Source organism: Leuciscus leuciscus (assembly GCF_965113295.1).
Source record: "Leuciscus leuciscus genome assembly, chromosome: 17".
NCBI lineage: Eukaryota > Metazoa > Chordata > Actinopteri > Cypriniformes > Leuciscidae > Leuciscus > Leuciscus leuciscus.
The window spans coordinates 28,411,582-28,547,417 of record NC_138741.1 but is presented as its reverse complement, the minus strand read 5'-3'; the positions used below and the strand labels follow the sequence as shown (position 1 = coordinate 28,547,417).

The window sequence follows — 135,836 nt, the reverse complement described above, 5'->3', positions numbered from 1 at the left end:
GCATACACTTAAAAATCAAAACGTTTTTGTGACATCTAGAAAATAATAGAAAAGAAGAATAAATGTAGTCATGCGAGTCCATAAGGAAGACTATATCAGATGTAGCGTTACTGTAAGTAGCCTAACACATACAACTACTAGCTGTTTTCAAAACGTCTTGATATATGACACATTTAGATGTTAACAAACTGCCTAAGTTTACCGTGCTCCATTGGTTCCATTTGACTGTCCATTACTATGTTCTTGACGCGCGAATATTTTACTTTTGCTTATTTTGTTTCTTTGTAAATCGAATGTTTGGAATTATGGCGCGCTGTTGTGTCACGTGGTGTCACGTGTCACCTCGGAAGCTAAAACACAAACCGCGCTCTAGAGCATCATCACGGCGCGCTGTTTGCGCAGCCACGTAATCTGGGTTCATTACTACGCTCTATTTTTCCCCACGTGGATGCATTTTGTACTGTAATGTGCATATTATTATTTCATATCAATTTTAAAATCGAAAAAGAAAAAACAGCTGCATATGTGTGTGGTGGGAAACACGTTAACTATCACTGAGTATATTTAGAGATCGTAAATTGTAAGGTGCACAGGTGTTTGACTGTGATAAAGTGGCTCAGTCAGTCTGTAACCTTCAGGCGTGATGGCAACTGTAATACTAGGAGGAGTGTATTAGTGCAACACTGTCTGCCCCCCGGATGACACATGAAGTGTATGAAGCTCCATCTGATCTGATTGACTACTTTAGGTAAGAACACCTGCATGTGGAGCAAACATGTAACGCACTAGTTGTGCTTGTGTTGATGAGGAACACAGCATGCGTCCAACAACTAACCAACGATAACAAGGAAGTGAAATTACATTTCACTAACTAATGGTAGGGATAACTGGGTAGATCATTCAGTAAATGATAACATATTTACACTTTTACATGAATTATGGTCCTAGGGAGTGCATTTGGGGTAAAGTTGAAATTGCAATCTAGTGGCGTCTTGTCTCAGTGCAGACTAGTACAACTGCCAGGAACTGTTAACCCTGCAGTGCCTGGTAGAGAAGTGTTCACCATCCTTTATTAACCCCTTAGACTCCTAAAAAAAACATGCTAATACCATCGCACTGTGATGTATAATATGCTACTTTAAAATTACCGTACTCCTGTACCTCTTTAGAGTATTACTGTTGGGTTCTGGAAGTAAAAATGATATTTTCTCTGTATAGAATTTGATATATATATATATACATACATGCATGCATGCATACATAGGACTACATATATGCAAATGTAGTTTAAATCTTTCTTGACAGTCTCACTTTGAGATCTGAGGTTGTTAAATGATGTTATACACCTGCATTTAAGCCATTAATCTGTGCAATTTTAACATAAAGAAAAAGATAATAATTGCGATCCACCAATCAGACAAAGTACTGTAGACATAGTATTTAAAATAAATATTATTTATGCTAATTCAGGTCACAATTCACAGTACTTGATGGGATGACGTAGATTGTTTGCTCCCGAAGTCATTATTTTATTATTTTATTAGGCCTATGTGACATATTTCCAAGGGAAGAGGATATTCAATGTGTTAAAATGGAGGCTGGGATGTGATTTTATTTTAAATGTCAACATACTAGCATAACATGAAATCCTAACCTGATTGAGTAAGTACTGAATGTTCTATCAGTGTGTGTCTGTGTGTGTGTGTGTGACATGTTTCAGGTCGTCATCAGATTTGCAGGCCGATGGCTTTGACCTTTGTCCTGATCACGCAACAGAGACTTTAATATCACGCTCCATGCCTGAAGTCTCAGTATGGATCCATCGGCACCCAAGTACTTCACTATTATTGATTATGTGATATTTGTGTTGCTGTTGGTGGCCTCCATGTCCATCGGGCTGTACTACGCCTTCACCGGAGGCCGCCAGAGCACCACGAGAGAGTTTCTGTTCGCAGACAGGAGTATGAAGTGCCTGCCGCTCTCTCTGTCTCTCATGGCCACCTTCCAGTCGGCTGTGGCCGTCATTGGCACGCCGGCTGAAGTCTACACCAATGGCACGCAGTATTGGTTCATAGGCTGCTCTTATATTCTGGGTCTCCTGATACCAGCACACATTTTCATTCCTGTGTTCTACAGACTGCATCTCACCAGTGTTTATCAGGTACACATATTATTACAGATATTATTTAGAGACCACCCTAGTAACCCCATAACAACACTCTAGGCGAGTTTTGCACCACTAACCTGTTCTTTTGTCATTGATGCCTTTATTAAACATGCTCACGTCTCATTCGCCTGCAGTATTTGGAGCTGCGCTTCTGTAAAGCCGTCCGTATATGTGGCACTGTTACATTTATTTTTCAGATGGTAAGTTCTAGCATCTCTGTTGTGAAATAAAGTTTCCATTTTTGCATATTTAATGCATTCAGTGGCTCAGAGAGTTACTGTGTGGGTTTTGCAGGTCATTTATGTGGGTGTTGGCATCTATACACCGGCTCTTGCACTGAATGCAGGTAATGTTGCAACAAATTTCCAATAAATATTAACATTATATTAATAAATAAATGTCTCTGCTTTGACATATGTCTGTCTCTAGTTACTGGTTTTCATTTATGGGGAGCCGTACTGGCAACTGGGTTAGTCTGCACTCTATATACAGCACTGGTAAGATCTTTTTATTTATTTATTTTTATTTAAGGTCAACACAATATGAATTTACTTTACAGATTACATACAATTCATCACTGCATGAAAAAATGTCTGTCTTTGTAAACTTTCATCAGCTAGCGCTACATCTAAACATTTATGCGTCAATCCATTTGAATTTGTAATGATTTTAGCATGTTTGTCCTCCTGGTAGGGTGGGCTGAAGGCCGTGGTGTGGACCGATGTTTTTCAGACAGTAGTCATGTTTACTGGTCAGCTGGCCGTCATCATTGTGGGCGTTCAGCAGGCTGGTGGTCTGTCTGAGACCTGGGTTAAAGTCAGAGACGGTGGACGCATCTCTGGCTTCGAGTAAGTTCATTTGAACTGGTTTGGTGTGGCTGGCATTGCACATTTAACCACAAGGTTGCTCCAGTTGCTCCAGATTCCACTGAATCAGGGGATGCCAGGGCCCCCTAAATATGATGATGATCCCCTTTTGAGGTTAGGCCCTCCTTTTAATATTTAGTTTGTGTTAAGTTGGCAGTTAACCTTTTTATTATTATTATTAAAGGGATAGTTCACCATTCTGTCATCATTTACAGCCACATCCATTTCACTCTGTATCCCAAGACTGGTTGCTCACTGAATCTAAGCAGGGCTGGTCAGTCCCTGGGTGGGAGATGTCCTTGGAAAACCAGTTTGCTGCTGGAAGAGGTGTTAGTGAGGCCAGTAGGGGGCGCTCACCCTGTGGTGTGTATGGGTCCTAACGCCCCAGTATAGTGACGGGGACAATATACTGTAAGAAGCACCACAATTCGGATGAGACGTTAAACCGAAGACCTGACTCTCTGTGGTCATTAGAAATCCCATGGCACTTCTCGTAAGGGTGGGTGTAGGGGCAACCCTGGGAGTAGGGGTGTAAGGAGGGGGGTAACACGGGAGAAGGGGTGTAACCCTGGTGTCCTGGCCAAATTCCCTCCATTTGGCCCTTATCAATCATGGCCTCCTCATCAACCCCATCCACTGAATTGGCTCGATCACTATAGCTGGTGTGTGGTGAGCGCACTGGCGCCTTTGTACTGTGGCTGCCGTCACATCATCCGGGATGCTGCAAACAACTGGTGGTTGAGGAGAGAACCCTGACATGATTGTAAAGGGCTTTAAGTGTACATTAGTAATATTAAAGTGCTATATAAATGCTTCATTCATTCACTCACCCTCAAGTTGTTCCAAACCTGTATGAATGTCTTTCTTCTGCTGAACACAAAGGAAGAAATTAAGAATGTTGGGAACCAACCAGTTGATGGACCCCATTGACTTCCATAGTATTTTTTTCCATACTGTGGAAGTCAATGGGGTCCATCAACTGTCTGGTTACCCATATTCTTCAAAATATCTTCTTTTGTGTTCAGCAGAAAAAAGACATTCATACAGGTTTGGAACTACTTGAGGGTGAGTGAATTATGACCGAATTTTCATATTTGGGAGAACTATCCTTTTAATGTTAGATAAATTGAAATGTATATATGTGACCCTGGATCACAAAACCATGGGTCACATGGGTACATTTTTGGAAATTGAGATGTATACATCACATGAAAGCTGAATAAATAATTGTTCCATTGATGTATGGTTTGTTAGGACAATATTTGACCTAGATACAACTATTTGAAAATCTGAGGGTGCAAAAAAATCGAAACATTGAAAAAAATCACCTTTAAAGTTGTCAATTTATGTTCGCGATTGTGTTGCATTCACTCAAAAAATAAATGTTTTATATATTTACGGTAGGAAATGTACAAAATATCTTCATAGAACATGATCTTTACTTAATATCCTAATGAGTTTTGGCATAAACGAAAAATCGATACATTTGACCCATACTATTGCCACAAATATACCCGTGCGACTTGTGACTGGTTTTGTGATCCAGAGTCACATATATTATACCACTTTTCACAATATTGTTCCAAAGCAGATAAACTATTTTCTACTGTTCAAACTAGGACTGTTAAAAATAATAATGTTTAAATAAATATTAGTGCTGTCAAATCGATTAATCGCATCTAACATAAACATTATATATATGTGTATATATATACACACACGCATGTATAAAATATATATATATATATATATATTATATGAACAAACTTATCTTAGATGCGATTAATCGCAATCAATCTATTTTACAGCACTACTAAAAATAATAAATAAGTTAATAAATAAAATAATTGTGATGTTAATCTCATAATTTCTATCTGGCTGAAACTTGAAATTGGTCAATGTGTTAAATTATTACATTAATTTAATATCTTAGTGTAATGTGTTAACTTTTACCTTCCCTAACAAATATATTTTCTGCTTTTTATCGAGGTTAAAACCCTCTGTACTAAATGACTTCTCGCTTTAATACCAAGTTTTGACCTTGAAACGTTTCTAAATTTAGACATCTTCTGACTGCCTCTGCACATGTGTAGTGAAACGTACTGAAAGGAACAAACCTCAAATCCTAAGTATTAAATCTAGACATGTAACTCATCCTGTACTGTTTGTGCTGCAGACATGAATGATATTGTGTTGATATTCAGTCATTTCTCCAGTTGACTGACTCTGTCTGTTCAGCCTGAATCCTGACCCAACGGTGAGACACACGTTCTGGACGTTAGGTGTTGGAGGAGTGTTCCTGATGCTGTCTCTCTATGGAGTGAACCAGGCTCAGGTCCAGAGGTACCTCAGTTCTCGCACGGAGAAAGAAGCCGTCATGTAAGCGCTCCTTTTACCAGACCCCAAAGACTCTCAGATGAACTTTAGAGTTGTTCTTCTTACTTATGTGTCGTAATTCTCGTGCAGGTCCTGCTATATGGTGTTTCCGTGTCTTCAGGTGGCCTTAATGCTCAGTTGTCTCATGGGGCTGGTCATGTACGCTTGCTACGGTAACAACAGCCCTTTAGAACAGCAGTACATCACATCCAAAGACCAGGTTAGCAGCACCAAACTAGTACCACATTTACAATGATCTTATAGTTGAACAACAGACTGCATATATAGCTCCTGAATGGAATAGTGAATTTCTATGATGTTCTTTGACTTTATAGATGGTGCTCTACTTTGTCATGGACATGTTACAAAACTTCCCTGGACTTCCTGGATTGTTTGTGGCGTGTTTGTTCAGTGCATCTCTCAGGTAACATTATTAACCCGCAATCATATTTCACAAATCATATTTAAGTAAAAGAAAAATGACTATTATAGTAAGAATCTAATGGAAATGGTCAATGAGAATGATTTTGAATGATCAAAATGTCACCCAAAAATAATGAAATGCAAAATGATCTGCTAAATGCATAAATGTAAATATTCAAATGTCATTTATTGCTGTGATCAAAGCTGAGTTTTTTTTTAGCATCATTACTCCAGTCTTCAGTGTCACATGATCCTTCAGAAATCATTCTAATATGCTGATTTGAGAGTCAAGAAACATTCATTATTATTAATGTTGAAAAGAGTTGAGCTGCTTCATAGGTCTGTAGAAAAATGATTCTGAAAATGATTCTTTGATGAATAGAAAGTTCAAAAGTAAATTTATTTGAAATGGATATAAATGTCTTTATTGTCACTTTTGATCAGTTTAATTTCTTTCAAATAAAATCGTACTCCAATCGTACTCAAACTTTTAAAAGGTAGTGCATATTCATGCAAATCTGCTTTGTTTACTTTTGTCTCTATAATAAACTTACATTCTGCAGAGATACAGCTAAAGACAATAGTCGGTGCACAAGCATGCTTAAAAACTTTGTAAAATAAAACGGAAATGTTCTCATTCTCATTCACAGTACAATATCCTCAGCGTTGAACTCACTGGCCACAGTGACCATAATGGATCTGATCAAACCCCATTGCTCAATGACGGAGGCCAGAGCCACTCTGCTCTCGAAGATGCTGGGTGAGACATTAACTTGAATGTTTAGCTCTCTATTTGAAATGATTTCTGTCTTCCCACTGATGCACAATGATAGAATATGTTTCATCTGATTTCCCCTTTTGCTCAAAGTGATCAAATGAAGCTTTCAGTGAGCATGTTTATAATGGATGATTATATTCCTCATCCAGCCGTATCATATGGGATTATATGTCTGGCTATGGCTTATGTCGTCCATTTGATGAACAGTTCAGTTCTTCAGGTAAGCATACATGCTTTTATAAGCGCTGATGAATTATTGCTGTAATCAGCTTATTTTAAGAAATCAAAAATATATCCTGTCTGTGTAAATTAAAAAAACATTAATTTTATTAAAGCTACAAAAGTTGATTCAGTCAAGAGCAGTGAGAGATTTTCTCTCTTTTGTTTAACATTAATGACAGACGTCAACAGGTTTATTAGGCTGCTGTCACTTTAAGACCAAATGCATGGATCCAATATACTGTTACACATGCGTTTTCTTTCTCAACTGTTTACGTTCACTTAAGACATAACTGACTGTGTGTACTAGGATACGTGCAAAGACGGGCATTTTGACCACATAAGTGTGTGTATTTAATCGTTGAAGCCCAATTTGGTGCCAAAAAAACCTATTCAGTACTCGCATGTACTATGATCAGTGGCTTAACAATCTCACAGCGAGCACATATAGCGAAATTAGTTCTCTTTCGCTGCTTCAATTGTTTAAAATCACTTGTTTTTAAACCACAATGCTTAAAAACGCACGCAACGTCTTTTTATCTCACAATTCTGACTTTTTTCAGAATTGCGAGTTTATAAATGTTCATCTTGTTGGAACGATTTCTTTGTACACTGGGTTAATAAAAAGGAGAGATTTTAAATCAGTTTCTTCTCATTTCAATGTTTCATGTTTCCATCTTTATTTATTTAGTGAAAATCTGGGTAATAAGTGAAACACTATCCCTTAAATATCCACTTTGTTTAAACTTTTTCATTCGTCTGGCCTTAAAAATCGGCTTGCTTGGAACTACTTCTTCACAGAAACTTGTTTAATGAGATAATAAAAGATTTTAACTCGAATCAATCATGTAATAAGCAGAATAATGTACATCCAGTCTGTTGTTATCGCAAAATAAACCAGATAATACAAGACCCAGCACAATCATCCTGTCAGGGTTTGTTTCGCGATAACAAACGGCTGGATGTCATCGCTTACTGAACCTCTAGTTGTGTATTTCACTTCCAGGCTGCTCTCAGTATCTTCGGGATGGTCGGTGGGCCACTGCTCGGCCTGTTCTGTCTCGGCATCTTTTTCCCATGCGCCAATAGCATTGTAAGTTCCTTCTTTCAATTCATCAAACCATCAAACATCTTTAGAAACTTGTTTCCAGCACTTAAAAAATGAAAAAAGGTTAATTTTAGCTCACAATTCGGACTAATTCCCGAATTGATTGGAATCCGAATTGGTTTTTCTATTGATTGTGAGTTTCTATCTCGCAATTCCAAGTTTAAATCTTGCCATTCAGACTTTTTTCTTGCAATTGTGATTTTATATCTCAAAATTCTGACTTTATTTCTTGCAATTCAGAGTTTTTACTCACAATTTTGACTTTGAATTCCGAGTTTAGCCATAAGATCTGAATTGCGAGATTTGTGAGATAAAATGTCATAATTAATTACCTTTTATGTTTTTATTCTGTTGTGGAAATAAGCTTAAATAATTTTTAACATAAATAATGACGTTTTCTCTTTCTCATTCAGGGAGCTGTAACGGGACTTGCTGCAGGTCTGCTCATATCTTTCTGGGTTGGCATTGGTGGCTTTTTGTCTCGGATGTCCAGTTCTGTGGTTCCTCCATTCAACTCTACTAACACAGTAGCAGCCGGCCCTGACAACATCACCATCATAGATGCTGCCAGGTGACTTGTAGATCAGTACCATGCAGTGTAATGTAGATGCATCTATTGAGGGAAAGAATTGAAATGCTTTTTCTGTTTTTCAGCAGACCTGTAGGGCTGCATGGCTTCTACTCTCTGTCCTACATGTGGTACAGTGCGCTCAACTCCTCCACTGTGGTGCTTATCGGACTCATTATCAGCTTCATGACAGGTGAGAAACATTCACCTCAACAGCTTCTGATGGTATTATTACAGCGCGAATTAGCGTCTGGTTTAAGACATGCTTTTTTTTGGGTGGTAAATAATGGCTCAAATACCAGTAAATTGACTAGTGCAAACCTTAGTAAATCACATTGAATGATCAAAATTTTAGTCTGAAAGGGAAACTCCTACAAATGCATATGCAATAAGATCAGCCACAGAAATAACCCTGTTCACACCTTTTAAGAGCAAATTTTGACACTGCTTGTCTTTAGTAAATTCAGATGTTTTTTAACGCAAAAAGAGGGTTTGCACTGGCGCAAGCTGTTAGTAAATCTGGAGTTTAGTCTTGTGGACTAGATTTTCAATAGAGAAATCACACGCTTAGACTCGGAAAGGGCTAGCAACCACTCCGTAGAAACCAGTGTTATGGTTAACTCAAACTATTAAAAAAGTGTAAATTGAAATAAAGTGGATAACACTTTACAATAAGGTCTCATTAGTTAACATTAGTAAATGCATTAACTAACATAAACTAATAAAAAGCAATATATTTTTTAAACAATTTATATTAATGTTAGTAAAGGTTAGTTCATGTTAGTCCACAGTGCATTAAGTAATGTTAGCAAATACAACTTTTGATTAGTAAAAGTAAAAAAATTAACATGGACTAATATTAATAAATTATGTAGAATTATTTTTGTTCAATGTTAGTTCATATTAACTAATGTTAACAAATGAAACCTTATTGTAAAGTGTTAGCATAAAGCTGAAATAAAAAAAGAATGAATACATAAATATTAAGAAAAACATAAATATTAGAATTGTTGCCTTGTCAACTAACTGAAAAAAATAAGTTGAAGTTTTAAAATGACTAAAACTAGAAATATAAAAAAACTAATGAAAGTAAAAGTGACAAAAGAACTTAAAATTGCTCAAATTAAAATTATAAAAATAAAATCTAAATTCAAAATACTAAAATAACACTGATAAATAAAAACTGTGGCGACCACCTACAACAGCCTCGCATTGTTGTGTTGAGTGTTACAATGGGCAAGCACCATTCACATCTTCAGAAAATGTAAAAATACAGTTTTATTATTTATATATATATATGCAAAACATTTTCTACTGCATGCAAGGCCGAACAAAAGGAGACGATGTGGCGTCTGGCACAGTGTATCCGGTGGTGAGAACCGCACGTTCCCTTCTGCACAAGCTTGTGGAGCCGAGCGCTTGCTGCACGTCCCATCCTCGACACAAGGTAAGACGCTACTGTGACTCCACAATAAAATGCCTTGTTGCTTTGGGTGATTTTACTGTAGTAAAACTGCTTCTGGCAGATTGATGGTCATAAAGAAATAAATGGGAACGTAAAGGAGGATGCTGGAATACAGGAAGAGACAGAAACATTTCTCCCATCAAACCCAGTGTCTCATGTGGAGCAAGAGACCTCTGTGTAGCAGAAATGCCATAAGTGCTCTAGTGATAAGTATTGTAAATAGTTTGTATATTGATGGTGTCGGTAATGCTAATTGCAGAGATGTGTAAAAGTTCGGTTTGACTGTAATTATGATGAAGAGAGAATTGTGCCTGGGTGTAAATTTTTATAATGGACTGTATATTTCTGTCACGTTTGTATTCTTTTGTATGTGTAGCTGCTGTATACAAAACCAATGAAAGCTATTTTACAGCATGCCCTAAAAATGTTAATATCTGTAAAGATGTAAAGTACAAATGCAGTGTTCTGCAAATCAACTTTTCTAATAAAACACGTGTGCATTATGAGCTGCTGCTGTTGTGGGTGAATCTCTCCGGTCTGGCTCATATTTCACCCATTTCCCATTGTGACATTAAAATACAAATAAACAACACAATCAAATTAATACATTTTTGTTTTCATATTACATGAATGAAAATGTTACGGTAATGGGAATTATGGAAGAAAATGTGCTTAATTATCGTCAAAATAAAGATACAATGCAAAAAAGTCAAATGTAATGTCTTTATTTATTATTTTAGTCTGTTTGATTTTGGATTTGGAGGTGAAATATGACCTGGACTTGTTGACTTGTAACAGAAACAATGTTTATTTCCTAGATGAATGAAGATTTTATATTTATTTATATATATATCAAATAGGCTAATGCTTAAAAGTATATGACTGGATCATGATTGCAGTGATTATTATGTTTCTATCATGTTATATGTTTGGCAGCAGTTCTTCTAAACCTAACTGATGGAGTGTGTAGCTTTTCAATTCTTAAACAACCGTGTAGGAAAACACATCATGGCCATATTCCAGGATGACAATGTCAAGATTCATCAGGCTCAAACTGTGAAAGGATGGTTGGGAGGAGCATGAAGAATCATTTTCACACATGAATTGGTGGAAATAACATCACAGCATTAATTTCCATGAAGAGATGCATAATTTTTTGGTCAAGATCTTGTATTGAGAATACAAGAGTCCACCCTCTGTAGAGTCTCCTCCTGCACATCCCAAAGACTTTCAATGAATTTAAGGTCTCAGGATTCGGAGATGCCAATTCATGTGGGAAAATGATTCTTCATGCTCTTCCCAACCATTCTTTCACAGTTTGAGGATATTCACATATTCATCCTGGAATATGGCCATGATGTGTCTTCCTACAGGGTTGTTTAAGAAATTAAAAGCTACACACTCCATCAATTTGACACAGCATTTGCCTCTTTAAATTCAAAAAGTGACTATTTTGGCTGGACAAAGTATTTTCACTATATATCATTTTATCTAAAAACAAATGCAAGTATCTTCCCAATTTCAAGCCTCTGCATTGTCATTGTTTTGGTGGTTCTTACATGTGACCAGCAGATGTCTCCAGTTTGTGGAATCCAGAAAGGCCCCACATGTGCCTAACACTGCACTGTAACAATGAAAAGATACCCGAGGAACCATTTGAGGTTTCTTTAGTTGCTACACCGGTGAAACCTCTAGACCCATTTTGAAGAAAGACAGAAGAGGATAAGTTCCCATAACACCTCTGAAGACAGAACTCTGAATCAAAGTGAAAATAGAAGGAAAATGCAGTGGTTTATTAAAGCAGATTGTAGGTTTCATGGTCAGATGCTCAGCTGAGATGTCGTAAATGCAACTTTATAAACAGACAAATGTCATGCTGACATTTCAGAATGCCATTTCTTGGCTAAATGTCAGTTCTCTGAAGTACGCAGAGCTCTGTGAATCACATGATAGCCATCAGGAAGGAACTTCCTGTTAAATGAAGCTTTCAGCAGCACTTTCTAGTCCAACAACTGTCTTAGAATTAAAGGTTCAAATGGAATTTTTCGCAGCGATGCTGTCATAACGTGTCCCGTGGAGATCAAGGGGAGGTGATAGATAGGCTCAGGACTCAGATATCATCCAACGATTTTTATTTCATGCCAGTGAAGAAGTAGGGGTGAATATATTCACAGTGTTATGGCAAAAGAAAAAATTACAAAATTAAACCAAAATAAACATACACTTAACTCAGTGCAAACTTTGATGTATCAACAAACAAAGAAAAACAAATTGCTACAGGCAGCAAAATCTTCATGAATACATTCAGCAATATGACCCCCTCTTTACCCTCCTCAGGTTCAGTTTAGACTGTGATATATAGCCTAGGACAGGCTCATTACACTCAAGACCGTACCAACTGCAGGGGCAACAATACCAAAAACCTTTGTAGCCGAAACATATGACCATTTAACTTCCAAAAACAATTAAAATAAACTCATTCAAATATTTAAACTAATTGTAGACACCAGAAGACATTTCTCCATACCTACATAAACAAAGGTTAAGTTCCCTTCCCTATTAATAGAAATGGTTTAACCCAACACAAGAAAAAGGGAAACTGTAGTCCCGCCCCCTCCTTTGAGGAGTCACAGGAACAGGAAATGGTGAGTAGACAACATGTGGGGTCACCGTTTGCAATGTGGAGATAAATACAGATTTGAACTAATAAATAACAAAAATGCATAATTACAACTTGTCTCTGTGTGGTTAATGAGAACAAACAAAGGAAAACTATAATAGACATAACATGTTGTGATGACCGCTGATATGTGCACCTATCTGCAACCAACCCAAACAGCATGTCTTAAACTTATTGTAAATTAATGTTATGTAATAATGAACCTAAGGGACTGCACCATAGTCAAAAGAAACACAAAACCATAAATAACAAATAAAGATACATAAGCCCATAAACAGATTGTAAAGACTTCGGCAGTGATGACGTCATCTTAGCACCCGTCATCACAGATGCCATAGAAGAACCATTTTTGGTTCCCCAAAGAACCTTCCATGGAACTGTTCTAAAAGAACCATTTTTTTCTTAGTATGAAGACCATTTTAATAATCTAAAGAACCTTTCTTTTCACTACCAAGAACCTTTTGTGCAATGGCAAGGTTCTTAACGTTCACCATATAGAGAGCTGATAAATAATCTTTATTTTTAAGAGTGAATGTTGCCTATAAAGGGAACAGAATATGATACTGACTTAAAGACACCGCAACCACGGGTCAGAGCCTTTTCAGTTCGACCTTTAATCATTTTTTATTACTATGCTATTTAAAATGTGTACATAATTTGCAGAATACACTCACATGGCACCATAAACTAGTCAAAGCAGAAGATACCGTGACAGTAACAGGCCGAGTCCTCACAACATGTAGTGTTCCTTTTATTCAGATTAGATTTCGTCTTGTGTTTCTCTGTTAGATTTGCATTGTAAAATAGATGTATGTTGTAATGATGCTGTTTTGCATGAACAAGCTCAACGGAAAGCCGTTTTTAAAGTACCAGGAAAAAAAACCCCATCCTCACAGCATTTTCTTGGCTATTTAAGGGATTAAGACAAAGCACTTTCTCTTAATCCCTTAAACAGCGTAAGGAAAATATCATCTGCGTTTACATAATGTTTTCAGAGTGCTGACTACTGTAAATATAGTGTTTATTCTGGATCATCCCAGAGCTCTTCCTTGCCAATTCCTGTTTCCGTACTGGTCTTTGTACGGCTGCTTTATAACATATGGATTATGAACAACACTAAACAAATACATTGAACTTACATCTGCCCCAAAGTAACCAGACCACCATAGGAAAACTGTTGATCTCGAACTTCTCCTTAGTTGTTAAAGTCAGCTTAAAATAAAAATTGACCATATTTATTTTCTTATACATGTATTGCATCTGTGCATGCATTTTATTTATATGTATATGAAGAGTTCAGATGCAAAAGCCTCTAAATGCCATCTGAAACTTTCTTCTAGAATTATCATTTTTATCAAGCTCGTATATTTAAATTTAATAATTTCACTTAAATGGCAATGAAGATTACCTATTAATTGTCAGTTAAGTGAAATTACTAAACTTAAATATACAAGCTTCATAAAAATGATCATTCTATAAGAAAATTTCAGATGGCATTTAGAGGCTTTTGCATCTGAACTCTTCATATGTATATACATTTGTATTTGTATATGTATATACATATTTAAAATATACATTATATATATATATGTGTGTGTGTGTGTGTGTGTGTGTGTGTGTGTGTGTGTGTGTGTGTGTGTGTGTGTGTGTGTGTGTGTGTGTGTGTGTGTGTGTGTGTGTGTGTATACACACATTATGTAATAAATTGTTACTAAAAATAAGCATGAAACATTTCTGCCTTGTCAGTTTTTTAACCAGGGTTTCCCAAATTGCAGGGGGTTTGTGAAAGTTAGATAAGCTAATCATTAATTAAATCATAACAAATTTCAAATTTAAATCAATTTAAAAATAAAAACAACCAAAATAAAACACTTATAAAATATTTAATCTTTTTTTAGTTTGTTTACCTGCATGTCATGTGACCATTAACTGACATCAGAGAACGGTGAATGTGTCCTTAAATTATTGAAATATTAACTTGAGCAAAATGAAATATTTCAGGACTGTAAATAATTTGCCTGACAAAAAAGTTTGGAAAACAGATAAATAATTTTGCTAGTTTGAGTTTGACACAATTTAATAAACTAACAAACAAATGTTCCTGTTATTATTAATGAATACTCACAAAAGCAACAGTAAGAAGCATGTAGTATCTGCCTATAATTTATTGTTGTAAACCGTTATCACAAAAAAATATATAATCATAAAATGCCATGAGAAGCAAACATCGTAGGCTTCATTTCATAAAAATTATGAGGGAATGCAAAGTAAGATGCAAATACAGTTGTACTATTTTGAGCAATGTTTGTGAGCATCGATTATATCTTTTGTTTATATAGCCTACTGTAAATGAATGAGCCTGCTGTTGACCGGGTCTGTTTCCTTGAGGGTTGATTCCCCAAACAACTGAATTTTACTGATATTCAAACTAGCATCTGATGGACACAATGTTTCGACACAATGTTTCTATCTATCAATCAGACAAACGAACAAACTTTTGACCAAAAGGCTTCTGCTGAAATCCTTGAAACGAGCTTTTTACACAATAATAAATAGTGCCTCCAAGTGAGTTGGATGTTTTTTAGTTTTTAGTTTTTTTATGGTTTGATGACTTCACCATTATTCCAAAGTGTTGAAAAATGGTGTAAAGAAAATAAATGATTAGATGTGCTCAAACTTTTCTTCAAAGAACCGAACCAAACCAGGTTAAAAAACAAAACCTGCTGGAATTTTTTTCAAAATAAATAGCTAGACCAGATAAAGCTTATTACATGACCATGAGGAGTAAATGTTGCAAGTTAGCAAAAAAAATGCAAATAAAGAATGCTGACCTGGAGATATGAGATAAGCAGAGTCATCTGTGGGTTTCGCAGGGCAGAATTGTGTCTTTGCTAAATAAAAAATTTACATTCTAACAAATCAGATGACGTGAATGACCAGGAAGTCCACGGTGTTGCTCCCTGAGAAAAGAAAAATGCTAATAAAGAAAGCAAATATGTCAGTATAGTAAGAAAATGTGAGTGGTGTTTGCACATGAAAAAAAAAAACCCACCAAAATTGTAATCTTACATCAGCAGGTTTACTTCTATAAAAAAATAAAATAAATTACAGTAGTTTCCTGTTACATATATCCTATATATTGTAAACGTCATTGCTGTGAGTTAGTATAAACACACTTTTGGATCTATGGCAAAACCAGAACAACTGTTGTTGTTTTTTGCCACACTGGTTCTTATAGTTGTTTTACCCTATTCTTACAATGGAATTATAGCTATGAAAGAAATTAAGCATGACAAAAAAAACAAAAAAAAAACACTCTTAGTGTGGTGAAGAGATGAGTCCCACCTTTGGACCCAAGCAATCCGATTGGTTCAGAGCTATAGATTGTGAAATTAAACATTTCTCGTTCTTATTGTTTTTTTTAGTTGGCCTACATATAATTTAATTACACAATAGCTGTCTGTCTTTCTGTAAAGCTGTGTGTACTGTGAAAAGTACACACAAATAAATATATTACTTGATGGTAAGAAACTAATAAACTACCTACTTAAAATGTTTTTACAAACTGCTTTTATCTTATCTTGTTCATAGCAGTGGGATTTAGCTGTCGGCCTACATATAGCAGCGGGATTTAGCATGCTAGATAAAGCTAAAACAGCTCACTTTGGCTACAAGAAGCTATCATGAGAACAACTCATGGCATTCTACTGGGATCCAAAGGTGGGACTCACCTGTGCGCACAGAATGCTGTTTAAAATGTAAGACGCAGGTCAGTAGAATGATAAAAACGCAAGTGTTTTTTAGTTGAACTTGTTTTAAAAGGGCTATTCGTAGAATTCTGAAACCCTTGAGCCGTTAAATGAACAGCATCAAGCAACTTGTTCATACTTGGTTAAAACGAACTCTGGTGCGATTGCAATGTTAGTGCGGTTCATTTGAATAACTTGTTGTTGAATAACTTTCACACTTGTAGTTCGGTTCTTTTGGTCCTAACCAAAAAAATTATACATTTAGTCCTGGTTCGCTTAGCATTTACACTGTCATTTTTAACTCTCAACCTAAAGATACAAAATAAAAAGTGGCTTTTTTGACGTATATTTTGCGACAGAACTTGTTGAACATCCAAAACACTGCTGTGTCCCGGGCTAAATGAGCTCGCTGTATATGAGTACGCTGTATATGAGTACATATGATGTTCGACAAATTCTGACGTAAAATATACACCATGAAAGCAGGGTTTTTGATTTGTATCTTTAGGTTCAGTGCTAAAAAATTACCATGTGAATGCTAAGTGAACCAGGACTAAATGTTTCATTTACTTTTTTTGGTCTGGACCAAAAGAACCGAGAGAACCGAACTACGAGTGTGAACACGAGTTTTGTTTTCGATACAATACTTTCAAAGTCCAATATCGTTGTTATCGATAACGATAACTCTAAACTGAACTTCTAAATTATTACTAAGAGTAAAATGGGTAATGATACCCACTGAACATTATATCTGAAAGGCATTTTAACATTTAATATGCCTTAATTGCAAATTATTAGATTATATTTGTTGACACATGGTTAAAATATGTTTCTGATAGTGGTCTGCCAGTGACAGGCTGTTGCACCCAGTGATCCATCCAGCTAACCTTCAATTTAAAGGCACACTATGTAATTTTTCACCACTAGAGGTCGTTTATTCAAAACAAAGGCGTAGCTGGGTGACGCTTGATTTCGTGGAATCATGGGAGTTGTTGTCTTCACCTCTAAAGCCGGTGGAGAATACTCGTGCAGAAATCATAGAATTTTTCTCTCAATGAATGTATCCAAACAGTTGCTCACCCTTCTAATAAAACACATAATATATATAAGCTTCTTTGGTGTTTCCATGGTTTCTACAAAATAAAACCAGAAATCGAGGGTAACACGGGTATGATCCGGTATGACACGATCCTGGATCCTGGTTAAAACTGCTTAATATCTCTGGATTTAAGCTTTCTTAGATAAATTTGGGATAACGTTAGTACACAAATCAACAAAATATATAACATTTTCTAGTGGTTTTTGGATATTTTGATCCAAAAATCTTACATAGTGTGCTTTTAAATAAATTGAATTGCACAAACTATGTACAGTTTTAATTTGTTTATTGTGAAATAACACAAACTAATGTGAATCCATATTATGTTTGTCTGTCCTCTGATACGCATTGTTCTGGGCTGAGTTTACCAGAAGCAACATGTGAATAAGCTGACTGCAAAGATGGAAGTGGTTTCTTATTATGGTTTAAAGAAACGCAGCCTGTTCAGCAGTGAGCGAACACTTTCCATGGTTGATTGGTTCTTGCAATTACGTGTGAGCAAGAAATGGTTCTATCCGAAACAGGTGTTGTGTCGGGGTTGGGTAACTGGGGTTAGGATTTGGCATTCAGGTAGCTTCAAAAACTGAAGTGTGTGTAATAATTTGATGGGGAGTTAGGGTTAGGCACAACACCGGCTCGAGTCCTTCACATTCAAATCAGTCTACAGGCTTTCTTAGACAACCCAGGAAGTCGGGAAAGTTTAGTTTTTTTAAGATTCATTACAAGCTGTTCACACATTGGCAATGAAAAAGTGAACATGTGAGTTCTACATGAAAATTCGTACAAATAGCCACTTTAACTTGAGCGTCGTGTATGCTGTGTCTTGCGCGAGACGCTGCAAAAGATGCCAGTGCAATGGTTAAAGACATCCATCTAGAGCAGTGTTTCCCAACCCTGTTCCTGGAGGCACACCAACATCACCAGAGATTGTCTTATTATAGGGAGATGAAAGGGTCTGTGGCTCTTACCATTGGAGAAAGCGTAACGACTAACTTGGATCAGCCTATCATACAATGGATGTGACATCAGTGGCCAGCATACAGTTTTACAGTTTCTTGTCAATTGGCGTGTTCGCCTTGTGAATAATGTTCTATATTTGGTGTTATATCGCTAATAAACGTACAGTAGGACTGCAGTGTGTGCAGGAATGTGCTTTACTGAGCAAAAAAAAGAGCACATATTTCTCACTACAGTGCGCATATATGCACTGCCCACTCTTAAAACCTTATTTAAGATTAGATTTGAATCTGTTCATTAAAAAACTGCTTTATTGGGCATACATAGCAGTGGTACTAGTCACTAAAATGTAATTTAATTGTTGAAATCTGGAAGCCATAGAAAGAACACATTTATTAATCAAAATCTTTATATTTAGTTTACCTTCATTTATTAAAAAGCGTTATCATTAGGCATACACATCAGTCATAAATAATTACAATTTGTTGAAACCTGGAAGCCATGGAGAGAACACATCATTATTTTGTTTACTTTTTTCATTAAACAACAATATGATGCAGTATATGCTATGGATCAAATCAGTCATAAGATTTATTTTTATGTAACCATTACATCTGTTTATTTGGTTCTTTCCGTACATGCCTTTGGACACTCTTAACTGAATAGTGTCTGGTTTAGACTTTACCATGCACACTAGCAGCCTGATGGATCTTTGTATAATGGGTGCTTTGTTGAATGCGTTTGCACATGAAGTCATGGGTTCAGATGATTGTTATAGTTGTTTTTATGACTTTTTACTCATGTATCAATTTTTATGTACTTATGTTTGTCTTTTATTGGTCAATATTTGGCTATTTTTCTCATATTTATACATTTTCTCTTTTTTTATTTTTTTTATTAAAATGCGTTATATCAGCATCATAGACCTTGGCAGTCAGTCATTCAAGTCTTGGTAAAACCTGAAAGCCAAAGAAAGCATCGATATTGTTTATTTTCTTTAGACAATATACAATATCACTCAATATTTAATGCCGTGAATGAGTCCTGTCGCACATTCCCTACTCGGCCTTATCTTAAAAAATATCATTTTTATCAAGGGAAAATCTACATATAGTTCCCAACAAAAGTATTGTTTAGTGTAAAACATGTTTAAGATTAGCGACCAGGCTGTTAATTCATTAAATAAGCTATTTCCATACAAAAGCTGTTTATTCAGCATAGTGAAGCCTCTCCTCTATTGATATCCATAAAAAAAAGAAAAGAAAAGAAAAAAGAAAAGGCCTCGTCTCCTTCCCTGCGTACCGACAAAGTCACCGCTTTAGCTTTAGCTTTAGCTTTAGCCGTTATGCTTTTTGGCTAAAGGTTGCAGGCTTGACTTCCAGTGGCTTGGCCAACACTACACGTTTTCAAATTATTTCTAATCAAACACACTTGATTCAACTCATCAGTTAGTACAGACTCCAAGACCAGATATATATGAGTCAGATGTGGGAGACATCCAAAATGTGCAGTGCCTCCAGGAACAGGGCTGGAAAACACTGGGATAGAGTGCATTTACATTAAAAAATAACAGAAAAGTAGCGCAGTGGAATGGAAAAACACGTACTGTGTGAACGGCCCAAGAAATTTATTTCACGATTTGTTATCACAACTTTTTTCTTCTGTCAAATCAACTTAGATTCACTAATGTTTCTCAAATAACTCATCATATTTTAAGTTTCTGTTGATTAAACCAAATCTCTTGCTTTGTATTAACTCGTTTTTAATTTCAATGAACAAAATTTTAAGGCAACCAGATAACTTAAGTTAAACCAGCAATATTTTTTTACAGTGCATCACACAGTAGGCTATATTTTTAATCGAGAGGAGGCATTTTTTATGGTGGAGAATAATTTGAATCAAGTCTCTGATGCTTTTGAGTCATGTGACCTGAATAATGCAAATCAGGATGGTTATTGGGAAAATCCGTTGACTGGGATATCATTCCTTCCTCTCAGTCTGTCTGTATGGACACTCATAACTTTTTTTAATGAAGTGATCACTGCGATTAAATTACGACCTGAATCCAGAAGTTAATAATGCTGTCAGGATTTACAAGCCAAAGAGGTACGTCAAAACGCTTAAAGGTTTCTAGCCAGTTTTCTTCATGTATCAGGACGTATTTCATTTTGAAAGAAGTCTCTTATGTTCACATCTATTTGATCCAAAATACAGTAAAAACAGTAATATTGTGAAATATTATTACAGTATAAATTTTTCTATTTGAATGTATTTAAAATGTAATTAATTCCTGTGATGATAAAGCTGAACATCATTACTCCAGTCTTCATTGTCAACTAATCATTCTAATATGATGATTTGCTGCTCAATTATGAATAATGTTTCTTGTTATTATGTTGAAAATGTTGTGGAAAACATGATAAATGTTTTCGGGATTCTTTGTCGGAAAAGTTAAAGAAAGTTGATAGAAAGTTTTTCCATTTTGATAGAAAGTTACATTTATTTGAAATAGAATATTTTGCGTTGTTGCTGAATAAAATAATTACTATTTATTTATTTGATCTTATTTAACCCCAAATGTAACTTTTGTAGTGTATCACAGTTTTCACAAAAATATGAAGCAGCTGTTTTCAACATTGATAATAATAATAAATATTTCTTGAGCAGAAAATCAGCATATTAGAATGATTTCTTCAAATAGAAATATATTCAAATAGAAAACAGTTCTTTTAAATTGTATTAATATTTCACAATATTACTGTTTTTACTGTATCTTTGATCAAATAAATGCAGAAGAGTGAGCAGAAGAGACTTTTTTCAAAAACAAATTCCAAACTTTTGATTGGTTGTGTATCTGAATGCATATTGTTGCCGTCAATTTATTATTTAAAAAAAATCAACTTTGCTTTCACTTCTTAAAACCCTCCCTGTTCCAGTTTGTTCTATTCTGAATGATGTTTGAAACTCTCATTTAGCGCTATTGCCTCCTTAAGATGAAACTCTTGTTGTATTCCTCATTTGTAAGTCGCTTTGGATAAATGTGTGTGATAAATGAATAAATGTAAATATATTGCCTGATTGACGTCACTGATGGAAGGCATAAGCACACGTTCATATGAATGACTGCGCTCTGTTCCATTCACCAGAAGTTGATGGCACAAAAATGAAATTGTCTAAAGGCTTCATTCTCATTTTTCTGGCATTGATTTTTAAGGTGGGTTGATATATATATATATATATATATATTTTTTTTTTTTTTCAAAGTTCTTTAGTTATACAAACAATTTATAAGTATTAACTCTTTTACACATTTTTGATTGATAGGTTGCTGTGGCAGGTAATATATAGATTTTTTTCTGCTCATCAATAATAATCTATTGAATACAATGTTTTTTTCCATTGATCATCGTCAAACTGAATACTGTCACAATGCTTCATTCCAGATAATTCCACAAAGGTGTACTTGCTTGAGCTTGAATTTGAGAAATCGGTGAATCCCAATGTCACTAAGCATCTGGAAAGTCTTACACAAATACATGTGAACAATGGGATTGTAACCGATATCACCAGGACAACAGGTAAACAAACAAAGAATGCTTGAAATTACACAACACCACCACTAAGAAAAAATCAGTAAAAACAAACAAACAAAAAAACACATGGACAAGATAGGCTACTGGTAATTTCCTACCTTAAGCCAAGACATTATCCGTTCATTTTACAGATGCTTCCTTAAACCCCAAAAGGCGTTTTTTTTTTTTTTTTTTTTACTAAAACACCTGTGAAAAATCTATACTGAAAATGTCCTCATATTACAAGTACATTGGGCCGTTTCCTTGTGCAATCAGAATGGCAATAAAAAAGAACATTTAAAAAGGGTCTTTCCTGTTGTGCGGTAGCATTTAATTGTAAAAATGTAAATACTGCTGTAATTTTAAGGATGTATTTCTGTAAAAAGGAATAAGACTTTCAGCATTATGCTCTGATCAAGTTCAGAAACATCAACATTAATAATGCTAACTCATTACTAATAGTTGGCTTGCATTGAGGACATTAAAACTCATATTTTTAAGCATCTTTGAAAGCATCAAACTGATTTATGTATTGATCAAACAAGACATAATGGTTGTAAATAAAAAAAATGATGTCAGTTCCTGGAGGATGATGTCCAATAGTCTATAATGATGGAAAATTATTTCTATAGTTAGGAAAAACCTATAAATTGATAGTTTGTTTACCAACTTCACCCCAATGTTCACTTAAATTGATATTTAAAAAAGGAAACTAATATGATTTATGAAACGGGGTATTATGGGTAGGTATGCATAAGGGGAATGATCCAAAAGTTGATTAACAAAAATAAACTTTATGGACAATTGTTGCATTTCTGATCAACCAATTGCTGACATTACGGAAGAAGAAAAAAACTTGAATGTGCTTGTTTGCAGATTGCACACTGAATGAGATGGAGAAGAATTGTTCATGCATGCAAAATTACACATGGAGTGAGGACATATGCAAAAAGTATGCCTGCTGCAAAGGCGAGGCCTGCAGGATAAAAGTTAATGACACTGCTGTCTGTCTGTCTGAAAAAAGAGGTAGAGTAATGTTTGATATGGGCACAGGATTTCTTAATGATTTCTTAAATGTTTATTGAATGCTGTAATTCTTCTTGTTTTTTACAGTAAGCATTAATGGAGCTACTACACTGAATGATACTTACTACACATTACTTAATAAAAAAGATCCGGGCTTGGAATATTTCGTAATTATTATGGTATGTACTGCTAAAAATCAACGCAACACTTAAGAAAATGTGTTTGTATGTTTTTTTTAATCATTTTATCAAGCAAGATGAAAAGAAAATATGGTATACAGATTTAAGTCCATACATTACATTGTATTAAAGATTATGCTTCTTACATTCTTTCACCAGTTTTTTTCATTATGGTATTTTATGTTTTACATTTTAAGTTGTTTAGTTAATGTTTATTACATCATTATTGTGTTTAGTCTGTGTGTTGGTAACACTGTGCACCCTCTTCTAGCCATTGTTTATGGAAATGGCAAATATGATGAACTTAAAGTCATCATTCCCTTTTGCCTGCATGTATTATTATGGTGGTAGGCCTGCGTAAGGTTCAAATCAGCTTTCAGTTGTCCATACAGTATATGAACTGTAAAATATACAGGCAACAAAGACTAAAAACATATTGTAGTTTTTTATTTAATTTAATTTCATCAATAGATATACTTAAACTGTTTGTACATATACCTCACCTGCATGTTTTCATTTCTTTTAGTTAAAGGAACAATTCAGCACATTGAAATATTTTGATTCTCTGATTATCAACGGTTACAGGTAATCATGATAACAAGCACCTCTGGCAGCTACTGTTTCTTGCTCTTTCTACACACAACACATTAGAAATAGATAAGAGACAGATGTAGTAATGTTTCCCATTTATTTAAAGGTATGGCAGTGTGATTGTAGAGTATACGGTGCGGTTACTTGGTTCAGTCAGCTCTTCAGATCTTGTGAAAGTAATCAAGCCACTGAATAATTCTGAGCTGACAACAACAGGTAACCTATTTATTTATTGTGAAAACTTTTGACACAACATTAAGCGATAAAGAAGAGTTTGTTACAGTCACAACTTGTTATTTTCTCCAAAGGCCTTGTCACTATTTCCGTACCTCTGGAGCAACCGATTGATATAGGCTCCTCTGCAATTATAACTTGTACTCCACCAGAAGAACTCGGAGATGCACAGTGGTACTTGACAAATGTCCAGAATAAAACAACAGAGATCTCAAAAGGAAAGGAGGCCAACCGGACAGAGGACACCACCTCCACCCCGACAAAGAACATTCTTAACCTAAATGGCATTTCAGGAAGCTGGAAAGGTATATGTTTCTGCACACATAATTAAGATGCTTAATGCTAAAATATTTAGATAATTCAATCTGAGTTGGCTAATTTCAGTGTAAAAGTGATATCATGTTTCAGTAGCAATGCTTTCATCTTCCTATTTATATATGAATTTTGGGTTATCGCATAATTTTTTTTTTTAAAAACGTGCTCAATTTTAAGAAGACATGCGAATAAACGATGGTGGGAACAAAAACATTATCTGCGTCTCAATTCAGAGGCTGCATCCTTCTCAAATGCGCCCTTAGTTTCACGGGCAATGAGGGATACAACAGATGGATCCTTTGTGGCCTTGCCTACCCCAGAATTCATTACGCGCTGGTGACGAGAGATTTTTTTTTTAAAGAAATTGCCGGATTAAACTTTTAAATTTAAGTATTGGGTTTTAACTTATAAATTAAAAATGTATATTTAAAATATCTAATGATACAAATGTAAAAAAAAAAAAAAAAAAATATATATATATATATATATATATATATATATATATAAGCAGTTCCAATGTTGAGCTAATGTTGAGATGCGATTTTATAATTTATACTCATTATGTACAGAAATGGACCAAGGTAAAATATTTAGATACGTTATGACCCCTGTTTTGTTTTCAGACAGTTGAATATAACCAAAGTCCCTTTACAAGTCATTTCACTCGGCGGCCATCTTTGAAACGCCTCTCCGGCATGCAAGTGCAGCTTCTCTTTGAATGGGGAAACATCAAATTCTCCAAAACTGTTTGCCAAGCTTACGATTAAATTTCATGTTTGAAAATCACCAATGAAATCTGATAACAACTGTCTCATACATTTAGTTTCTAAACGCTCTAATCATGACAGAAAACAACATTATTTCAGGCTGGATCAAGCTAATGCGCATGTGCAGTGGAAGCTTGCGTCTGACTGTTTCTATAGGAACCGGAGCTCCTAACAGCAGATGCAGTGACTCGATGACTTTACCAATCGGCCATTGGCTCTTATTTAGAAGGCGGGCCATGTTGAGCGTTACACTTTTCCCCATTCAAAACAATACGAGTAACTCGTCTTCTGTTATTCTATAATCTTTGATATAACTTTCAAAAAAGCCTAGTACAAACATTACAGCCGCTCATCAATGGATGTCACAGTTGCTAGGCGACAAGAACATTCCTCAGTGACCATGGCTTTTAACAATCAATTCAGTCGGAATTTTGAATGTGTGGTCTTTAAAGTCTGCATTCTTCGAAGGATGCAGCCTCTGAACTGAGACAGGTATTTACAGAAAAGATCCATTGATATGCAACAAAAAACACAGAGCATGGGCTTGTACTGGACTAACCAGCGGGCCAATTTCATTGCACAGCATCTTAAATGTTGGTTTGATCACTCTGAAATACCTGAGCCAAAGTGTTATATCAAAATGGTTGGGTATATTGACCTTCCAGAACTGTCTCTTTGCGTTCCCAAACATCAGGAATCTGCCTCTGATCGCAGGATAGCATGACAGCTTTTATTGCGCTTTGTCTGCACGCTTTGATGTGCAAGTCAAAGAGCCACAGTGGCTTCCCCAAACTTCCATTTTTATTACAGATATTTTGCACCAGTTTCCCTAGTAAAATCTTTTTCCAGTTATGGGGTAATATGCAGAATCATTTATTTCTATGTTGATTTGTCTGAGAAATGTAAATCCTGACCATTAAAGTCTGTCTACCTATAGGAACATTTACATGCGTGTACACAAGTGGGTCCATAAAACACACAGCAAGTAAAAAGTTGGACATAGCACTTTTGCCAGAAATTCAGGCCATGAGCAACCCCCAATTTCCTGACTGTAGTGATGGTAAAAAAACAGTGATTCCAACTGTAATCGAGTGTTGGATTTCTGACGACAAAGAAAATTACACCGTTACATGGAATCCTGATCCGAATCTTCTTAATTTCAAACAAAAAGATCCAGGTAAGCATATCTCATTACCATTTTTGCTCTCTCAATGTAAACACAACTAGCATAAACAATGTGATGAAAAGATAAATATCTATATGGTTTTTACACATTTGATGATAAACAATTTTCATATCACTGCATTCTTTAGAAAACCAGAAGAACGGTATATCTTACAAAGCAGAGGCGACCGTATATTGTGCAAAAAAGGACGAGACAGTTAATGTCACCTGTACATTCACAAACAATAGATCTAAAAAAAACAACAGCAGAACGGCGAATGTAGAGATCCACATCATTCTACGTAAGTGTTGGTGTTTAACTATTTTCTAAATTCTATAACTTTTAAAGTTGCAGACAATAATTCAAAAGTGAAGTGTGTGAATTATTTTTTTTTTTACGTGACAATCGACCAGTCCAATACAGCATCGATTCAACTACCGTAATAGTGTGAGTTTGGGGACGAGTCTAGTAAGTTAGTCTGACCAGTGGTGGGTGGAAGTAGACATGTTTGGGACAACTCTTGGGGGAAAAAACTTTTTTTTTGAATAAAAACTGGTGCTAATGGTTAAGAAATGAACCAATTCACCTTATGATATATATATATACACACACATTTATACACACATTAATTAAAAGCTTTTTGCCTTACAGACTTACGTGACTAAAATATCACCAACATTAAGCGCTTTAATTTTAATAACGTTCAGCCTTCATCTTTTACTCAGCATCATGTCCAAACTTATGGAAGCCCATTTCTGCTAAAAGGAGAAAAAAGAAAAGAAAAAAAAACATGCGTTGGTAAATAACTATCAGGAAATAAAAAGTTGAAATTATGAGATACTAAGTCATAATTACAGTATGAGGAAAAAGTTGAAAATATTGACTTTGAATATGTAATAATGTCAACCTTTTATCTCATGAATTAGTATCTCATCATTATATTATAATTATCACTTACCAAACTATGATTTTGTTTTTCTTATGTGGTAAAAATGGGCTTTCATACAAAAGCCTGTATGCCTTTATTTGTTTAGTTTTTTTGTATTTTGAAAATTGTGAAGGACACTCAGGGCGCTCTTTTCCATACAATAGGTGTTTTGAAGCTTCAAAATGTCAAAAAACTACAAAGATACATCTTCTGAAACCATTCGACAACACTAAGTCTTATTCACTGATAATCTTCCCCTCCATCAAAGCTCTTAATTGGAGTGCAAAAGTAATGACTACAGAAACAACATTTGAGAGCTGTGGTGGAAGATGAATGACGTTCAGACTGTTCATTACATAAAGCTATTGTATGACTTGGAATTACTGTTGTGTTTTTTATTTTTATTTTTTTATTTCACTTTCACTTATATGGAAAAGAGTGGCTAGGATATTATTCAAAAAACGTCCACTGAAGAAAGTCATTCAGGTTTATAACAGCATTATGGTGATTAAATGGGGACACAAATTTCATTTTGAGTGAACTAATGCTATTTGATGCGGGTGAACAGCTGCATTATTTTGCTTCTTCCAAACAGATGCATATTATACTTACTAAAACCTAGTGAATGTTTTCTGATTTATAATTGTGAAAACAAAAATGACGAGAAAAACAAATCTGTCGTTTTTCATTCCTTAATACAGCCACGTCAACATTCTGTGCAAAAGATAATGACTGGCCCAACACAAAAAGCGGTTGCATAGCCAGGTTGCCTTGTGAAGACAATACTGTTGGTTTGAAAATGAGAGCATGCGATGGCACAGTCTGGGGAAAGGAAATCTCCTCTTGTGTGAATGTGGACCTGAATGGCATTCAAAAGGCTGTACAGGTACCACTCTTTGGTATTCATTTACCCATTCCTCATTGCTGGCCAGATTTTCTTAGTACTAAACACTTGATTGTTTTTTTTTTGTTTTTTACCTTCATAATAACAGGATTTAAATAAAGGTATTGGCTTCATTAAGGACAATGCCTTTGAAATTTTTGGACGCATAAAGGAATCGACAACCAGCGAGACATTCAACGCATATGCAAATATTAATGCATCTGTAATTATTTTCGGAGACATGAATATTATATCTATACGCCAGTTAAATCAATGGAATGATACTGTCCTACCTGTAAGTATGTTTTCTCTCTAGATTTTCTAAACCTCTTATTCATTTTTTATTCTTCTTTAAACCTTTAGTAATATTTGACCTAGGGTTGGGTCCCGTTCACATTTTAAACGGTACCCAACAGTACCTTTTTTCGGTACTTAAGGCATCTTGACCTCAATAACTGTAAATTAAAAGTCATTTATACACGTGTTATTGACATTATGCCAGAGCTGTCTGCCATTGTCTGTGATGTTTGTATATTCATAAAAACAACCATATATATATATATATACACACACATACACAAAGTTTGGGGTCAGTAAGATTTTTTTATGTTTTTAAAAGTAGTATCTTCTGCTCACCAAGGCTGCATTTGTTTGATTAAAAATACAAACAAAAACAGTAATATTGTGAAATATTATTCCAATTTATAACAGCTGTTTTCTATGTGAATATACAGTAAAGTGTAATTTATTCCTGTGATCAAAGCTGAATTTTCAGCATCATTACTCCAGTCTTCAGTGTCACATGATCCTTCAGAAATGATTCTAATATGATGATTTGATGCTCAAGAAACATTTAGGATTATTATCAATGTTGAAAACAGTTATTTAAATTTTTATTTCATGATGCTATGATGAATAGAAAGTTCAAAAGAACAGCATTTATCTGAAATCTAAAGCTTTTGTAACATTAAACACTACCGTTCAAAAGTTTGGGGTCAGTAAGAATAAAATTTTTATTTTTGGGGGAAATAAATAAAATAAATCAATACTTTTATTCATCAAGGATGAGTTAAACTGATCAAAAGTTACAGTAAAGACATTTATAATGTTAGAAAATATTATATTGTAAATAAATGCTGTTCTTTTGAACTTTCTATTCATCAAAGAATTTTGAAAAAAAATTGTACACAACTGTTTTCAACATTGATAATAATGAATGTTTCTCGAGCATCAAATCATCATATTAGAATGATTTCTGAAGGATCATGTGACACTGAAGACTGGAGTAATGATGCTGAAAATTCAGCTTTGATCACAGGAATAAATTACAGTTTAAAATATATTAAAATAGAAAACAGTCATTTTAAATTGTCATAATATTTCACAATATGACTGTTTTTGTTTTATTGTTTTTTATCAAATAAATGCAGCCTTGGTGAGCAGAAGATACTTCTTTTAAAAACATTAAAAAATCTTCTTTTTTTAATTGTAAAAAAATTTCTGGTAATCAAATGAAGACATAAAACATTAATTTAATTTATCTTTTAACCATATGAAATTAAACTTTTTGTCAAACAACATGCAGCACAACTGAGCTTTATGCTGTTAAAATTAAAACATGGAAGATAAATTGTGATTATTCCTTAAATAAAGTTTTGATAATTTATTATTATTGGTGTTAGTATTATTATTACATTGAGACGTATCTAAATTCTACCGTACAACAGTAATATATTTGTCAAGTTAAACCAAACTTATTTTATTTTGCCTTGAAGACCTTTGAGTTTCCATGTGTTTATGATATGACGATAGTTTTTCTTAAAATGAAACTGTAAATGCTAGGGCTGGGTATTGACACAAATTTCACAATTCGATTCGATTTCGATTCACAAGCTTTCGATTCGATTTCAATTTGATTCAATATTTAATATTTTGGATATCAGGTACAATACATGGCAAATTTTGTCAAGGATAACAAATCTCTTAACTAATGCTGTAAACTATGGGAGTCAGTGGTAGCCTACTAGGCTTCATTAGCCTACTATAATATTGAAGGTAAAAATGTACTGATTTGTATACGAACACTTAAATTAAACTTTTATTTATTTTTATAATAATAAAGTTATATGAAGCATAAACATTTAAATGGTGGCTGTCATAAAAACTTGGCAGATTTATTCAAACATGCATTAAATATTGAAGAACATAAATTATAATGATATGTAATATGGTTCATATATTTAGCAAAATGCTCCTCTCTACATTTCATTTTTCTAGCTGACTAATGAGTTTATGGTCACTGGATATGGTTTTTCTGAGGTAAATGTGACGTTACATGACATTGTTTACAAGCTGTTTTACTGGCGTCTTTCCACGGTTGAAACACTGATTGAGCGATTCCATGTCACATGATACGGATTTCGATAAGTTGTACTCTATCTTTTAACACACTTTCAGATGCTCATTCATGTTTATTTCGCGCGGTAACTGGTATTAAGGCGGAAGAGATGATAACGTGCGCTCTGCGCTGCTGCTTCTCTTGAGCTGAGCCAGAGCGATTTCACGCCACAGCGCCAAAACGGTATTTATGTTTTTGAATTTCGTAAGAAAATGGACGTAATTTGAAATCTGAGACTTTGTTTTATATCAATAGTAAAGCACAAAGATTATTGCAATTTATTGGATGGGATGCGCGCTACAATGTTTCATTCATCAACTGAAAGCAGGATGACTAGCCTAATCGATTCTTGGGATTTAAGAATCGATTAAAATTGAGAAATCGATATTTTTTACCCAGCCCTAGTAAATGCTGATGTACTTCAGAGTCTCTCAAAACAGCTCTGGAGATGAAGTTCATGCATTCATGGCATGAACTTCATCTCCAGAGCCGTTTAGTGTGTGTGTGTGTGTGTGTGTGTGTGTGTGTGTGTGTGTGTGTGTGTGTGTGTGTGTGTGTGTGTGTGTGTGTGTGTGTGTGTGTGTGTGGTAAATGAAACCGCGCGTCTGTGCCATTCATTCACACAGAGACATGCAGAACATGCAAGATTTGTATTTAAATGTCTTACTCTCGCACCCAGGTGCGTTCTCATGTACCAAAATTTGGCACCGATTGATTTAATGTGAATCAGTACTCGGTAGTACCGACCCAATTCGGTCGGTGTCTTTAAAGTAACAAGTTCTGTACCCAACCCTAAATTGACCCACATCTAAACATTTCCAGCTCAGGAACAGGGTTATTTTTTCTGATCTATTACAATATATTGGAGTAACAACCCATGTGAAAACAAATGTCATAGAACTTCTCAAATTGGCAAACATCTCAAATATTTTACAGTCTTAACATTTGTAAGTGCAATTATCACAATTGTTTTATGGGACTCTATTGCATGTATGCAAAATGTATTAAACTCACCCAAAAACATTTACTTCATGCTTCAAAACTTGGCCAATGCCACCAAAATGAAACTATTTTTTTATTTTTTGCCATCGTGTGAGCCGTACTGGTCAAAAGGTTTAGATACTTTTTCACCATGTCGGTCAACCCTGGAAATGTTTAGACAAAATTGATGTCTATCACTTTCATTTGTATGATTACAGTATTTTTATCTTGTAGCATGTAAAGTACCTTTCACTTCAATTCATCATTCATTCAAAATGACAATTAATCAAATTCCTCTGTTCAAAGTCTAATCGCATTTCACTTTCTTGGTTTTACATTGCAGGACTTGGTCAGCTCTGCAAGCAATGTTTTGAACAAAACAGAAGCCTGGAAAAACCCTCACACCGACAACACAAATTTATCTGTAACATATCTACAGACTATTGAGGGAATGGTGAACAACACAAATCTGTCCTCGAATGCTCGTTACAAGTTTGGAAATGTTGAACTGCAGCTCTGTGATGGCTCTTGCAACTCCTTCAATGCCAGCGTCAAAGCAGACAGTGGGGTTAAGGTCGTAGGATTCCGGAACCTTCATGAAATTTTACCAGAAACCAAGTTGAAAGAAAACGCCACCTCAGAGACCACCATCTTGTCAGTTACCGCTGTAAACAATACCAATGTGACTCAAGTTGTTCTGAGGTTCGAATATTCTAAAAAAAGACTCCCAAATCATTATATGTATTGTGTTTTCTGGGATGTAAAGAAGAGTGAGTGGTCTAAAGAAGGGTGTACATGGGGTGGTGCGGACGATGCAGAGTTATGTACATGTACCCACAACTCTGCGTTCACCATAATGATGTCCAAAAATGAAGAGACCCTTCCCTACATGGAGGAACTGACCTACGTTGGCTTAGGAATATCAATCATTTCACTTGTTCTGTGTTTAATCATTGAGATTTTGATATGGGATACAGTTGTAAAATCAGACATCTCCAATTTTCGGCATGTAGCCATATTCAACATCTGCTTATGCTTGCTGTTTGCACACTGTGGATTTTTAGCATCATCTAAACCTGAGGAGATCCCCCAATGGTGCCACATTATCACATTAGTCAAACACTTTTTTTTCCTAGCCGTCTTCTTCTGGATGCTGTGCTTGAGTTTTGTGATTCTTCACCAAATAATATTTGTCTTTGACCATCTGCAGAAAAGGGTTTTTTGGGGATTGTCTATCACTCTTGGTTACGTATGCCCAATAATATGTGTGGCAACAACCTACATTACATTCGAAAATGGTACAGAGGGTCGATACTATTCCAAAGATACTTGCTGGCTCGTTTATGAGGGTAAATTGAAGGGCTCCATCTTTGCTTTTATCCTTCCTGTCGGAACTATTGTGTTTATAAACTTGTTCACCTTGGCTGTGGTGATCATGAAGATCGTAACCCCTACTGTGTCAGAGGCAAAGGCGCGGGACGAAAAGGATGTTGCCAAGAGTATGATTAAGACAATAGTCTTCCTAAGCCCTATCCTCGGAATAACTTGGATCTTTGGATTTTTTATATTGGATCTTGACCTTACAAACACACCTTTGGCCCAAATCGTGAACTACACATTTACAGTACTCAATTCACTACAGGTGAGGGTCAAGCATCAAACACTATCTACTTATGTACTCATACTGAGTGCATTCATGCATGTACTTTAAAATATCTTATTGTATTTTATTACAGGGCTTTTTCATACTGCTGACAAACTGCTTTGGAGAGAAAAAGGTAACTACGCCCACTACGTGCCCTCAATATGATTGTTTTTAGGAATTAAGGCTGAAAATATAACATTTTAACCACTTTAATTTTGCTTACTGGACCATTACTGAACAAATTTGCTAGCACAAGATTTCAGTCTATAAAACTTAAGTGATGCTCAAAATGTGCATATTTGATTTTCTCCAAAGGTTCGCGATGCACTTCGGAAGCGTTTCAGAGGTTCCAAGGTTAGTGCGTGCAAGGGAAATATACACTTTTACAGATGCAAACTGCATCACAAACACAAATATTATATTATTATTTAATATACATATAGTAACACAGAGCTAATATTCTCACATGTTCTTACATTAGCAATCAGCACATTCTAAAAGTGAAAGCTCAACAAAAGCAACATATTCGGTTAAAAATAAATAAAGATTGGACAGATTTAAGGTAAGTTACATTTGTGTTTGTGTAAGTTACAAATATTTTTATTTCGTGTCTACATATGTTCTAACGTTGTTGTTTTTATCCCAAATCAGTATGTGAATGGTTTAATCAGTGCATTCTAGAAGTACCGAAAGAGAAAACATGGAATACGAGGAAACTTCATGGATTAAATTGTCACATTCAATGCAGATTAAAATAGTTAGTTAATTGTTTTCTAAAACACTGTACATTTATGATATTGTACTTCAGAGGATAATGTATATAGATGTAGTCATGTTTGTTTACTGTATTATGAATGTATTTAGATTTCTGTTGGTGAGCGGTTAATATTTCTTTCTAAAAATGGCATATTTCATTTGATGTATATTCATTAATGCTTTTGTTTCTACATAGACTACTTGGTATAAATATAAAACTGGTGACAGTCATAAATGAATATGAATTTTAGCATGCTATTTTACTGTCCTTTACATTTAGATGCACAGCAAATAAAGCATATTCGTTTGTATTTTTGCTCTCATGGCATAATAAAACCTACTTTTTAATTACTTGTTTTTTTCTTGCAGTCTGGTTTCTTTTTGCTCCTGTTCCCATTCTTCATCAGTATCATCTAAGGGCAATGTTGCCATTTGCCAATAGTTTCTGTTCTCAATCTCTGCCCTGGAAATACAGGGAACACCACGTTATTAAATGCCTAGCATCACATACAGTAGCCACAAATCTAGTCCAAACATCAACAGAACATATTGCAGAAAATACCAGAAAAATAATATAAAGTGAGTACAAACTTTATTTGACCTCTAATTGGAGTCAATCCAAGGAGGACTGATTATATGACAAATATAGTTAAGAAAACAAAAGTAGTGGGTTATATTAGATAACTACATGGTTTAAGGTAAGGTACAGGGTTAGTACCTAGTTATTACCCAGTTTCTGTAATAATTACTATAAGAAGTATCGTATAGGATTGTAAAATAAAGTGCTACCCACACTTCTCCTTATAGATATCTTGCTTTTAAATACCTCTGAACAAAACTATTAAATATCATACTATTAATTAAATGATATCAAAGTCAAACACATAACTGGATGTCAAAAGTGTAATGGCCAATTTGAGGGGGAACAAAGCTACTAAATGCAAAAATCATCATACTTTAAGAAAATGAATGCATTCTTCATGTCCATAGATTTGAGCAATCCTGACAGGTTTATCCCCAGAGTCCTCCTCGTCTGATGGAATGCAGGAGTCGTATACGGCTAGTCTTCCAGAATCCGCTGCAAAGTGTGCAGCCATCCATCCATTATCCATCCTCAAACAAGCTCTTGCTCCATTTTCAATCAGTATCCAAACCACTTCTGTTTGGCCTTAGACAAGATCAGAGCTTAGCATCACACAACTGGGTGAATCTCATGACATCAAGTTCAGAGGTCACACTTCACCTCAATTCAACATTCATTTTCATGACCTTCACAGGACACACTACTAGTCTACACTAGCATTATAAGTTTAAGTTAGGATAATGATCGCTTCTTTAAACATTTAGCAAAAAAAAATATATATATTTGTTTTTAAAAACAATTAACACATTTGGAATGGCACATGTTTTTATTCTGAATGTATAACCTGCCTGTGGACAGTGCCCAGTGCAGCGGCGTCTTCTTGTTCCAGTCCAAGTCATTCTGATTAGGGTCACATTAATTTTTCACAATTTCTTCATTATAATCACCAGCAGCTGCTGCCTCAGTAACTGTTATTTTTTATCAGGTACATTAAAAACTTTTAGTACATGCATGTCAAAGACTTGCAACTTGTTACCACAGCAACGCGACCGCGGCTTTTTCCTCTAGAAAGAACTGTATAAATAAACATTTAAATAATTAGTCTTAAAACTATTCAATGTATAATTTTAATGAAATGTCGATCAAGATTTCGCTGTCTTTAAATTACTCTTCAGAATAAGTTAAGCAGCGCAAAGACGTCGTTCATGTGATACCATTTTTGCCATTGGATGACAATTTTTTTTTTCAGCGCAGATAATTGACCAATCAGAGCCATTTGTGATAACTGGGTATCTAATCATTTCATAGTGATTTCTTGGGCAGATTTCTGTCAGATATTTAACTCAAATAAATTGATATATTTAAATGATTATGCGTTGTGTAATGTACAAATGTTTTAGACAAAAAAAACAAAATAAATGCTCATGGGCATGGCATCTGAATACTGCTCGACGAAGGCTTTTTGAGCCGCATTGCGCCCCCTCGAAATAGAACCTCGTTTGTCTCATGCATTCATTTTCAGGTGTCATTGTGCAATTTTTTGCATACTTAGTGCACATTAAAATATTCAAAACTACAGCAAAACCATCTCTATGAACAGTTTTTATTCCAACAAATTATTCCAACACATTAAGAAAAATGTATATAAACCATTTCACAAAAAAGAGAGAGAAAAAAAAAAAACTCCATCACACATGTACCCCAAATGAACACCACAACTGGGTGAAGGGAGGGCAGAATTGAGGTCCAAAATACTTGTACTTTCTGTACAACCATCATTAAATTCACAAACACTTGTGTAAAAACTATGAAAAAAAGAAAAAAAAAGAAAAGATTATCAAGGATAAACTACGGTATCAACAAAACAATGCAATCAGACAAGCTTCATGCTGCATTTTAAAATGACAAGAAACATGGCAAATACAATCTCTAATCTTTCACAGGCCTTCTAATCTTCCACTTCAAACAATGTCTTGTTAGTTGCACAATAATTTTCCCCATGGAAAAAAATAATGGATTATACCTTTCCACAATAAATAGTTTAAAATTTTACTCATTTGAAGATGCACTTAGAGTCACACAAGTCTTCATTGCAAACCTATAAGGTAACAAAAAAGGGGGGGAAGTTATCAGTAAAGATTACTGAATATAAAAAATAAAATAAAATAAAAACAAAAGAGGAATACCATAGGTAAGATTTTATTTTCTAAACTAGCAACCCAATCTGAACTTCTGCTTGGTGTCATCGGGACGCCTGTTGAAAAATAAGCAAAGTAAAAAAATAATCAACCATTGACAACTAAAGGCTGGAATACACAACTCGACTTTTAAAATCTGAATAGATTATAAAACACTAGGCAACATACACTCACTTTGTGCTGACAGTGACACAATTTTATGCAAAATCTGCCAAATTCAACTGCAGACTAGCGATGACTCCTTCAGACTGTAAAGTGTGGTGAAAATATGGGCAAAAAGTAGTGAAATGTATTCCAGCCTTAAATTAAAGTACTCAAGAGAAATTAGGTGGATGGATAGGGGCTAAAAACAGCCAAAAAATAATAATAATTGCCCTTAAAGGGATAGTTCACCCAAAAATGAAAATTAGTCCATGATTTACTCACCCTCAAGACATCCTAGGTGTATATGACATTCTTCATTCAGACAAATACAATCAGAGTTATATAAAAAACAAAATGACCTGGCTCTTCCAAGCCATGCACCGAAGCACTGAATGGACTGTTTCTGAAGTCCATAAAAGTATCTATCCATCATAAAAGTGCTCGAAGCGGCTCCAGTGGGTTAATAAAGGTCTTCTGAAGAGAAGTGATGCGTTTGTGTTAGAAAAATATCCGTATTTAAAACTATCGATTAAAATAACTAGCTTTCGGCAGAAGGTCATCGATTTACAGCGAAAGAGTAACCCTTGACCTGACGCACAACGTAATGACGAACGCGCAAGCGCAGAGGAAAAAGCAAAAAAAACAAAACAAAAAACACCATTAGAAGACTAAAATGATATTTAAAAAAAAAGAACATGTCAGGAGCTTGAGTTTGTTGCCCAGCCCTGTTTGTTTGAACCACAAGAGGCATAAAAGATTACGCTACTCCTACGTCAAACATTGTCAAGTGTTACTCTTTTGGCTTAAGGGAGAGCCAGAGCGCCTGACAAAGTAAATTTAAAAGTGCTGGCAAATGCTAACTGTAAATTTTCTAAGATTATTATTCACATCGGCACTAATGATGTTCGACTCTGCCAGTGGGAGATCACCAAAATTAACATTAAAGAGGTGTATGAACTCGCAAGTACGATGTCAGGCACTGTAATTTGCTCTGGCCCCCTTCCTGATAATGAGTGATGAGATAGTCAGTAGATTGTCCTCACTCAATGGCTGGCTGTCTAAGTGGTGTCTGCAAAATAATATAGGGTTCATAAACAATTGGAAATGTTTCTGGGGCAGACCTGACCTGTTGAAAAGAGATGGTATTCATCCCTCCTGGGATGGTGCTGCTCTTCTCTCTAGTAATATGCACATAGTCTTAGAGCTCAAACATGAATTGGGGCTCAGGTCAGAAAGCAGACAGACTGGCTAAACCAACCGTCTGCCAGCCGTCTCACGTCACCAAGGTCAGATAAATCCCATCACATAGAGCCTCTTTCACCCAGATATCATCATATAGAGACTGTATCTGTTCCCCGAATTAGGAAACACAAAAAACTAAACCCATCTAAGGGTTAAAATTTAATTGATGTTCAACAAATAAAAAACAGATATAATACAAATGAGCAAATGATAAAGCTTGGGTTGCTGAATATTCAATCCCTTACTTCAAAAGCACTTATTGTTAATGATATGATTACAGACTATAATCTAGATATAGACTATAATCTGCTGTGTTTGACAGAAACCTGGCTAAAACCAAACAATTACATTACTTTAAATGAGATCACCCTGCAAGATTACGGTTTATAAACATGAACCTCGTCTGAAAGGCAAAGGGGGAGGTGTTGCTGTAATTTATAATAATATTTTTAGAATTACTAAAGAAGTTTCAAGTTTCTAGTTTCAAATATAATTCTTTTGAAGTGTTGGTGCTTAATATAGCAATATATAGTGTAAATGATAAATCACATTTGAGATTTGTGCTGGCTACTGTATACAGGCCACCAGGGCACCATACAGACTTTATCAAAGAATTTAGTACTGGTTGCAGTCATAATTGTTGCTGATTTTAATATACATGTAGATAACAAAAAAGACGCATTGGGATTGGCATTTAAAGACATTAACTCTATTGGAGTTAGACAACATGTGTCAGGACCTACTCATTGTCGTAATCATACCCTAGGATCTAATATTATCACACGGAATCAATGTTGATGCCATTGAAATTCTGCAGCAGAGCGATGACATCTCAGATCATTATCTAGTCTTGTGTAAACTTCATTTAGCCAAGGCTGCAAAGCCGACGCCATGTTGCAAATATGTTAGACCTATCACTTCTGCCATTAATTGCTTTATTAATAATCTTCCTGATCAGTTTCATCATCTCAGCATCCCAGATAGCTTAGAACTCGATATTGCGACAAACTTTTAACTCTTTTCCAGCACTTTAGACACAGTTGCTCCGTTGCGCTTAAAGAAGATTAAAGAAAATAGTCCAACGCCGTGGTACAACGAGCACACTCATTGTGTATTGTAGTGTCCCTAAGGAAAAATTCGATTCATTCATTGCTATAGAAGAGGAAGAATTCGTTAAACTCATTAAATCATCTAAATCGACAACATGCATGTTAGACCCTATACCGACTAATCTACTGAAAGAGATGCTTCCAGAGGTCATAGATCCTCTTCTTAATATCATTAATTCATCTTTGTCATTAGGATACGTACCAAAAACTTTTAAGCTGGCTATGATTAAACCGCTTGTTAAAAAAACGCAACTTGATCGTACAGAATTAGTCAATTACAGGCCAATCTCAAATCTACCTTTTCTGTCAAAGATACTAGAAAAGGCAGTATCCTCACAACTATGCTCCTTTTTAGAAAGAAATTATATCTGTGAGGATTTTCAGTCAGGATTTAGACCGTACCATAGTACTGAGACAGCTCTCAGAGTCACAAATGATTTGCTCTTATCATCCGATCTTGGTTGTATCTCTCTATTAGTGTTACTCGATCTTAGTGCTGCATTTGATACTATTGACCACAACATTCTTTTAAATAGACTCAAATTATGTTGGCATTCGTGGAATTGCATTAGCATGTTTGAAATCATACTTATCTGACCGTTATCAGTTTGTAGCAGTAAATGAAGAGATGTCTCATCGATCACAAGTTCAGTATGACGTACCACAAGGCTCAGTACTAGGACCGTTGATGTTCAGTCTGTACATGCTACCCTTGGGAGATATCATTAGGAAGCATGGAATTAGTTTTCACTGTTATGCTGATGATTCTTCACGCCCTGACGAAACTTACCAATTCACATAATTAACAGAATGCATAGCTGATATAAAAAATTGGATGACTAGTAATTTCCTACTAAATTCTGAAAAAACAGATTCTAATTATTGGACAAAAAAAAAAAAACGTCCTCACGTAATAACCTAGAATACTGTCTAACACTTGATGGCTGCTCTGTCAAACCTTTGTCGTCGGTTAGAAACCTGGGTGTGCTCTTTGAAACCAGTCTATCATTTGAAAGTCATGTTTCTATATCTGTAAAACCGCATTTTTCCATCTTAAAAATATATCTAAATTACATACAGTGGGTACGGAAAGTATTCAGACCCCATTAAATTTTTCACTCTTTGTTATATTGCAGCCATTTGCTAAAATCATTTAAGTTCATTTTTTTTCCCTCATTATTGTACACACATCACCCCATATTGACAGAAAAACACAGAATTGTTGACATTTTTGCACATTTATTAAAAAAGAAAAACTGAAATATCACATGGTCCTAAGTATTCAGACCCTTTGCTCAGTATTTAGTAGAAGCACCCTTTTGATCTAATACAGCCATGAGTCTTTTTGGGAAAGATGCAACAAGTTTTTCACACCTGGATTTGGGTATCCTCTGCCATTCCTCCTTGCAGATCCTCTCCAGTTCTGTCAGGTTGGATGGTAAACATTGGTGGACAGCCATTTTCAGGTCTCTCCAGAGATGCTCAATTGGGTTTAAGTCAGGGCTCTGGCTGGGCCATTCAAGAACAGTCACGGAGTTGTTGTGAAGCCACTCCTTCGTTATTTTAGCTGTGTGCTTAGGGTCATTGTCTTGTTGGAAGGTGAACCTTCGGCCCAGTCTGAGGTCCAGAGCACTCTGGAGAAGGTTTTCGCCCAGGATATCCCTGTACTTGGCCGCATTCATCTTTCCCTCGATTGCAACCAGTCGTCCTGTCCCTGCAGCTGAAAAACACCCCCACAGCATGATGCTGCCACCACCATGCTTCACTGTTGAGACTGTATTGGACAGGTGATGAGCAGTGCCTGGTTTTCTCCACACATACAGCTTAGAATTAAGGCCAAAAAGTTATATCTTAGTCTCATCAGACCAGAGAATCTTATTTATCACCATCTTGGAGTCCTTCAGGTGTGCTTTCATGTGTCTTGCACTGAGGAGAGGCTTCCGTCGGGCCACTCTGCCATAAAGCCCCGACTGGTGGATGGCTGCAGTGATGGTTGACTTACTACAACTTTCTCCCATCTCCCGACTGCATCTCTGGAGCTCAGCCACAGTGATCTTTGGGTTCTTCTTTACCTCTCTCACCAAGGCTCTTCTCCCCCGATAGCTCAGTTTGGCCGGACGGCCAGCTCTAGGAAGGGTTCTGGTCGTCCCAAACGTCTTCCATTTAAGGATTATGGAGGCCACTGTGCTCTTAGGAACCTTAAGTGCAGCAGAATTTTTTTTGTAACCGTGGCCAGATCTGTGCCTTGCCACAATTCTGTCTCTGAGCTCTTCAGGCAGTTCCTTTGACCTCATGATTCTCATTTGCTCTGACATGCACTGTGAGCTGTAAGGTCTTATATAGACAGGTGTGTGGCTTTCCTAATCAAGTCCAATCAGTATAATCAAACACAGCTGGACTCAAATGAAGGTGTAGAACCATCTCAAGGATGATCAGAAGAAATGGACAGCACCTGAGTTAAATATATGAGTGTCACAGCAAAGGGTCTGAATATTTAGGACCATGTGATATTTCAGTTTTTCTTTTTTAATACATGTGCAAAAATGTCAACAATTCTGTGTTTTTCTGTCAATATGGGGTGCTGTGTGTACAATAATGAGGAAAAAAATGAACTTAAATGATTTTAGCAAATGGCTGCAATATAACAAAGAGTGAAAAATTTAATGGGGTCTGAATACTTTCCGTACCCACTGTATGTTCTCATTGACAAATGCAGAACAATAAGTTCATGCGTTCATGACATCAAGGCTAGATTGGCTAGGCTATTGTAATGCTCTTATGGGTGGTTGCCCTTCACGCTTAAATTACAGCTGGTCCAAAACGCAGCAGCTCGAGTTCTTACCAGAACCAGGAAGTATGACCATATTAGCCCCGTTCTGTCAACACTGCATTGGCTCCCTATTAAACATCGTATACATTTTAAAATATTGCTGATTACTTACAAAGCACTAAATGGTTTAGCTCCGCAGTACTTGAGCGAGCTCTTAACGCATTATAGCCCTTCACGTCTATTGCTATCTCAATTCCGACCAGTTGATAATACCTAGAATATCAAAATTGACTGCTGGCGGTAGATCCTTTTCCCATTTAGCACCAAAACTTTGGAACAGTCTTCCTAACATTGTCTGGGAAGCAGACACACTCTGTCAGTTCAAAGCTAGACTAAAAACATCTCTTTGACCTAGCCAAGTGTGCCGCACAAGCCCTGAAAAGTGAAGCCAAAACGTCTCGATCGCTTCAATTTTTAAAAAGTTCACTCAGAGAGAGTGCATTCTGCGAGAGTGAGGGAGGTGCATTGATTTCGCGGCTTTACTTCCTGCTCACTACTGCACAGGTCTGGTCCCAAGATCGCAGACTCAAGTTCCAAGATGTCAGCGCCATATCGGGACACTGGCGGCTTCAGTTCTCACCAATGGAAGAGCGAAGGGGTGTCGTCCATCTTTTTTTTTTTTTACAGTCTATGGACCTAGCATACACAGAAAGACATTATAGACTTCTATAATCCAATGTTAGGCTGCAAAGATTAGGTCAGCCGGAACCGGGAACACTTCCCATAAATCCTGATGTACTCGTTACATCATAAGAAGAATGGTGTCTACGCTAATATTAGTCTCTGTTTATCCTGAGGTTTACCGCAGTCCGCCGGATCCAGATCTGATGAAGGACCTGCGCCTGGACATGACGACAACGCAGTCCTGAAGTGTCAACTAGTCTCTCCCCTGTGAAGGCCTCTCTCCCCTCCCTTTACCTCTCTACAGATAAAGCGTTGTCGGGATAATTCTGGTTCGCGTGGCTACGCGGAAGCAATAAAAATTCTGTATTATAAATTTTAAGGCCAGACAAGTAGTTTGTTGAGGGTTGGTTTGTAGGGAAGGACTACACGCCTGTGCACATATATTCAAATGCACACACCTATAGACTGAACTCGTAATACGCATGTGCACACCATCAGCGTTCTCACAGGTTTGCGTTTTTCAAGTTTGCTCAGAGAGAACTTAAAGGTCCCATGACATGAAATTTTCACTTTCTGAGGTTTTTTATCATTAATGAGTTCCCCTAGCCTGTATATGGTCCCCAAGTTTCTAGAAATTTCAATCGGTGTAAATCGAGCTTTTGCTATCTTTCTCTGCCTTTGAGAAAATGGAGGCTCATACGCGCTGATCTTGAATCTCCTCCTTATGACGTCATAAGGAGGAAATGTTACCTCCCCTGTCTCCGCTTTGCCCGCCCAGAGAATATTTTCCGCCCATGAGAAAATGCGCTAGGAAGTAGGAATGCGCGCGCGCGATTTTAGTTTGTCCACGAGAGATATCATGGCTTTTGAGCGAGCGAAGCATAACAATTGCTCAATAATTGGATGTACAAATGAACACCAAAGGGTCAATACAGAGCTGGGCTTGCTGAACGTCTGAAACTAAAGTCTGGATCACTCTCTTCTCAGCTAACGTTACACACCTCGGACAAGTAAGTCAACTAATGATATATAAGTGTGTTGCTTTACTGTTTATGGTTACCTAGGCTAGATTGTTACACGTAGAATGTGGCTGTAACATTATCTATGCAGTTTATGTGTGTGAATACACACACTGTAACGCGAGTGTTGTACACGTCTTTGTTATTTGGATAACTGTTTTCCTGTTGGTTATATGGCGCGCGCGATATCCGCATTTCAAGATCGCAGAGCTTGATGTAATTGTAATAAGATAAATTACAGACGTTACAGATCTCATGAAAAGGCAACAGTAGGTTCGCGTTAGCTACATGATGATAACTGTAAACCATCCGAATAAAGTACCGTATCCAGACATAATATTTTAAACTAACCATTCGGAAACGTCCTGCTGGAGCCGCTGAGTTGCAACTTCTTCATCCGTTGCTTCTCCATCCGGATCAGATTCTGGGTCAAACTGAAATGCTTGAAAGACTGCGTGTCTTCGTGCCATTGCAATATCCAACGTAAACATGCACGCCACGGTACCGTTGGAGGGTGGGTGTGGCCTTGACCATCTTGCGCCGCCTTTCTCCTCCTCATTATCATTTAAGGCTACAGACACCGAAACGGCCCGTCTGAAGGAAGCTCATTCTGGGACTGGCTTGTAGTGGCTATAATTCTGCACTGAGGCTGAATTTTTGGAAAGAGATTTCAGATACAGTACTAGGGACCACTAAGGCCTATATTAAAGCCTACAAAAAGTAGCATGTCATGGGACCTTTAAGAGTTCTCTGTTAAAACTGTCGTTTTAAGTTCAGGGATGCAAACACATGTATGGTAAAAAAAGAGAGGTTATCGAAGCCCTCGCCCCGCGGCAAATATCCAGATACTTACATAATTGTGATGAATTTAATCCTTTGCAAGTTATTTTGCAGTGTAAGATTACAGTTAACACCTTTAAATATTACATAAATGTATTATTTATTTTTATTAAACTTAGTGAGTGTATAAATCAGCAGCAAAAAGTAATTCTTGAGAAAATCTGCACAGTAATTTTATAAAATCTAAACATGTTAATAAAAACAAATTACTATTAGTACTCTTATAAAATTCAATCAGGCAATCATACATTTAAAATTTTTATATTTATATATGAATGTCAAGAATTCAGAAGTGTATATATTTATATAGCCTACACTACACAGAAATAATATACAATTAAATTATGCTTATTTTAAATGTATTGTGCAGGCTAGGTATAAAAAATATAGGCTTTTAATCTTTCAGTGCGCAAAACCATGATAATATGAAACGCTTCAAAACAGAGCGCACAAGGCGCGTATGCGCATCGCGGGTGCAGAATGATGTGCTCAAAGCAACATGGAGTCACAGTGTGCAGCGCTGCACAAGTGTGCATTTAAAAGTTCACATTATAATGTGAATATTATATATTCACATTATCAAGTTCAAGTTCCGTTTATTTCTAAAGCACATTTACTACCGGCCGACATTATAATGTGAACTTTTAAATGCGCACATTGGAGAGAGTTTTACTGTGCATCCTGCTGTAATCGGACGAGGCGCGCGCTGTTTGAATACTGAATGGAGAATGATTGACAGCCGCAGAGGAGGGAAAACGAGTTTCCGTAAACTTTAATTTAATGATGTAATTTAATTTAGACTTCTGTTCCTCACATTAAGCTATGGAATGGCTTCAGATGACTTTGTGAAATTATAATCAGACGCTCTCAGACCCAAGTCACCCAAACTGACGTGAAAAAAGCGGGAGGCGCCGAAAAGCGCGCTGTTTGCATCCCTGTAAGTTAACCCCTAAGTAAATAACTAATGATTGTTGCGACGGAGGTGAATCAAAACTAACTTTAGCTGGACAATAACTTTATTCTACAGCTGATATAAAGCCAAAACAATCTCTGTTACTTTAATTTCCTATTATCACTGTAAAGCCACTTTGGAACAATATACATTGTTAAAAACGCTATATAAATGAAGAGGACTTGACTTAAGTCGACTTGCGTACGGCTGCCTGCCGGAAGCTAGTTATTTTAGTCGATAAAGTTTTAAATATGGATATTTTTCTTACATGAACGCATCGCTTCACTTCAGAAGGCCTTTATTAACCCACTGGAGCCATGTGGATTACTTTTATCATGGATGGATGCACTTATGGACTTTCACTGCCATTATAAAGCTTGGAAAAGCCAGGACATTTTTTTTATATAACTCCGAAATCTTGTATTCGTCTAAAAGAAGAATGTCATATACACTGAGGGTGGCTTGAAGGTGAGTAAATCATGGGGTAATTAACATTTTTGGCTGAACTATTTTGTTGAAGATTGTCACAAATTTACGAACCTTTTTCAGAATAGTCCATATCTTTGCCATTTTCCACAGTATGCAGCAGCATTGGCTCAGCTGATCCAACAGGAACTCCATCGTCAGGTTCAGGACAAACTTTTTGAATTTCTAAAACTGAATTTGTCCTTGTAGAATCATTAGCTATGATATCTCCAAGCTGATCATTCACCTTGTTTTCAGGTACATCATGCAATTCACCATTTACTACTAACAGTTCGATTCCATTACCTCCATGTTGTCCAGCACAATGAGGTTCAGTTGTGTGATTTTCCTCAGTTAAGACTGCAAGGTTCACACTTGTTTTATCCTCTGAAATAGGTTGATCTACAGATGCTGATGCAGTGTGACTTTCCTCTGTTGTGATTGAAAGGTTGACACTTGTTTTATCCTCTGAAACAGACTGATCTACAGATGTTGATGCAGTGTGATTTTCCTCTGTTGTGATTGAAAGGTTCACACTGGTTTTATCATCTGAAACGGATTGATCTACAAATGTTGATGCAGTGGGTTTTTCATGGAATTCAATCACCTCTGCAGAGTTCTGATTATGTTGTGCAGAATTACTCAAAAACGTTGCCATGTGCTCATTTACAAGACATTGTGGAGACTCAACTTTAACATAATACGGAGGGCTGTTAGGGTCCAGCATATTAGCAATGCACTGCACAGTTACTTTCAGAGGTTTATCCACAACAAGCTCATAGAATTTATCGGTAGCTACACTGTCGCACGATCCGGATGATAGATCAAATCCTTCTAACTGACACAGAAAAGCTTGAGCTGGACATTGCAGCAAGTCATAAGGTAGTGCTTTAACAGAGCCTTCACTGATTTCCGACTCATTTCCGAAGTCAACAAATAGGACAGAAACAGTGTTTTTGGATTTATTAATAACCTGTGCACGATACCACATTTGATCATCGCAAAAACGAGCCAAGCACGGGTTTCCAGGATCCAAATTATCCAGCAGAATTGGCTGCGTCTCACTAGAGTTTCCAAATTCTTGGGCAACGTGGGTGATTTGGTCAAGTATTTCAGAGTTTGAAAACTGGCACCAGAAATAATTTGGTCCAACAATGCATGATGCAAAAGCTTCAACTGTCTGTCCTAAAGACACATCTGGTTTCTTGAAGAGCAGCTGGAATGTCTCCATCACAGGTTTGGAAACTGCCAGTAATGCTTTCAAATCTAAATTATCCCACTTATCACTTAACAAATCTGATGAGCTGGGAGCTATTTTAACTTCCCAAGTGATGACATCATCTTTGATAAACTTGCAAGAGAGAATATTCTCCCCAGCATCACCGAATATTTTTTTGAAGAGAAATATCTGTTCCTTCATGTCCTCTTTTCCCTGAGTCTTGAATCGATCATCTACACTACAGCTGCAGTGAATGCTGAACCTTGGGTACAACAATAGCAGGTCATCAAGTTGGCGAATTTCAAGGGGAGATACAGTTGCCTCATTTCCAAAATCTATGAACTCTACCTGAATCTTGCCATTTTCAGTTGTATCCTTCACAATGGCACGATACCAGGAACCATCTTCAGAAAACATGGCCTTAACCAAACTTCCCTGCTGAACACTGAATGCATTCCTTTCATCTTTCTCAGATGGCTGCGGGGAATTCAATAGCTCGCTGAGGGAGAATAATGTATTCTCATCCATTGCCAGTTGCACAAAAAAACTTGTCAGGCTGTTGATGTGAGAAATATACACTTCAGACACTGTACCTGGTTCTATCACATGAGGAGGAAGATCTCCAACTTGAGGTAAACACTGCACTGATAGTTCAGGAACCACAGTGTGTCCATCTTCAGTAGACGTTGGGTTTGTAATGCTTTTGTCTTGGGTCATGGCTGCAACACATTCTAACTGACAACCATCATGGCGCTGTAATCGATCTTCTTGAATGGATTCATTTTGAGAAATCTGTGACTCAAAGTTAAGTTCAGGGTTAACATCATTTGATGGTCTTGTACTAGAATTAAGCTTGGGCGTTTTATCGTTCTGAACAGTTTCAGAGCTTGTTACTCCAAAATTGTCCTTACCTAAAGAGGGTTTTGTTTTAGCAGCCACTCTCACAATGCTAAAGACTTGAGGTCTGGGGTCACACCAGTAATCTTTCATAAGATCATTGACAATAAGCCCCTTGCTTTCAACAAGAACGCTATACATAGGACACTTTGAAAGGTCAGAGGACATTACAGTGTTCCGGATAGTCACTTTTAAAGGTTCATCCACCAGAAGCTCAAAAAATGTATCAGTTGCTGCGTCACTCCAAGTGCCATCTACGGACCCTAAAGCTTCTAACTGACAAAGAAATGCTTGTGGTGGGCTTTCCAGGAGCTTGGTGGGCAGGAACTTAACGAAGTTCAGATCAATTTCAGACTCATTTCCATAATCTATAAAAAGAACAGAAACCGTTTTATCATGTGTATTGATAACCTGTGCACGGTACCACTGCTGGTCAGAAAAGCATGCTATGCACAGTCCTCCTTGGCGTAACTGATCTGGCTGAATTGGTTGAGTTTGACTACAGTTTCCAATTTCTTGTGCAAGCAGAGACACTTTGTCAAGTTCCTCTGAGTTTTTGAACTGGCACCAGAAGTAATTTGGTCCGTCAATAGATGAAGCATATGCTTCTACAATTTGTCCTTGAATTATAGCTGGTTCCTTGAATGTTAACAGCTGGGCATCTTCATTGCAGCGCATTTGCGATTCAGTTTGAGCACCTGATTTGAGAGCAGTATTAAACAAAGGACCTTCCAATACAACACCATGGTGTTCTAAACTGACAATCCAAGCAGATATGTCCTCTTGGATAAACTTGCATTGAATTTTCTTCTCACCATTTTCACCTGCTGACTTTTTGAAAGTCAAAATCTCTTCCTGGGTCCAATCACCTTTTTTTCTTCTACCATCCTCAAGTATGCAACAAATACTGAGCCTAGGGGTGCTAAGAAACTGCTTGCCAAGTTGTCTAATTTTAAGCGGCAGAAGTGTTGCCTCATTCCCAAAATCAATAAACTGCACTTGAACCATGCCATCTCTCTTGTTTTGAACAACAGCACGATACCAGGCCCCATCAGCAGGATATTCAGCTCTCACCAGGTCACCTGACTGCAACAAGTTTAGTTCAACTTGTGCATCACTTGACTGATCAGAATTAAGTTTGTCGAGAATAGAAAATATTTCATCTTCATCACTTGTCAATTGTACAAAAAAACTTGACGGACTATTACAGTGTGAAACATAGATGTCTGAAACATATCCTGCATCCAAGGCTTTAGAGGGAAGATCGGTGAGCTTTGGATAACAAGTCACCTGTTGCTGTAAAACATTAGGCCTAGAACTACTGTGTCCACTTGTTTGACTAGTTACAGACTGGAAGTTTTGTTCCAATGTACCTTGAACAACTGGTTTCGTGGAAGTTTTCTCATGTGCTTGTGATGCAGTGCTTAAATTATTTCGTACCCCTCTAGACTCAACTCCTGAAGAATCCTTGAAAGTACGAGTCTTATCGTTTCCTTTGCCAATATTTCTTTTGGTCTTGTTCGACTGCTCTTTAATTTTTAAGTTGAGGTTTGTTTTCTCATCATACATTTCCACTGATAGTTTGCCTGAGGAATTTTGTTTCACGATGACAGTGAACATGCAGTCTGTAGCGTAGTTTTTAAACCACTCATTAATTTCACATGGCTCAGGTAATGTTACATTAAAAAGTTCAAACTGAACAGCCTGAATGGGAGTGGATGCAATCGCACTAGCGTTTGGGGGAAATGGTAGAATATCACATTTATCCAAAACCACCAAGTCACCATAGTCTACAAATTGGACAAGTATTTTTGGATGCGTTGATTCAATTTGTCCTCTGTGCCACTGCCCATCTGTGTATTTAGCAAGACACATCATCTTAGGGGAAATTGAAAACTTTGCTCGTGGTCGCTTGCGGCACAGTTGTTGAATATCTTTGGTCATTTTCCTGACTGTATCAGTATTTTGTGCAAAATGGCCAAAGAACTGGTTTGCACTTTGGACACATGTTATTTGTACCTTAGCCTTTGCGCCCACTTCAATTTCAGGTGGTGAATCAACATATGAATCAGTCTGAAGGAGTGGAGCTGCACCAATATTCAGGGAGTGCCCTCCCTCTGCGGGTTCTAGGTTATCTTCAGATTTGGAAGGTCTCACTGCGGAGACATTTTCAAGAGAACTGGAGCATCTGGTTAAATCGGGTGAATGGAGAGAATGTAAAGACACATTTCTGTCATGCATATATTCGCATGTCACTTTGTTTAGAGTTTCAAGAGTTGGGTCACCAGAAATCCTCTCCGTCACTGACAAACACTGCTCTCTGTGGCCAAATCTGTGGTTCACATTTACATTGTCATTTCCATAAAGCGTTATATGATAGACATCCTCTTTCACACTGTGATGCTCAAATTTCCCAACAAGGATTTTATTGAGTACAACAGACTTCAGATAATCTATCTGATCAGCCCTCCATCCAACTCCTTTGTCATTGACACCATGTAGAGAGCATGCATAGGTGATAACTGGCAATTGGAAGAACCTTGCAGACAAGGGTCTGATATTGCAGAGTTTAACAAAATCTCCAATTCCATAATCGACATGAAAGACCTTGACAACATCAGAGATGTTGTTCTGCTGAAGTACAGATCGATACCAATTACCATCGCTTCCTTTGGTTGCACATGGAGACCCATCAGACAGCGGCATTGGCATCTGAGCAGAGAATGAATCTTCATAGTATTCGTGGAGCTGATCACTTAATTTCTTGAGCTCATGTGAAAAGACATGCAGTTTGCAAAAGATCCTCAATGGATGAACAACTTGTGTTACAGTTACAATCTCAATTGTTCCAGGCAACAACTCTGGATTCAAGTATTGATGCAACTTGTCAGGGTCACTGGCATGCTCCTGCTGACCATTTATAATCGCAACATTTGTCTGTATGGAAGGATTTCTTGGCAAATCCAGTGAATGCATTACAAGGCTTTTAAAGTCTTCATTAAGCATCTTTCTAGCAAATCCAAGTTCATACATTTCTTTGGATATGCTTGGAATATCAAGGAGAACAATTCTGGAAGGCATTATCACATCCTGAACACACCCAGATATCTTTTTCCCACACAAAGATCTGATGAACTCTGAAGCGGCCTGAGACCATGCACTCTCAAGACATAGAGGTGATACACTGGCCAGAATACAAAGCTCTACTTTGGGAGGTAGACTGCAAAGGTTGCGTGGACATTTTGTCAAAACTTTGCTTGAGGCCCAAAGTAATTTACCATCATCAATTAGGAAAACCTTGAATTCATGTTTAGATTTTGAAAGTATCCTTGCTCTGTGCCAAGCTCTGTCTTCATATACTAAACATACTTCTCCAGGTTCGCCTTCAAAAGTTTGTTGCTGTTTCCTGAGGGCTTCAATGTCTTTTTTTAGTTGTTGATATACATCAATGGCCTCTTGTCCATGATTTAAATTCCCTCCAAATTCCACTAAGATAGTGTGTGGGTTTAAAGTGACTCTTGTGATATGAACGGTCGTATTGGATCCAACTCCTGGCAAACCAGGAATTGAACACATCTTGATTGAGAATCTTGTCTTTCCAAAAGGTTAAAGAGCATAAATGGGGAAAATCTGAAGAATGAAAAATAAGAACTTATTATTAAAAGAAAAGTTCACCCAAAAATAAGTCATTTACTCCTTTACAAAACCCCATATAAATCTTTCTTTTCTTAAAAAAAAAAAAAAACAAAAAAAAAAAAACACAAAGCCTAAACTTAGGTGTTATATTGTTATATTTGCAAGAAAGATTTAAACTATGAAATGTTACCTAAAAAAAAAAATTAAGTGTAGGAGACGTATTCTCCTAATACATTACAATCTCAACTATGGAAGCTTGTTAGGAATCCTTTTTTTTTTTTACAGATAATTGCGACTGACAATTCCGACTTCTCACAATAATAAGTTTACATCTCACAATTCACTGACTTTTTAAACTTGCAATTGCATGAAATAGTCAGAATTGCAAGACCGTCTAATTCTGAAGGGAAAAAAGTCAAAATTGAGAGATTCTGAATTGTCTTTTTTCCTTCAGAATTAGACTTTGACCCAATTATGAGTTATAAAGTCAGAATTGTATTACTCATCTTTAAAGGGTTAGTTCACCCAAAAAATGAAAATTATGTCATTAATGACTCACATGTCGTTCCAAGCCCGTAAGACCTCCGTTCATCTTCGGAACACAGTTTAAGATATTTTAGATTTAGTCCGAGAGCTTTCTGTCCCTCCATTGAAAATGTATGTACGGTATACTGTCCATGTCCAGAAAGGTAATAACGACATCAAAGTAGTCCATGTGACATCAGTGGGTTAATTAGAACTTTTTGAAGCATCGAAAATACATTTTGGTCCAAAAATAACAAAAACTACGACTTTATTCAGCATTGTATTCTCTTCCGGGTCTGTTGTCAATCCACGTTCACGACTCCGCAGTGATGCTGCTAACATAAGACGCTGCTGACGTAAGACGCTGCTTAGTTCTTCGTCCGTGTATTCGGGTTCAAATAAATATGGCTGGGCAAAAAAAAAATGCAAGTCTTCCTCTGTGTCGAAATCCTTAGACATGTTTGCGAAGATTGTTTTGTTTACAGCGTGCGTCTCCCTCAGACTTTAAACGAAGCTCGGGCGCACCAGATAACACATCAGCAGCGTCTTACGTCAGCAGACAGTAACAGACCCGGAAGAGAATACAATGCTGAATAAAGTCGTAGTTTTTGTTATTTTTGGAACAAAATGTATTCTCGATGCTTCAAAAAATTCTAACTAACCCACTGATGTCACATGGACTACTTTGATGTCGATATTACCTTTCTGGGCATGGACAGTATACCGTACATACATTTTCAATGGAGGGACAGAAAGCTCTCGGACTAAATCTTAAATATCTTAAACTGTGTTCCGAAGATGAACGGAGGTCTTACGGGCTTGGAACGATATGAGGGTGAGTCATTAATGACGTAATTTTCATTTTTGGGTGAACTAACCCTTTAACTTAAACTTGAAACTCATCTTTGATCACCAAAATGACATGTACATTTTTTTTCCTGTGAAACAAAAAATAAAATAGAGTAACTCTACACCCTTGCTTCATTTAGTATTAGGGGTGGAAGCCAAAAAAATAAATAATAATAATAATAATAAAAAGTTGACATTACAGTAAGTAGTGGTCGACCGATATTTTTTATTTTTTTTAGGTAATAGATAGAGATAGATAAAGTTTGTGCGCACTGGGAATCATATTTTTACAAATAAAGACAAGGTAACACTTATTTTACATGCAGCATACAGTGAAAATGACTGGACATAGTTTGACATCAAGGGTTTAAAGTTTGTCGACCGTGCGTCAACAGTGAAGCTGAACTCTCGTCCGCATTCAAATCACACACACAGAGTAACGCGTTCATGCAGGCTGCAAATGCCTACTTCAGAATATCTGACAGCTAAATTCAACTAAAGCCCTATTCGCACGGGATTAGTATTATCTGGGGACCACGTGCAATTTAGAAATTACCCACATCTGAATTCCGTGTTCAGATATCAACGCAGAGAGACAGAGTATAAAGACAGTAGAGCTGCTCGATTAATCTTTAAACGATCTCGATATCGATTCAAACACCCACGCGATCTTATTCCTAAATGACAAAAACTTCACACCGGAACATTCAAATCTGTTTGCATTGTCGTTGAGAGAAATGTCAATATATATGAAACAGCTTTACTTTCAGTCTTTTCAACCACACAGTATCGATATTTCTGTGTTACAAATATTCAAATGATCACAGAAGTACTGAGATAAAAGTTTATAGTTCGAGTATAAACACTGATGTCTATGGTAGCAACCAATATCACCTTTTGAAAGTCGGTTCAAATAACGAGTGTATCGATTACATCTGATGCTTCAAAACATTCATAAAGACGACTGTTAAAGCTGCAGTCTGTAACTTTGTTCAGTAGGCATGTGCCGGTATTAAATTTTCATGCTGCGATTAATTGATTGAGCTTTTATTACGGTTTACGGTATTATCACGATATTTTAATTGCTCAAGAGAAACGGATGGATTGGGGGGGGGGGGGGGATGTAGAAAAAAAAAAAACTTGCATCACAATAGGTGTAATTGTGATCGTCAAAACATTTGGTAACTAAACAGAATTTTACACAATTTTCACGATTTCAATTCAATTCTTGGGATTTGATTTCAATCTTGATTCAATATTGACTCTTTGGATAAATATTAGGTAGGCTACAGTAGATGGCCTACATGTTAATTTTTCTCAAGAACAAATATATCTCACATAATGCTGTAAACTAGGGCTGTAGCTATCGATTATTTTAGTAATCGAGTATTCTACGGATTATTCCATCGATTAATCGAGTAATCGGATAAAAAATTGTGGTAATAAAAATAGATCCAAGTGAACAACAGCCTTTAAAATTACTTAAAGACAAATAGGTAACACTTTACAATATGGTTTGTTAGTTACTCAGAATGAACAATATTTATTTCTACAGCATTTATTAATCTTAGTTCATGTTAATTTCAACATTTGCTAATACATAATTAAAATTAATGGTTGTATTTGTTAACATTAATGTAATGAACTAACATGAACAAACAATGAACAGCTTTATTTGTATGAACAAATGTTAGTTACAGATGTAGCTATTGTTCATTGTTAGTTCATGTTGATTAATACATTAATGTTAACTAATGAGCCTTATTGTAGTGTTACCCAAATAACAATAACAAGCAATAATTATTGGTTCAAATAAAGTATCAAAGTAATCATATGGGTTTTATTGAACAACGCTGTTAAAATACACCATGTAAAATATATGATAACTAATAAACATAACATTTAATTCAAATGTCAACTTAATCTTTCATATTTGGTCACTTATACGATAGAAATGCAACAGCTGCCGTCATTTCTTGAAAAGAACATGTGCACGTCAAAACATGCCAGCAGTGCAAGGGTTAAACTTTTATTTTGAAATCGCGATGAACAACAATTCGCACATGAGAATATATGCGATTGCGAATATATTTCTGAATATATTCAGAAACATACTTATGTATTCTCCTGTGTTGGCGAAGATTTATAAATGAGCTGCATTACGAATCTTGTGAAACGGCGCAGACTGCGTGCAGATGAACGTTATAAGCCACACAAACTCACAGCATGCAAAGATGGAGTTTGAGAAACCCGAGACGCTCCACGCATATAAATGATGACAGTAAGTTACTATGAAACACGCGTCCGGGGTTTTGCGTTCCCAAATGCACATTATTGGAAACTTAAACAAACAGCACATGCAGAGACTGAGTATACGTGTGGAGCAGCGTTTACTGTGAACGGAGCTGAGGTACTTTTAACACAATCTGCACGCATGCAAATAATTCAACCGTCATGCTTCTCTGTGGGAGAAAAAAAACAGCGCATATATTTATTTAACTTAATCTTAGCCTTTGTGATTTCACAATATCATGATTGTAAACAGTTAAATATATCGCGTAGCCTTAGAAAACTGTGTAATGCGGTTCATGGACTCTCGTCTGTGGAATGCGCCACTTCCGGTATTTTGCCGGTTACTCGACACGGGTAAATTGCAATCGAGGATTTTTTAAAATCGAGTACTCGACTTTAATCGAGGAATCGTTACAGCCCTACTGTAAACATACAGAGTCAGCTGGTATTATTAAAGGTTAGAAATTAACTAATTAAAATAAATATAATTTGGTTTTATTATAACAATAATTATGACACAAGTAAAAATATAATACAAATGTAATAGTGCACATATTTAGCAAAATACCTCTCTCTAGCTATTTTTTCTAGTCAACTAACGTGTTAGTCATTAAATGGCTTTCCTGAGGTAAATGTAACGTTCTGTGACAATTGTTCACCTGCAGTTTTATTGACCTCTTTCCGTGGTTGAAAAACACTGACTGATCGATATTATGTATGAGGCATAAATACCTTTCGGTAAGTTGTACTGTATCTAAATAAAAAGTAACAGATGATCGTTTACTTGAACTGAGGTATAGCGATCTACAGTCACATTTACAAGCACCAAAACGGTATTGTCTGAATTTTGTAATAAAATGGATAGAACCTGAGAGCAGAGAATTTTGTTCATATCAAAAGTAACCTGCTCTGTCTAGTCTGTCGGTTTCAGTGTCCTCTTTGCTCCGTGATTTTTCTGTGCGTGAGAAAATGGATGTGGCGTGAGAGCGTGTGAAAAGTGTAAATTGCGTGAGTCTCACGCTGAATGCGTAGAGTTGACAGCCCTGCTTTTAGAAGGGGGATAAATCGTCGGCAGCGTTCCTCCTTCCGCTGTGCTTCTCCATGTGAGGATTCATTACATTAGACTAGAGTGCGCACTGCCGCATGCACACAGTGCTTCTACATGTGGGGATTGTTTACATCAGAGTGCGCATGTTTCGCGCAACATATACGCAGTGTTTGTTTAAGCGGTTGATGGAAAATAAGCTAATGCGCGTTCTATAAATATAAATTCTGATCTATTATTTTTCACAGTATTTTGAAGTGCCCGCGATAACAATATCGTGCTTATTCATTACCGCGATTTATCGCATTACTGAATACCGGCACATGTGCATATTATGCCGGAGCTATTCAGAATTTACTAAATGTATAATGAGCGAGTACATTATGAATGCCTTTTTTCAAACCGTGTTTTTGTCTTATCCTGAATCACTACGGTAAACCTGTAATAAGTGTTTAGACTACTTTACACCGGTCGGTTCGGCACCGCTGCGGAGCAGCCCAGTGCCTGCATGACTCACTCATAGACATAAACAGAGAAGTAGCTCCGGCTACAATGTTTTTCGCAAGACGCATCCAGTTCCTTTTTATTAACTACTAGAGCGCTGATTCATCCAGTAATGAAACAAGTTAAGTCTTTATGAATCAATCATTCAAACCGATTTTAAAAATATTATATTTCACCTGTCTGGATCTTACATGTGTGTTCAATCATATTCTACCCCTTCTGAGAGGGTATTCTCCACTGCTGGAGATACAATAAGCTAGGCTATAGGAGAGATCCCAAATTATCCTAGGGAATGCAGAAATGTTTATTTTCCTTGATACAAATTCATTATTTTTTGCAAAAATTGCTAAATAATGTTGAATTTGTTGACACTCATTTGACAAGTCTACATAAACAAAAAGGATTGTGCATTTTCCCCATACTACAATTTTTTTATTAGTTTGAATAATTTTTATTGAATGGGAACCGGAACCGAAACTGTTTGGTGTAACTGGAATCGGAACCGGAAAATTTCTTACGATTCCCAACCCTAGTCTTGTCGTTATAGGTCTAGCTGTATGAAATATAATAAACTGAAGAATGTTCCTTACCGCATGCTGCTAGTCATTCATCTCCATCTAATCATTCTTTTTGTTTTTGCCTTTCTGATGGTTTCAGCTTTCTCTTTCTGCAAATTGTATAGTTGTATAGTGTAGCCTATAGCGATATGACCCAGCACCCAAAATACTATCAAAACACTCCAACGCAGCCTCCATTCTTCGCGAAAGATGGATTTAAAAAACCGCACAGGAAACAAAAACCTTGAAAAAATGATATACGACCCCGCCAAATCACAGAGATACCGGTTCGCACAGGACAAATATATATTATCACAGGACCTCGGTGTTCAGCGAAATATGATAGGAATGGGGGATACATGCATGGGGGAATTTTTGGTAGGTCATTTCGCACGGGATTAAAGATCACAGACAACCTCCACAATTATTACAGATGACTAGAGGTCACCAGGTAATACTTATCCTGTGTGAATAGGGCTTTAGTCTGCAAGGTATGTGAAATTAAATGTTTATTAAATATTCAAAGATTTGTTTCAATGATATATGCGTATTTGCTATATGCGGACAGTAAATGACAAAGTATTACAGTGTAACACTATGATACTTTTTCATTTACAGTTTACTTTGTTTTCAAGTTCTATCTGAATCTAGTAACGTTTAAGACAAAACTGTTAAAAAGAAGCCATAACTAGGTAATGAAGACGCTGGAGAAGGGGAGCGCTGTGTGCTCAGACGTTACGGTTGGTGTCAAAATTAAAGTCCCACTTCCAACACAACAGCCTAACAGAAAAACGTATTGGCCAATGCCAAAAGCCTATTTTTTAAAAGCCAAATATTGGCCGACATATTAGTCTAGCACTAACAACAAGCCAAAAAAAAAAACTCAAGCTCGTGCTGACGGACACAGATGAAGCTGGAGCACAGATGCATGCAATCCTGAATTCAGTTCTTTCACCACTTAGTGCTTGCATGGTCAAATACACACACAATTATGTCAAACTCTGCACATTGTGTGGAGTATTCACAGTCTGTTTCACAGCCTACGGCCCTACGCGAACAAACAGTTATGAGAAAACTGGAAGTGAAAAAGAATATAACATTTCATTAGTAAAAAAAAAAACAAAAAAAAACACTGCTTTTGACCGAATCACTTTTGTATCTTTAATATGAATCAATTTAATTCATAGAGTGAAGACTAAAGACTATAACGCGTTTTATTTTTACATTTGATTACTACATTTCTGTAGTATTTCTTACTACATGTCAAATAAACCTAGGCAACTGTACCTGAAAAACTTTAATTTGTATACTTTTTTTCTAGGCTATTTGTCCTATTGTTTGTAATTTGCTGCTTTGTTCCTATTTTTATTATCAAAAATAAAATTGCCTGCCTTGCTTTATTACAGAAGACTGCCAGTCATGCGTATAATGATTACAGCCAGCTTAATAATTTTGGTTTGGCTCAAATTGGAAGAAAAACAAAAATACATTTCAAAATTAAACTCATTTAATTCAGTGAGATTTTTCTTCTAGACCTATTAAACAGTCAAATAGGAAAAGTAACCCAGGGCTCCAGACTAACTTTTTGCCTTGGTTGCACTGGTGCGCCTAACTTTTTTATTTAGGTGCACCAGCACAAAATTTGGGTGCACCGAAAATTTCTCGGCTCGCGTCACCTTTAACGCCACAATTTCAAGGTCACCTTTTTATCACGCTCTATATACATTCATATTATGTAAATGATTTTAAACAAGAATAAGGTGTAGGTAAATAAAAAATAAATAAATAAAAAAAAATGTTTAAGTGCTTCACTGAGCTGCCAAAGTAACTATTTTGAGTCTCTAGCTCAGGCGCGGTATAGGCTCTACCTCCGTCTCTGAGTCGGATGCCATCTCCGACGAAAGACCAGGGCTTGGCATCTTACCAGGGACTGGGGAGAATGGTGGCTGAAGTAGCTTCATGTCTGGGCTGTTGTCGGAGCATTGACCGGGGAGTAAAGGGTTTTAACGGTATTCCTACTCTTACCGATACTGCTTATCGATCCGGTACTTTAACTGTATTCTTATCGGTTCTTTTTGTTTATATATATATACATATACATATATATATATATATATATATATATATATATATATATTAGTCTAAAAAGAATTTTTCATAAATAGATTAATGCTTAATAAAGCTGAAGTTATTCTTTCAAGAGCTTTGTAGTGATTTTTCTCTTGTTGTTTGATTCGCAGTAATGGCGCAATCGTCCGCATGTTTACTAGACTGCGGCCCCTTTAAAGCCTGGAACACACCAAGCCGACGGTCGGCCGTCGGGCAGTTTCCGTGCGTCGGCCGACTAAATCTTCTCAGTGTGTTCCGCACCGTCGGCTGAAATTGGTCCTCGTCGGCTTTGTAACGGCCGATTCGACATGTTGAATCGGCGTCGGGCCGTCGGTGAAAGAGGGAACTCTGATTGGCTGTTCAGCTTAGTGACCGAGTCAGTGCACGAGAATAATAGCAAAATAGCAAGCAAAGTCAAAACGGTACAGATAGAAGGCTGTTCTAATGATATGTCATCTTATCTGAGTGTTCCTTGGCGAATATTTCAATATTAACACGAGAGGAGTGGAATAAAGACAGTGTTTAGCAGGATTGATATTCAAAACGGTAAGCACGCACTGCTTTGTTTACGGTTTGTGTAACTGCAGCCGGCAGCGCCGGTTTCCCTTTTTGAATGACGAATATATCTGCAGTGCAGAAATAGACAGCTGTCTCATTTACACGCAGGCGCAGAACGCGCATTCTAGCTGACAGTCGGCAATAGTTCTCTCGGTGTGTTCAAGTGCAGCTTTTTACCCCGACGCGAGGCGACAACACAGTCGGCTTTCATCAGCGCTAGTTCGTCTGCGTCGGCTTGGTGTGTTCCAGGCTTAAGACCGAGTGTAGATCTGCTACTGATCTGATGCACCATATTCTCCCAACTATTTCCATAACTACGTCCATTTAAGACATAAACTGTTTTTAGTGAATCTCCAAGCCGGTCATTTTGACATACTTTTGTGTACATTTGATCGTTTAGACACGCACATTAAACCCAAAGTAGGCTATAATTTGCTTGTCTCGGTTTCGGTTTCGGAGCGCGTGCCGCCTTGCGAACAACATCTCTTGAGCAGATTTTGTGCTTTTAATAGCTCTTTTAATTATTTAACGCGTCTCGCAAGTTAGCAACAGTAGCTAGACTGCATTTTACAACAATCACCGATCGTGCTGATTCTGTCGTTAGGTTTGAGTTTTAGGGAGAAATGACAGTGTAATGCTGCGAAGGGAAGAAGTTGCGCTAGATAGAATGCGGCTATAGTTTTTAATGGTTTTACCTCAATATATTATTTTTTATAATCTTTGGAAGCCGAAATCTAAAATAAAATCAGACTAATATCACAGACCTTAAGTGTAACCAGGCTACGTTTGAATGTTTAATTCTGTCCTCCGTCATCACTCATTAAGCGTGAGAGAAGAGTGTGAGTTCCCATGAGTGTGTGAGTTCCGTCAAAGGAGAACAAACACTTAGTTCGTGGAGAGGCAGCGGATGCGAGGACGTTAGGTGCACCGGTGCGACCTAGAAAAAATTTTAGTCGCACCCTTACAAAATTTGGTCGCATGTGCGACCAAATTGGTCGCACTCTAGAGCCCTGTAACATAACAGTAAACAAGAATGAAGTCTATGCATATATCAAATTGAAATTTGATTCAAAATCGAATAATCGAATTTTTAATCAAATCGGGAGGTACCAAAAGATTCCCACTAGAGGTCGACCGATATGGGTTTTTTCAGGCCGATGCCGATGCCGATCTTTTGAAATCCGGGTCGGCCGATGGCCGATTAATGCTGCCGATTTATTTTGGCCGATATTTGGCCGATTATGTGCTTGTTTTTAACCTCTATTTGAAAGATAAAATATAACACAAATAATTACTTAAGATAGACAAGATTTCTCAACAAAAACATTTATTGAACACTTGACCAATCTGCACTTGTTGTGACCTTGAGATATGTTTGGTAATTGTACCTGAATGAATTAAATTAATTTGCTACATTTCAGATTAATATATTTGTTTTGCTTAAAATTGTAATTAACAGTAACTTAAACACTTTGCAGTTTGAATGATGTCTTGTAAACAAAATGACGGAGTATGTTTTTATGTTTCCACTGTTCGATCGCATCCGCGCCACACACACACACACACACACACACACACACACACACACACACACACACACACACACACACACACACACACACACACACACACACACACACACACACACACACACACACACACACACACACACACACACACACACACACACACACACACACACACACACACACACACACACACACACACACACACACACACACACACACACACACACACACACACACACACACACACACACACACACACACACACACACACACACACACACACACACACACACACACACAAATATAAGTAAACACTTTGCGACTTTAAACACACGCGACTTTTCGATCGCGCCCGCGCCCCTCTCTCCCTCTCCCGAGTCTCCCTCTCCCTCTCTCTCTTCCACGCACACACTAGGGGTGTTCGGTTCCGGTTTTTTTGGAGTCGACTCCGACTCCCGACTCCTAATTTTGGAGTCGGTGGAATCGACTCCTCGACTCCATTTACTTTGAATTAAAATAGGGTCAGGATTCAGAAGGTGCGTCTCAATATGCTTCCTCGTTTCTCGCTCGTATGTCCTACGACCCTGAAACCGATCGAGCTCCGCTCTCATGTAGGACATCTAAATTCTTTAATTCCACCGGGAGGGGGGCGAGGAACGAGGAGGCTTCCTGAGGAGTCAAGAGCGAGGATACAAATGTTTCCTAAAATGTTTAATCAACTAAACCTTATAAATCCCCCTCCTTTTCACATCGCAGCTTCTTCAAATCATATATAAGTGTGCAATATGTTAGTATTAATCATTAAACTTGTAAAAGCAGACTTGTTTTAGACAGTGTATTTATCTATTTATTTTGTATATTATTTTATATAATTTTAATGTAGTGAAGCTATGAACTTTAACTTAAGCATGTTTAACTTTATTTTTTAACTTTTTTTGTTTAACATTGAAAAATATTAGTTATAATATTACCAGTGGTGGAGGAAGTACTGAATCTCAGTAGGCTACTTAAGTAAAAGTACAAATAACCAGAGACATATTTACTTTAGTAAAAGTAGAAGTACCACAATGAAAACCCTACTTAAGTAAAAAGTAAAAAGTAGCCTACCTGATTTTAAATGTACTTTAAGTATTAAAAGTAAAAGTACTTGCATAATTTATTCTCTTAATGTCTATATTCTAATAATTAGGGCTGTAACAATATGCAATATGAATCCGAAATCGCTACACTCAGATCTACGAACCTGTGTCGCGGTGAGAAGGCAGAATCGCGACACACACCTTTTTTGAAGTTAACATTATAGCCTACAATACGTAGACCTACACCACAAAACTAGTTGAGGGTAAATTATTTAATATTGGGCAATTCCATCGTTGTAAACGGGACATTTGCAGTAAAAACTTGAAATATAAATTCTCAGAAAATGCATTTAATACATATTGAAAAATATCAGTATGCGTTTTATATTTAATGGGAAATAGCCTAGGCTACACATGCGTTACGGGACACAAAAAATCTTTCACTTTTAGGTAGCAAAATATTTTTTTGTACCTAATTCTGTGAATTACACTGCGCAAACCAAAAGTAATACCCACCGGATGAAGAAGGGTTGGCTCTCCACAGAACATAAAATATTGATTTTATTTTATTTTTCGTGTTCCCATTTATGAGGAAAAAACAAAAGACGTGACAGTTCTCTGTTACGGACATGACCGCTCTGAAAGCGACTTTAAAACTTTCACTGAGACCTCAAACAGAAAGCACAAAGCCTTTTTTTTAAAGTGAATTTCGTTTTGTATTAATTGTATCTTAATTTTAATCAATGTTTCATCCAGGATTTAATAAATAAGTAAATATAGTAGAAAATAGATAATCACGACACGTAGGCGCCGGCGAGTGAACTGAAGCGCGTCTCATAAATGAACCAAAACTCAGCGTATAAGGTAGCCTATCTATCTATACATTATTGTTCTTTGTTTTCCTGGCATTACTTTTTTTTCCCTCTCATTTCTTTATCTTTTTATTTTAATTTCCGTATCTTTACATTCATTATAATCTTTTCGTTATAATGAACTGTTGCTGTGTTGAACTTGAAAAAAACACTCGACACTGGGAGTCGATTCCTGACCTGGAGTCGATTCCGACACTAGGGCTAGTGAGAGTCGAGGAATCGACTCTTTTGGAGTCGACTCCCCATCTCTAGCACACACACACACCATACTCCAGCATTGCAATCTTTACATCGCAGCCTGCTTCAGAGCTAAGGCGGGGCTACAGATTAGGTGTCCCCAAAGAACTCGCGTATCTAACAGTAGTTCCGCAGTACATTCATTAATTTGCATGCGAGTTTTATTTATTTTTATACCATGTATTCTCCGTGTAAATGTATACACCGAACCATGACGCCCGTACCGTTTCGGTTCAATACGAATAACAGTTACATGTTCCACCCCTAGTCTACAGTGAAATACAGTCACACATTACACTTTGGCCAGCATTTTAACCGTGTTTAATCCAGCTACTAGCTAACAGTATGCTAAAGTTAACTGCTGACTAGCGTCACGTTTCTAACGTCCGTTTTCAGAGCATCCAAGAGAAGCACAGGCATAACAGTAGCACAGAAATACGCATTGATATTCGGTCTAGTAAATAACGGTCGTTAAGGCACCAGTGCCGTATTAGCACCGGGTCTGTCTGTAGCTAACGTTACCCAACCCTAGCGACGACGCTAGCAAAGCAAAGCCAGTCCTTCACTAACCTATGGTCACTTTTTTATTACTTATTTCTCTGCATTGAGTGACAACCCTCTCAAATATAAGACACACAAAACAGAACAAATAAAAGTATCAGATTCTCTGTCTGTAATTGCAAAATTCTTGCTTACTTATTGTTGTGACATGATAGCAACCCTTCTGCTGTGCTAATGCAACCTCAACTACGCTATCAATATCCACCGAACGTCATGTCGCCTATTCATATTTTTTCTCGAAGTTGGCAGTAACATATCAAAAGGTTTTAATTAAATATAAAGGAGTTTTCTCCAAGGAACTTAGCTCCTTCCTTAGGCACTGGATGAGGTCTGCTCACTCTGCTGGAGAATTACTCTAGGCGCAGCGTGCGTCCACAACAACATCACAAGGCTGCCCACAGATGCGCCTGCCTAATAATCGGCTTGATATACTGGATATTGGCCGATGCCGATTATGTTAAAAAATGCAAAAAATCGGCCGATTAATCGTCCGACCGATTAATCGGTCGACCCCTAATTCCCACCCCTATTTAGGAGTAAACTTTTACTCTATGATGGTAAAATTTAGCAGTTAATCCGTGAATCACATGCGTGCCAAACCGTGGGGCCTGATCCGTACGGATCACAGATTAACTCCGATCTGTTCCACCCCTACTAATTAGATACATTTACTTAATAGACAGCCTTGTTTTTATATCCCCATTATACTCTGTTGTCAGCGTTTCTTTGTCTGGACAAACACTGTACACACGCTGCCTGGTATCGGAGCATTTTTATGAGTTTTGAGTACATGAGCTCAGTATCGGGACTGATACCGTGAATCCCTAGTAAAAAGCCAAAAAGCTAATGAAGTAATTGCAGGGTCAGTTAGGGTGGCACTCTTAAAGCCCATTCACACCAAGAACAATAAATATAAAGATAAATATAATAGTAACTATATAAGTGTCCACACCAATGAACGATAACAGTTCATTCAAAGCATGTACTGCAGTTTTGTCATCTTTCACTTTAAATGCTGGAGCTCTTTAAAGCAGAATGGATTCTGATTGGCTGTCAGTGTTTTTATCATTCATTATCTAAAAAAATAAATTAAAAAAAGCCCTGAAAGTGATTACATGATATTGTTTCTCTGTGCCGTTATCATTATAGTTGTGTGTGGACTCTACTATTCTTTTATATATAGAATGATTTTTCTTTTATATATAGAATGATTTTTCTGAAGTCCCCCTGTGGTGAAAAAAAGTTTAATGTTGTTTATACAGTATGTCTATGTAATAATTTTAATATGCTTTAAGACAAACCATGTACAAATGCACAAGTCAACACCATTGCTGAGTATTTTCTCCTTAAAACTGCAGTGAACCAAAGACTGTTTAAATAAGGTGGTTTGAAATCACATGTGTTTCTGACGTCACAAACTACCTTGTAACCAATCACGTCAACGAGTGGATGTCTGAGCTGGTGGGAGTTGGTGGAGGAGGGGCTAACTTGCATATTCATCGAACTGCACTAAATTAGGTAAGAGATACATTCAAGCTACTTTAAAAGGCAAGAATAATTTTTCTTCAAGGATTATTATTTTTTTTTTTCATATGTCATTTTGGTTAGTGGTCGACTGATATATTGGCCAATATTTGGCATTTTTTAAAATATCGGCATCGGCCGATTCGTTTTTCTGATTGGCCGATGTGTTGGAAGCGGGACTTTTATTTTGACAGTCGGCGCCGTCAAAATTAATTCAAATTCAATATTTCTCATTTACTGTCAACATTCAGCAAATGCGCATCTACATCATTTAAACAAATCTCTGAATATCTAATAAACATTTAATTTCACAAACCTTGCAGATTTAATGGAATCCAGCTGTGATATCTTGTGAAGTGTGCATTTGTAGCCTGATAAACGTGTTACTGCGAGTAACGGTCGGTCCGTGCGAAGTGAGTGAATGCAAACAGAAGACCAGCCTCACAGGAGTCGCGATCGAAAAACTTTAAATCCTTCATTTTAAAATATGCTGTGCTATATCCAGTTGCCCACTGTGTCATATTCATATCGTTTTCACTGTGCGCTGTATAATATTAGCGTTACCTTGTCTTTATTTGAAAAAATATGATTACCAGTGCGCACAATATTACCGAGTGCCCTGTTACAGTGTGTACTTTTTATTCACATATTCATATATTTTTAAACAATTACTTTATTTGTGAAAAATACTGTAATAGGATTGCAGACTCAAGAAGTTGCCATCTAAAGTATAAGCATGTTTATTTTAAAGATTTGTTTTCTAATTTATTTAAAATGTATAAAATATTGATTAAAATAAATATAAAGTATATAATAAAAATATCGGCCATCCTGCACTAAGATATCGGCATCGGCCATCAAAAAACCAATATCGGTCGACCACTCATTTTGGTGATCAAAGATGAGTCTTAAAGGGATACTTCACCGTTTTTTCATTTTAAACCATGTTATTCCCTTAACTAAGACGAGTTGATACATACCTCTCTCGTCTCAGTGCGTGCACCATACTTGGTCGTGTAACTACTCGTGTAACTGTTTTTAAATAGGGAAAACGTGGAGGTGTTTGGTCGCTTCTAACTTCATCTCTGTTTGGTCCCTAATGAATGAACTGGGCTAAGCTGTGCTATCAAAGTGTCGCCGCGTGCCAGAGCGATTGAGTGCACGCACTGAGACGAGAGAGGTATGCATCAACTCGTCTTAGTTAAGGGAATAACAGTTTAATATGAAAAAACGTTGAAGTATCCCTTTAAAGGATAACATTTTTTACTACAGGGGGACTTTAACTATATCTGTATCATTTTCATTATAGTTATACTTGGTGTGAACTGGCCTTTCCAAGGAAAAGAGAAAGGTATTCAGGATTGCGATTGTCAGAATAATAGCTTACCAATATTTATAAACAGAGTTCCCCCTCACTAAGGTATGTCACGAGTTCAAAAGAGACCACTGAGGGGAATCTCCACCCAAAAATACTCATCCTGGGTAGGTTTGGGATAGACAATGCCATTGTCCATCGCCGATGGCTGACAGACACGTACCGTTATGAATGCCTGTGTAGCCGTGGGCATTTTACTTTCACTTTAGAATTAGCGCCAATTAAAAAAACTACTTATTCTTTGCAGGTTCCCTGTTTGCATTAGGTTTAAATTCAAAATACAGTAAAATAGGAGATTTTACATTTTGCTTTGAAACCAAATCTTCCACCATCGTCTTGTCTGTCACAGACACGTCTAGGCTACACCTAGGATGGCTTCAGACAGAGTGAGTAAATCTAGAGGCTAAGGCTAATTTTAATTTTTGGGTGAATCCCCCTATAGGTTGGAAGCGGAATTGTCCATTACCGCTGTCGTAAATAATTTAGCCTATTGCAGCCTACTGTCGCACGCATGCTCGCTGTTTATCCAGCACCGGCTTTGGAATGAATGATGTCCACAGACAAGGTAGAGTATGTTGCATGAATTTATGAAAGTATTGCGACATCAGAAAAGAAGAATAACAAAATATTGACTATTGTCACGCTTGCCATTAAGCAAGTCAAATTTGTAGTTTCTTATGTCTCATTCGAACTACAGAAACGCTACCCGATCTGGCAAACTTAGCAGATATAGGGCCGCAAAGCGAATGCAGAAGTGCCTTTCACCCCGTTACGACTTGAACCACTGAAACGATTTTGGAAAATGTTTTAAGCAGGGTTCCAGATTGCGACCATTTTTTGAGAATGTGCGAGTTAAAATTTTATGTGGTCGCATTTGTGCGAGTGCATGGTCGTTAAAGCAGGGCTCAGTAGTTTCGGGATTTCTTCGCTGTATTCTCGCTTTTTGCTCGCAGGTTTCTCTCTAGAGCTCCCCCCACAGCTTCAGAATAGATATTTGACAACACTGTTGTAAAAACTCGTTGGCGATTCTCAGACACCATTGGCTAGTAGATCAACGACATCAAAGCAGATGGGACATTCTTTAAAACGTCTTCTTCATTCGGGTTCGAACAGCGTGAGGGAGCGCAATAATGACAGCATTTTAGCAGATTTCTTTTGGCCGTAAAGCAATTGTTTACATCGCGAGACCTGATATCACGCGATACTTCCTGACGCCGGCTCAAAGTTGCAAGTGCAGATTTTCCGCTCACGGGCACCAGGGGGGTGCGAAACGACCACCATTCAACCCGAAATAAGTAATATAACCATTCCAATGACTCCGAAGCTGTTCAGTTAAGGTACAAAAGCTACTTAGAGCACCTTTAAATTCACGCATGAATTTTCCTGCATTGAACTTGTTTTAGCGCCCGCCAAAGTGAATTTTTGTCCCGCCAAAGTCTTATTTGATCGGTGAGTAATGTAGATAAACTGCTGCGCGTGACAGGGCGCATGTTTAACTGAAAGAACAAGCAGAGAGAGAGAGAGAGAGAGAGAGAGAGAGAGAGAGAGAGAGAGAGAGAGAGAGAGAGAGAGAGAGAGAGAGAGAGAGAGAGAGAGAGAGAGAGAGAGAGAGAGAGAGAGAGAGAGAGAGAGAGAGAGAGAGAGAGAGAGAGAGAGAGAGAGAGAGAGAGAGGCGCACGCCCACTCTCTCTTCGGAGCCAGGCGAAAGTGTAAACAAGACTTCACCGTCTCCAAACTAAGCGCTGTCTTGCTCTCTCTCCCTCGCACATATTAATCAAAATAAATCGACACGGTGGTAAAAGGTCGGAAGACCAAAGTTTTCATGTGGAGCATTCGGAGATTTTTTTTTTCTTTTTCTGAATTACCGCTGGGTGTGAATTGTGCAAAATAAGTTTCCTTATCTTCCTTAAAAAACTATCCAGTGATAAAATGTTTTCTGTGTTGACACAAATCTTGGATGTCCATGTCCTAACTGCTGGGAGAATCACACAACGCGCACACGTCCAATTCGCGAACTAATGACTCCTTTGAACCGATTAATTTTAATGAATGGTTAAAACAACTGATCTTTCCAACAGTGAACTCAGGAGACGTCTGAATCGGTGTATAACTAATCAGTAACACTTTACAATAAGGTTCTATTTATTACATAAAAAGTAAAAAAAATTATAATAAAAAATAAAACCACTTGTTTTTTTGAAAGGCATATGACTACATTTTTCCACACAGTGCTATCAAGAATCGATAAGAGAATCGTTAAAGAATCGGATCGATCATCAGAATCGTCAGTGGCATTATTATTGATCAAATCTTATCAATTCCCATCCCTATGACAGTAAAATTATAATCAAACATTAAAGAACATGCATGTTTTTTTATAGTTTTTTTTTTTGAGAGTTAAAAGATTAAAACATTTTGCTAACATGAGGTCTTGTGTCACTGTCAGTCTTTTTACATCAGTGCAAAACTAAGGTATGCAGATTAAGACCACTATTCATCAGCATGCATTGATTAATCCCATGGCATGTATAAAAAAAAAAAAAAGGGTGCGACCAAATCATATGCTGGTGCGACCAACTGAGAAAGTTGGTAGCACCAGTGCAACCAACTGAGAAAGTTGGTAGCACCAGTGCAACCAGTGGAAAGGTTAGTCTGGAGTAGGGTTGCAAAATTCTGGGAATTTTCAAAGATGGAAACTTTCCATGGGAATTAATGGGAATTTAAGGGAATTAACAGGAATTTATGGGAATAAACTGGGAATTTTCAAGTTTGAAGGTTGGCTCTTTATAGGGAACTTAAAATATAGTTGAGGAAAGTATATTTTTGCATAATCTTGACTAAAACAAACAGATTCCATTCAAATACACTTGAATATCCATGCCATTCCTCAATCACATGCACATAGCACACTGCTTACTGCATGGCTACTGAGACCACACCCCCTACTGGCACTGTGCATGCCTCCATCACATGTACAGAAGCCCAAAGCACAAGACTATTGAAGGCACACATTTGAGCCTGTGGACTAAACAAAGTGAAGTAAGTTTTGATGATATTATGGGGAAATATATTTATTAAATGTTTAAATTGCAAATATCACATTCAAATGTATTCATCTAGCAGATAGCAAGCTGATAAGTTAGATGCTAAATAAGCTAGCATAACTATTTACCACATAAGTAGGGCTGGGCGGTATGACGGTATATATCGTTACTGCGGGGGGGGGGGGGGGGGGGGGGGGCTGGGGGGGAAGGCGCAGAAGTCTACTAGAGCAGTGCAGCACACTGAAAGTTTAGAGAGCCTTTGCTCTTGCTCACAACGGGGCCTACTTGACAACAAGTTCATATATCTATATTTTAACGAATAGAAATAACCTTGAATAATGTATCTATCCGTCTCTTATGTGTACAGTTACTTTCAGAGTGGACGCGCAAGCGGTTGCCGTGGTAATGAATATTTCCAAAATTCCCCAGCTTAACTTCCCATGGAAACTTTCCGGAAATTTTCCGCCCCTTTGCAACCCTAGTCTGGAGCCCTGTTAAGGTAAAAAAATGTATCTTTATTGTTGCTTTAATTGTTCACCAGAAGACTAGTAATATGCGCTAACAAAGTAAATAGGGTCAATTTTGATTTCATGACGACTTTAATGCGCTGTATATGTTGATAATGAAAGGGAGAGGCCAAACTGTATTGTTTATTGGAATAGAATGGTTGAAGGTATTTTATGGAAGGCCATCTGCACTTTACCAAACAAATAGCCTATTTATTGGTAAATAAAATAAAGGAAATAAGTTTCAAAATCTTACACAGGTACTATCTAGTAAATCATTTTCTTGTTAAATTTAAAAAGGCTATTGATCTGAACTGTTCTTTTTGCAAAACATTGGCTGAAACCTTGTTTCATTTATTTTGGATGGCGCTCATGTAAGAATTTTGGAAAGATTTGTCTAGATTTATAATTGACATCATTGACCCCACTTTTTCTTTGTGTTTAGAAAACATTATATTTGCTTTTAATATTATCCCCTCAAATAAAAGGAAAGAATACTATATTATAAATTTTATTTTATTTTTTGCTTAATTCCATATAGCCTACATAAATGTAAGTACAATAAAACCCAATCTTTGTTTTTGGTTCTTGAAAAAGAAATGCAAATATATAAAGACTATCTTTCATTCCCACAATAAAAAAGCAATTAAAACCGTTTCTGTTTGTCAATGCTTTGATATTTCTATATAATGTTAATGTAATAATATTCTCTGGCTCTGTGGGCATTATTGTCCAACTCCGGGTCGAAATGAACACCACTACTGAGAGTTTCTATTTTGATATTATAATTCCGTGAGATGAGATTGTCCTGGCTCTGAGCCCGGCTCGTGAGGCTCCGCCCTCTGTGGCCACAGCAACAGCTCATTTGCATTTAAAGGGATAGCCTACACTAAACTGGCACGTTTTTCTCAGACCCAAAAAGTAGACACATTAACTAAACAGGACACATTCTAATGTTGAGGGGAAAAAAAGTTAAAGCTGTATTACACATTTATTTTTATCCTCCAGTTGAAACCCCCTTTTCGCCTTTCACCCTACAGCATTTTATGCATCAACACAGTTATAATATATAGCCTAGTAATTACATAATATTATAAACAATCAACTTGTATAAAAAACAAATGCCTGCAAGAGAGCGCCAACCCCTTGAAGTGATTGTTACACTTTAGATCAAATCCTTGTTTGGTCAAACAACATTTAAATCAAATGTCCACTTAATCTTTTATATTTGGCCACCTCTTTATGATAGAAATGCTACAGCCACTGTATTTTTTTTAAATAAAACATGTGGCCATCAAAACATGCAAATTCAGAGCAAGGGTTAAAACTTTTATTTTGAAATCGCCATTAACAACAGTTTGCATATTTAGAAACATTAACACATCGTCCCCTTGGAATTATAAGGTTCTATCTGCGTTCTGAGCAGTTTTGAGATATTGAGCTTTAAAGTTTTTGCATTCCATTCGACTGTGTAGAAAGAACCTTTTTGTTTTCTAAATAAAAAGTTCCAAAATGTACACAACTTAAAAAACATCACCACATAATGTAAAGAAGTGGTCACAGAATAAGAATATGTGAATAACTAAATTGACAAATGTCAGATAGAACCTTATAATTCCAAGGGGACGACATAGTGCAGCATTAGAAAACGATGGATTCTCATCACAGATGGATTCTCATCTGTGGAAAGTGCCGCTTCCTGTTATTTTGCCAGTTAATCGACAGTAATATGCAATTGAGGATTGAAAATCGAACATTCGAATAGGGCTGCACAATTAATCGTATTTTAATCGATTTTTAATATTTGCCCGCTCGTTTTTTATCCTGAAGACGCTTTTTTTTTGTATTATACATTTGCATTATCTTGCATTAACAAATCCCCACTAGCATTGATGTTTGTGGTTGCCAGATCTAAATAGCTTAAAACTCCCAAATCACCCAAACAGAGCTTTTCTCTTATATTTTCTGCCCAGTGTTTTACTTAAACGGTGCAATCTGGCAACCCTGCGCACGCGCTACACTGCGGAAAAAGCACTGATCTCCACAGCGATATTCATTCGGTTCACCTGACGTCACTGTAGCTTTGCGCCGCCATCTTTACGACCGACGGTGTCAGTAACGGTACGTTCACACGGGGCGTCAGCGTCAACGCTTGACGGAAGGCGTGGCTGAAGTTTGGCACTGACGCCATGGTCATAGCAGCGTCAGCCAATGAAATTTAAAATTTATCCTCAGTTTGCTGCTCTTGAACAGGATGAACGTGATTGGCTGCCGCCTGGCTACTGTATTTGCATAGAGCGATCCTGATTGGCTGACGCTTCCGTCTGCGGCGCTTCACTGGCGTTGCTCGCGGCAGAAGTTGAAAAATTCTCAACTTCTGCCGCGAGCAACGCCAGTGAAGCGCCACCGACGGATACACAATTCTTTTCGGCAACGCTTGACGTCACCCATTCAAAGTCAATGGGAAGCGTTGACGCTGACGCCCCGTGTGAACGTACCAAAATGCCTGCAATATGTTGTGCAGTTGGCTGCAACAACAGCCGAAAGAGGAACCCTGAACTGGTATTTTATTCTATACCAAAAGAAAAGGATAGAAGAGAGAATCATTTATTTAAAAGACTTGAAGTCTCATGTTTGTCTTTGGTTAATTATATTTCCATTATACTCTCAATGCCCAGCATTATACAGACAGATATCGACAGATAATGTTTTTTCTTCATTTTATTTGTTGGATCTGTTTAAATGTTAAAGCACTTTATCATGGTAAGTTAGTAAGATTTGGGGTTGTTTTGAATATAACTGTCTGTCTGTTAGTTAATACCTACCTAAATCTAATAAATATTTTTCTGAAGTTCATAGCAGCTAAAGATATTGTCTTCGTCACATGCACTTTAGATGTTATTTTGTGTAAGTAACGTTAGCTCTGCAGACGATGCATAATCTCAGCCTTGAAATGCATATTAAAGGACTAGTTCTTCCAAAAATGATAATTCTGCCGTCATTTACTCACCTTCATGTGCAAATCCTTAAGTTTACTTTCCGTGGAAGACGGACATTTTTGAATATGTAGCCTAATGGAGACTCTTCTTGTCGATGTAATGAAAGTGAATGAGTAACGTTAGCCCACTGGGGGCTGTCACGCAAAAAATTATAATAATAAAAGACAAAAAAACATCACAAAAGTATAATAAAAGTGATCTAATACGACTCGTCCGTTATATTAATATCGTTATTTATTCATATGATAGCTTATGTGACGAACAAACTGCAATTTAAGTCATTATATTATAATCACTGATGAACTTTACCTCTTGATAGCTTTTAATCGCAGCCGAATCGTGAGTGAATCATTCAAAAAGATTCGACTCGAAAGATTCTTTCATTTCGATATTTGTGTGTATTAAACCTTCTCTATAATTGAACATCTGTTCTTTCGGACAGATATGGCAGACTTTTATGATATTTGCTGATGTCTCTGGCTGTGCTGATGCTGGTATCTTTCTGGACTCTGCCAGTGCTGCTGTTCGGATTAGATGGATCCATTCATGCCAGCCGAACAGCTGCAGATTCATAGATTCATTCATGACATCGCCTCGACTCTCATGAACGCGCGCCATGAATCTCTATGACTTAAGTATTTCTATACCATGAAAGGCCAATTGGGGCAAGCCTGGGGAAGATAATAATGGACTAAAGAAAACTGGGGGTAAAAAATAAGGATCGGAGCCTAAAATAGAAATTTTCTCCAGGTATCTCTGTCTCTCTCTCTCATTCAAATGGGCAGTTTGGGCGGCCATACCGGGCGAGTCGGTCGCAAATATGGCGGCGTTCTATTTGTAGTGACGTAGGTGGCATCTATGAATTCTGTTTGCATGAAATTGTTATACAGCCAGTCTGTTTCTTCACAAGCCACTTGTGCTGTTTTTGTGACTAAATCTGTTTCTAAATGAGTTTCACTGTTCTATTTTTTGAAGTTTAAGTTTTTACCAGTTTCGAAATTTCATTGGTCCATGAACCCATGGATCATGCGGATTCACTGAGATCGCCCCCCAGTGGCAAACCATTGAACAAGTCTCTATGGTTTTTACCTGATCTCTGATCAGTTTTATACATTTGTAGACGTTTTAATGGGCCATTTGTATAATTTAAAAGGAATAGGCTAATAGTAGTTAATTTGGTCTCTTACTGGCCTGTTTAGAGCAAACAAAACAAGCATTGGAAATTGATAAAAGAACATAATAGTTAATGCTATTAGTTAATTGCATTTAATATTGAATACTTTCAATACAACATTTACAATTGGTTTGTAAAAGCTTTTTTTGTGCATGTTTGGCTTGTGTTTGTTGCATTTCCACTGTTTTGACCAGCAGGGGTCACCAGCGTGTGGCGTTTCAAACGCTTCGAATTCTGGGAAGCAAAATCGATTCGAAGCTTTGAAAATCTTCGTTTCTCCCATCACTAATTCTCATATGCAATAAAATAAAGAATATAATTTCTTTTTTATTAAAAAAGTAATAAAGAAGTAAAAGGTTGCGCTCATGCTGATAATATAGCTTTTCACCTCGACGATAAAGATCGTCACGTTTTAATAACGCGTCACACCCCTAATTCAGATTAATTAAATAATTTTTTAAATAGACTGCATCTTATTTTGTTTAGTTGTCGATTCAGAATCGAAGGAGAATTGATCTCAATTTATCCAGAATCGTGCAGCTCAAAAATATAATACAGCCCATAACACAAAAATACAAAAACAAATCAAATGTCAGTCATACTGGTGATGACGCATACAGATAAATTTGCAAATGCTGTGGACCAGATTGAAAAACAAACAAAAATAATAAAATAAATCCTGACCTATGCAGGTCTTAAAAGTACAACAGAGGGAAGCCACAGAGTTTGGACCTGCCATACAACCACGACTAAATTAAGCTATAGGACTTAAAATTATTAATTTAGCTGCATGCCTTTATCCAGCTAGAGATATTGGGCCTTATTCATGAATCAAGCCTTTGGGGTTTGAACCTAAACACCGCTTTAATTGGTTAATTCGATCGCGTACTTAAAACAAACGATAAATTTGTCTGTAAAAACTTACCAAACATGAATTTCTCCCCATCGTATACGTGGATGCCACGACTGACTGATCTTACAGCGCTTATAATCAACTGAGAACAAACGCCATTAAAAAACGCCACTGGATGTTTTAACGAATCAAACACGTCTACGTCGATTGAGAGAGCGCGAAAAAAGTAAGATCGCGCGTCACGTGACCAATGCGTGATTTGAACCCTGGAGAACAACCTATGAGAACAACTGTCATCTAATCCTAATCAGAGCCTGGTAAGACATTATTCTTGGGAAAATGGGAAAATATTTTTACACAAGAATAGATTCCCAAAAACACTTCCAAAGTTTTACGCTTTTCATAAGGAACTCATTAACGTTACTTCTTATCGTTAAAATTAATGAAGAAAAATAATGCCTTAATCTTTGATAGAGGATCTTAAACTTGCTGCTTAAACTTAAAACTTTTTTTACAGTCTATGCTGAAAACCCCTAGTCTTTTATTTATTTATTATTAATTTAATGTTTTTTATTTTATTTCTTCATTTTACTTCTTTATTTATTTATATTTTATTTATCTTGCTATGCTTGTCAGTATGGAAGGCATTTTCTGCCAAATTTAAATAAATAAATTAAATGATTAAAATGTCATTTCATATTTTGTACTAGGCCAATTATGTTTATATTATTCAATAAAAGTTCTAATCCAAATGATAATTTTACAGTATAATCTAGTCTAAATACGAATTGTTAATCGGCCTCAAAATTAATAAATGCAAAAATTGACTGTCTTTTCCTCAAAAACACCAGTTACTTTATTAAATAAAACTGTACAATAGCCACACTGTTATCGACAAATAATCATAGAAAATAACTCTGTTTGTAGGAAATCCATGACTCTACAGTAGTAAAATTCTATTTTAGCAACAACAACAACAAAAAAGGTTAATGTGGTAATTTGCTATCAGGAGGATATTCTACTAAATACGTTAACGGACATATTTTGCCTATTGGTGGGCAGAAGTTTTGCAGTCATTTTCAGAGGGTGGAGTTTGTTGTAGCTGCGCGCTGTCTGTCAACCAGGAAGTCCTCAATAAGACATATTTCACTTTCCAGATGCAAAGGAATGGCGTAAGTACAATCATATTCATCATTAATTTAATGCAATTTATGCGCTATTAAACTGTGTATACTTATGCGAAAGCGATTCTGATGTGCTGTTCACCTGTTCATCCATGTCAGTTGATTTATGTCACGGTAGTTGCTGTTGGCATGTTTCCAAGTGCATGTGTTTCCTCTTTGTGTTGCAGTATCTGTTGTTATTAATGGATTTCAGTGACATTTTAAAATCGTTTCTGACATCAAATATGAAGTAGCCTACGTTGCTTTTAATATAATGTTCGCATAAAGCTGTGCAGAATTAATTGATATAGGTTAAGTGGATAAAATATTTTTGACAGCACGAATGCAGATGCATGCTGTTATCTGTGATGTGTTTCTGTGAAATAGCATATAATAGTACAGTATGTCCTTTCTGCTTTCTTCTAGTTTGGGCATCTTTCTGCCATGAATAAGAGGAAATCTTGTGCTCTCAATGTTGTAAAACCCTCTAAGACTCCTAGGACAGATGGTAAAACACATGTACAGGATGAGGAGGAGGTTGATGAGGAAGATGGAGTCCAGCAAGATCACTCACTCTCTTCTTCGGTCAGTTTAATGATTTCCTGAAAAGAACCTGATAGTGACAATGGTGCATTCATAATGAACATTACTGTGACAGTTCTGGTCCAAATAACATTTATCCAGATGTGTAAAGAGTACCTGAAAACCATTCTTGAGTAAAAGTACAGATGCCTTACACCAAAAATGATATTACATTACAAGTTACAAGTCACCCGTTCCAATGCGATCTGATTTTAACAGTATTAAAGTATTTTACTCATTCTGAGCATAGGCTCAAAGATGCACAATTTCTCAACAACTGAGAGATATGCCAGTGAGAAACAAGAAACAGTTGTGTTGTGAGGAGAGCAATCACATGTTTAGTTTTCTAAAAATCAAACTAAAACTGAACACCTCAAAATTATAATAAATCAAGGTTGACAGAACAGCCTCAGTTAAGTCTCAGTTTAGCTCAAGTGCTCAAAAATGATTAGCCCATGATTTACTCGCCCTCAAGTCATCCTAGGTGTTTATGACTTTCTTCTTTCAGACGAACACAATCAGAGTTAAATAAAAAAAATGTCCTGGCTCTTCCAAGTTTTATAATGGCAGTGAATGGCCGGTTTCTGTTTTGAAGTCCATAAAAGTGCATCCATCATGATTAAAGTAATCCAAACGGCTCCGGGGGGTTAATAAAGGCCTTCTGAAGCGAAGCGATGCGTTTGTTTGTGTAAGAAAAATAGTCATATTTAACACGTTCTAAAGTAAAATTCTAGCTTCCGGCCAAATGGCCATACGCAGTCTACTTGCGTCTAAAGCATAACTTGTGACGTTGGAAGTAGTAGTGCGTCATGGCGTAGCGTAGATATCAGCAGAACGTAGCATTACTCGCATAGTTGCGGTTTACACTTAAGTGAAATTTTACTTTACTTTATTTAACTTTATAAAGTTTTAAATATGGATATTTTTCTTACACAAACGCATCGCTTCACTTCAGAAGGCCTTTATTAACCCCCCAGAGCCATTATCGAGCACTTTTATGATGGATGGATGCACTTTTATGGACTTCAAAACAGAAACGGCCATTCACTGCCATTATAAAGCTACATTCACTAGCCTTGTTGACAAGTTTGGGTGAGTAAGGGCAAAATGCACAAGAGATACTGTGCGTTCACACCGCCGGCGAGGGCGCGCGGCGCGTCTTGGACGGTGAGAGCGGCGAGGAGAGTTGAAGTCAGGTCAACTTTATGGTAATGAGCTATGCCGCGGTTCGGCGGCAACCAATCAGAATGTAGAAGTCATCCGCTTGAGAGGATTCCAGAGAACGCAGTCCTGTAAACTTTGGTTCCGTCCACATTAGTTTCCAAGCAAATAGAGTAGAGGTTGATCATGTGAATTTCAACACTATTTATAGGCAATATTTTTGTGCTAGAATGCTTGTTTTTCAGTGGGAATGCAAATTAGATTAGCATTTAACCATGAACACAAAAGCCACACCACACTAATGGCTTTTAATTGGTTTATTTCGTTAGCATACATGTCACTATAATTGTTGAAGTCCTCGTGAACCGGAAGTTGCAAACGACTTTTCTCTAGTGTGAATTTATCCAGTGTGACGTATTTCCAAATGTAACAGAATATTGAATAGAAGGCAGAGTTTTACTTTAGCGCTCCTCTTCCATCTCTCGCTCATAGCAGACTATCGGTTTGAGGGTAGGGGTTAAGCGGAAATAACTTTTCAGACTTTGATTAAAGATTACCACGGCAAACTATTTTTTTCCTGTGTATTAACTTGCACAGATTAATTGTTCACCACAAGACTAGTAATATGCGCTAACAAAGTAAATAGGGTCAATTTTGATTTCATGTCGACTTTAAGTTCTTTCCATCGATCAATTTCTTAGTTTCACATTTAAAAGATTCCATGAGGTTAACTTATACCCTACTTGGTCAGTCTGCACAAATAACGATCAACATGTGTGTTTGCTTTGCGGCCCCTTTAAATAAAGTTTAAAAAAAGACCAAGCACTCGATATATGTCAGAGCATCAGAGCGTCCACAAATCTTTCTATGGCGTCGTTGGTAGGGCGGCGAGAACGACTTTTGCCACTCTCGTCGGTGGCGGTGTGAACACGCAGATAGGGTGCTTCTCATTTCCAATGTGTGCATCCTCGTTTCCATTCCTCGCTTCCTTTCTTTGCCATCTTAGCTCCATCCCCTTAGGAAGCGAGGGAAGGCTACACTTGTGTATCCTCGCTCATGACTCCTCAGGAAGCTTCCTCGCTCCTTGCCTCCTCACGGTGCAATTAGAGAATTGAGATGTCCTTCAAGATGACTGAGTTTGATCGGTTTCCAGGTCACAGGCTGGAGGACGGAGGAGCGAGGAAACAAGGGAAGCATCAATTTTAGTATTGAGAAGCACCCATAGTACCTTCAACGCCTAGTAGATAGTAAAATCACTTCTTTTGTAGCAGAAATAAACTGCTGCAGAAGAAAATAGGTGATGTGCAAAATGTAAGGAGTACTTGCATTACTTGCATTGGAGTAAAGAGTACATATGCTTATTCAAAAATTTAGCCAAGTAGAGAGTACTGTAAAAGTAATGTTGATGCTCAGCAGATACTTAAGTACTGCAACTGATTACAATTACTTAAATACTTTACGCCACTGCATTTATCTTGTGCTGTTTCAGAGTGCTGGAGACATCGGCGTGATAGAAAGTATTACTTTAAGGAACTTTATGAGCCACCATTCGCTTGGACCTTTCAAATTTGGACCAAATGTCAACTTCATTGTTGGGAACAATGGAAGTAAGAATTTATTTAATTCAAATTTATATAATATGAATTATTTTAATGTACAATTCCAGTTAAACATTTGGAGACACTGGAAAGAATTTAAAATAAATTGTGCCTATATATTTTTTAATGGCTGTTATTGGAGCAGATTGTGAAGGAAATGCTTATTTCATAGTTTTGATGACTTGAATTTACTGCTGTCTTAAAATGTGCAAAATACTTACAAAATGATGGGTGGATGTGTCCAGACTGTATAAATTAGTGGTTCTCAACCCTTTTGACTCCCAAGTCCCCACTTTGTCCGAGACAATATTCAAAGGCCCTCCTATCTAAGCTGATATGTACCTCTGTTTAATGTTTTGCATATTTTTAGCATTTTAATTAAGATTGTTATATAACTAAATTTAAATAATTGTAAGACTATTTTTTTAAGAGTGGGTGCTGCCCCCCTAGTTGAGAACCACTGGTATAAATGTCTCAAAAACATGAAAGTATTAACAATGTTGTTACTCAAAAATCAATCTTTCCTCAATGTATTTTGTAATGCTACTCTAAGCTGGGAAAAGTGCCATTCTGACAGCACTTATAGTGGGTCTTGGTGGAAAAGCGACTACAACCAATAGAGGAACATCTTTGAAAGGCTTTGTGAAATATGGAGAGAGGTTAGTATATGTTAAGGAAAGATGCACTAATATATCTGTATATTAAAAAATAATGTATTAATCCTTTTGTTTACAGTTCTGCAGACATTAAAGTGAAATTAAAAAACAGAGGAAACGACCCTTATAAAGGTGACATTTATGGAGACAGCATCTGCATTGAGCATCGGATCTCAAGTGATGGTTGCAGGACTTGTAAAATCAAGAGTAAAATTGGTAATAGCATGACTTCCGTCGACAGGGCTTTATCAGAAACAGGGCTTCCTCTCTGTTCACAGAATCTCAAATTGAGATTTGCTCTATTTTTAGGGCATGTCATTTCCACAAAGAAGGAGGAGTTAACTGCTATACTGGATCATTTTGGCATCCAGGTACTTTTCTTTTACCTATTTGTAAGTAATTATTTTTGGTGACATTTTGGCACAGGTCTGCATCAGTCAATTTAGTTAAAAATCTAGTTGTTGTAATAATTTTGTTGTTTAGAGCAAAGCACACAAATCTGTAATGTCTTTATTTCTGTATTTCATATTACAGGTTGACAATCCTGTATCAGTCCTTAATCAAGAAATGAGTAAACAGTTCCTGCATTCAAAAAGCGAAGCGGACAAATACAAGGTGATTTATTTTTCTTATACCATACACCAGTATTTAAAGCAGTGATATACACCTAACTACTTTCACGCTTTTCATCTTTCTTTTTTTTCTGAAGTTTTTCATGAAAGCAACTCTTCTGGAGCAAATGAAAAGAGACTACATTCACATTAAGCAGACTAAAGCCTTGACACGTGACCAGGTGGAAAGACAAGAGGAAGTGAGGCTTTACTCATATGCTATTCATTAGTCATGTATAACCCTTAGTGTTTGTTACCCACAATGCACCACTGTGTTAACATCACACATATGTCATATCTCTATATTTTTAGTGTCTCAAAGATCTCAGGCAGTTGTTCTTGCAAAAGAAAGAAAGATATGAACGCTTGTCGTCGCTCGACGATATGAGACAGACCCTAGAGGATCTGAAAAAGAAGATGGTGTGGTGTTTGGTGCGTTATTTTAGTGTATCTTACTGAAGTGTGAAAAATTCTCTGTTAGAGAGTCTCTGTTAAACAGTGTTTCTGTTTGTTGGTTATAGGTGAGGGAGAAGGAGAGTCAAGTTGAACAGCTGAAGGAACAAATTGAAAAAGAAGAGTCTGATCGTAAAAATGAAGAAAAACTGCAGCTCTGTCAGGTTTGTGTGATTAGTTGTATTGATTTGGGTTTGTTTTATAGTTTTTAGTTCCAGTTAAACATCATTGTCAAAGGTGAAGTGTTTTAATTGATGATTGTTACATGTTGCATATAGCTATATACAAAAAGAAACGATTAACTTCTTAAGAAAAAAAATCTACTGACACCAAATGGCAGTGTGTATATATATGTGTATATATATGAAGACCAACGATGCAAAAGCCTCTAAAAGCCATCAATGTCAAAAATGAGATAATAATATTGAGTGAATGCTCTCCGCACATAGTAGCCTATACGTTCATCAAATACTTTCACTTCAAACCCACTAAATCCCACCCTCAGCCCATTCAGAAATGCCGGTACTTGGGTAGAAACCTATACATAGGAGCCTTATAAAAATTGTAATATTAAAGAAAAACGTTAGACGGACTCATTAATCAGCACAACTGTCTTCAACATTGATAATAATTTGAAATATTTCTTGAGCAGCAAATCAGCATACTGCATTTAGAATGAATTCTGAAGGATCATGTGACAATGAAGTCTGGAGTAATTATGCTCAAAATTCAGCTTTGCATCACAGGAATACATTACATTAAAAAATATATCTCAATAGAAAACAGCTTTTAAATTGTGATAAAATTATTACTGGGTTTTTTTCTGTATATTTGATCACATAAATGCAGTCTTGGTGACCATAAAATACTTATTTCAGAAATATTAACAAATCTTACCAACCCCAAACATTAGTAGTCATTTTAAAAAAAAAATGTAAAAGTCTTTTTGCTTTTCAGAACAAAGTTTCCACTGCTGAGAAGAGATTGCAGGACATCCAGATGAAGCTTTGCACACTTAGAGAAGAGCAGGAACAATTGGCAGAGGAGAGCCATAAAATGAAGGAGGAAATTAAAGTCAAAACAAAAGCACAGAAAAATCAGGAGGTGACATGTCTTTGTTTTCTCTTTCTGTTTGTTATTGCTTCTTCCAATAAAATCATAAATTGACACATGCTCACATGTATATTTTAATATCTCAAGCTACATAATACCTGCCTTTTGTTTTGATGAAGACTTGCATCTCTCCACAGTTAGAATAAGCATTTAACATAACAACTGAGCAACTTTGCCTGTTTATAGTATTTTTATTCTTAAAGGAATATTTCACCCAAAAATTCAAATTCTTCCTTTTGGCATTGGTCTGTGGAACACAAACAATGTTTTGAAGAGCGTTTTTGCTTTTTTTGCCCATGCGGTGAAAGCATATAGTGACAAGGGGCTGTCAATAGTTCTACATCATCGCACCATAGGCCCCTCACACTGGCATGCGGTCGCTTAATGGCTGACATTTGCCTACACTGGATGTGAGCGTCGCGTTGCGTCAAAAGCAAATAATGCTGTTTATAATCACTGACGCTTTCTAAACTGGAGACAGAATACAGATGCATGGTCAGTTTCTGACATAATACACGCAATTCAGTCTGTCGACAACAGGACAAATGGAAGAGGCAAAGAACGTTAGCTGTGACGCTTTCAGTTTAAACAGCTCAAGGATCCCAGTGTCAGGAAAAAGTGGATAGTTTAATTTAATGGAGTCCCGGACTGCGTCGGAGGATTATATATTATATGTTTGTTCGGGGCATTTTGTAAACGAGCCCAAGGCACAGTGTAATGGAGAGTTTGCAAAGAAACTTTTAAAATAATTAAAAAATCCTTGACATGACCCCTTTAAATAATGGCAAAAGACTAAAAATATTGCTCAACACATGTATGGACTACTTTTATGCAGTTTGTTTGTCAGCTCAAGTCATTTGCTTTCTTTCTGAATGGAAAAGAGCAATGTGAACCATCTCATTTTGTGCTGAAAAAGAAGAAAGTCTTATGGGTTTGGAAAGATCTGATGTAGAGTAAATGATTATACGGTTTTAATTTCTGGGTGAAATATAACTTTAAGTTAGTTGCTTGCTTAAAGGTGCTCTAAGTGATGTTGGGTGACGTCACTTCTTGTTGACGTTAAAAGTATTATCAAACAAAACGGAGGCTAGCTAGACCCTCCCTCCTCCTCATCCGCGCACTAACCCCCCAAACCCCACCCCAAATCCTTCTTGTCCGTTATTGGCTGGAACAGTTTTATGTTTCGTGGTGCGGGTTAGCCCAGTTTGTTTTTCTTGCCGTTTGTGGAACCTGGGGTATCTACAGAGACAGTATCTACATCTACTTTTTTACAGTGTGTTCAGGGGACAGGCAGCTAGCGGATGGTGAGGAGATGTTTGCTGTATGTGACAAAAAATGTTTTGGCCTAAAAAACGCGTGACATCGCTTAGAGCACCTTTAAAGCAGGGTCCTTGTTGATTTCTGAAGAGTTTGTATAGGTTTTTTAGATTGCCAGTTTTTCAGGTGGTTTACTTCCGCGCTGAGAATAAATTGAAACAATTAGAAAAGGAGCAATGCCTTCTTCAGGAGAGAATTCACAAAATAAGTAATGGGTGAGTCCATTTGTTGAGGGAACACCTCTAATTTTAGGCTTTCTGTTTTTCAAATTTGATGACAGTATGTTTCATGTCATACTATTGGGCGTTTTCACACCTATCTCATTTGAAGAGTTTGGTTAAGAACCGGTTTCATTTTCTTCCTTAGTTCAGTTCGTTTAGGCATATAAGAACTTGGCAATCGCACTTGGATCCGCACCAAAACAATCACTCCGAGACCGCTAATTGAAAACGAACTCGGGTGGTTCGGTTGAGGTGAGAAAGCAATCCGACCCAACGGGCCAACAAACCAAGTGGTATCACAATTCATAATAGGAAATGTATTATATGAAAGTCAGCATTGTAATTCATCTGAAAGGATTAGCCAATTAGCGCCAAGCACCGCCCACTGCCTGTTGATTGGCATTTGTGAAATTTCCTCTTTTATTATGAAAAAAATCTTTGGGAAAATCTTGCTTTGGAAATACATGATTCGTCAAATAGGCTTCATTCGTAAATTCAGCATATTATAATGAAAAACAGATTTTTGAAAAAGCACATTTTATTATGATTGTTTTAATATATATATTTAAACAGTAATAGTGTGTGAAAGAGGATATTGTGAAATATATTAAACAATAAATGTAGTTTTTTCATGGAATTTTACAAAATAAATAGATACATTTATTAATTAATTAATTTAATTAATTAATAATTAATTACTTAAAGGATTAGTTCACCTCAAAATGAAAATTTCCTGATAATTTACTCACCCCAATGCCATCCAAGATGTCCATGTCTTTCTTTGTTTCAGTGGAAAATAAATTAAGTATTTTGAGTAAAACATTTCAGGATTATTCTACACACAATGGACTTCAATGGCAACCAGAATGCTGAAGTGCTTCAAAGGGCTCTGCACGATCCCAGTCGAGAAATAAGGGTTTTATCTAGCTATCGATAAAACCCTGTTTTATCTAGGGTTTGATCGGTCATTTAAAAAAAAAAAAAAAAAGTATATACTTTTTAACCACAATTGTTTGTCTTGTGCTGGTCTCCGATGCGCCACGTATTACGTCATCACGTTGGAAAGATCACGGAAAAAAGAAGAAGAAAATAATAATAATAAATTAAAACAAAGATGTCGGACGATTTTGAAGTTGAAAGAGAAAATGAGATGGAATTTTTCGCCCTTCCCTACCTTTTTGACTCGTGACCTTTCCAACGTGGTGCGCCGCAGACCAGCACAAGATGAACAATTGTGGTTAAAAAGTATATACATTTAATTTTTTTTTTGAAAATGACCAATCGTTTCGCTAGATAAGATCTCATTCCTCAGCTGGGATCGTGCAGAGCCCTTTGAAGCACTTCAGAGCCCTTTCAAACTGCATTGACTTGAACTTCAACATTCTGGTTGCCATTGAAGTCCATTGTGTGTAGAAAAATCCTGAAATGTTTTCCTCAAAAAACTTAATTTCTTTTCCACTGAAGAAAGAAAGACATGGACATCTTGGATGGCATTGGGGTGAGTAAATTATCAGGACATTTTTTTATTTTGAGGTGAACTAATCCTTAAAGTAATTATTTCAGAATAAGTAATTCTTCAAAATTTAAGTAATTTGGTCCTCCATAACACGTGACATGGTACACTTTGAAATGTTGCCTTGTGAAAAGCGAATGAACCAAGAAGAAAATGCTACATTGTAACAAATTAAGTCCGTGTTTCGGAACAAAGCAAATTATCTACAGGTCTGAAAACGCCCATAGTTGTCATTTGTTCTACAGTATCTACAGGATTCAAATGAATATGTAGTTAAAGTAATAAACTAATTTGACAATGCTGTCAATGTCACGTTTTTAGCAGTGGCAGAAGAAGTCATGAGACTGAGCACGCACAGCATCTAAAAAAAATATCTGCCTTCAAAAAACAACTGGAAGAGCTTGAGACAGAGTCCAGCGCTCTGAATCAAGAGATAAAGGACAAACAACAAGCTCTGTTTAAAGGAAGAGAGGAATATGATAAACTGAGGTAAAGTCTGGCAACTGTATTATTTATGGGGCTTGTGCCTTTAAATGACTGGACAGTGAGGAGGAAGACAGGAATGTGGTGGGACACAAGGCATATTCAAACGTTACGTGAACCGCTGCAGTACAGCTTCCACAAAGTCTTAAAATGTACCTAAAATGTAAAAAAAAGTCACCATCTTTTGTGATTTAAACAATATTTTATGTTGTAAAAACATTCTAAGTTGCAAAAACATCTTCTGTACTTCCAGAAGAAATAACGATAAGAGTAAAATGTAGTGAAGTCTGTCAAATTATGATTTTTTTGCATTTGTGTAAAAATGTGTGACAGAACCAGCTTGACTTGTCCAAGTGAAGAAAAAAAAGGCCAAAATGTATTTGAAATACATTTATATTCTACTGAGTATACTACAAAAACATTAACATATACAGTACAGTACTTAATATAAATACCCTACAATTGTAATTTTTGGCATACTAAATTGAAATACTTAAAGTGCCCCCATTATGCTATTTTAAAGTTTCCTAATGTTGTTTTGGAGTTGTTTTGGATTTAAATGCATCAAAGGTAAAAAAACTGTTTAATTTTCTCATTATATACATTTGCACATCACCACATTTTCAATGATTCTCAAACGACTCGTCAGATGAATCAATCTCTCTAAATCCCGCCTTTCCGCGAGCTACTCTGCTCTGATTGGCCAGACAGCTCAGTCTGTTGTGATTGGTCTACCGCGTACAGCGTGTGTCGAAAGCAAAAGCCCATTGCCATAACGTCAGCTCTGCTTGTCCTGAGGCTTCCTACACCGTAAACTAAACACAGTAACGAACAATGACGTTGATTTTACCATATCAATGCGAGCGCGAGTCCGAAGATGAAACATTGAAAGATCTAGTCATTCAACCCGAACCTCCATGGCAAGGAAGTCTCGAGCAGGACGTTTCTCAGTCATACACTACTCAGTTTGAGGAACATTATGAGATGTTGCAACTGTAATCCCTCACCGTCAGCTGTGAGTTTAGGATTATATTGCTGTTTAGGATTATATTGCTGTGGTATCGTGGTAAAGATGAATTTTAACTACTGATTCTTCACATGCTCGTCCTTGGGCATTGGAAAAAAACGGGCTTTACCTTCACATTGTAGAGCACAGCCTTTTCTCGACATGATGGTATCCAGTATCCACAGGAATCAGCTGCAGTGTTCGAGGGGTTTCAAGTTTTCCCTGGTGTCTGCAGGCGCAATAAGTGGATGGGCAATATGCTAATGTTTCATCTTGACGTCACAACGAAACAGCTTATGACTCATTTGAAAACGATTAATTTCATTGACTCAGTCGACTCTTACTTTTACTTTTGAAAGACAATAACTTTGTATACGGTGCACTTTCACATTTAAAACTTTGCAGTATGTTTTCATTCACTTATACAGTAGCTATGTTACACACTACGTGAAAGGTCATTTTCAAAAATCCATAATAGGGGCCCTTTAAAGTCTGCTAAATTGGAACAACTAATTTTGTTCTTAATGCATTTAAGTTATCCAGAAATAGTGCCGAGGTCCGACTAAAGATATACTTAAGTATATTTGATTGTGCTAAAATGAAACTATTGCAAATATACTTTAGGTACACTTTAAATATCTTGCATTTAAAGAGTGATATCATACTATCCTTACTAATAGTGATATTAAAACACTTTTTAGGCTTAATATGCTTTGTGCAATAAAGAGGTCCTCCAAATAAAGTTTGATTGTAATATTTATATCACTAAGTTTTAAGCGATATGTCAGTAAATATGTTAATGTATTTGTATAATTTGTATATAAAATAAATGGATTTTAAATACATTTTGGTATAGGTTTTTTTCACTAGGGTGATCCTTATTTCTTGCAGTATTTGGATATATTACAGTATTGGAGTTTTTCTTACTTTTTTAGCATGGAGGAAAAAAACATCCAGGTCTCTCTGGAGTTCAAACTGAAGAGAAAAAAGCAGCTAATGGCCAGCAGATCCAACAGACTGAAACGGTTTGGTGATCACATGCCAGAATTGTTGGAGTTAATCGACAAAGCCTTCGCTCAGGGGCGATTCATCAAGAAACCTGTAGGACCAATAGGTGAGAGACATGCCGAATCTTCAGATTATTCACTGAAATCTTAAACACAAAACAATTCATTATTCACCTTTGTTGTTGAATTTACCATTAGTAAAAAAAAAAAAAAAATTTCTTCGCTAGGTGCATGCATCAGCCTAAAGGATCCCAGTTTAGCCGTGGCTGTGGAGAGTTGCTTAATAGGTTTCATCAAAACCTTTTGCTGTGACAATTACAAGGACGAAAAAGTCCTGCAAGGACTGATGTCATCATATTTCCCAAAAGGCAGTAGGCCTCAGATAATCGTGTGCCCATTCACAGACCGTGTTTATAACGTTCAAGGCCGGTAAGAAATATTTGTGTCCAGAAATGGGAGTTTCTGGAGACCGAGATCTTATGTATGTACGGTAATTATGACGTTTCTATGTTTTCTTGTCAGTGGAGTCAATCATCCTGAGTTTCCATCAGTGCTGGACTGCCTCAATGTCGAGAACCCAGTGATAATAAACTGCCTCATTGATATGAGGGGCATTGAGTGCATTCTGATTATTAAAGTAAGTCGACTTCAAATGTTTTTATGCAAAACCATGCTTCTTTTTTTTTCATTGCAGATTTATAATAATAATAATTTACAAATATATATATACTGTATCTTATGCTCACCAAGGCTGCATTTATTTAATCAAATATACAGTAAAAAACATTTCTATCATGACAACTCTGTCAATGGTGGAGGGTTTTAGACAAACTCTGAAAGCACGCTGCAAACTGCTATAGTGAATGATAACCAGCCATTTAAATGTTGAGCAAGCAAGCTCATTGGCTGCAGATGCGACATGAACCAATCAGCTTGTGCCAATTAGTTAATGTTGCAAATACCATCAGCTTGCTTTAGGCACCCATCAGCCTGCGGCATCTAGAGTTTCATGACAGAACTATGTATTAATATTGTGAAATATTATTACAATGTAAAATAATTGTTTTCTATTTTAATACATTTAAAAATGTAATTTATTCCTGTGCTGACAAAGCTGAATTTTCAGCATCATTACTCCAGTCTTCAGTGTCACATGATCTGTCATAAATCATTCTAATATGCTGATTTAGTCCTCAATTATTATTGATAATATTGATATTCAAATTGTAGTAATATTTCACAGTATTACTGTTTTTACTGTATTTTCCTTCAGATAAATGCAGCCTTGGTGAATGTACTGTAAGAGACTTCTTTTAAAAACAAAACTTTTGACTGCATGTGTGTGTGTATTATATATTTATTTTATAAAATGTTATTGTTGGTTTTTTGTCCCTTGATTTGAGACCCTGTTTTTTCTAAAAAGGACCATGCTCGTGCAAGGAAAGTAATGCAGGGTTCGACACCGCCGAGGAATTGCCGTGAAGCCTTCACTGCAGGTGGTGATCATGTGTATTACAATCGGTCTTACACCCCTGACAAGGAAGTACTGGTCAAATATCTTGGTGGTGACCCAGAAGCAGAAATACGGCAAGTGCAATCTTTATAAATATAATAATCTTTCATCAAGTCGTTTGACTTTAGTCCAATTGTACCTGTTTTATGCAAAATAACTTGCAATACACCTTTTTTTTCTTTTTTTTTTTGCTCATGGCACAATGATGATAGTTCATGCAAACTCTTATGGGGTTTGAAGCTGCATTTTTTTTCTTTGTTTACTATCTCAAATCTGTAAGGCATGATCTAAGGCAAACGATGCTTGAATATATTTGTTCTTCTCTATTGATTCACAGTCTAGTGGAGTCAGAGTTGGAGAACAATCAGGCTCAGCTTTTACGGTTCCAGCTTCACTTGAGCTCTGTGAAGGAGGACATTCAGTTGATGGAGGAGAAGTTGCGTAGTGTCATCAGGGCCTGCAAAACAAATCAGGTACTGAACTGCACAGGCTACACCATTATGCCATCCAAATTCACTTCTGTTGTTATTCCATGTCCAAACATACCTGCGTAATTGATGCTGGCTTTAATTGAAACTTTATTTTTCCATTTTTAGCAATGCATAAATGAGGTTAAAGCTTCTATAACAGAACTTGAGAACATTGAAGAGGCACAGGCTGAGGACATCAGCTCCCTGGTGAGATGTCTATGAATATTTTCCAGGCTAAAAAAAAATCTTTTTTATCATTTTATGACACAGAATAATATGTGATTTGTCAAATGTACAGGAAGAAGATATACAAGAGAATGAGCAGAAGATCGAATCAGAGAGGAAAAATGTGAAAGAGGCTCGAGACGAATTAAAGAATCATGAGAAAGAGCTCATAAATATTAATCAGAAATATAAAGATGTGAAAAATAAAATGGAGCAACTGTCAGATGAGACAGAACAACTGAAGGTGAGAGACAGCATTGGGTGATCGGTGTACATCGCAACACTTAACTTAAATATTATATAATTAAAGACTTGATTGAAGAATTGATTTTGATGTGAGCATATTGTTTCCTTGCCACTATTGGTGGTATCAGTAAAACTATTACCGCTGGGTTCTTACAGTCATAAAAAACTCTTTTGATTTGAATTATTTCTGACTCTTGCATTAAAACCCCTAAGTGTCTTCAAAAAGTGATTCATGAAAGATGTATTTTTCTTGAATAGGAGGAGCAAGTGAAGGCAGAGACTGTGTGCAGTAAACACGATCAAACCATGAAGGTCTTGGAGAAGAAACTCGAGGATCATCAGGCCAATATTCAGGCCATGAAAGACGAGCTGTCTCTCAGAGAGGAAGAAACACGGGTATTCACTCCTTTTTTTTCTGCCATTTAATATAATACTTAGAATTTTTCTGCCATAAGAAAATGTACATATTGTTCATCCGAACAGCAGTACAGTGACATATTGGACTTGTTAATTGTCTGGAAATTGTTTGTTGTGTAGGACTGTGAAGCCAAAGCCAAAGAGATCTGTCCTGTGCGACAGCAGGTAGATCAGAGTGCCAGAAGTATTGATGTTGAGATCACACGCCTGCGACAAAAAATCACTACGCAAGAGAGCAGCCACGGTGACAAGGAACAAGTTATCCGGTATGCAAGGCAGCGGTTAATAGGATGTTCAAGGTTCAATATAAATTAAAGGGGACCTATTATGCCCTTTTTCAAAGTCTTGATTTTGTTTTTGGGGTCTACTAGAATAGGTTTTCATGCTTAAATGTTCAAAAAACACATTCATTTTCACGTATTTTACATTATTGCAGCACCTCTGGGGTGCGATTCCCGTACAACGACGTAACTCGCTGCTTAACTACCATAGTACGATGCTTTGATGAAGAAATCAACTAGCTAGTCACGACTGATTCCCGAAACCATATTGTCGCAAAGTGGTCACGCAGGTGTTGGAGTAATAAGTTGTTTTAATGAATCTGTTTGAGATCGAATTAATACTAGATGTTTTGCTATAAATTACGGATATGGCATCTGAGGACTATTTCTCATTTTTCTCAGTTATTTTGCTTTATTTCTAGATTCAATCATAGGCTCGTTCCTCTGTACTAGAGCACGTTCGCACATGCGCACTCTTCAAAAATGACGCTTTAAATCTCTAGACAAACCTAAAAGACGTGAATGACATTTGTATGTATTCTAAATAAAAGATACAGATTCTACTGAATGTCAGCTTGCTTATTTTGCTCAAGATAAGGATTTATTGAGTCCACATGTCATGCAAACAAGAAACTATGCTTCTCGTTCAAAACACACAACTTCCGATGCTGTTTGCGAATGTTCGTTGGAACTATGGTTTCGCGAAACACAGACTCGTTGAACTATGCTGATAACGACAGAACTTGCGACCATAGTTGGCTAACGACGCTTTTTGGAAACGCACCCCTGTTTACTTCCAGTCTTTATGAAGCGCCTCCTTCTGAAAAGCAGAATGTGCTCTGATTGGTCAGCTGGAGCAGTGTGTTGTGATTGGTCAACCGCTTAAACAAGTTTTGGAAATGTCCCGCCCCTTACCACAACCATGAGTTTCAACACACTACTAACTAACTCAAACAGGCCCCGCCCCTTTATATTGCATATGCCTTGGGCAGTAATTATTATAATGAGGAATATTGTGACGTGTTCATTCCTGGAAGAAAACTCAAGACTACAATGGAGGCGTTTCAGGGAGTTCAGAAACTGATATAAACTGATATAGAGAATAACTCTCTTTGGAGTGACTTTGTGCTTTGGAACTTTGCAGACCTTTTTCATGCTCAACATTACACACTAAAGAAAGTGGAAAATGTAAAAAAGCATAATAGGCCCTCTTTAAGACATTTTCGTCACATTTCCAGTTTTCCAAAAATAATAATTTTAAACTGTGGTTATGTAACATACTTACAATGGAAATAAATCATGTCAGTGTTTAAAGAATATACTGTATGTGAAGCCTGTATTTTTATTAACATTTTTTCAATTGATTTCAATTTATCAAACTTTTTTTAAAATCAAATCTGTAATAAATTATTGACAAATATCTTCTTTCTTTTTTTCCAGAGAGTACGCAGAAGCTCACAGTAATTACAAAAGCAAATCCGGCCAGCTGAGGGATCTCAGGAAGTTTATTGATCGTCTCGACAACATCATGATTGACCGTCAGGACCGATACAAATCACTGCGACGGTAACTTACTTAGGCTCCAACTGTGACTGTGACTCCAACTGTGACTTAACAGTGACTGTCCTTTATGTTTGCAGGTTTGAACACAACAGTAGTTTGTATCTGTTTGACTTGTGTGTTGTTTCGTCAGGTCACTCTCTGTGAGGTGCAAGCTGTACTTCAACAACTTCATGATGCAGCTGCACTGCTGTGGCTCGATGATATTTGACCACGTCGCTGAAACCCTGTCCATTTCAGTAAGTTACATTTTCCCATCTTGCTTGTTTTACTCAAATGCCTGACTGTTTCAAATGAATCTGTCTCAACTAATAGGATGAATCTCGTGAAAACGTGGTTTTTTTTCCCTCTAAAGTCAGAAGTAAAAAGAGTTTTTGTACCATTAAGATGTTTTGCATTGTAACATTATTTCCAAGGATATTAAGTACATTTTCCCCTAAATTCTTGATACTACTGTATACTGTAATGCATCCAGGTGTTTTACTTCTGAGTTTTTCTATATGTTCTAAATATTTTGACATTCAAGAAGTCTCTTATGCTTATCAAGGCTGCATTTATTGATTAAAAATACAGGAAAACAGTGATATTATGAAATATCTTTCAATTTAAAATAACTGTCTTCTATTGTTAAAAGTAAATTATTCCTGTGATGGCAAAGCTGAATTTTCAGCATCATTACTCCAGTCTTCAGTGTCACATGATCCATCCTAAATATGCTGATTTGCTGGTCAATAAATATTTCTTATTGTCAATGTTGAAAAAAGTTTTTATTGAAAACTGTGATGCATTTTTCTTTTTCAGGATTCTTTGATGAATAGAAATTTAAAAGAACACAATTTATTTGAAAAAAATTAATTGCAACATTTTTGTCTTTACTGTCTTTGATCATTTTAATGCATCCTTGCTCTTTCTTTAAAAAAATAATCTTACTGACCTCAAACTGGTATGTAATGGAAGTAACCTAACCTTAACCCTGAATGGTAATATCTGGGTTCTTTTGTCATGTTTGTTAAATTGGTTTTTCCCAGGTGAAACCACCAGGTCAGGAAAGAAACAACGTCAGTGACATGCGTTCCCTCTCGGGAGGAGAGCGCTCTTTCTCCACTGTCTGTTTCATTCTGGCACTCTGGGAAATTACTGAGTCACCCTTCCGGTGCCTAGACGAATTTGACGTTTATATGGTACGTGCCTATATAATGACTTTGAGGACCTCTGTCATGTGTTGAACATTAGTATTTCATAAATAAAGGAAGGTTTAATAAAGCTCTTTTGTGTTTTCAAGGATATGCACAATCGCAGCATTTCAATGAACATGCTTGTGGCGCTTTCAGAACGTCAACATCTGCGGCAGTTCATCTTCATCACCCCTCAGTCCACCAGGTAGAAAAATTAAAGTTTTATTGAAGTCCTCAGACTGATATAAGTTTAATGCGTTTCACGAAAGAATTGTGGGCTAAGTTGATTTGTTGAAACCATTGGTGGCAATGGTTTTACAATCTTTGGGAAAAACAGCCCTTAGTGTTACTGACAGACTGAGAAGTGAGGTGCTGCAACAATGTCAAATATGTGAAAAATAAAATGTTTTTTGAACATTCAAGCATGAAAACCTATTATAGTAGACCCCAAAAACACAAGACCCCAAAGACCACAATCTTTGCCTAAAGCCGGTTTCTTGACTACTTGCTGAACTAGTGCTTGCTTAAATCATTTGCAGACTTTAGTTAATCAAATGCATAATTGTAAACTGAGCAAATAACAAGCCAAAAGCGTATTATTCCTGTAATGAGAACAATTTCTTTGAAATGCCAATTTTCGCCCAGGGTCTCATTTGTTAAGATGCTCATAATGTGTTGCATTCAAAGTCATTTTGAGATCCAAAACACTGCCTGGCCAGGCAGCACTGAAATCTAAAGTTGATATAACGTTATTATATTAAGTTTTTATATATATTATATATAAATATTAATGTTTTTTTCATTATCTTTCAGCCATCTGCCTAAAAGTGCCAATATTACAATCCACCAGCTTCAGGATCCAGAGAAAGTAGCAGAGGAGGAGTGAAATGTGCGATAGGCATAGACATTGCCTGGAGAGACTGTACTTAGAAGTTTGCAAAGTTTATATGCCATGCCTGTACAGTTTGTTATGCGTTTGCTTTTATTTATTTTTAAAGAACGTTTTATGGTTCTAGTTCCTTAGCAAAGGACGTTTTAAAATTGCATATGTGTGATTGTGAACAGTCAGTTAAGTCGCCTTGCTTCCTTTAGAGCATTTCGTGTTCATCTGGTCCTTTAGGAAAAGAAAAAAGGAGGTTCAGTTATTGTTAGCACCTGTTCATGACGGTTTGAGTATGTTTACAGCTAGTATTTGTCAGTTTAAACCAGCATCCTCTGTAATGAACCACAATGCTTTTCCTAGTTATTTCATTTGTGGTCACACACGACTAAGCACCTGCATTCTGAAAACAACCCATGGATAGTTTATTGATTTTAATCACAATGTCGTCAGTGCAACTGTTACATACCGAGCTTAAGACATGCCACAAATAAAACACAAACCTCATATTACACAATTAAATGACTGCTTGAATTTGGCTTTACCGTATTAGGTACAAATATTTACAGGGCAAAGATATACACTATTTATTGGGCATTTGCATTTTACAAAGATCTCTCTATTCTCCGTCAAAGGTATTGACGCTATCCTGAGTGTCACAGGAGGTGAAAGGGTGTTTTTTGCAGCTTGCAAAAAATCTGGGATGCCATATATTTATGTACTTCTCCGGAGAACATAAAATATGGAGGATACAACATTTTGAGAGTAAATTAAAGAGGGTACTATGTAGCTAAAAATCATTATTTGAAATGTTGAGAACTCGAGTAGAAATATTGTTTTACAAAAACAAAAAAAACGGTCCAATAAAAATGCAGCACACTATGATTAAATGTGTACCAAACCCATTCTGGATAAGGATTTGCTGTAATACTAGGGGAAGTGGATCTATTACTAAACGCCCTCCAGGGAAAATTCACTTAAAATGTTATATTGCCCGTTCTGCATTATTACTGAAAACAATTTCATAGGCAACCATTCATGCATGTGACAATGATACCGCGCAAAGTAAAAAAAGAGCATAACGCAATAAGAACGATGTTAGTGGTCGTTTAATGTTTGAAAAAGAAGCTTTTGTTTTATACTGGTTATTATGTCCTTGTGTCAGTGCAAAATATGGTGAAACCAGCAGAAGCCAATGGCAGATGCAAATAATGCAAAATTTCAACAAAGATGGAGGCAGGGCTGGAACGTGTGTCTTACTGAAAGCTTTTACAACACAAATGGTAAGTCTTTTAAGAGGAAACATGCACCCAAGGGAGGACATCTAATGGATAGATGAGTAACAAATGTAAATCTCACACATTAGTATTGTTATTGACACTATCGTTTATATAAGGCCTCCCTTGTATTATTTGTCAAGGTTGCCAAAATGAAGAGAGAGTAGGTTTTACACTTAGGACATGCATGCAAATAACTTACATTTATATTCTCAAGTACAAGCACGTTTGGAAGGAGGGCTGCATAAACCTCTCCACCCTCCTTAATTTTGAGTATTGATGTTCAACACTGATTTCATCGTAACATTTAGTGTGACACATTTCGATTTCGGTAACCCAAATTACTGCGTGAAATACAGCAGTAAACGTAGTGTGTGTGATAGGAAGTATTGCAGCTAGAAATGAAATACGGCGGAGCACTTCACTGACGATGAATGCGTGAAAACAACTGGACTTGTCTGATTTAAACGTCTCACGTTGTTGCATGTTGGAAATTAAATGGATATACTCTAAACTCTTTAGCATTTAACATTCTCATGCATACTAGTTGTTCAATCACAAGAAGAAAGTTCATTTAAAAGTAGTCCAAACATGTTACTCTTGTGGAAATGAGAGTGGAAACAGCTAACTCGTTCAGTCCGGAGCATGCTAGCATGCGCAGCCTCACTTCTGCATGTCGCACTGCAAGAGCAGTACAATGGATGGGTCGCTCTTGGCGGCTTCTTTGAACTCATCTAGTGAGATCTGGTCGTCGTTGTTTTTATCCATCTTGCTAAAGATCCGATCCACTCTTTGCTCTGGTGTCAGACCGTCCTCGTTCATCTTCATCATTATCACGGTTCCCACCATTTTATAAATAGCCTTCACACAGAGGGGAGAAAAGACTCAGGTTTAATGGCATGAGAAGGCTTTAAGATTCCGATATACACATCAGAGCATCATTCTTATAAAGTTGAAGTGTGTGATTTCTGTGCTACTGGCATCACCAAACATATTAGGTCGTGTTTATGACGTCAGGTGCTTTAAAGTCACTTTCGTCAGAGCAAGATGGCGGTGTACCTTCTCTTAGGTTCCCTTTCGAAGTGGAACTTCAACACTGTGTCTTGGATTGACGCTATGGGGAATGCCGGTGTCTGAAGCACATGTGACAAACAAGCCAATTTTATTGGCCAACGACAGTCCATGACGTAAATAACGGAGTGCCTGTGAGTATTAGAGGGTGCCTATAATACACTTCATCAGCTTTTTTGTCTTCAGGAACCGCTTGTTTGTATGGGTGTGTAAGATAAACATTGTTGGAGGAAACTGGATGTGCTCATTATGATGCATTCATGGTAATAAGCTCTGTTCCTGTTTGATTATCTCCCGAGGGATAGGAATCCAGCGTTTACACAAGCGTTTTCGGCCCTCGATGGAGCTAGAGGCACTCAGTTATGCATTCACAGTAAGAGGCTCTGTTCTCACTTGATTCTCAATAGATTGATAGGAATTTAGTGTTTGTGTTAGTGTTTGGCTCTAGAGGGAATTGAATGCATTCTTTGTGTCTGCCCACGCTTGATTCTCTCTTGGCGATTGAGAGTCGAGCGTCTAAACCTCGCTTGGCCAAGGTGGCAGGGCAGGATAGATCACCGGGATTGTAGGCGAAGCACGGGAGGAGTCTTACAGGAAGTATTTCCCTTTTTGGGCTTCTACTGTCAGCTCTGTTGCTTTCATGTCAGTTCAGGAAGCCACTCTGTGGCCACTTCTGACCTGAATGACTAATGTGGCATGAGCATGTGACATATGTGAGTATGCCCCAATTGAAGAGTTGTTTGCGAAATATCTCTCTCCTGGTGCTGTATCCTCTTTGAAGGCTCCTGCCTTGCCAATGGAGCGAGTGTGTTTGCCTCTCAAGGAAGCTGAATGCACTCACTCTGTGAAGCCGCAGTGAGGCCCCTGTTTCTGCAAACATAGGAAAAAAAGGCCCCTGTTTAAAGCAACGTAGCGATCGTGGGGTCACAGGTGGGAAGAGAGGAAGCAGAAGTTATCAAATTGGTCCGTCTCCTCTGCTTACCACCTTGCGGCTCATGGCAAGGCATATACGGAAGCAAGACAGGCCTCCACACCATGAATTCCACTCAGCAGTGCTGCTGGAAGGTTGCTTACGCTGAGGCTGGGGTCTGCCTTCATGGACCTAAACCACAGAGCATGAACTAATGCTAAAAGTGTGAGTTGCAAAAAAGTTGTTACGCTACCTTATCTGGTCTAGAGTACTGCTGGGGTTCAGCATGCTCCTCTGGGCACACTGTCCAGGGTCAGATTGATAGAATGTAAAGGACCTCGTTATACAGACTCTACGTTACCATTCATGGCCCCCCAAGGTGAGAGTGGCATTGATCTGTAGTTGTGGGCACAGGTTTATTGTCTCTGGCATCTCTCATGGTCCACTCTAATATCCTGAAGTATCTTTTTCCAGGGTTAAACTATATTCTCCTATGTTCTATGTAAATATATACTCCCCTATGTTAGGGTCTAAAGTAGAATTGTACATTCCCTTATAAATGGTTGCTTGGGATACCCCTTTAGGGTTGATGCAGGGTGAACAGAGTTATGTAAGGCAGTATAGATTCCCTCTACTTCGTTTACCTCCCTTCCCAACTACTGTTGGGTCTTGAAGAAGGGATGTATACTCTCTTTTGGATGGGTGTTTTATAGGCCTCTCTAGTATGACCCAGGTAGTTTGCCTGATAAAGAGCATTCCTTCTTGTTATTTTGCACTCAAGTGAATGGAGTCTTTTATGGATCCTGGAAAAGTACCCTAATTGTTCCAGAGCATTTAAATAGAGCTTGAGCTCCCCTGCGGTTTCCCTAGGGGTTGGAGTTTGATGACAATAATCTTTGGCAACTATATTTTGCCACCCACATATTTGCATCCCTTTGGATGAAAATGTTCATTGCATTCCCCCTGGAATTAGTGGTAATATCCAAGGTTGTGGTTGAAAATATTCTTCCTTTGGCGGATACTCCCTTAGCCTAAGGGCTGTGTCAAGGCAAAGAAGCTGACATAGCTGAGCCATTTATTCCTTAGAGCTCTGCTCTTGGCAGATGACCTCCCTGCTAGGGAGGGAGGAAGTTTGTAAAGGCCAGGACTTCCCTTGTTATAAAAGCATAGAAGCTTGAGTATTTTCTATTATTTGAAGATAGTGGCTCAGGGAGTGGTACCACTTGACAATCTATATGCGCTCTTGATTGACGCTCTGATTCTGGCTAAGTAATCCGTAGAGTCAACTTATACTATTGCCCATTATGCTTTTGCATATTCACAACTTAATAAGACAAGCATTCCTTCAGCATGGTGTCGTGGGTATTAGTCCTCCATTGCGTCAATCCAAGATGCACTGTTGAAGATCCACTTCAAAAGGAAACGTCTCAGTTTACGACTGTAACCATGGTTCCCTGAGAAGGGGAACAAGACACTGTGTATCGTTGCCATGTCTTAGTCCTGCCTGCGCATCTCCTTCAGACAAAACAGTTGATGACATGTATTACATGCGCCTCTTGCTCCGCTAGTGACATCATTGAATGTTGTCGGACAGTAAAATTGGCATGTTTATTACATGTGCTACAGACACCGGTCACGTCGATGGCGTGAATCAACCCAAGACACAGTGTCTTGTTCCCCTTCTCAGGGAACCATGGTTACAGTCATAACCAGAGATGTTTATTAACTCTACTTCTAGAAAATGAAGAACAAAGAATGTGCATCAGGTGTGTTTAGCTTTTCATGTTTTTTAATTATTTTATGAAGCCAATGTAAACTTGATTGTTACATTTTATATAACATATAATATAATATTACATATAATATTTTGCGCTTTGTTGTTTTTTTAAATTAATTTTTTATGTTGACAGTACTGTTTTGTACAAAACAAATTGTGGAAAGTGCTTATTTAAACACAGGTTCATCCGGTGGCATTCGTTTCATGCAAATAAACCAATTTTTGGTACCTCTATAATCTCCAGCATCTCCACTCGAGTGATCTTGCCATCTCCATCCAGGTCATACATGTTGAAAGCCCAGTTGAGCTTTTGCTCAAAGCTTCCCCGTGACGTGATGGACAGGGCGCAGATGAACTCTCTGAAATCGATAGTGCCATCACTATTCTTATCAAAGGTCCTGAATGCATGCTGCGCAAACTTCGATGCGTCACCATAAGGAAAGAACTGCAAAGAAAAAAAAAAGATTTTAGTCCGCTGATTGGTTTGGCAATGTTTCGCTTAAATTAGTAATGATGGTCTTTGATTAAATAATGATCTTTCATTCAATTTTTAAAAGTTTAAAGCCCCACCTAGTGAATCTGGACAGACTGGGTTTGTTAGAAATTGCTGTGATATGTTAAAAGAATAGTTCACCCAAAACTGCATGAAAATAATTCTTCATGCAGTTATTTTTGACAGTATATCTCTATATTTCATATTGACTTTGGTTGTCAAGCTCCAAGAAGCACAACATTTAGCACTATATTCCAAGTCATCTGAAGTCATATAATAGCTTTGTTTGTGTTAGAGTCCAATTTAGTTGAGTTATTCAACCCCTCTGCTGCAGTCAAAGGGCCAGATTTACTAAACAGGGTAAATTAGCATGAGAGCAATGGGAGTGTAAAGTTCTGCATGTGATCTACTGACGACGATGAGCAAATGAAAGAACAAAGACGCAGCTGGATCATTTCCATTATGACCAACGCAATCTACAGTACCAAGAGCAGTGCAAATTAGCGTCTGGTTTAAGACATGCCTTTTGTGCGTTAAATAATGGCTCAAATACCAGTAAACTGACTAGCGCAAACCTTAGTAAATCACCTTGCATGATTGATTTAAATACTCTCCCCGCCATACATTTTGCACCTGAAAGGGAAACTCCTACAAATGCATATGCAATAAGATCAGCCACAAAAATAACCATGTCCACGCCTTTTTTCAGGACAGATTTTTCACTGCGTGTCTTTAGTAAATCCTGACCAAAAGAGGGTTTGCTCTGGCACAAGCTGTTAGTATATCTGGCACAAAGAGTATTAGTGAATACTCGCTTACATTTTAGTCACAAAGCTCTCATGTGGCTTTAGATGTCTTGGGATGCTTAATATCACATGTCATTCAACTACTTTCATGGTGCTTTTCTGTCTTTTTTGGAGCTTGGTAGATGTGGACACTATGACATGTCATTGTATGAAAAGTTCTGCTTAACGTCTGTCCACATACAGCTTTGGATTGACGTGAATAATGACAGCGGTTTTATTTTTTGAGTGAACTGTTCCTTTAAGAGGGATTTGTGTATGTTTATTGATTTTCATGTCTGGTTTTTCTATAGCAGCCACAGCAGGTTCTGTTCTTTGCTTCAGGTCCATTCCATGGCAATTCATTAAAAAATAACTGGCCGCCGCACAACGGGTAGAATGAGAGTCCTCACATCTCACAATGTCACAGTTGTTCTATGAATAAAATTTCACAGACTGCAGCTTTGATGGTAGTTTGTGCTTAACTCTACTGTCTTCAGTTAAACATACTGTCACAGTCACTCTTTTTTGTTAGCTTTCTCCTTTTTCCTGACCTTTAAAAAAAAAAATCCAGCTATAAATACTATAATTGTTGGATAGGGGATAAGATAAAACCAACACACCTCTCTTAAACATGAATTATAATTTGAGGAACCATTCATGTCTTGAGCGCAAACGCTGCTGGAAGAGTTAACTGCCCAATTTCAAAGGGATAATTCATCCCAAAATAAACATTCTGTAATAATTTTCTCAACCACATGCTGTTCCAAACATGTATGACTTTCTTTCTTCACCAGAACACAAAAGGCAATAATTTGAAGAACGTTGGGAAATTGGGAAGAATTGCAGCCCATTTTATATGGACACATAAAACACAGAGACATTTCTCAAAATATAAGCTTTTTTGTTGAACAGAAGACAGACATTCATACAAATTTAGAATAGCACGAGGGCTTGTAAATGATGACAGAAATTTCATTTTTGGGTGAACTATCGCTTTAAGTCCCAAGTATGTGCACCAATAATAGTGATGTTTGACTTGTTGAAATGCTAGACTAAACGCCCATGGTCTCTCACCTTAACATAGAGCTGCTGGAACTCATCCAGGTTTAGTCGACCGCTGGGACAGTCTTTCAGGAAGCCCTTGTACCATTGCTTGAGCTCATGTTCATTAAACTCTGTGTTCTTCACAAGGTCCTCCATCACCTCAGGAGTCAGTTTGCTGTTCTGTTTTCCCATGATTACTGCATAGGAAATAAATGATATGGTGATAGAAAGTTCTTCAAAGTAGTTCTATAGTGGTGTTTTAATTAGAGCGTGCTAATGGTTACACTACAGCATCTCTGACAGCTGCTCTGTTCCTGAATAGTGAATTTGAGTCTGAACTGTAATCTATCTATATGCACTGATCCCACAATGGAGCAACAACGTAAACTGTCACAAAATAATCTTTTTTAGCAGTTGATCATATGTGTTATAGGCCAATGATGATTATATCAGCATTTGGCCATCAAAAACCTGCATTGATAAATCTATTGATATCTATAGAGGCTGATATATACATAATACTTTCTAAATTTATTTATACATTCTAAACTTAATGATAGAAATATGTACACTGTAGATTTTTTTTTTTTTTTTGGAGTATCGTACAGGAAAATACTATTTTAGTCTTTGTATTTCACGTTTAATTCAGTGTGTTTCTTTGTAATTGTTTCTGAAATTTTACTAGCAATTTCTGAGTGAAAATTGTTTCCACACCCATTTGATGAAGTTAGCACTTATTTTAAACAATATTTATCCAAAAATCACTCAAAATATTAGAAAATGTGTGCATTGAAAAGGCTGTCCGAATATTTTGGAAATGACACTTCCAATATCTTGGCAATATCTATGTCGATTTTGAAAAAAAAAACATTTTTTTTATTAGCCAATAAGGCCAGGACCCAATTACAAGAAACTCCTTTATTTAAAATATATATTGTTTTTAAAGAAGTCTCTTATGCTCATCAAGCCTATTTGATCAAAAATACAGATTTAAAAAAATATATTATTACAATTTAAAATAATGTTTTTCTATTTTAATATAGCCTATTTTAAAATGTAATTTATTCCTGTGATCAAAGCTGAATTTTCAGCATCATTACTCACATGATCCTTCAGAAATCATGATGATTTAATATCAATGTTGGAAATAGTTATGCTGCTTAATATCTTTTTGGAACCTGTGATACATTTTTTTTTCAGTATTCTTTGATGAATAAAAAGTTAGCATTTATTTAATATAGAAATCTCTACTGGTCAAATGTTTGGGGTTAGTCATTTTTTTCTTTCTTTTTTGAAAGAAATTAATATTTTATTCAGCAAAGATGTTTTAACAATCTATCTCGTGACAAGTGATACTTGTCTAACAATCTAACAAGTGATAGTAAAGATTTATATGTTTAGAAAAGATTTGTATTTTAAATAAATGCTGTTGTTCTTAACTTTTTATTCATCAATGCATCCTGAACAAAGTATCACAGGTTCCCCAAAAAATATTAAGCAGCAGAACTGTTTCCAACATTGATAATAAATCAGCATATTAGAATGATTTCTGAATGATCATGTGACACTGAAGACTGGAGTAATGATGCTGAAAATTCAGCTTTGCATCACAGAAATAAATTATATCTTAAAGTATATTAAAATAGAAAATTATTATTTTAAATTGTAGTAATATTTCACAACATTACTGTTTTTTTCTGTATTTTTGATCAAATAAATGCAGGCTTGATGAGCAGAAGAGACTTCTTTCAAAAACAAAAAATAGTAATGTTTCCTAACTTTAGATAGATAGATAGATAGATAGATAGATAGATAGATAGATAGATAGATAGATAGATAGATAGATAGATAGATAGATAGATAGATAGATAGATAGATAGATAGATAGATAGATAGATAGATAGATAGATAGATACCAGTCAAAAATTGGTTTTAAATATCAAATTTAAATAATTGCATCAGCCAATAACTGTGCCAATAACAATAAACAGATGTGGATACATCTGTAGTTCATATATATATATATATATATATATATATATATATATATATATATATATTTATATTATAGTAGCCTAAATATAGTATGAAAGAAGCCAATATGTTTGTGCATATCATGAACTGTTATTAAATTATGATCACATATTAATTAAATTGGCCTGTTCTAGATGTGGTTATCAGCATTGACCATTAAAAAAATTCATATTGATCGACCATTACCCAATATAGGCCTACATAAAGGAAAAGAACATGATGTCATGCATAGTAAATGTCAATGATTTAAAATATGAATTCAAATGTATATTTGCAACTACTGTAGCTCCACAAAATAAAAGTACACAATGTACAAGTTATACAAATATGAACACAAGGATGTCAAGTGAGATCAGATCATTGCAATCAGCCAGACCGTGTTGTGTTTCTCTAAATAGATCACAGTCACAAGAGTTTATGTGTAAAAATGGGCATCAGGTAAAATAGGCTACAAACGGGGAGGGGTTGGAGAGGAGCTTTTTTATTTCCATGTGGAGCGTCTAGTCTGTATTTGCAGCTTCTCCTGCATCAAATGTGCCGAGCGACTGAGAATGAAAAAAACCGAGCAGCCTCGAACACATTTCCTAAGAATGCAGCTTTGATTAAAGAGAGTCAGGAATTATTACACACGTCCCAATCGTCATTCTTATGTAATAGCACTGGGGCTTTTTCAAGCACCAATGGCTGAACGAATGACCTTGAGAAGGGAAACCACTGGGAAGCGATGCAGAAAAATGATCCATGATCCTAAACGGAGGAATTAAAAGTCTTAATGACGAAGATCTGTTGAAGAGCACAGTGTCACCATCTGTGCGTTTGGTTAACATGCCATTAATTCTACATCTCGTCCGCCCGAGCTTTTTGATGTGACAGAATATGAGTAGAACATGATACATATAACCAACCCTACTAATATATAGCATCCCATTTTGAATCTTTCATATGTGTTTTAATGTTGCACCAGTGTGAATGTGGACCACTCCGACAGACCGCAGAGAAAAGACGCAGTCCCTTTTTGCACTGCGCTCAAATCGCATAATAAATCTCTCAAGTGAAGCTGAGAAGCATCAGTGCATCTCTTAATTTCATTACACAACACCATAGGTTTGTCCATTAACAGAGAGTAACAAGTAACCACTAAGCTTTCGTAACAGTGGCTGTCAGGGCTTTAAATGCATCAAATATACAGTTTTTAATTCAAGCTTAATACACCCTTAACCTGCGCAGAGTGTTCTATAATCAGGCCATGTAATGCATGCGAGAGAACCTTTTCATTCAGTCACATGCAGGCATTCATTCACTCACTCACTCACTCACTCATTCACCCCTGGCGCCTGTTAGATCGTTTCGATGCATTAAATGGCAAAAGCAGAAAATTAAACAAACACGACCGCGACGCACATAAATATCTCACAGCTGCATAAACACGCATGCATCGCCTCTTACCTTCAAGTAACGCGTTAGAGGCTAATTGAAATGTGCTGGTGCTCGCAACCCGTCAGCTTTTGCGTGTGTCGAACCCAAATTCCTCGGATTCGTCGCGTTTACTGGACGCCAAATAACGCGTAAAGGTGATTCCAGCTGACACGAGCCCGCTTCCGTCTGTGTGTGTGCGCTATGCGACGCAAGACATGCGGCATGCAGCGAGCATCACCACCACACCACTGCTGCTCCTCGCGTGCGTTTGCGCAAATTGTATGCTTGCAACCCTGCTCTTAGGGGGCTCGTGTCAGTAAACACTCTATTAACCATCGTATGCATGCGTATCTATTCGTCAAGGGTCTTTATTACCTATTGTGAAAGGCTCCGTGTGCTGTAAGTTCTTTATATTTGGGCTCCCTGAGACCCCAGTGCGTTGTCTGTAGGAATAATAATAGTTATTTTGGAGCCAACCTTTTTATATACTTCCACATTCTTTAAATATGCTCATCTGACCTAGTTAAAATCCAGAAGAGAGATAGTAGGCTATTCATGTGTTGTTACATAGGCGCACACTTATAGAAATGTGACGAATCCAATAATGTTGTTTGAATTTGTAGAGAATTCAGTAAAAAAAAAAAAAAAGAAGAGGTCAAAGGAAACATCTGGCAGATGCATAAGGTCCAATCAGAGAATCTCAGCATGTGTAAAAAACTCAGATGGAGTATCAGAGAAATTGCAGTTGCGTTAAGAAATATATATATATATATTTATTTTTTTAGCTAATAAAACATTTAGAAAACCTAAAACGTGGCTTTTAGCTTATACAAATATGCTATAAGTGATTTCTAAAAGGCTAATGCACCAGAGATAATTCATGTGTGGTTTTAAAAATCATCAAGTCATATCTCTTGGTTAATGACTTGCAAACATGGTCTGTTACTTTTTTCAGTCTTGGCTAATTAAGCAATTGGAAAACTGTTGTGTATATCATTTTGCTCACATTAATTTTAATTGGCTTCAACATTTCAAGTAAATTTCACTGGAAATGGTATACCTCTGTTTTCACAGTCAACAAAAGATTCAAGTCAAGTCAAATGTATTTGTATTTATTAACAGAAAGTCATGATGTAAATGTTTTATATCAGGGGTGTCCAAAGTTGGTCCTGAGGGCCACTGTACTACAGAGTTTAGCTCCAACTTGCCTCAATAGGTCACCGTGATATTTGCCAAGACATGTTCCTATAAACATATTTTGGTGATCCTGGAACAACATTCCTACAAAAACATAGTCCTAATCCCTTCCCCCTAAACCAAACCCTATAGCCTACCCATAAGTTATCCCTAAAATCCGAGGGAAATTATAACACTGATGTAGAAGCACCTAAACTTGCTTGTGAGCCTAAACTTCACATAAACTGTAAACTTGTCCCTCAAATCTGATTGATAGATTGGAATGTTGTTCCAGGATCAACAAAGATGTTGATCCAGGAACATGTTGCACTTGGTGAAATCACATTCACCAGAGCTGGGTCTCATTTCGAAGGCTGCGTCCTCCGGAGGTCACGTTTCGAAGGCTGCTTCATTTAATTAAACTGACCACTACATTCCAAAATAAATCACAAAAATGTATGTTTCCCTAGAAACAACGGTCACTTTTTTTTAATGGTTACTGTTCTGAAATTAGGCATCCTTCATGACGTATGCGGCCGACAAATGCGACCTCCGGACGATGCCGCCTTCGAAATGAGACACAGCTCAAGTTTTTAGTATGCCTAGTAAACTTGATCAGCTGGTTCTGGTGTGTTTAATTTGAGTTAATTGGAGACAGTGGCCCTCCAGGAGCAGGATTGGACATCCTATAAAAATTGGACATTTTATATTTTCATCATAGTCGCATTTAGCAGATTAGAGCTGGATTTTGAGATGATATAAGCAATCAAGCAGTTGAGATTTGCTTAATAGGATTTATTGCTGAGTATACTGTAGGTACTGTAACTATGCAGGTAAAGTACGATGTATATATCCAACTTATTCTGTCACCATTTACTCACCCTCATATCATTCCAAACCTGTTCATCCTTGTGTGAAACAAAGAAGTTTTCTTGCAGGACGTCCACGCTGCTCTTTTCTATACAGTGAAGGTGAATGGTGACCACGTCTGTCTACTTTTAATTTTTGAGGACTGTGCCTTTAAGATGTCTGATACTGAAATTTAAATAATGAGTCAATGCATCATCAATTCTTCCTCCACAATGTGTTTTTTATATTACCCTGATTCACTATGCCTATTATAAGTTATATTTTAGACTGGTTGGGATGGTTTTTGTGGGAAAGTGCGTACATACATATGGCATACATTGTGCGTGTCTTGTCATATCCATAAATAGAGAAAAGTAGCTACGGCTACGGTGTATGGCGTGGGAGTGCCATAGGTTAGTTGTCACAACAAGCGAGAAATGTTGACATGCATGGAGCAGCTTCTGAGGAGCGTCTTCTGGCAAAAAGAGAACATGACAGAGCTCGTAATAAAACCAGAATCAACATTGGCTTGGCTTTCCGGAGATGTTGAGAACTGAGGGATATTAACTGTTGTAAAAGCGACGCAGAGATGGTGTTTTTACTCAGCTGGTGAGTAAGGTATTTTAATAAACAGATAAACTGCCATATGTAGCTCTCTGGAGTTCATTGTAAAGCATTATTTATTGTCATATTCATCGGCACAGTCACGCAGAGCCGAAGCACAACCAAAACAATGTTCTTCCGCAAAATGCATGCAGTTTTGTTTTTTAAACGCTAGAGGGCCAAAAGTTACATAGTGTACCTTTAAACATGACTGTAATGCATTCTTAAGTAATAATATTAATAAATGAATAATTCACTCAGGAACCCCGTATAGAAATGATTGAATCAACAAATTTAGATAAAATGTGAAGTAAGACATTTGTTTTAATCTTTCAATGTGGTAGCAGTTTCAATGTGGTCCCAGTTTCAGTCATTTATGTTAATATCACTCCTCAACTGCAAAGCATTGTTATCAGTCTCCTGTGAGAAAAAGTTAAATATTTTTTTTAATGCAATAAAAGTGTACATGCTTCCAGCACCAGCATTTGAGCCCAGCTTGATCCTCGTTGATGAACCAGACAACAACATCCACCAATCACGCGGACTGATCCTGCTCTGTGGTGGTCTGACGTCCTGAGGATGAAAAACATTTGGAGAAAAAAGGAAAAATCTGCTTCCCCGCTGATGTAACCCAGCCTGTATTCTGTCTATTTCTGCTTGTATTCTCATCACCGATAAAGCAAGGCTTTCAGAGCAGAGATGCAGGGTGAAGGCACTGGTCTGCTCTCACTGCAGGTGCGTCTGCATGAGTGAAACCCACAGGACCTGAGTGAATCACTGGGGTTCACTGATTCTGGCGGCTGTGCTGAATAATCCTCGGGATCTGGTGACTCAGCTGGGTTTACTGAAGTCAAGAGGAATCAAGTTTGGTGAAGAAAACAGTGAAGTCAGGAGAAAGCACAGTGCTTTCATATGAATTACATTGGAAGCACCATATCATTAACACATTCACTCATTATATTGTCATATTTCATGCCTGTATGACTTTCCATCTTTTGTGAAAAATCACCTCAGTGCTTTTGGCCATGGAAGTCAATGAGGTCCAGTGTTGTTTTGACCCCATATCCTCCCGAAATATCTTCTTTTGAGATCTTTTGTTTTGTTCTGAGGGGACAACATGAGAATAATTTCATTTTTAGGTAAATTACCTGTATCACTTTAAGGAGAGAAAGCAGCGCTTCACTAATTATGTTAATGAGACTTGAATTAAAGAAACTTGTTTTCTCCACCAACTAATGGGTTGATTACATGAACTTTATTTTGAAATTAAAGATTCTGATTTGAACATTTTGAATCCTGGCTAAATACCCTGGCTATACGTCATGCAACCTGTAGCAGAACAAGGAGCTGTAAGCCAAAGCCACTTCAAGGCAAGCCTGCAAGGTTAGCGAAAAAAAGGGTAACACCAACGCTGCGGAACGCAGGAAAGAAGACCAGGGCCAGTTTCTTTAAAGGGTTAGTTCACCCAAAAATGAAAATTCTGTCAGTAATTACTCACCCTCATGTTGTTCGAACCCCGTAAGACCTTCGTTCATCTTCGGAACACAAATTGCGATATTTTTGATTAAATCTGAGAGCTGATCACTCCTCCATAAGTGATTGAAACTTGCTGGCCCAGAAAAGTTATTAAAGAGATCGTTAATATAGTCCAAGTGACTACAGTGGCTCAATCTTAAGTTTATCAAGCAACGAGAATACTTTTGTGCGCAAAAAACAAACAAAAATAACGACTTTATTCCACTATTCATTTCCTTCTCTCTGGGCCTCGTAGTGTTTAAGCGTAGCGCGTCTGTGTTGCACGTCACCACGCATCACACACATGACAAGCGTCGACCAATAGTGAGCCTACGTGGTGACGTGTAACACAGACGCGCAGCGCAAAAACACTACGTAAACTAACCCGAGGCCCAGAGAGAAGGAAATGAATAGTGGAATAAAGTCGTTATTTTTGTTCGTTTTTTGCGCACAAAAAGTATTCTCGTCGCTTGATAAACTTAAGATTGAGCCACTGTAGTCACTTGGACTATATTAACGATCTCTTTAATAACTTTTCTGGGCCAGCAAGTTTCAATCACTTAGAAGCCTATGGAGGAGTGATCAGCTCTCAGATTTAATCAAAAATATCTTAATTTGTGTTCCGAAGATGAACGAAGGTCTAACGGGGTTATAACAACATGAGGGTGAGTAATTACTGACAGAATTTTCATTTTTGGGTGAACTAACCCTTTAATGGATGTTAATGGAGCAAAGTTGACTACGCTGAATAAACTGCTTTTGTGAGGAAATAGCATATCATTTAATTAATTGACAGCCCACTGGCTAATCTTCAACAAGTTTGCTCTTAAACATTTATTTTGAATTGATCTGTTTTTAGAGTACGACGAAAAACAAAATGCTGTTTTATAGGAAAATATAAGGATAATTGTGTGACAGGTACGATTCAGTTTATGGCACTTCTCATTCATATCTATGGTATCCGCAAACATGACTGTCGCACAATTCTGAAGAAATTCAATGACGTCAAGGCTGCACTGAAAAAACAATGAGTAAAATGTACTTACTTTTTCTTTTCCAAGTTTTTGCCTACAAATTTTTAAAGTAAATTATACTTATGGAATTAAGCAAAATTAACAAAGAAAATAAGTAACTTTAACTCAGTTAAAGTTTGTTGAATAATTTCTACTTAGTTGAAGTTTACTTTGCAAACTCTGTTTCAAGTACATTTTGCTCAAACAATATAACACTAAGCCACACGTTTAAAGTATGCTTTACTCTCAATATCTAAGTAACAATACAGTAAATATTGAGTGGGTAACATAATATAATAGAAGAAATGTGTTACTGACCCAAACAGTGAGATCTCAATACTTGGTACACAATACACAAAACGGTAACATTCTTTGGAGGCTAATTGAAGGCTAACAATCATTTCTGAGTATGAATGTGCCATTTTGAGTTGAGTAGTACTGTCACAAGACAGTAAGTTAATAAACCAAACAACAAAAACAACGATAAACAGTGTAAATACCAATACAGCTGGAAAACAGTGAAAAATGCAACCTTATTAATTATTCATGGCCCATTGCATGATGGGAACACCAGTATTAGGTTTTACTTAATTTTAAAATGTTGGTTATTTTTTTGCAAGCTAAAATTGAGTACTAATATATAATTTAGTTTGTTTTTAAAATTCTTGCATGAACTAACTTTTCAGGTAGAAATCACATTAGTTTTTTCTGTAGCATTTACTTCACAGAATCCTTTAGCCGTTGTGTTTTTTCCAATGGTAGATCCACGGACCCTCGAATCTCCCAATAATAAGACCATCTCTGCTGTAGCAGCTTCACTTGGCAATGTGCTGAATGATGTCAAGTACAGGAATGGTGCATTGTGGGAAATACCCATGCTGACATTATTCTTGCCTTCAGCTGCCAATGGGAGAATCAAGCTTTCAGTATACATACAGCCATAATGTCTGACTGAAGAAGATACTCAGCCGGGTCAAATGACTTAATCAATAAGAGACTTGATGGATGAATGCAGCAGCTGCTTTAAAGAGCAGTGTGGACACATAGAAACAGGGTGATGCATAGATGACATAAACAAAATCAATTTTGACCTTCACATTTGAAAATGTGGTTGTCAGGGTGTTGCTATGTTGTTGTTTATGTGTTGCTATGCAATTGCTATGGTGTTTAGATTGTTCTGGTTGCTAGGTGGTCAGAAAAGAGTCTGATATTCTGGTCTGAATATGTCTTTTCTTTAGTGCACATCAATCAGAATTTTCAGGAGAAAGTTTCATCATTTATAAAAACAGACATGGCAGAAAATGGCATACCAGTTCTGTACATAGTTTTTAGAAGGAATAACCTTAAATGCTTTTCTCTCCTTTTCTTCATAACATTGCCGGGAGAGACTCAATGACGTGTAATGTGGTTCTGCCACGCTTGTGGCCCGGGATCATTCCTGTCTGGCTGGGGACGAATGAGCCGGTCAATGAAGCTGATTGCATTTCACTCCTGTTGTCTAGCCTTTGTGCTGAATCCACAAGAGCACACGTTAGATCTATAGACAACAAACAGAGAATATTGACATGATGGGTTACTGGCCATTAGGCTTCACTCTGTCAAAATGTGCTACTATCTACATTTTTTTGAGTAGGGGGGAATTCAAATGTATGACTACCAGTAATGGAAATTTCTACAGTGAATACTTGTGCTCCACTGTCAATTATTTTATGCGCTCTGAAACTCTTTATAAGTGCAATCTGCATAAAATGAATTTTAAACATTCAAATTCAGTAAGCTCAAGCATTTGCAAAAACAAATGGAAATTAATCGGTTCAAGGGAATCGTAAACATCAAATTGTCAGTAATAACTATAAAGAGGCTTGTGGGTGAATCTCATCAAATAAAAGTAATAAAAAGACATCAAATTGTTTTCTACTGTACAAACATGTGAAAATACAGTTTTGCCTCAATCGCTTTGGCTCAATTCTTAAATAAGATTTTTTTTTTCTCAAAACAATAAGTCCAGATCTCTGAACAATTAGTTTCTTGTTCACATCAGATTTGAACTTCGTATCGACTTACAGTCGCTTTGGTACATTTCTCAGATCACAACTGAAATTCTCAAAACTTGTTCAAACTCCACATCATCTAGTCACTTGTGCACATCATAAAAGCAATTTCTCATTGTTTTGAATCAAATTGCAATACATTAAGTGCAGTTGTCTGCTGTTTCCTACATTATCAACCGCTTATGTCATGTTGCTCAAAATGTATTATACTGGTTCTCTGTTAGTCTTACTCCTCAAAACATCTAGGCATTAGTTCATTGCATAAGTCATTAAATGCTAAATGGTTGAACTGTTCTCATAATGCATCAAGTATATTTTATATGCATTTCCATTAGACTTTTGATGATTGATGATTTGCAGAGGTAAATAATGAATTTCCTTAATGAAAGGAAATGCAAAGCATTGGATCAATCAATGATCAACCAGTTCTCTAAAATAGCTCAGAGATGGATGCATGAATCTTCAATTGGAAAGCAAAAGCATAGAGCATAACAAAGAGTTGAAATTTCTTAGAATGAAAGAACAACAATGATCGGGGTCAACAGCCGGGAAGAAGAAGTGGATGAAGGATGTGTGGTGGAAGGGTACGGAGGTAAAACAGAGGAAGCTTCTGATGAAATAAGAACCACTATTGAGGACCCTGTTCTCAATCATGACCTTACGATGGCCGAGGTGGGTCAAAAGGTGCAACCGAATGTTGGGAGAACAACCATTTCCTCAATAATTCGAGCATTTCGTAGACAGAACAGGTGTGTATTTCGACAATGTTATCTGTATACTATAATACTTATTGTAATGTTTCTTATTACCGTAGCATTTTTACACTTAGCATATTACACATGCATTTGACAGTGTGTAATAAATACACTTTATACATCACACACACAAGTGTGTGTGTTATTTACAGTGAAGTCTTGTCTTTAACCCAATGACATAGTACTGTAATTTGTTGCCAGACCAACAGTAAAAGCTGTGAATCCTGTCCAGTCTCAATCAATATCCCACAGAGTAATGTGTACATTTGTACTGTTAAAATTGATATATGCCATACAGGAAAAGTGCAGTCTTGTGCATTTTCAATCAATGTCATCAAAATCATAGCCATAGTTTACATGTGAAAATACACACAGAGTACACTGTTATATTGACAATGTGGCTAAACAATTTGACTGTCTTGTTTGTGAACAATGGTGCTAGGACTTGACATTTTGATGGCACTCATATTTTCATTGATATAAAGACATTGGAAAGAACAAATAACAGGCTTTTGCTGGTAATCCATGCTGTTGAGTTTGTGTGAATTGTGTCAGAAATGAACTTACTGGTTTGCAAATTTTACGGATGATTCGAGAAAGTACCAAAGCGACTGAGAAAAACAAAGCAAACTGCATTTGTTTTGGCACACGTGCATGTCATGAAACAGGAGAGGAGACACCGAGGTAAACATCATAGGTCTTTATTTACAGGTTGGTTGCGATCTCTTGGATCATCAAACAGGTAAGTGAAGAGCTTGGATCATCAAACAGGTAAGTGAAGAGCATAAGCAGTTAGTCTCACTTAACCGACAAGTCTTTTGCTTGGCAGGATGGGCAATGAACATCGGGTCTGAAGGAATGAGCTTGAAGAGGATAAAGAAGGTAGGTACTTCAAGGTGAGTGTCAGGTAAGTCCACTCTCGCAAAGAGATTGACGGGATCCTGTGTGTGTGTGTGTGTGTGTGTGTGTGTGAGAGAGAGAGAGAGAGAGAGAGAGAGAGAGAGAGAGAGAGAGAGAGAGAGAGAGAGAGAGAGAGAGAGAGATTTCTAGTGCTGAAGTTGACAGAGATTGTGACAGTGCAAAAAAGTTGTCCACGATTTGCTCAATAACTAGTTTTGTTGATCAAAACGTTTTGTTGATTAAAACAGATGAGCTGATCTCAGTGAAATTGTCAAACTCTTAACAACTTCTAAACATTATTTTATCGTGTGAGCCTTCACATGCAAAATGATCCATTCACAATCTGTCAGACATGCTTGTATATTCCATAAATATCTGACATAATGTTTGTAATGTCTGCTAAATTGGCAAATGACCTGCCATTGTAATAAAATAGGAATCATACCAATCTTAATTTGGAATTTGTGGTAACACTGGGGATACTTGGGGATATTTGGGGATATTTAATTTAATTAATCAATCAACAATACTATTGATCAGCATTACCAAACGTGGACGTTTTCCACTAGTCACAAACATTGATGTATTATTTTAATTTAATACTGTGAAGCTGCTTTGATACAATCTGTATTGTGAAAAGCGCTATATAAATAAACTTGACTTGACTTGACTTTACACTTTACAATAAGGTTCATTAGTTAACATTAGTTAACTTCATTAGTTAACATGAACTTTTAATGAACAATACTTCTCCAGCATTTATTAATCTTAGTTAAAATTAATTTCAACATTTACTAAGTTATGAAAATCAAAGGTTGTATTTGTCAACATTAGTTAATGCACTGTGAACTAATATGAACAAACAATGTTCATAAAACAGCTGTATTTTTATTAACTAACATTAACAAAGTTTAACTAATATAGTAGCAAATGGATTGCCTATTGTTAGTTCATGTTAGTTACAGTTTTTCTCAGTCACTTTGGTGCATTTCTCAGATCAGAAATGAAATTCTCAAAACTACTTGTTCAACCTCCACATCATCTAGTCACTTGTGCACATCTTAAAAGCAGTTTCTCATTCTTTTTGAACAAGTTTCGATTGCTTTGGTACATTCATGCAATTGATTATGTACAATTGTCTGCGGTTTCCTACATTATCATTTGCTAATGCCATGTTGCTCAAAATGTATTAAATAGTTCAATAGTCTTACCCCTCAAAACATCTAGTCATTAGTTCATCGTACAAGTCATTAAATGCAAAATGGTTGATCTAGTTGTCATAAACTGTCAAGCATATTTTCTACACATTTCTTGTAAATGTGCCAGGAATTGATTAATTGTGCAGGTGAATCTTGGCTTTCACCAATGAAGAGAATGTAGATCAACCAATGAGAAACCAGTTCTCTGAAATAACTAAAAGTTGCCTCTCATGAACCTTCGATTGGCAAGCATAAACAGTGCTGCATGCAAGAGCAAAGTTCTGCCTAAGGGGTCTTTCTTGTGTTTGCCTTTCTAATGTTGTATTTTCGCCTTTGTGCCCCTATTACTTTTTCTTTTCTATATCACAATAATATTGTAATGTTTTTGTTTGTTTTTTGCTTTGGTCAGACCACTAGGAAAAGTGTAACTGTGAATCCAATCCAGTCTCTTTCAATCAATAACTCACGTACAGTAGTGTGTAAATTTGTACTTTTGAAATGGATATATGGCATACAGAAGCGCAGCTTTGTACATTTCAATACAGTAACTGTCATCCAAACTGTTGCCATAGTTTACATCAGAACATCCCTCCAGAGTACACTGTTATATTGACAACATGACTAAGCAATCTGACTGTCTAATCCGTACACAATGACACAAGGACTTGTCATTCTGATGGCACTGACATGTTCATTGACACAGATATTTACTTTTGAGAGATGAACTAAAGATTTTGAGCAAGAGACTGGCTTTTGCAGGTAATCCATGGTGTTTGTACGAATTGTTTTAAGAAATGCATTTACTGTTTTGCAAATGTCGAGGATGATTCGAGAAATGTACCAAAGCGTAATACCAATGTAATACCAATGTAATACATTAACTAATGTTGACAAATAAAACCTTATTCTAAAGTGTTACCGAATTTGCCACCAGCACAATCAGTATACCATTTTTGATTATGGAGGAACGTCACAACCCTAATAAGCATCTGCTACAGTACTGTAATACATTTGTATTTATACAGTACATTTATTTGGGGGTTTTAAAAATGGGTCACATATAAAATGAAAATTCAGACAGACAGACATAGATAAATGGATAAATGACAGACAGACAGACAGACAGACAGACAGATAGATAGATAGATAGATAGATAGATAGATAGATAGATAGATAGATAGATAGATAGATAGATAGATAGATAGATAGATAGATAGATAGATAGATAGATATAATTAAATGGGTTTTGGTGATCAAATGTGGCCAAACAAACAGTGAGATAAATATTGAATATGTAATATGTTCATTTTTATAAACAAGCTTTTCTTACAATTGCATTTTTAGACTCTCATTAACTCTAATTTACATCATGGCAGTTAATTATAATTACCTAGTCGAGCTGCTGCCTGTGACATGTGTATTATTCGTCAGTACCCCCCCCACTCCCCCAACATGCATAGATCTATAGAACCCGGATTCATACAGGCTTCAGTCGTCTCTCTAGACTAAAGCATTGAGTGAAGGGGAAGACAAGTGATTTTGCCATGGATACAAACACATAAACATCCATCTCCCTCACGGCTTTCAGCATGCTCCTGCATTAAGTAGCTACGGACACTGGCTCTTTGAGAATGAAAGCACAGCTAAAACAATCTTCTCACCTTATCTTCCAGTCAAGGGCAAAGTAGGTGAGAATATGTCAAAAAAAGATGAAGATGCATGCAAAAAGTGAAGGAGGAGACCTTTAGTAGAGTTCATCCACAGTAAGCTAAGCGAATGGCAACGCATGTCATGAAGCCAGAGCGTGTGTTACAGTGTGGATGATGCGGCACAGTCGCGGGCCTTCAGGCTCCAGGAGCTCAGTGGTTGTCATGGCAACAGGCATCCAGATCCTGGGCTGCTTCCCATCACATGTTCATAAAACATTCTTCCGTAAAGATAATATAATGCCAGAGGTGGATGGGGTGATGGGATTATAGGCTGCTGGCTGTCATTATACATACGTCAACATTAACTGTATTATTCAATGAGAGCATCTCATTATGAAATCCTTCCAAAACATGCAAGATTTTACACGGACACACACACATCATACTAACATGGCTATTGTTTTATTTAATAAAAAAAGAGAAGAAACAGCACTGCATTGAAAAAATTAAGAAATCAAGAAAAAATTTAACGTAAGGAACGTAAAAGTACAAATTACAAACAAGGTAGGAAGCCTCAATCAGTGAAAAAGATTAAGAAATGTGTTACTTGTTATTATTTATGAGTATTGAAGAGAGTTTGTGGTAGCCAATCTTTACTCTTTTTTTTTTTAATACAATATTGTTCAGAGAGTAATTATGTTTTTCAGTGAACAATAACATATACACCTAGGGGATGTGAATAACATAGGCATAACAAAATGTGAAAATCTCGTTAAGTAGCCTAGCTAATGTTAACCACAGACTTTATTTTACTTAACCTTTAAAAACACATGGAAAATGATTGAGGAAATGATCATTGATTCTCTTTCAGGTTTTTCCGGTCGTAATGTCTGCATTTAAATGCATGTGTAGCTTGACAGGGAAGGCCGTCTCAGCTTATGAATATAAATTAGGTAAATCTGACGTTGTTCGCTGGTGGAGCGGAAATGAGAGTCATGTCAAAAGTTAATTATTCATGAGTCGTACGGCCCCTTACACAAAGACCACGCCCATTCCCACTGTTCACAGCGCCCTCTCAATAAAGCTTCCGCAGTTTGAATCATCATGGCAGCCGGTGAAGCGCCCTTGGTGGCTCTTGGACTTCAGTTCTGTATGAAAAACAAGCTTCTGTCGAAGTCATCTTTGCCTAGTATTATCAGCTGTATTAGAAGAGGTAAGGGTTTTCTTGACAAGTGAATGACAGTAATGTTTTTATGATAAATGTCGTTATGTTGACTTTTGACACTGACAACCTGACAAGACAAGAACACCCAGTTTTTGATTTTAGATAAATAAGAGAAATGTAAATCTATGTATGTATGTATGTACAGTATGTATGTATGTTCAGTATGTATGTATGTATGTATGTATGTATGTATGTATGTATGTATGTTCAGTACAGTATGTATGTATGTATGTATGTTCAGTACAGTATGTATGTATGTATGTTCAGTACAGTATGTATGTATGTATGTATGTATGTTCAGTACAGTATGTATGTATGTATGTTCAGTACAGTATGTATGTATGTATGTTCAGTACAGTATGTATGTATGTTTGTTCAGTACAGTATGTATGTATGTATGTATGTTCAGTACAGTATGTATGTATGTATGTATGTATGTTCAGTACAGTATGTATGTATGTATGTTCAGTACAGTATGTATGTATGTTTGTTCAGTACAGTATGTATGTATGTATGTATGTTCAGTACAGTATGTATGTATGTATGTATGTATGTATGTTCAGTACAGTATGTATGTATGTATGTTCAGTACAGTATGTATGTATGTTTGTTCAGTACAGTATGTATGTATGTATGTATGTTCAGTACAGTATGTATGTATACTGTATGTATAGTATATATGTATGTATGTGTGTACAGTATGTGTATGTGTCACACACACACACACACACACACACACACACACACACACACACACACACACACATATATATATATATATATATATATATATATATACACAGTACAGGCCAAAAGTTTGGAAACATTACTATTTTTAATGTTTTTGAAAGAAGTTTCTTCTGCTCATCAAGCCTGCATTTATTTGATTTGATATTCAATTTATTATACTTTAAATTATCATTTATTTCTGTGATGCAAAGCTGAATTTTCAGGATCATTAGCCTACTCCAGTCTTCAGTGTCACATGTGACATCCAGTCTATCACATGATCCTTTAGAAATCATTCTAATATTCTGATTTATTATGAGTGTTGGAAACAGTTCTGCTGCCTAATATATTTGATGAATAAAAGGTTCAAAAGAACTGCATTTATTCAAAATAAAAAAATATTTTCTAATAATATAAATCTTCTTTACTATCACTTTTTATCAATTTAACACATCCTTGCTGAATAAAAGTATTGATTTATTTATTTTAAAAAAAATAAAAAATAAAAATTTCCTGACCCCAAATTACTGACCAGTAGTGTATATTGTTGTTACAAAAGATTTCTATTTTTAAAACATTTGCTTCTTTTTTTCTTCATCAAAGTATCCTAAAAAAGTATCACAGGTTATGAAAAAATATTAAGCAGCAGAACTGTTTCCAACTTTGATAATAAATCATCATATTAGAATGATTTCTAAAGGATCATGTGATAGACTGGAGTAATGATCCTGAAAATTCAGCTTTGCATCACAGAAATACATGATAATTTAAAGTATAATAAATTGAAAACCAATTATTTTAAATTGTAATAATATATCACAATATTACTTTTTTTTTCTGTATTTTTGATCAAACAAATGCAGGCTTGATGAGCAGAAGAAACTTCTTTCAAAAACATTAAAAATAGTAATGTTTCCAAACTTTTGGCCTGTACTACATATATATATATATGTATATATATATATACGCCATGTTGTCAGGCTTTTTATGTTTCTCAGGGTATGTTTATTACATTTAAATCACGTTTGACAACTTGCTCCAAACCAGACATTTTTATAATACTCTTATCTTGAGGAAGTAGTCTTGAACTTCATTTGTATGTAGTTGAACTTGACTCTTGTCTTTAATATGTGTCAGTGTGGTTTTTTTGTTGGTGTGTTTATGCATTTTGTACTGAAATTATTATAATAATATAATTTTAGTTTGTTGAACAGAATTCGCATAAATTACAGTTTTAAAAAATGTAAACTCTTGAAAATTTTAACTCTTGATTCAAAACCTTGTAGTTAATGAGATATATCCTTCTTGACAACTAGCCCCTGGTCTCTCCTAAAACTGATGTTAAATAAGAAGAAAGTTGACAGTGTTCCTTCAATATTTACATATAACCAAGAGAAATAGACATGTTGCAGTCATGCAGATCAACGCATGCACTCTTGTTTAACTCAATCTCATGTAACACTTTTCTATCCTGAAGGGCTTGCCACAAGTGTCCTGTCTCAGACCGTTGAAGAGCCCAGCGCCACGACCTCTCGAAGCAACAGTTTTGGCGGACCCTTGGAACATTACAACAGTCTTATTCGAGATGGACAGTTACGAGAAGATCTGCAGCAAAGGGCTGTTATGGAAAAACTGGAACAGATGCGAAAGAATCTTCGAGGGTACAGCAATGACCGCTCATCGTTTTTTTCAAAGGTAAACTGGCCTAAATCCGCCGACATATACCCTGCAGATTCTGTGAAAGTGTTTTTTAACTAATTCTAACTTATACTGTATATGTTTTTGATTCTTTTGCAACAGTTCTTCTCCCAGAGAAAGCCACCAAAAGGTTATTACATATATGGAGACGTTGGTAAGTTTTGCAAAGTTATGTCGTGGCTGGCCTGTCACATAGTGTCAGATAAACTTTATTGTACTGGAAATAAATTGCTCAGTTCTGATATCAGTATGAATTTCCTAATTTACAGGCACAGGAAAAACTATGGTTATGGATATGTTTTATAATCATGTAGAGACAGAGAAGAAAAAAAGGGTCCATTTTCATGGATTTATGTTGGATGTACATAAACGTAAGTTTGTTATGACTGTTCTTTTTAAGTTTAGTTTTTAATAAGATTCTTTAGACTTTTAATATACCTGTACTCATGTTTGTGCACTGATAATTCTGGTTATTTTATATTCATTTATTTATTTATTGTTTTTACTATAACTTTATTTAATACATTATTTATGACTACCCCATAACATTTGGCATTTATTAAACTCCCAGCGCAACATATTCTAATTATCATATATTATTTTTTAAACAGAAGCCAGAAATTGATACAAGGTCCATCATTTAATATATATATAAAAATATTTGAGGGACTGAAATATTCCTGGAGCCCAAAAATGACCCATGTATGATTAAACTGATGCCAAAATAGTAAAGTTCCCATTATCTGCTCTCACTCAGATAGAGTCATGTTTATGTAGGAATCCATCGGCTCAAGCAAAGTTTACCCAAAAGAAAAGTGGGTAAAATGGCAAAGGCGTACGATCCTATTGCTCCGGTTGCAGAAGAAATCAGTGAGGAAGCCTGCCTTCTGTGTTTTGATGAGTTTCAGGTGAATGTTTCACTTTGTAATTGTATCGTTGCAATCTAATCAAGCTTTGTGATCGCTTCAGTGTGCTGAGATCTTCCTAAGTTATCAGAGAATTCAGAGAATAAACAGTATTGATTTTTAAGGTTTCTTTTGCTTTCTCTGTTCATTAGGTCACTGACATCGCAGATGCCATGATCCTTAAGCAGCTCTTTGAGAACCTCTTCCTTAAAGGGGTTGTTGTTGTTGCCACGTCCAACCGGCCTCCTGACGGTATGAAGCAAATAATCAAGAGTCAAAATATTGATATGTTGTCACTGGAGTGTATGTAGGTGTTATACACTTTCATTCGGGTGTATGGGTGACTTGTACTAATCAAGACTCTTTGGAAAGCCTATTATCATTTCTTCAGTGTGTTGCGTTTGCAAGTTTGATTTATGAACCACCAATAGCTATGTTTCCATTTACCTATTTTATGCGAATTTTGGGATATTGCATAAAAAAACCGTCTGGAAATGCCAAGATGTGGTAAAAACACATATGCACTCAATTGAGGCAGATACATTTTTTTTATCCGATGAGAATACATACATATAAACTACAATTAAAAACACATTTACCAAATAAATCCCTTTAGGTGCAACAAAAAAATTCACTGACTTTTTTTTGGACAACAGGACTAACCAGCGGATCAGTTTCATCACACAGCATTTCAAATGTTGGTTTGGTCACTCTGAAATGCCTGAGCCAAAGTCTGGCATCAAAATGATTTGGTATAATTACCTCTCAGAACTGTCTGTTCCCAAACATCAGGCATCTGAACGCAAGATAAATTGACATTGCCTTTCGTCTGTGTGCTCTGAGGCCCAATTCATTTATGATGTACTGTAGGAAAAAAAACAAAAAACACAGTGGCTTCCGCGATTGAAGTGAAGGGAAAGTTTGGCAACCTATACTTGGAATTTGTCCTCTGCATTTAACCCATCACACATTAGGTGTAGTGAACACACACACTGCAAGCCGTGGACACACACACCCAGAGCAGTGGACAGACATTTTTGCTGAAGCGCCCGGGGAGCGATTGGGGGTTAGGTGTCTTGCTCAAGAGCACCTCAGTCGTTTCCTGCCAGTATTTAGAATCGAACCTGCGACCTTCGGGTTACAAGTCCGACTATCTAACCATTAGGCCAAAACTTCCATTTTTAATAAAGACATTTTGCACGAATTTCCCTGGAAGTGACTATTTCCTTCAAGAGAATACATCAACTGTGCTTTATTCGCAAATATTTTATACTATATTACAATTTTGCACATAAGTTAAATTCGTAACTTTAGATGGAAACATAGCTAGTGACTGTCCTAGCATCACAGAAGTGCAGTTTTCTTTCTGCTTACCTTCCAAATTCCAGTTTTTACTGAGAACAATATCTTGTTTTACAGATCTGTACAAAAACGGATTGCAGAGGGTGAACTTTGTGCCATTCATAGCTGTGCTAAAGGTAAGCACTTCAGCACTGTTTATTATCTAATACATTTAGCGCAGTGTTCATTGCTCTTACTTGCTGTACTTGATGCCCTTGTTGAACTTATGGTAATATAATCAGAAAAATGATAATGCCTGTTGATTTTTGTTCTTTTCTGTTGGAAGTACTGCATGTAATTCACTGATTAAATGTCTTTTAAACAGGAGTATTGCCAAACACTACGCTTGGATTCTGGAATAGATTATCGGAGAAGAAATTGCCCTGCAGCCGGGAAACTCGTCTATCTGTGAGTAAATGCATTATGTTGTACAAAATGAGATGTTACCGCATTAGTTTAGAGCAGTTTAGTTATGCAAATTGACTCATTCTTTAAACACAGACAAGCATCTTTAAATTGATTCCTGAAGTATTTAAAGCTGTGTAATAAAGTGTAATTTCTGCGCCACTAACATTACCAAACAGGGTTTCAAAAATCATCATAGTCTTCAACAGGGTTTCCGCGGGGTTGTAAAAGGTAGTAAAAGGTAGTAAATTAAATTATGCCAAATTAAGGCCAGTAAAAAGTAGTAAAAAGTAGTAAACGTCATCTGACGAGGTAGTAAATTTTCCGGTTAGATTTTCCGTTTGGCGAGTAAATCTCAAAAGGCTATCCGCCACACTGGCGGGTGAATGTTCATCATTCCAAAATAGTAATAAAAAAATATTACAATTGCCTTTTGTAATGTTATGATGCCTGGAAATTAGTTAAAATCTCCTGCGAATCTAGAGCGAGCGAGCGAGCGAGCAAAAGCGCGCATGCAAACCGTGTAGCGAGCGCACGGCAGAGAGGGAGAGACCTTGCGTGTGTGTGTGTGTGTGTGTGTGTGTGTCTCTCTCTCTCTCTCTCTCTCTCTCTCTCTCTCTCTCTCTCATGCAGTGGTGACGCGTTCATATAAACGGCACCTAACGCTGTAAAAAAAAATATTATGACATTTTAATTGTTTATTAATAAACAAGTGTTTCTGTGTCAGCTGCAAAGATGAAGTTGACACTGACTCGCGATCTTCGCAGTAGTGAACGCGCCGGAGAAAAATGCATTTCTTACGGATTAGCCTATAGCCTACTTTTATTTAGTTTTGAATGGTTCTGTTTAAAAGTAGAAATGTCAAGCTTTCTGTAGATAATAGATATAGGATATTTCTAATTTGTTTAGGTCTGTGAGGCGAGTAGCCTAGGCTACCTATACGCTGAGTTTCGGGTAATGTCTGAACGTGTTGTGATTATACAAAATAATGAAACATGGATTAAAATTAAGATAAAATTAATACAAAACGAAATTCGTTTCAAAGAGAGGCTTTGTGTTTTCTGTTTGATGTCTCTGTGAAAGTTTTAAAAGCATCCTTAATGGAGAACGAACGGTTAGGCTACATAACATGTTTTTTTCCTCAAATGCAAACACGAAATAAAAGACAAAATACTTTTTAACAAGACAATTTTGGGGGAAAAAATATGTATTTATAGCTTTTGAAAAAAAATCTGGATGGATTAATAGCGTTTTGGAAAAAAATCTGGATGGATTTATAGCGTTTTGAAAAAAAAAAAAATCTGGATAGATTAATAGCGTTTTGGAAAAAAATATGGATGGATTAATAGCGTTTTGAAAAAAAATATGGATGGATTTATAGCGTTTTGGAAAAAAATATGGATGGATTTATAGCGTTTTGGCAAAAAATATGGATGGATTTATAGCGTTTTGGAAAAAAATATGGATGGATTTATAGCGTTTTATAGCCAGGTTGTAAAAATACAGTATTGTGTCAATATGTCACCTCTAGTGTGTGGCCCGGCCCTTTGTTTATTTTTCTGTATTTGGCCCTCACTAAAAAAAGTTGTGAGTTGGACAGTGCTTGGCTTGTGTCTAGTGTTGAAGTTATTTGTTTATTAATGAAATACTGTTATTATAGTGTACAATTGCACTTTATTATTACACATTGTGTAGCTGTTCATTCTAAAGGTCCAGTCTGTGTTCTAATTTTTATGTAATTGTTACTCTTTGACATATTGAGTAAATCCTATGGACCAAGGCCTGTTGTGATATCTTGATTAATCCAAGTCCTATGGTAGAGTTCCCTCTTACTTGAATGTAGCTCACTCACTTGCCCTAACACACATGCACACTCACATACACCTACAGAACCTCTCCTGACTTTCTCTTTCTCGCTCTCTCTGGTTCTCTATCTCTCCCTCCCAGTGTTGAAATTAAGTTATAATTGCCTCATTAAATTGTGATTAAATATGTTATTAATTCATTTTGGAAAGATATTTCATGTCTTTACTTGTCACTTTACTTAACACTGCTACAGTTGAAGTTTGAAGCCGTGTTGGTAGTAAAAATATTGTGATGGTAGTAAAATAGGTAGTAAAAAGGTAGTAAATTCAATTTAAGAATCTCTGTATAAACCCTGTTCAAACAATCCAAACTTGCAACATTATATGAGACAGTGTTACTTTGGCCAGTCAGGAAGCGCCACTTTTCGAATATCCTCATATGAATTGCATCCTTATATTAGTCTCTTTATATTAAGATGCAATAGGAATAAGTATTTAACATCCAAAACATGACATGCTTCTGCCTGAACAGTGAGTATTAGCCCTTTGACTAAGTATCTGTGAATAAACAAAGTTGTATTATGAAGTGATGAATTATTTATCAAATATTTTTTTTATTTAGTTCCAGTGAACCCGATGTTGATGCAACACTCGACAAGCTGTTTGATGAGATGGCCTTTAAACAGAATGACAGTAAGTTGGTTGCTGATGTGGTCTCTGAAGAACACAAAACAGTCTTGTTTAAGTAGCTGATGGTGGATCAGTAAAAACACTATCAAAAGAATTTCTAATGACAGACCATTAGATGTCATAGTTCTACAGATGAGAATGTGAGTTGCCATTATATGTTTCAAAGTAATTGCATCCCAAAAAAAATGTACCAGCCATGAAACTTTTTGTTATGCATATTTGATTCAGGTTCATTTTGTTTATCACAGTTACCCGACCCAGATCTATAAAGGTACATGGAAGGATACTGACGCTTGACAAAGCATGTGGGACCATAGCAGACTGCACCTTTGAGGAGCTGTGTGACCGGGTAAGCTTGTGTTTTCCATGCCAAATCACATTCAGTCATTAAAATGAACTAGAATCGGTGAGTCTTGTGTTGTTTTTAACTCTTAGCCTATAGGAGCCAGTGACTACCTGGAGATGTCTGCTGTGTTTGACACAGTTTTCATCCGAAACATTCCTCTGCTTACTTTGAACAAGAAGACGCAGGCCAGACGTTTCATAACTCTCATTGACGCACTATATGAGCACAAGGTAAGTCGTGAAACACTTGTGATTTTTGTTGGAAGGTCTTGAAGGAACCTCTGATGGTTTGGTGGAATATCTCCACAGGTTCGTGTGGTGCTTCTGGCAGAAGCTCCATTAGATGAGCTGTTTGTTTGTGAACATCACGAAGATCATGATCATCACGACACTCATGTTTTATTGGATGACCTGGGCATTTCAAGGGTAATTTACAAAAACATTTTTGCAAGCTAAATTTTGCCATTAGAATTTTATTATTAATTAAATTGTATCTTTATATATATATATACTGTATATCTCTACACACAGTTGCAGTCAAAATTATTCAACCCCCAGAGACTGTAATAATTTACAAATGTTGGCTTTTCTAAAGATACAGAGTTTTAAAAACAAAATTGTATCTGTAAGTTTAGTGGCAGATTAAGTGATAATGTCAATATATAATGTAATGCTTTTGAGTTATAGGATTTTTTTGTAATACAACTATGTCATAATTATTCAACGCTGCTGTTTTTAAGTTACTTATTTGTATGCTATAGTACAAAATTGTGTTAAAGCATAAATAAATCCTTGGAAACTCTAAAACAAAACTGAATTAGCTCGTGCTGTTACACACACATATATATATATATTTATTATTTAGCCCATGCATGTGCTAAAGTTCAGTAGAAAATATGGCCAAGTCAAAAGAGCTGTCACTGAAGTTATAGAGAACAAATTGTTTTATTACATTAGAAAGTCTGTGGCTACAAGATTTCCAAAACACTAAAAGTTCCTTGAGACTCAGCTGGCAGCCTTATTCATAAGTTTAATATTTGTTGTACCAGAAAATCTTTGAGGGTGTTGAAGAAAATGCACAATATTATTAAAGGGAATAAAATGTTTGATCAGAGCAACTGAGAAAAAGCCTCAATTTACTATCAAGACTTGCAAGATGACCTCATGAAAGGAGGAAGAAACATTTCAGGGCATAAGAAGAGCTCTAGACAAGCACGACCTTCATGTTGGGACATCTTGCCAAATGCCACTCTTGACCAAGAAGAACATAAAAAGACAACTTGAATATCCTAAAATTCATTTGTATTGACCTGTGGAATTCTGGAAGAATGTTTTATGGAGTGATGTGACGAAACTGGAACTTTTTGGACCCATGGATCAGAGGATATAAGCAGAAGAACATCATCTCTGTGGTCAAACATGGAGGCGGTCCAGTCTTGTTATGGGGAGCTTTGCTGTTGCAGGAAGTGGAAATCTTGACTGTATGAAGGACATCGTGAATTCTTTGAAGCACTAGCGGCGCCAGGATTTTGATTGTAGGTGGGCCTCCAGAAAACTGGATGGGCCAGTTAAAATAAGGCAAAAAAAAACAAAAAAAAAACGGGTTCCCCTTCATCTCCGTTTCAGCGCTTTTCTGGGCACTGAGGACAGCGACTCAGTAGCCTAACAGTTACCTGAATTGAATGGGTAATTAGCATAGGTAAAAAAAAGAAAAGAAAACTTAAACAGGAATTTTTGTTGCTTTTTTAATACAATTACAATTTCATTTAATTTATTGTTTAGTAAAATTATAGGCCTATTATTTTTAGTTTATTAACAGCAACAACAGCTGTAAAGATGAAGTTGACGATCGCCATATCTCCGTAGTGAACGCGCCTATAGAGAGAAATGCACATCATGGATTACATCTCTGATTATGTAGCCTATTTCCTTTCGTTTTAAATTGTTAAAAAGACATTTCAAGCTTTCTTAAGATATATTTCATGTCTGTGAGGCCTACGCTGAGTTTCGTTAAGTTAGGAGGAGAATGAGATGCGCTCCAGTTCACAAGCGGACGCCTCCATGATGGCCTATATCGTCTGCTATATTTGCTTCTTGGTTCCAGGCAATTGGTTGATTTTTTATTTTATTTAAAATTAAGATACAATTTATACAAAACGAAATTCACTTAAAAAAAGTCTTTCTACAAAATAAAACTTAATTAAGTGGTCAAAATCATGTCTGACCCACGCCATGTCTCTCGATATATTGCGCATCCTATCTTACTCGTGCGGTTCAATTTTCATAATCAACATAGATGAAAAAATAACATTATAATATTTTAACAAATATGAAACTAAATGAGCTTATTTAATGGCTACAACACGTATAGTAGACCTACAGACTCTCTATTTGTACAAATTGCTGCACATTCATTTTATTCTGAATTTTGCACACATAAGTTGAAAGTCATTTGTTTGTGCATAGCAAAACATATCTGCAACATTTATCAAGTTCACTGATAATTATGCGTGCATTTATTAATTATTATCTTAATGAATAATGAAACAAGGACGAAGCATGTAAACTGCATTGTTTGTTTAGAATGGAATGGATCGCAAATAGATCCGAACGAAGAAACGTACAAAACCATAGTAGAAAATGGGTGGGTCCAGACCTAAAATGGGTGGGCCCAGGCCCACCCGGGCCCAATGGTAGCGCCGCGGCTGCTTTGAAGTATCAAGCCATTTTGGCAAAGATGGTGATGCCTTCGGTGCAGAGACTGAAGCTTGATGATCAATGGACTTTCCTGCAGGACAGCCATCCGTATACATCCAAATCTACTTAAGCTTGGTTCAGGGATCAGTCGTAAGATGTTCTTGAGTGTGGCCTCTACAGTCTTCAGATTTAAATCTGAATTTGAAGAAAGCAGTGGTAACGTGAAAACCAAAGATTATCAGTGATCTGGAAGCTTTTTCAAGCGAGGAATGGGCCAAGATTGCAGTAGAGACGTGACAGAAGCTTCTAAGCACTTACTGGCAGCGTTTATTGGCGGTTATAAAGAATAAAAGATTCTCCACAAAGTTTGAATTTTGGGGGTTGAATAATTTTGAACACAAATGTTTCTTTGTTCTTACGTTCTTTACTTTACGTTCTCAAGAGTCACTCATGTGTATTAATAAAATGTATATAATAGTTTACTGAATCAGCCTTTGTTGAATTGTTTTCATAAAATGTAGTTCTTGGCAGCAAAATGTCTTGCAGGTCAAGGGCATTGAATAATTTTGAATGCTACAGTATTTCATTTTAATTTGCTGCTCAAGAAACATTTCCTCTTATTATTTATCAATGTCAAAAACAGTTGTGTGGCTAAATATTTTTATGTATTTTTACCGTAAAACATTATTTTCAGGATCCTTTGATGAACCGAAAGTTCAAAAGCAACAGCATTTATTAAATAGAAATCTTTTGCAATGTTAAAAATGTCTTTACTGTCACTCTTGATTAATTTAACACATCCTTGCCGAACAAAAGTATTCGTTTATTTAAAAGAAAAATCTTACTGACCCTAGTAAAATATGGTCATGTTTTGACCAAATTCCATCCCATGAACTATAAATAGCCCAATAACTATAATATAGTATTAGAACTTATATTCTATTTGCTAAAATAAAATTAGGCCTATTTTCGCTAACCCACACCATTTGTTTCATTAATGTAATCAAAAATATCTCATACAATACAGCAGTATTTTAATGGTAAAATATCTAAACATCATGTTACTGCATGTAATTTTATGCTAATGACACGGTTGAGAATGTTCAGATTCGTTACGGTTGGTGGCGTGTGATTAATTGTCATTAAAATGTCACTGCATGAACCTACAAACGGTAGACTAGACTTTAGAAACAGATATTTGAACTTTGCTGTGTAGTTGATCTCTTCACATTGATTTGATTATCTCTTTTAATGTGTCAGGATTCAGGCAGCTCGCTGGCGATCTTCACAGGAGAGGAGGAGGTGTTCGCCTTCCAGAGGACGCTCTCTCGACTCACTGAGATGCAAACAGAGGAGTACTGGGTTGCAGGAGAGCGGAGCTCTAAGTAGCTTTTATCATTACTAACTCCATATACAGCAGCCATCTCAGCTATCATAAGACTCAGCCTCTCGTGAGGTCTTGGGATCAACTCCATTTTGATTTGGTGAGGATTGTATTTTAATCAGAACTGTATGGTATAATGCTGCACTTTATAAACGCACATGCAAAAATTAACGTGACACTTGAAAGATGGGCAGGTTTGTTGGAGCAATCTGGATGCAAATCTTCCAAAGATATGTTTAAAATCAGCCTGCCTTTCTGGTTTGTAAAATGTTTTATTGACAACCTATATTGTCAGATTATTGATATGCAACCTATTTAAGATTAATGCTTGCATTAAAATTATTTTAACTTTTATTGATGTCTGATTGTTTTGAAGCTTTCTATTGTGCTTCTGTTTCAGTTATGTGTATGAATTTGGTTAATTCATTATTGTTAGTGTCCGTAATAGAAGATTAGTCATGTATATTTAGGTGTAAGGAAGGAGACATGGCATCTTAGACCTTTGCTCTGCAGTCCTGAGAGATTCATTTATTCATTGGTGATGCTTTGCTAAGCCAAGCTCATACTTATAATTTGGGGTTTGTTCAAATCCATAATTCTAAGTTTTTCATTTTGGTGTTTATCGTATCTGTGCAACACATCGTGCATGAATGATACCTCGAATTGTGTAGCTTGTTGATGAGAAGTGTGCTATTACTATCTTTTGTGATCACTCATGCCTGCTACAGACTGTGTGTGATTTCATTACAAATCACACTGTACAACATGGATCTAATAAGCTTGGGTACGACATGTATTAGACTGTACGATATATTATGTGACCTATGGAAGTCAAGTTAGTATAGAAGAATAAAACATCATCAGCATGCACTAGTGGTAAACAAATAGAGCAAGATGAATCGCACTTTGGCAATTGTGGTTTTTATGTGTGCTGAAAAAGAGGAGGAAGCAAAAAGAGAATATGGACTAGGGAAAAGAGGCCGACTTGGCTTGACAATTTTGCAAATGGAGCTTGAGGTAAGTAGTTTTAAGTTTTAGTTCCATGCCATGCTGATCAATGTGCCATTTCATGTTGCATTTTAATTGGCTAGTCAGTAGATGTAGGTCGCAGCATGTGTTTATATGTTTTATATCATGTAAATTTATGTGAGATAGACTAAAGAAAATTCTAAGATGATCTAAGATTTACCTTTCATTTCATCTGCTGTAATATGCTTATTTTAATTAAACACACACATACACACACACATGTATTTTATTTTTAAATATAAATGTTAATTTTTAAATATAAATGTATTTTGTTTTATATATATGTATATATATATATATATATATATATATATATATAATATAATATATATATATATATATATATATATATATATAATATGCATGCTCTTAATGGCCATAAAACAGGTTTCATTTTAAATGCACAATGTAATTTGTTTTTTCTTTTCTTTTGGTATAAAAATATGAGATTCTCTGCTTTTGTGGCAGGTTTTGAGATTCACCCAGTGGCATTTTCTTCAGAGGATGAACACATTTAGGGTTAGCATTCTATTGCAATGCTCTTAGCCTGTCTAGAAGCCATTTATTGGAGAGAGTGTATGAAATAAGAGCTCTTGTGATGGCATATCTGTGTAATGTGCAGATGACGTGCGTGGCAGTGGATTGTGAGCTTCAGCTCTGCTCTCCGGCCCTTTAAGAAGCAGTTCCTCTGCCTGGGTCCAGGGGGCGCATGATCTGTGTGTTACTGTTCTTTTCTTTAGTTTGCAGCGGAGCAGCAGCGCATTAGGGGCTTTGGTAGTGCTGGATCGCCCGGGTTGCGGGACGCAACGTCCTGCTCCGACATGGAACAGGGATCATGGAGGTTTATAGGGAAAAGCGGCGTGTTCGGTAGGACTTATTCGTGTTGATTTGCGGAGGGACGGATGTGGAGGTATGGCTTGATCATTTGAGGATACTTTCGCGAACGTACAGTCTTTCTGATCGCTTTAAATCAAAGATAATTTTTTTTTAAGACGGCAGCTGCGTTCTGAAACGAAGTATCTTTTACATCATGATGTAATGTTACAATGTAACACGTTCGCAGTGCGACGTCATGCAACAATGTAACAAATTCGAGCGTCCGCTCTGTTACAGTCTTTATGCTTTTTGAACCGCGGAAGCTTTATTAAACGAGCATTTTCGCTGGTTTATTTGTTGTCCTACGGACTCTTAAAACTAACCAAATCGAGCGAGATTCTCATACGAATCCGTCTATATGTTGTAAGCGGACATAATGCACTTGAACGCATTTGTAAATATTCCTAAACATCTCATAACATAAATTCGATTCTCGAAGTGTCCCGCATTGAAATGTGGACTCTAGAAGTGATCCATTAATGGCATGCACGAGGGCACGGCTGCCGTTGTGTTCAGAAAAGCCGTCCATTTATATCATTCATCTGAAGGAGTCGAGAAAATATGGCAGATGAGATAGATAAGCCCTCGGCTGTGGACGTGGACGTCGACATAGACCCTGATTTCGAGCCCCAAAAAAGGCCCAGGTCTTGCACCTGGCCTCTGCCCAGACCGGAGTCCAATGCTGGCAAAGCAGAACCAGGAGACGTGGGGATCATTCCCGAGGAAGAGGTGGATGAAAATGGCACTGATGATGCTTGTGCATCTGGTGACATTACAGGCGCATCAAAGCCCGTCAGTGTCACAGAAGGAAATGAGAGTTCTTCTGCTCTTGCCATAGAAACCAATGCTGCTCTCCGTGATAAAGGCACCTATGGCTCTCCTGTTTCTTCCCAGCATGCTCTGCCCTCCGCCTGCAGCGACTCCGGCATCAACGGTCTGATTCCTCAGCAGCCCAGAAAATCCTCTGCCCGCAGGAACGCCTGGGGAAACTATTCCTACGCAGACCTCATCACTCAAGCCATCGAGAGCACGCCTGAGAAGAGGCTGACATTGGCCCAGATTTATGATTGGATGGTCCGGAATGTGCCATATTTCAAGGACAAAGGTGACAGCAACAGCTCTGCGGGATGGAAGGTACGTCAGGTCAAAGAGACGGCTTGGCTTTTAACCTTGACTTGCTTATCAGGAGTGTTTATGTTTGTAATGTATTTGTAGCAGGCAGACTTTTGTAACAGTGCTTCATGGCCTTATAAAAACGATGCTTGTATTTTTACAGGGTGGTAAAATGGCACAGATGCTGGAAATGTGGACTACTAGTCATGTCATGTGTGGTTTGCTGATTAAGTGATGCTGCCTTCATGCCAAAGGGCGTAACAGCAGATACATTGAGAAAGGTGCCACTGATAAACAGGACCTTCTAAATGGCCTCTTGCCTTATCATTTCCAAGTATTGAAGCTTGATAACAAACATAGTAGTCATATAGCCAATATCTATAATATTACCAATAATCATTTATTGTATCATCAATATGATCGCACTTCCATGAATTGATTGTATATTATCTCTCTTTTTTTTTTTTTTTTTAGCGTTGGCATTTGCAACGCTCTCTTCTCTTGTCAATGTTTGATTTCAGGGATTAGCTTGGCCTGGAAAAACATGGAATCAAGTCTAATGAGTGCTCTTGGTATAGCTAGCTGCATTTGAATTAGAGAAAAACCTCAGGAAATCCCTGTGCAATCCCGCAGATGTAAGGCTGGTGAACTGCTGTTGTGCAGATATTACATTTTAGAAAGATGATTCGGCAGCTTCACAAACAAGCTATGCCAAATGCATTGTAAATGCTTGTTGTTTTTTATATGATTTTCATTGGCCTATAATATGCATCATTATTTGAATCAGTCTTGAGTCAAAGTTGTTTCATTTGAAATTTCACTGAAACCAATTCTGTCATTCTGTAGTCCATAGTAACATGTAAGTTAGTCAGCAAAACTGAATGTTTTTTTAAATCCTTTCAATTTGCTAAAGCATACATTTTGGTACTTAAAAGAAAAAAGGTCCGTTCTTCCTACCAATCAGATTTTAGGAACAGATAAAGCCATCCTGCAGAGTGTTTGCATCTGCCTGCCACTGAATGAGGAAAAAAGAGAAACCATAGGCATATCATCAGTGTCAGGGTTTCCATTGGCTGTTTGGTCCCCACCTCCACTTTCTATTGGCTCTCGGGTACAGCATAAGAAGCAATCAGCTGACTGGAAACTATGTAGGTCAGTGTGTAGCAACGTGTGAAGAGCTTTGGTGTTTGACTCTGAGATACAGCATTGTGTGTAAACTGGCAGCGCTCCAGTGCTGTTCTGAGTGGTGCTTTGCTCAAAAGGGACTGCATCATGGCTTTCAGATGATTTCAGCCCTTATTTTCATCCATTATAGTTATTCTGCATGGTCCTGTGTGGATTTAATTCAATAGAAAGCGGTACCACAGAATTTAAAAAGATGTTTTTCATTGCTAAATTTACAGTCTCTGACACTCTATTTAATGCAATGGCTCTCTTATAAGAGCATTTTATAAGCGGGTAAATCTGTTTATCTCGTGTGTTTCCCCTCAAATTCATGTTATCGTAATGCTGAGTAATGTTAAATATCAATATTAAGCACATTTTTCAGTGTAATGCTGAAAATGTGAGAGATTTCAATT

At 36.8% G+C, this 135,836-nt stretch overlaps 9 protein-coding genes across 11 annotated transcripts in view; 5 read left to right on the top strand and 4 right to left on the bottom strand.

Moving 5' to 3' along the window:
• cenpo (centromere protein O) overlaps window positions 1-354 on the bottom strand; it is a 5,521-nt gene extending 5,167 nt beyond the window's left edge. The window contains exon 1 of the mRNA XM_082142989.1: window positions 203-354. Within this exon, the coding sequence (XP_081999115.1) occupies window positions 203-233 (31 nt within the window). The 5' untranslated portion in view covers window positions 234-354. The remainder of the gene's footprint in view (window positions 1-202) is intronic.
• Window positions 355-421: 67 nt separating this feature from the next.
• Window positions 422-10,473, top strand: slc5a6b (solute carrier family 5 member 6). The gene is made up of 16 exons (XM_082142978.1): window positions 422-748; window positions 1,721-2,161; window positions 2,302-2,367; window positions 2,462-2,513; window positions 2,597-2,664; window positions 2,861-3,015; window positions 5,272-5,412; window positions 5,500-5,629; window positions 5,745-5,833; window positions 6,483-6,592; window positions 6,760-6,830; window positions 7,836-7,922; window positions 8,351-8,508; window positions 8,592-8,698; window positions 9,831-9,952; window positions 10,032-10,473. Exons 2-16 carry the CDS (start codon window positions 1,814-1,816, stop codon window positions 10,149-10,151), a joined length of 1,824 nt encoding a protein of 607 aa, XP_081999104.1. The 5' UTR covers window positions 422-748; window positions 1,721-1,813; the 3' UTR covers window positions 10,152-10,473.
• An 8,196-nt stretch (window positions 10,474-18,669) lies between these two features.
• adgrf3a (adhesion G protein-coupled receptor F3a) lies at window positions 18,670-34,246 on the top strand. Its single transcript, XM_082142784.1, has 18 exons — window positions 18,670-20,561; window positions 21,602-21,669; window positions 21,780-21,792; window positions 21,899-22,033; window positions 22,904-23,053; window positions 23,141-23,232; window positions 23,759-23,817; window positions 23,930-24,039; window positions 24,132-24,362; window positions 26,077-26,316; window positions 26,453-26,605; window positions 27,934-28,118; window positions 28,225-28,410; window positions 31,838-33,136; window positions 33,231-33,272; window positions 33,455-33,493; window positions 33,621-33,701; window positions 33,791-34,246. Exons 1-17 carry the CDS (start codon window positions 20,534-20,536, stop codon window positions 33,681-33,683), a joined length of 3,093 nt encoding a protein of 1,030 aa, XP_081998910.1. The 5' UTR covers window positions 18,670-20,533; the 3' UTR covers window positions 33,684-33,701; window positions 33,791-34,246.
• Window positions 34,244-35,754, bottom strand: ankrd66 (ankyrin repeat domain 66; the record flags this gene model as incomplete). Its single annotated transcript, XM_082142866.1, is given in 5 exon segments — window positions 34,244-34,351; window positions 34,852-35,063; window positions 35,327-35,393; window positions 35,397-35,446; window positions 35,742-35,754. Coding segments are annotated over 5 exon segments (450 nt in total).
• Window positions 35,755-36,089: 335 nt separating this feature from the next.
• On the bottom strand, window positions 36,090-76,030 carry tdrd6b (tudor domain containing 6b). 2 transcript variants are annotated; one of them, XM_082142942.1, is made up of 4 exons: window positions 75,918-76,030; window positions 45,977-51,647; window positions 36,665-36,732; window positions 36,090-36,576 (listed from the first exon to the last, which is right to left on the bottom strand). In XM_082142942.1, exons 2-4 carry the CDS (start codon window positions 51,591-51,593, stop codon window positions 36,532-36,534), a joined length of 5,730 nt encoding a protein of 1,909 aa, XP_081999068.1. In that variant the 5' UTR covers window positions 51,594-51,647; window positions 75,918-76,030; the 3' UTR covers window positions 36,090-36,531. The 2 variants fall into 2 exon arrangements, with proteins under 2 accessions (XP_081999068.1, XP_081999067.1); XM_082142941.1 differs by lacking the exon at window positions 36,090-36,576 and having other exon boundaries at window positions 36,598-36,732.
• Window positions 76,031-76,891: 861 nt separating this feature from the next.
• On the top strand, window positions 76,892-96,018 carry smc6 (structural maintenance of chromosomes 6). The gene is made up of 27 exons (XM_082144246.1): window positions 76,892-77,017; window positions 77,435-77,593; window positions 80,241-80,358; window positions 80,903-81,008; window positions 81,085-81,221; window positions 81,315-81,376; window positions 81,540-81,620; window positions 81,715-81,816; window positions 81,929-82,048; window positions 82,138-82,233; window positions 83,027-83,173; window positions 84,626-84,714; window positions 86,555-86,722; window positions 88,658-88,836; window positions 88,957-89,158; window positions 89,252-89,366; window positions 90,153-90,316; window positions 90,580-90,715; window positions 90,839-90,919; window positions 91,011-91,181; window positions 91,442-91,579; window positions 91,721-91,866; window positions 93,322-93,447; window positions 93,575-93,680; window positions 94,470-94,622; window positions 94,724-94,821; window positions 95,430-96,018. Exons 1-27 carry the CDS (start codon window positions 77,003-77,005, stop codon window positions 95,500-95,502), a joined length of 3,288 nt encoding a protein of 1,095 aa, XP_082000372.1. The 5' UTR covers window positions 76,892-77,002; the 3' UTR covers window positions 95,503-96,018.
• A 569-nt stretch (window positions 96,019-96,587) lies between these two features.
• Window positions 96,588-106,811, bottom strand: vsnl1b (visinin-like 1b). 2 transcript variants are annotated; one of them, XM_082144248.1, is made up of 4 exons: window positions 106,679-106,811; window positions 102,884-103,050; window positions 100,761-100,976; window positions 96,588-97,634 (listed from the first exon to the last, which is right to left on the bottom strand). In XM_082144248.1, exons 2-4 carry the CDS (start codon window positions 103,043-103,045, stop codon window positions 97,437-97,439), a joined length of 576 nt encoding a protein of 191 aa, XP_082000374.1. In that variant the 5' UTR covers window positions 103,046-103,050; window positions 106,679-106,811; the 3' UTR covers window positions 96,588-97,436. The 2 variants fall into 2 exon arrangements, with proteins under 2 accessions (XP_082000374.1, XP_082000373.1); XM_082144247.1 differs by lacking the exon at window positions 106,679-106,811 and adding an exon at window positions 106,334-106,604.
• Window positions 106,812-119,073: 12,262 nt separating this feature from the next.
• On the top strand, window positions 119,074-131,592 carry afg1la (AFG1 like ATPase a). Its single transcript, XM_082142783.1, has 13 exons — window positions 119,074-119,227; window positions 121,446-121,663; window positions 121,769-121,820; window positions 121,936-122,037; window positions 122,444-122,574; window positions 122,724-122,823; window positions 123,991-124,049; window positions 124,238-124,320; window positions 126,745-126,815; window positions 127,061-127,161; window positions 127,248-127,388; window positions 127,467-127,583; window positions 131,115-131,592. The coding sequence occupies exons 1-13, from the start codon at window positions 119,119-119,121 to the stop codon at window positions 131,241-131,243; spliced, it is 1,413 nt and encodes a 470-aa protein (XP_081998909.1). The 5' UTR covers window positions 119,074-119,118; the 3' UTR covers window positions 131,244-131,592.
• Window positions 131,593-132,692: 1,100 nt separating this feature from the next.
• foxo3a (forkhead box O3A) overlaps window positions 132,693-135,836 on the top strand; it is a 10,030-nt gene continuing 6,886 nt past the window's right edge. The window contains exon 1 of the mRNA XM_082142652.1: window positions 132,693-134,277. Coding sequence (XP_081998778.1) covers window positions 133,705-134,277 — 573 coding nt within the window. The 5' untranslated portion in view covers window positions 132,693-133,704. The remainder of the gene's footprint in view (window positions 134,278-135,836) is intronic.

Coding starts and splice junctions, on each gene's coding strand:
- slc5a6b (XM_082142978.1), top strand. CDS start 1,814: ATGGATCCATCGGCACCCAAGTACTTCACTATTATTGATTATGTGATA. Junction 2,368..2,461: donor TTACATTTATTTTTCAGATG/GTAAGTTCTAGC, acceptor TGGGTTTTGCAG/GTCATTTATGTGGGTGTTGG. Junction 3,016..5,271: donor GGACGCATCTCTGGCTTCGA/GTAAGTTCATTT, acceptor CTGTCTGTTCAG/CCTGAATCCTGACCCAACGG.
- adgrf3a (XM_082142784.1), top strand. CDS start 20,534: ATGCTGTCAGGATTTACAAGCCAAAGAG. Junction 24,040..24,131: donor TTCTGAGCTGACAACAACAG/GTAACCTATTTA, acceptor TTTTCTCCAAAG/GCCTTGTCACTATTTCCGTA. Junction 24,363..26,076: donor CATTTCAGGAAGCTGGAAAG/GTATATGTTTCT, acceptor GTCTACCTATAG/GAACATTTACATGCGTGTAC.
- tdrd6b (XM_082142941.1), bottom strand. CDS start 51,593: ATGTGTTCAATTCCTGGTTTGCCAGGAGTTGGATCCAATACGACCGTT. Junction 36,733..45,976: donor TATGGACTATTCTGAAAAAG/GTTCGTAAATTT, acceptor ATTTTTCAACAG/GCGTCCCGATGACACCAAGC.
- smc6 (XM_082144246.1), top strand. Junction 81,621..81,714: donor GCGAAGCGGACAAATACAAG/GTGATTTATTTT, acceptor TTTTTTCTGAAG/TTTTTCATGAAAGCAACTCT. Junction 91,867..93,321: donor GACAAGGAACAAGTTATCCG/GTATGCAAGGCA, acceptor CTTTTTTTCCAG/AGAGTACGCAGAAGCTCACA.
- vsnl1b (XM_082144248.1), bottom strand. CDS start 103,045: ATGGGAAAACAGAACAGCAAACTGACTCCTGAGGTGATGGAGGACCTT. Junction 100,977..102,883: donor TCCAGCAGCTCTATGTTAAG/GTGAGAGACCAT, acceptor TTTTCTTTGCAG/TTCTTTCCTTATGGTGACGC. Junction 97,635..100,760: donor AGATGCTGGAGATTATAGAG/GTACCAAAAATT, acceptor CTCTGTGTGAAG/GCTATTTATAAAATGGTGGG.
- afg1la (XM_082142783.1), top strand. CDS start 119,119: ATGGCAGCCGGTGAAGCGCCCTTGGTGGCTCTTGGACTTCAGTTCTGT. Junction 124,050..124,237: donor CATTCATAGCTGTGCTAAAG/GTAAGCACTTCA, acceptor TCTTTTAAACAG/GAGTATTGCCAAACACTACG. Junction 124,321..126,744: donor GCCGGGAAACTCGTCTATCT/GTGAGTAAATGC, acceptor TTTTTTATTTAG/TTCCAGTGAACCCGATGTTG.